The following is a 131,560-nucleotide window of genomic DNA, read 5'->3' as shown; positions in this document are numbered from 1 at the left end:
ATGGAGGGGCCTCACTGCATCCATGAAGGGCTTGAAGGGTCCCACAAGAAAAAGGGGGACAGAGTGTTCAACAGGGTCTGTAGTGGGAGGAGAAGGGGGGATGGCTTTCAGCTGCAGGAGGTTGATTTGGGTTCAAATTGTGGTTTATTTTTATACTGAGGGTGGGAAACCACAGGCCTGGGCTGTGCACAGAAGCTGTGGATGCTCCATCCCTGGGAGTAGCCATGGCAAGGGGGACAAGACTCTTCCCACCAGTACTGTGGTGAGAAGTAGCTCAGGTTGTGTACGGAATGGCACTTCAAGGCCCATTTCAGGGCAAACCATCAGGATGGTTTCTGATTACTCACTCAGCAAAGTGAGTTTTGCCGTGGTAACACAGGAAGAACATGGGAAGAACAGGAAGTCAGGATCTGAACCGGGGCAGTTTCAGTAGTCTTATAATGAAGAATCTCAGAAAATGTACCATCTTTCTGTGGTGTCACCCCACCCTCTCTGCCCTATCATCAGCTCCCCCGCCATCAGCTCCCCTGCATCTCCTGTCACCCTGCTTGGGTGCAGTTCAGTCCCTGACACTGTCGTCGGTCCTGAGCAGTCTCTGCTGCCTGGATCTTGCCACCCATCTCTGCAGGATGCCCACTTTTGTCCCAGTGAAGGTATGGTGCCATTTCATGGAGGTAGAAACCCCTGAACTGCCTGGGTGGGCTGGAGCTCTGTGTGGTTGGTGTGGGACAGGGACCCCACTCTGAGGTTCTGCTCCCTATGCAGGCTGTCACTGACACTGAGGAGGAGATGGAAATCGATATGAAGGTTGATAGAGAAGAGAGTATGGATGTTGAAGAGAATGGAGATGAAGAAATGGAGGTGGATGTGGAGGAGGAGATGGAGGAAGAGATGGAGGTGGAAATGGAGGATTATGTTGAAGACATGGAAGTGGATGAGAAAGGTGAGGAGAAGGCCATGGTCTTGGGATGAAGGTGGAGCCCAGCAGCAGGACAGGCAGGCACTGGCCATGCTCTGTCCATGGGCAGGGTGGGTCCCCTGCTGCCAGTCTGGGCTGGGCTGGGCTGGGTGGTCTCACTCAGGGACACAGCGCCCAGGGGGGCTCCCTGGGTTCTGGAGGCACAAGCACAGCCCCAGGCTGCCCTGTGCTTGCTTTGGGGCATGATTTGGGTCCCTCAGCCTGGGGCCCTAACTCAGCCCTGACCTCAGCTCCAGCCAGGCTCAGTGCAGGCAGCAGTCCTGCTCTGGCAGCAGCAGAGTCTGTGTTCCCAGCCTGGGGCACAGGGAACAGCCCTGTGTGCCTGCCTGGGGTGACCCTGTCCCTTGCTTTTCTTCCAGGACTGCTGGAGATGCCAGGCAGGGATGCCATCCTTCTGGATATGTACAGAGTGCTCTTTATCAGTCTTCTGTATATATGTTTTAGAGAGTGTTGTTCTCTTTTGTAAATATATTTCCAAACATAATTGTTATATAGGTTCTTATGGAAATATATTTTATAATTTGGTATTTTTATAATTTAAAAATATATGTCACATGTGTAACTTGTGGAGCTTCTAGGACTAAAAAAATCTCATTTTTTCACATCCCTGTGCTCTCTTTTGGTTTGCATTGGTCACTGTCCTAGGTTGACTGTATGATGCTTTTATCCCCAATCGTCTTGTTCTGCTTATGCTGAATAATAAGTTTTGCACCTTTAAGACTTGTTGCAGAGAGTGAAGCGGGGAGAGAAGAAGCAGCAGTTTGTTTTCAGACACTGCACTCATTCCTCCACATCCCTGCTCCTGGACTGTGATGTCTGCAGATGAACAAACAGTGGGACAGAGCTCTCCTTTGCTTTTAGTTAGTTTTAGTTAACTGAGGCAAAAAAGTTCCCTGGACTGGTTTTTTTTTTTTTTTTTTTTTTTTTTTTTCCCCCTTTTTTTGGAGCTTTTTAAACCTGACTGACTGCTCTTGGCTGCTCGTGGCTGGCTGCTGCTCCCGCTGCTGCTCCCCCTGCTGCTACTCCCGAATCCTGGCAGCTGGTCCTGTACCATTTCCTGCCCTGGAGATCAACTGCTGAGCTGCAGTCCGGGGAGGGACTTTCTCAATTAGTATGTCTTTTGGAGAAGCAAGGGCTTTTATTGTTTAATACTGTTTAGGTTATATTGTTTAATAAACAGGTTTTTTTTCACTTTTCTCCAAGGAGGTATTTTCTCCCAGACTGGTTGGGGGAGGCGCCCATTGAATCTGCTTTCCGAGAGGAGCCCTTTGGGGGTTCTCTCCCAAATTTGCCCTGAACCGGGACAGTACCACAGGAAACCACAAAGTTTATGGTTTCCACTTGCTCCATGTTCCCTGCACTGGAGGTGTCTGCTTGAGCTGGCTTGGGGGTACCTGGGGTGCACAGAGCAGGTCCCGCTTAGAGGTCTGTACACACTTTGTATGTGTAGAGGCAGCTCCCACAGGGATCCCGTGGGAATCCATCTGAGCTGGGACGAGTCTTTGTGGCACCAGACTGCCATCCTTGCCACGTTTCAGTAGGTGTCACCACACACCAGCGCTGGGAGGGTGACGCTGTGCTGAGGACACCCAGAGCTGGCTCGGGGCTGAGGGGAGCTCCCTGAGCCGGGCAGGGATGGAGGGATGGATGGATGGATGGATGGATGGATGGATGGATGGATGGATGGATGGATGCATGGATGGATGGATGGATGGATACATGGATGGATGGATGCATGGATGGATGGATGGATGGATGGATGGATGGATGGATGGACGGAGCTCATCATCAGGCTGAAAGCTTTGCATTACCTGGTGGGGCACAAGCTGTTCCTGGGGTGCTTATTCCCCAGGGTAGGGCTGGGGGATCAGGGGCTCTTGGTCTCCCTCCTTTCCCTCCCCAGGGAATACAGACTGCAGAGCCTTGCTCTGGCTGGAGAAAGCAGTATCTGCCACAACACCCTCAAGCACTGCACACCTGGGGCCTTGCAGCTTTGCAAGGAGGGAAACAAAGTGGTTTTCATGGAGAAGAGCATGAGTCATGTGGGATGGGGACTGCTCTGAGTGTGCTGGGGCAATGGGTGCTGCACAGGTAACAGAGTGCAACATGAGCACTGCGCAGGCAATCCTGTGCCCAGAAATGCTGGGTCCTGGTTATTTCCTGTGAGTTTGTAACAGAAAGAGTTCACACTTCCCCCCTGCTGTGAATAAAGCACTTCAGAATGTTCTTCAGGTGAATTTGTTTCACAGAATCACAGAATCACAGAAATTCTAGGCTGGAAGAGACCTATAAGATCATCAAGTCCAACCCATGTTCTAACACTTCAACTAGATCATGGCAGCAAGTGCCACATCCAGTCTTTTTTTAAACTCTTTGAGGGATGATGACTCCACCACCTCCCTGGGTAGATGATTCCAGTATCTGACCACTCTTTCTGTAAAATACTTCCTTCTTAATTCTAGCTTGCATCTCCCTTGGCGCAGCTTGAGACTGTGTCCTCTTGTTCTATCTGTTGTTGCCCGGAGAAAGAGACCGACCCCCAGCTCACCACAGCCACCCTTCAGGAAGTTGTAGAGAGTGATAAGGTCACCCCTTAGTCTCCTTTTCTCCAGGCTAAACAACCCCAACTCCCTCAGTCGTTCCTCATACGGCTTGTGCTCCAAGCCCCTCACCAGCCTCGTTGCTCTCCTCTGGACACACTCAAGCATCTCAACGTCCCTCCTAAAGTGAGGGGCCCAGAACTGGATGCAATACTCTAGGTGAGGCCTCACCAGTGCCGAGTACAGGGGAAGAATGACCTCCCTGCTCCTGCTGGCCACACCATTCCTGATGCTAGCCAGGATGCCATTGGCCCTCTTGGCCACCTGGGCACACTGCTGGCTCATGTTCAGCCGACTGTCAGCCAGCACCCCCAGGTCCCTTTCCACCTGAGCACTGTCCAGCCACACCGTCCCCAGCTTATATCGGTGCAGGGGGTTATTGTGGCCAAAGTGCAGGACTCAGCACTTGGACTTATTGAAATTCATCCCATTAGATTCTGCCCATCCATCCAACCGTTCCAAGTCCCTCTGCAAAGCCCTACGTCCCTCTAACAGATCTACACACGTTCCCAGTTTAGTGTCATCTGCAAATTTGCTGATAAAAGACTCTAAACCCTCATCCATGTCGTCAATAAAAATATTAAACAGAACTGGCCCCAGTACAGACCCCTGAGGGACACCACTGGTGACTGGTCGCCAGCTGGATGCAGCACCATTCACCACCACTCTCTGGGCCCGGCCATGCAGCCAGTTCTGAACCCAGCAAAGAGTATTCCTGTCCAGACCACGGCCTGTGAGTTTGTCTAGGAGTATGCTATGGGAGACAGTGTCAAAGGCCTTGCTGAAATCCAAGTAAACAACATCTACAGCCTTCCCTGCATCCACTAGGTGGGTTACCTGGTCATAAAAGGTGACCAGGTTAGTCAGACATGATCTACCCCTCCTAAATCCATGCTGGCTGGGTCTGATACCCTGGCCATCCCGCAAATTTTGCGTGATGGCGCATAATATAAACTGTTCCATTATTTTGCCAGGTACTGAGGTCAGGCTGACTGGTCTATAATTACCAGGATCCTCCTTTGCACCTTTTTTGTGAATGGGTATCACATTGGCCAGCTTCCAGTCATCCGGAACCTCACCAGTGAGCCATGACTGTTGGTAAATGATGGAGAGTGGCTTTGCAAACGCATTTGCCAGCTCTCTCATTACCCTGGGGTGGATCCCGTCTGCTCCCATAGATTTATGAGTATCCAAGCATTTCAGTAGTTCTATGACAGCCTCCTCTTGGATAATGTGGGGACCATTCTGCTCCCTGACACCATCAACCAGCCCAGGCGGGCAGGTGTCTTGAGGGCAAGTCATCTTCCCATTAAAAACTGAGGCAAAATGGGCATTAAACATTTCTGCCTTCTCCTCATCTGCGGATACTAAGTTCCCACCTTTGTCCAATAAAGAACAAAGGCTGGTCTTACCTTTCTTTCTACCATTAATGTATTTGTAAAAACATTTTTTATTATCCTTTACAGAAGTCGCCATTCTGAGTTCAAACTGAGCTTTGGCCTCCCTAATTTTTTTTCTGCATACTCTAGCAGCCCTCTTGAATACTTCCTTAGAGACCTGACCCTTCTTCCAACACTGATACATCCTCTTTTTATTCTTAAGTTCCTCCAAAACCTCCTTGCCCAGCCAGGCTGGACGTTTACCCCGTTGACTGATCTTTCGGCACACAGGGATGGTCTGTTCCTGCGCCCTCAAGATCTCTGTTTTGAAGTATACCCACCCTTCTTGAACTCCTTTGTTTTTAAGGGCTGCTTCCCAAGGGACGCTCTGAATAAGTCTCCTAAACAGGCCAAAGTCTGCCCTCTGGAAGTCCAATGCAAGAGTTTTACTGGTGCTCTTCCCTCCCTTGTTCTTTCCATCTTCTCTGCAGCTTAATCCAAGCCTTGGTCCTTGATATTTTCTCCTCCCTTGGAGGCATAGGTCCAAGCACAACCTCAACCAGATTCTGGCACCAGCTGGGAACACAGCAATGCCCTCTCCAGCCCCAACAGCAGCTGAATGTCAATGGATTGTTTAAAAATTATTCCAGTGCTTGTATTTCCCATTAAAAGTGCTACATTGCTGGTGCAAAGGCCAGAAAATCTTTTTGGGTTGGCTATATCACCTGCACATTATTTAATAAATGACTTCACAAAGAGCTAACTGCAGCCACAGAGTCAACAGGGAAATTGGACAGCAGTTAACAGATAACAGGTTGGGTGAGGCCAAGTTAACGGGGCCAGCTGTGACTTGGGAATGGAAGTCTGAGCAGGAAAGGGCACAGTGAGACACCCACCATGCCCTGGATGGAAAGTGGCAGCTCCAGGGGCTGGATCAGTGCAGTTCTGGGGTGCTCAGGGGCTGCACAGAGCAGCAGAGGTGATATTGGGCTTTAGCTGCTCTTTGTCCCTGCCTGGTTGTGAGATCAGGGCTGCCCTTTGCAGGGCTGGGGGAGCCTTTCCCTACCCAGCCATTCCCAGAGCATGTTTCCAGGACAGCTTGGGCTCCTGCCAGCCACAGAAGTCCTACAAAAATATTTGAGGAACCCCTTACACAAGCTGAGTGGGACATTGACCAATTGCTGGGAAATGGAGTAACTTCCCATTTTAGTGCCCATTGCCCAAGGGCACCTAAAGAAAACAGATTTACCTAGAGGCCAGGGCAGGGTTACAGTTTCCTTGGGAGGGAGGAATGGGTGGTGGGATCTTTGCCATCCAAACAAGGAATACAGCCCCTAATCCCTACAGCCATAAGGAGTCAGGGCTCAGTCAAGCTGTCCTTGTGCTGCATCGTGGCTGATGACAGGTCTGTGAGGAGTGGGTTATCCTACCCCACAGGGATCAGCCACCTTCGTCCAGCACCAACCTGCTTCCCATATGGCAGAAGCCACCAGAGAAGATACTGGGGTACAGGTGACCTTCCACAGAGCTTGAGAAAGACTCACCTTGGGCTGAGTCAAAGCTGTTTTCCCCACATCAACTCATACTCCCAGTGGGGCAGGAGTAATGAGGATTTGGGGCTGGGACAAGGTGCCTCTGGGAAAAATCTTGAAGGATCATTCCTGGGAAGGCACTGGCAGCCTCATGCTGATTTGGATCATGCTGTAAGGTTTGGTTTGCAAGCAAAGTACAGAGGGAAACCCATTTAACAGAACCCCAGAGGAGAACACAGGCACCACAAGGGTTTCTCCTGAAAAAGGATATCTGGAGAAGATACCTGCCCAGGGGAAGGCAGCTCCACTGCCTGTCAGGGTGGACAATGCCCTGGCACATCTCCCTTGGCTTGTCCCTCAGCCCCAGGTGTGAGTTGTGCAATACAAAAGCTGCTTTTTGAGCAATCAAACAATCACATCTGAACCTTGCACAAGAGGCTTTTCTGGAAACCAAAACGCAAGAGGCAGAGGAAAGAGGAAAGAGGCACAAACACCAGGTGTCCCCACCCTGCCCAAGGGTTTAAATGCGGGTGTCCCGCACCCCTCGGGGACACGGCAGCATGAAGGCGGCGGCCGCCCTGCTCCTGGTGGGGATGCTCATCCTGTGGGCAGAGCTGCCAACAGGTAGGGCATGTCCGAGGGCGAGGCAGGGGAGGAAAAGCTGGGGGGCTGGGAAGGAGCCGTGTTTACACGGATCCCATGGGAGGGGAAGGGGTGTTGTTTGCCGGGCAGCATCGCCCCGGTGCCCCTCGCTGTCCCGGAGCCCACCGGTGCCGTGTCCCGCAGGCAGCGCCTGGTCCTGCCCCCCGGTCCGCTTCACCTGCGCCCTGCACAACCCACCCAACCAATGCTTCGTGGACCGGCACTGCCCCCGCGGCAAGAAGTGCTGCCGCACCTTCTGCGGGAGGAAATGCCTCTCCAAGCCGCCTGCCATCCCCGTCACCTACGGTAGGAGCTCCGGAGCCCCGGCGGCTCCCGGGGCAGAGCGGGGTATGATGCTCGGGGCTGTGCCCAGCTGCCAGAGCCCCCGGCGGGCCCCTGGTGGGCAAAGGTGGGCAAAGGACGGCTGGGGTGAACACCAACATCTTCCTTTCTCTCTCTTTGCCAGTGTGAGCTCCGGCTTCCAGGACAGACTGAGGGTCACCTCAGGATTGCCACTCCAGCTCAGCTCCAGGATCACCCTGTGACAGCTGCTGCACTGTGCTCTGTGCCACCCCTTCCCCTCCCTCCCTGCTCCCCACCGCTCTTTCAACAAATAAAAGCGGCTTTTCTCAAGGGTGTTTGTGTTGTGTGACTCCTTTCCTCACCTCCTCTCTCCACCCTGGCACACAGCCCCCCTGCTGCTTTCACCCCAGAATTTCTTCTGCTGGGGAAAGAGGATGAAAACAGCCTGGCTTCGCACCTGCAGTGTGGTTAGGGGCTGGCTTGGGGGAGAAAACCCATCCAGAGGCACACAGCCTCCAGGAGGAGAGAGCAATGGGAAGGGACTGGGGCAAGACATGCCAGGCTGCTTTAGGCAGGCTGCAAGGGGCCCTGGAGAGGCTGTGTGTCATCCAGGTCCTCCCAGCTGCACAGGGCTGTGGGAGGGCACTGACCCTGCCTGCCCAGGGGGCACAGAAGGCAGAGGCTCCCTATGGATACCCCACTTGGGAATCACCTGGAGAGCACAGGGGGGGTTACACACACCCAAACCCCAAATGGTGCTGAGCCTGAGCTGGTGGGGAAAATTCAGCTGAAGAATCTTGCCTGGGAAAGCCTCAAGCCAGGGCAATACAATCATTGCTCCAAGGGGTTCCTGTAATTTTTGTACAGCTGAGTGCTAGGGGCAAAACTTCAGGACCTGCCAAGAAACAAAACATCAGCAGAAAAGAGTGTGCACAGCCTGAGGGAGCTGCTGGCCTCTGTGCATGGCAGAGCCAGGCGCTGCCACCGCCCACTGCAGGGCAGAGCATCACCCAGCCTGATGCCCAAAGGGGGCTGCCAGGCTGATGCCAGGCTGGCTGAGAACGCCCCATTCTGCACCAGCCTGGAAGAGGAGGAGGTTGGTCTGTGTGCACACACCGAGGGAGCAGAGAGGAGCTGCAGCTGTGGGAGAGCGGGGCTAACGATCCCCATGGCCAGGCTCGAGCAAAGCAATCTGGAGAGCAGCACCAGCTGGCCGGATCTTAAACTACCCACAAACACAGCAGGGTGAAGGCTCTGGCTGTGGCATTGCCACCTTGCATGGTCCATGGGAGATGCTGGGAGCTTCCTGGCCAAGACTGAGGAGAGCATCTGCTGGAGAGTCCTTATATGGTCACATCTGAGTAGTGACCTCTGTGAAGCAGCGAGAAGAAGGGAAAAGTCAGAAGTTATTGGACGTAAGGAGGAAGTGTTATGATAAAAAAACCCAACTCTTTGCTTCGCCTGGCCACGGGAGGGCAGAGAGAACCGAGAGCTCATGCGGCGCTGGGGAGGCTGAGAGCGCCCGGTGATCCGGCAGGGGCGGGCAAAACAAGAACTGGGAGCTCATCAGCCAAACTCGGTGTAAAATCAGACATTGCTTCTGCCCAGGGTAGGGTCCTTGCAGGGGAAAACTCTCCCTGACAGCAGCCCAGCCCTCTGTGCAGGGAGAGCCTTGCCACACAAACCATGGGCTGGGAGAGGCTGATGAGCTCCAGCGCTCTCAGAGCCATCCCTGCATCCCGCAGCCATCCTGCATCCCGCATCCCGCAGCCATCCTGCATCCCGCATCCCGCAGCCATCCCTGCATCCCGCAGCCATTCCACAGCCATCCCACAGCCATATCCTGCATCCCGCATCCATCCCCTGCATCCCGCAGCCATCCCCGCGTCCCGCACGGGGCTGGGGCAGCCGGGGCAGAGCAGCCAGACTGCACCTCCCGCGGCCATTAATCACAAATCACAGATCACAGCCCTCCTCCTCCTCCATCAGCACCAGCTATTATCAGCTATTAAGCAGGCATTTCCATACAGCTGGCTAATTTGATAATGCCGCAATTATCTTGGTTTGTTAACAAGATTAAATTGCTAATTGGTTTGATTAAGCACAGAGCTGCAGGCGTGGGGTGCCTCTCGGCTGGCCCTGCATAACCTCATGGATGCCGTGCCCAGGGCAGCAGCTCCTCTGCAGACACGAGGAAATGGCAGGGAGGGTTCATCCTCCCCAAACCTGCTGCCTGAGGCCTCCAGATCTCCCTGTGAGAGGAGTCTCTACCTGCTCTGAGACAGCTCATGTCACCACTGTCACCCAGCTGCTGGCCCAGAAAGGCAGGAGGAGGCGCTTTGGGCCAGAGGATGCTCTGGGGATGTCAAGGCTGTCTCAGTCCTGCTGCTTTCTGTTTTGGAGCCCTGCAAGTCAGAAATCCCAGGGGCAATGCACCAACTGTGCCTCCACCTGCAGCTGTGTCAACAAATCCTCTGCCTTTCTCCTCCCAGGCACAGGTCCCTGCCTCCTGGGCACAGCGTTTCCAGCTTTCACCAGCTCTGCTGGGGAGCTTCCAGCACTGCATCAGGCTCACCTCTCCCCCCTCCATGGAGCAGCACCCACCTGGGAGGGGCTGGGCAGTGCACCAGAACACACACAGGTCAGGATCACTGATTGTGACAGGCTCCTGGCAGTGTGCATTGGCTGAAATCCTTGAATTCAGCTCTCTGGAGAGGAAGGAAATTTCCCTCTTTGCCCTAGGTAGGTGCCAGCAGGACAACGGGAAAAGCAATGAGTGCTGTGCCAGAGAGATTCCTCTCACATCAGCTGTTTGCCCAGGGCCAGAGCAGCCTGGAGAGGATGAAAGGTGTTCATTTTCTCTGCCTAGGGGCTCAGGACTCACTGAGGACAGGATCACCAGGTCTGGTGCTGGGAATGGGGCCAAAGGCTGCACTCAAGGGCCCAGCTTTGGGTCAGAAACATCCATCATGGCACATCACAGCAGCAGCAGCACTGCAGGGCAGGCTGCTGGTCTGGCTTACTCTATCCTCCCTCAAAGCAAAGGTTTTCAGGCCAGTCTCTCTTGGCCAATTCCCAAAGGAAACACCCAACACTCCCCAGCATCCCAGGGGATGGAATCCAGAGGGTCTCCCCAGGGATCCATCAGCACCACTGAGCATCCTTGCTCCACGCAAAGCCCTTTGCTCCACTCTGAAATGTGCACAGGACAGAGAGTGGAGAAGTCAAGTTTCACCCACAGCCCTGCAGAACATCTTTAATATTTCCTTGGAGCCTCCCTCTGCATGTGTTATGGTCTGGCTCAGAAGACTGGGTGGTTGGGGTCTGAATACAGAACAGTTTGGTGCTCAATGGTGATGTGAGACTTTTTCAAGAGATGATTCAAACCAGCCTAATAAGAATTACTACAGCTTTGACAGCCTTTGAAAGGGGAGGGTTATTTAGCTAGCCTGGCCTAGGAGTGGGAATCTGTAGTCCCAGCAGGATCTCAGCAATCACATTAGTTCCAGAGGAGAAAATACCCTGGGCAGAGCAGATCTACTCAGCAGCAGCTCTGCCCATGGTCAGGAGCTGTGCACAGCCCTCATCATTCCTGCTGAGGAGCAGCAATGTTCCAGGAGGGAAAAGGAGTCAATAGCACCCTGCTCCCCACCATAAAATAAACAGACACACACCTCTGCAGAAAAACAAACCATCCTCACAGTTAAAGGTCAACAAATGTACAAATTCACTCTGTGCTTTTCTGTGGGATGGTTTATACAAACTCAGCTCCTCACCTGGACCTAGGCCCTCTGCAGAGGCAGGGAGAGGGGTCTGGGCCAGAGCTGTCTCACACCAGCTGATGGCCTCCAGCATTTTCTTTCTGAAGGCACAGGGCTGCTTTGTCTGACATGGCCAGGACACACCAGTAACCTTTCCCAGTGCCCTCCCACCCTCTCCAGTGAGCAGCAGCACAGCACAGCAGCTCCCACCGTGCCAGGAGGGCAGAGGGAACCCTGGAATTGTGCAGAGGAGGGAGGCAGTGTCTGCCAACAGGGCAGGTTTGGGAGCAGGGGTGGGAGCTGTCTGTCACAGACATCTTTTCATGAAAATCCTTTCCTTAGGATTTTTGCCTCCTGAGAAGCTGAGAGGCCTCAGGAACAAAATGTAAACAATGGTTATCTGCTGCTGTGAAATGCAACAGGTACATCTGTGATTGGCCCATGTTGGATGTTTATGATTAATGGCCAATCACAGCCCAGCTGGCTTGGACTCTCTCCGAGCCACAAACCTTTGTTATTCATTCCTTTCTATTCTTAGACAGCCTTCTGAGAACCTTTTCTTCTATTCTTTTAGTATCGTTTTAATGTAATACATACCATAAAAACAATAAATCAAGCCTTCTGAAACATGGAGTCAAATCCTCGTCCCTTCCTTCATTCTGGGCCCCCTGTGAACACCATCACAAGCTGTCCCCTCTGCCTGGCTCTGGCACATCAGCCCAGCTGTGCACTGCCCCAGCCCTGCAGGGTGGGGAGCCCCCAGGGATGGAGCCAGGGCTGAGGGACGCCAGAGCAGCCCTCTGCTGTGATTTCTCTCCTGCCTAAAGTGCTGCCAAAGCTCTCACAAGCTGTTTGTGACAAAGGCCTCCAGTCTGGCAGGGAACAGCTCTGCCTGCCCCAGCCAAGAGGCAGCAGAGCTGTGCTGAGCTGCTTGGCTCCATCCCCTCCATCCCACCAGGAATCCTCAGCAGGCTGCTCTTTGCTGCAGCTGCACGAGGCTGTGCACACCCAGGAAGCCTTTCAGATGCTGGCAGGACTTCCGTGAGCCAGGCAGCCAAAAGGAAGGCAAGAAAAGGTGAGGCACTGACAGCACCCTGGAGCTGAGGGAGATCCCTACATGCCAGCAATCCTTTTCCCCATGCTGAAAGAGAAAAGGAGACTCTGCAGCAAGCCACACTGCATGAAGACACATGTGAGAGCTCAGCAGGAGGCTGGCAGTGGCACAGGCAGGGCAGCTGGGCCTCCTGGTGTCCCATGGCAGCTGGGCTCCACCATCCCTGCCCTCTCTGCAGCCCTGTCTCCCTGCAGAGAGGCTGATGGCTGTGTTCAGCCAAGCAGCTGGGATGTTCCACAAATAACAGCTCTGGCAGAGGCTGCTGAGGCACTCTGAGGCTCACATGAAGCAGTTTGCAGGGAGGAAAGCAGCTCCCACAGATGCCAGCCCTGCACCAGCCCCTGCTCATCACGCATCAAACTGCAGCACAGATCCCACCTTGTGGCCCACACACGGCCAGAAACTCACCATGACTCCCAAATCCAGCAGCACAGGAGCAAAGGTACCTGCACACCCCTCCCAAACGGGACAGAGAGCCCCTCCCAGCTGGAACCAGTCATAAATCACCCTTCCTCCCTACAGCCAAGTGCTCAGGAAGAGGAGGGTGGGTGTTTATGCTCTAGGGCAGCCCAACGAGCTTCTCTCTCTCCCCAGCTCCAGCCACAGAGGGGAATCCATTTCCCAGCTTCTTCAGGTCCCACCAGCAGTGTTGCAAGGGGGAATTCCTGTCTCTTCAGGCCTGCCTGTGCCAAGGCACACACAGATGCTCCTTTCCCTGACACTATGTAGGTTAATAACATGCAATGTGATGGCAAGACGCAGGGAACTGCAATGCAATGTCAATATTTAGCTTTTACACATTTGGCTAATTAGGAAGCAACCTGTGATTCCCTGAGAAGGAGGCAGGGCTGCTTCAGCCCCTCCCTCCCTCCCTTTCTGAGCCTTTCCCGTTCGGATAGGATCAGCGTCAGCTCCCTATTTCTGGCAAAAAGAAACGGTCGCAAGCGGTCTGTCCCAAAATGCTGTTCCCAGGCAGTGGATGTCAGAAACCATTATACTAAATAAAGCTTCATGAATGATTCATGAGGCTGGATTTCACATTAATCAGGGAGAGATGGGCAGAGCAGCAGAGCCCCGCAGCCCGCCCTGCACAGCCAGGGGAATGGGAGGCTTTGGACCTCCAAGGCACGGATCAGAGATGCGGTGCCAATCAGAGGAGCAGCCTGGTCCCAGCATGATCAGAGCCTGACCCAGCAGAGGCTGGAAGAGGCAGCAGACTGCTGCCCAAGTGCCCAAATACCTTTCTGCTTCAGGGACGGCTGTGACTGGATCGTGTTAATGAGCCCAGGGCTGCTGCTCCGAGCATCCCGAGATGCTCCACTGCTTTCTGCAGGAGCTGGGGAATCCTGCACTGACTCCCTGGCTCTGTGCACGATGGCCTCTAAAAATAGAAAATGCTTCCCTGAAATGTCATCAGGAGGCTCTTTCCAGGGCTCAGGCAAATGGGGCTTCTGCCTGGATGCCACGGTGCATCCCAGCAAACCAACAGGCTTCTTCTTGTTGGGACACAAGTGCTACTTCCACTGCTCCAAGAGTTTGGAAAGAAGGTAGATGTGTTCTCTCTTGGTACCTGAATCTGCCTAGAGAGGCAAGCCCTGAACTCTGTCAGGACCAATGAAAGAATGGGGGGTGCCCTCAACATTGCAGCTGGTGGAAGAAGGTAATGAAAGGTGGTATCCTGTGTGCATATTGCAGGAGCAAGTGCCTGTGTCTCCCCCAGCCAGCAAGCTCTCATCCACCTGCATCCTGCATCCTTGATTTCTCCTCTGCTTCTTGCTTGTATATTCCTGGTAAAAACCCCTCAAAACTACAAAAATCCAGTGCCAAGCAGCCAGGATCCTGTACAGCAGGGAAAAATCCACAGCCAGCATAGCAAACCTGGGCTCACACATGGAGACAGCAGTGATTCTCCATGCAGCAGCAGAGGAATATCTATCAGGAGACTCAGGAGCTGTCAGACACCCTGCTCCCCCTCTGCAGCCTTCCAGGGCTGGCAGTGAGTCACCAGCCCTGAGCCACAGAACCACAGAACCACAGAACCATGGCATGGCTGATCCACTGCCAGGGGCACCTGGGGGGCTTGGGGGTCCCCTGCCAGTCTGGCCCCCCAGAGGCACCCTGCAGCCCTGGGTGTCACAGCACCCCACTCCCCAGTGCTGCGGCATCTCCATCCCCACATCGTCCTCCTTGGACTGAGGGTCCTGCCCATGCTGGGGTGATGTCTGAAGGAGGGAGAGGCAGAGATGGGATGGAGGGAGCCAGCAAGTCCTGGCATCCTTCAGAGCCTCAAGACCTGAAGACACTGTGGCAGCAGAGCTCTCTCACCACCCCCAGCTCTGCCTGAGCCTTCTGCAGAGAGCCCAGAGACAACATCCCTGCAGAGACAGGAGAGCAGACCCTTCCCTGCACCTGAGCATCTCCAGCTGTGCTTGTCCCTGTGTGTTCATCCTTGTCAGCACAGAGGCAGCTGGAGGCAGAGCTGGAATGGGAGCAGGGCACTCAAACCACCAGGGCACTTCCACCTGCAAAACTACCACAGTGATAATTCCCCAGCAATTTATGATTTTGAGTGTCATCTGTGTCACCACAGCTGAGCAGAGACTGAAGAGCCCCAAAGCCAGTGGCCACTCTCTGTCTGCAGCTCTGGTGGACAGGCAGAGCCTCAGCTTTGCTGCCCCTGCTTCCACCAGTGCAAGGCCCTCACCTAGGTTTGCTGTGGGATGAAATTATCCACAGGATCCGATAAATCTCAGGGAAATCACCCTTTAATTGACCCCCTTATTTAATGAAAAGACTGATTTCCAATTTGCCTAAATACAATTTATAAGGCATTTCCACGTGCAGTGCAGCACAGGGGCAGGTGGGGCCCTCCCTGCCCCACCCAGCCTGGCCCTGCTGGCAGCAATCAGAGGCCACCTCTGGCTCCCTCCATGGCCATGGCCTTGGCTGTGCTCTGCTATCAAAAACAAGATACAGGGCAAGTGTCCTCACTGCACAAGCCTGCAGAGAGTCAGAGCTTGGCTGCACTCTTGGTTACTTGCACCATTCGACCTGCACTATTGTAAGATTTAATTGCAGTTAAAGTTGTGCTTCCATCTTCACCTGTCTCTCTCCTGGCACAGAATCCAGGAAGTGAGCCCATGCTGCCTGTGCAAGCATGGCTGTGACCACTGGGTTTTGTGGCTTTCTCTGTACTGGTGAATGAAGTGTGACCAGACTGACCCTGACACCAAAGATGGGTGACAGGGAACAGAGCAAGTCTTGCCCTCAGCCTCTCCTCTGACACCATGCTGCCCTTCTGCCAGCATCCCTACCTCTGGCAGCTCTAGCCCTGCTGGGAATGGGCTTGGCCCATGGGAAGCCTTGGCCTGAGATGCTCCAGGTTAATGATGAGCCTGGGAAGAGCCTTTGTTTTTGATGAATTCAGTTTTTAATGTGTCCTGGGTGTTGGAGGATGGTGAGACAACTGGAGCAGAGGGGATGCAGCACATGGAGATTGCAGGCTGCTGTAAGATGGAGGCAATCCATATGCTCAAGGCATGTGGGAACTCGCCAGGCACTAAATCAGTGCTTGAAAGGCCTGACCTTACACTGCAGCATCTCCCTGCTCCCTCACCAGGGGCTCTCCATCTCTATAAAAAATAGCCACTGCATTGGTACAACTCTCTAGATTCTCTCACGTTTCCTGTTAGACTTTCAGAGTCCAAACACAAGTGAAGGTCTCCAGCAAGTTCAGTGAATGTCCGTTAATCTTTCCTGGCTCAGGCACCCCGTCAGCTCAGTAAAACCCAAGTCCAGAAGAGTTCTAGGCTGTCAGAGGGATGGGCTGTTGCAGGCCATGTCTATCCCAAGCCTGCTGCAGATGGATTCCAACAAATCACCTTTCTGCAGGGGGCTGGATATGCAGGTGTATCCAAGGTCTCCAGAGACTGAATGAAGCTGGTTAGTTAATTTCCAGCATGGAGCAGGCTGATATCCCCCTGTCAGCAGCATCTACAGACACCCAGTGGCTCTGGGAGGAAGATGAGGGTTGTAGGGATGGAATCCCATGGAGTTCTTTTCTCCTCCTGCCCAGAGGATGCTGCCATCACAGCTCGCTTTCCCTCCTGCCCCCCCATGAACTGGCTCCAGGGAGAGGCATGGAAACTGGGACAGTTGACAGCACAAGAATGGGAGCAGCCAATGGCATGGGAAGGAAAAGCCCAAGCCCCTCCAGCTGGAGCAACCCCCTCCCATAGCTCGGGGAACAAACGCAGCAGCGAGCACAGAAACCACCAGGAAATAACAGCATTAAGGAAAACCCTGTGTATTTAGTACTAAATCTTTGCCACTGAGAAACACAAGACCAGGCTTTAGCGTCTGCCCTAATTTAGCTCTTTCCCTCTGGAAAGGACTATTTGTGAAATGCTTTGTGCTCATGTCCCTGGCATTAATCAGCCCCTGTCAGCCTCCAGCTCCACGGATCCCCCTGCACTCGCAGGTGCACTGCTCTATCCCACCCTCCCACATGGCAGGTACCCAGCGGCTCCAGCCTTTCACAACAGATATCCAAGGGGCTCAAAAGTGCCTGAAGATTTTTCTTTTAATTAAGGAGCTCTGGAGACATGCTACATTCATATGTATTTCCTGCTATTTTTTTAAATTTATTGCTACATCAGCTATTAAAAAAAAAAAAAAGGCAAAAAGAAGAAAGGAAGGGAGCTGCCACAAGCTGAGCGCCTTTTGGGATGAGTCACTGCATCACTGAAATGGCTGCTGGCTTCAGACTCACCCTGCCTCTGCGATTTGCTTCCAGACTGCAGAAGAGACCACGGCAAGAGGTTTTGCCCCTGTGCCCACATAGGGGATTTGCTGTTGGTTATTGATATAATTCACCCCGGCCTTCAGCGGGTGGAGATTCGCCTTCCTCAAGAGAGGAAGATGGGGGGAGACGTGAAAGGAAGAGATGGCAAGGCATTTCCAGCTGACCTGATTTTCTGCTTGTTCCCATCTCCACATCACTGCTGGTTAGCTCAGGACTGGCAGCAGGGGCACGGGGCTGGCCTGTGCCATAGAGAGCTGTGCTTTACCAGGGCCATCGCAAACACAGCTGTGCCAAGGAACGGCCCTTACACCTCAATTTGCTGGAAAACAGCCTTAAAGTGGGAGTCTCCCTTTCCTGCCACAGCTTGCCAGTGTCAGTGTGAAGGCAGGCCAACAGGCTCTGGCTGGCTCGTGGCAGAGTCAGACCTTTTGCCTCTGAATTTGTGGGGAAAAGAGAAAAGTCACCTCAGGTGCCATTGATACAGCAGCCAAGTCCCCTCTGAAGCATGCTGTGGTGCCAGCACAAACCTGCACGGGGCCTCTGCAGCCTGGGACATGAACTTCCCTTCTCTGCAGTTGCTTCCAGCCAGAGCCTTGAGCTGCAGCAGGAGATGTGGAGGTGTCTCCTCTCCGTGTCTCTCCAGCTCCTTCCCAGGGTGATCCCTCCAGTCTGGGGGCAATAAGGACAGAGCCCTATCAACTCCTTTCCCACTCATGATTCAGCTCCTCCACATGGCCCAGGGACACTCAGCTGACCTCCTTGAACTGGGAGAGCTGATTTTGGGGGGACAGGGCTGAGGTCTGCTCTGTAGTAGAGCATAAACAGGGCTCTGGTGCAGACACAAAGTACCAGATGGAGTGGGCGCCCTTGCAGCGCCAGGCACAGCTCCTTCCCTGAAAAATGGCTGGATGAGAACTATTTTCAGAAGGGAAAAGAAAATTCACCCTGATCACCATATGTCAGTGACAGGCAGAGAAAACCCCACGTGGGAGCCAGCCCTCCTCCTACCCTGTGGGCTGCACCCCTGTGGGCTCAGCACCCACCATCAGCCAGGCTGGCAGCTGCCTGGAGCAGACAAAGATGGGCATGTTTATCTTGCAGCTTCCAGAGATGCTCAGCCATCTCTAATTGCCATAAAAATAAATGCTTTTTGCTTCATATCACAGAACAGAGGAATTTCCCTCCGTCTTTTTTTTTTTTCTTTTTTCTTTTTTTCCTCTTTTCTGAGGCCTCCCTCAAAGTCATCCCTTCCCCCTCCCTCCGCTGCCTCCTTGCCATGTAAACAAGCACAGGCACACACAGTCTGACACATCACACACATGGAGACACGCTGATGGCCCTGCAGCGGCCAGCTCTGCCTGGCACAGGGACAGGACTGGCAGCACATGCGGGAGGCGGGCGTGCGGGCAGGGGGAAGGATGCTCGCCACCAAAAAGAGCTCTCAGTCCGCTTCGTGCAAGCCTGGAGGAGGCTGAGAGCCCTCAGGCTCCAGCCCCTCGGGCTATAATCATCAAGCCGATGGTGAGGACCCAGAGGGTGCTGCGAAGTCTCGCCCCGCGCGAGCCGCCTGTGTGACACCGCTGCTCTGTGCTGGCTGCCGGAGCAATGAGCCATCGCTGCGGGGACACGCAGCCCCGGCCGTCACCCTGGGATGGTCCCTTTCCCATGCTGTCCTTCCCATCCCTCTGCTCCAGCGGCTGATTTCGGGGGCGCTTGGTGCGCTGTGTGGGGATGGCCCCGGGCGGCTCGCTGACCTGAAAGCAGCGTGTGCCATGCCCGGGGCTCGCTGCCTTCTCCCACCTCCCAGAGAGCCTTTGGAGAGACACCGAGGAGCTCGGCAAGCCAGGGCAGCGCTTCCCCGCGGGGCTGCCCCGCTGCCCCGCACACTCCCAGCTCCAAGGAGCACGATGGAGATGGATCGCACGGAGGGAGACTGCGAGGGCAGGGGGGCATCGTGTGCCCGGCGCGGGGCGGCAGCGCTGCCCGGGCCCTGCTCGGCCTGAACGGGCACGGCACGGCACGGCACGGCCCTGCCGGCTGCGGGGGCTCAGCCCCAAGGGCAGCGCTCGCAAAGACCTGGGGTAGCCCAGGGCCGGGTGAGACGGGCACCCCCAGCGCGGCTGGCACAGCCATCCTGCGAGCTCTCCCGCCTTCCAAGGCACTTCCAGCAGGTAAGACTTCAGGAATGCCAGGGGTACCCTCGCCTGCTCCAGATTCCCGGCTCGGTTCCGTGGCAGGGGACACCGCCAGGCTCGCACGGAGCTGTGCGGACCTGCCAGCCGGTTTCGCCAAATTCAGCTCGCTGGTCTCGTCCGGTGCGTTGTCCCCGGGCATCCTCACCCCATCCCCTATACAGAGCTCGGCAGGGGCTGGCGGGAGGCAGAGGCAGCCACGAACCGGGCACCGGCGGCCTGGAACCGGGGACTGGGAACCGGGAACCGCGCTCTCCCTGCCTGCTCCCGCGCCGCGGCGCCGGCGGGCGGGCGGAGGGCGGCACCGGGAAGGGCGGCGGGCGGGACCCCAGCCCCGCGGAGCTGCTGCCGCCGCCGCCGGCTCCGCAGGGCTCGGGCTCCGCGCCGGGCGCGCTCGCTGCGGCGGGGGCGGCGCCGAGGCAGGTGAGCGGCGGCGCGGGGCCGGGCTCGGCAGCGGGATGCTGCGGGCTCCGCCAGCGCGGGGACCGCGGCACCGGCACCCGGGGCGGGCGGGGACGAGGGCAGCGGCATCCCGGGGCGGGGTGGGGACCCGCGGCATCGGCATCCCGGGGAGCGGCAGGCACCGACAGCCCGGGGACCCGCGGCGCTGGCATCCCGGGGCGCGGCGAGGACCTTAAGATCGGTAACACAGGGACCGGGGCACCGGCAACCCGGGTACCCGGGGTACCAGAACCCCCGGGCATTGCAGGGGTCAGCAGCCTGGGGTGCGTCGGGGACTCGGGGCATTGGCAACCCGGGGTGAGAGGGCAACCGGAGCAGCGGCATGCAGGGATGAGCGGGGAAGCGAGGCACCGACATCCCGGGGTAAGCGGGGAGCCGCCGTGCCAGCATCCACGCTCCGGGATGCTGCTGGATGCCGGGGTGCAGGGACACTCCTCCCCGTGCCTCTGCGGGCGGGGGTAGGGGAGTCCCTGGCCCCGGAGCCTGCCTTCCCCGCGGGCTGCATTCCCCCTCCCGGGGAACGGAGCACGGAGGTCCCTGTGGAGAGCCGTGCACGCTCAGCGTGAGACCTGGGAGTGGAGGCTGGCACAGCGCTGGGCTGTTGGTAGTCACCCTCTCCCGCACCCGAGGCGAGCAGGGAGTCCCCCGTCATCTCCATCTCCAGCCCTGAGCATTCTGGTGGCCTCTCAGCATAGAACAGCAGCTTGTGCTCTGCCTGCAGGGAGCAGCCAGCAGTGGGAATCCCCCTTGCATTCTCCCCTCTTCCTGCCTGGCAAACTCCCGCATCGCCCAAGGCAGGGCTTGGACCTGAGCATCTTCACGCGGATGAGCACAGAGACGCTCAGCAATGGGGATGGGGCTCTGCAGGGGCAATTTTGGATGACCAGAAGGCAGATGTCTCCCAAGTCCTGTCCCAGCATGTGGGGACACCACCTTGCAGGAGCTGGGACGCCACCCAGCCCCATGGGCCCCCTCAGGTACTCAGCAGGAGACTCCCAGTCCTACCCTGGTCTCATGGATATCTTGCACAGGATCTCCTCAGTGGTCTGCAGCCACCAGCCCTGCACACCTGGGACATGCACGGCCACAAGCCCCGGGTGACAGGGCATTTAGGGTAGGCTACAGGCAAAGGATAAGAGGTTCTTCCTCCTCCTTCACGCATTTCTAATGGCTCCTTTGAGACAAGCCACACGACTCCCTGCTGGGAAGCCTCGCTGAGCTGTAAGTACAGGGTTTTTTATTTGGGCTGTTAATCTAAATCCATTGTACCTGGTTGGAAAAGACCCTGTGTGCAATGCTCCCTGCACTTGCTGCATCCTCACTTGAATGTCTATTAGCACCTTCCTTCCCACTCCCCTGAGTTCCCTCTTCCAGGTAGAATAAATATACATAACTTCCATTAGAAAGCCTTCGAGATAAAAAATATGTTGTCAAGGGAAACTCTTCTAGCATTTCTTATAGACATGCTTGATGTGTTTTATATTTAATTTTTACTGTCATAAATGCATATACCAGGGATTTTTTTCTCCACAAGATAGATATTAATTTGAACGCCCAACACCCAGCTCACACTGGGCTTGTGTAATTCTGACGGTTGCCTCAAAATAGCTTACAATATATTTCAACATCTATCAGAAAGAGACTGGCTTGATCTGTTCCCTTTTTCCAATCATTCATGGAAATTTTGGGTCAACTAAAGGAAAATTTTGCAAATTCACTTTCTCCCAGACAGGCACATTTGTATTCTCTGTCCGTCGTGCTTTTAAATAAAAATCACCCGAGCTTCCAAAGTGAGCTTCTGTTTCCCAGCTGGTTCCCCTGCAAAAGTGAATGGGGTGCACACTTTGATGATCCAACAGGGGAGATCACACTGGGTCCCAGTTCAAAGCCCAGTTCTCTTCTAAAGCTGAGCTTAGCTGCTTGTGAAACAAATAGGCAAGAGAGTTATAAAACTATTAATTGCTGCTTTAGATTCCTAGATGAAAGCTGTATGTGGGCAGAAATAATTTGGTCTATTCATAAGCGAACATCATAAAGGAACATCTCTGGCAGCTCGTGACCCTTCTCCTCAGGCTGCTTCCAGTGCAGGAGGGATGGAGGGATTTCCCTGGGATACAAAGCTTGCAGGGTCCTGACACCCACCTTTTAATTTGGAGCTGGGAGAGAGGTAGGAGCCATCCCCTTCTGGCTGTCAGGGTTTGGCACGTCTCCCCCAGAGCCACAGCTGTGCTCTGGGGATGGTCCTGCTGAGCTGGAGCAATGCTTCAGGCTTGTCCTGCCATCCTGGGCTGTCCTGTGCCGCAGCCCGGCCCCCAAACCACCTTGCCTTTGATTCTGGTGGCCTGACCTTTCAGAGAGGCTGCTCTATAGGGAGGGTACAGAGAGAGTGTGAGGCTGGTTTTGGGATCAGCTGGATCCCACAGATGCACATCCAGGGCCCCCCATCTGTGTGTGTGTGCTTATAGCCTGAATGCATGAGCATCCTTCTGGAAGGAACCTGGATTAGTCATCCCTACCCCACAGATGGGCTGTGTGATGTCTTCTCTGGAAAAGCTAATCTGACACTGAAATTCCAATTTATCCCTGAAAGAAGGGTTTACACCCCTTCTTCTCCCTTGCTTTTGGCTTAAGCATTAAAAATTGATCCTTCTCTTTCTTGCCTCCCGTTTGAAAGGCAAGGCATGGAGTCCATTAAGCTCTGAGGTTTGTCACCAGCTGGTTGCCTCCTCCAGACGTGGTGTGATGGAAGTGCTGCTTGTGGTGCAAAGCTGTGTCTTTAAGGAGCCCCGGGCTGGGAGATGCAGTGGAGTTCACAAATGCCTTTGCCAGGCTGTTTCACACAAATCTGGCATTTCCTGCACCCACAGCCACGCTCAGCTTAAAAACACCTCCAGGGCTTAACCGTGGCTCCATTACCTGTTCCTCTGCAGCTCTGCCCTGCCCTACAGGTTTAGAGGTGACCGTGTCCCCCAGGTCCCTCCCAGTCTGACAGACCTTTTACACCGATGTTCTCAGACTGGAAAGCAGCAGAGCCCTGGTGTTTGACCCATAAATCCTGTGAGATGGCTGATGAGGAAGAACTCATGGGGCTCCCCTGGGTGTTGTGGCCCACCTCATGTCACTGACTTGGCCTTGGCCCTTGGTGTGGGACCAGGCTGTTCTCTGTGGGGTCTGCTGGCACCTCAGCACCACTGCAGGGGCCGCAGCCTTTTTTCTCTCAGCTCCTGCTGTCTGTTTGTGCTCTCTGTCCCTGCAGCCCCTAAAAGCTTGGAAAAATTCTGTGGGTGACATAAGACAGGAAAAAATGTAATTCCTTCACCAAGAGAGCAAAGCAGTGTCCCTCAAACTCCCCTACTCTGTGCCAGGAGCAGGGAGGTCCCATGAGTACAGGGCTGCTCCATGTGTCCTCTGGTTGTTTTAATAAATAAGGCAGGTAGAAAAATCTGATTTCAAGGTGGTGCTTTTTATTTGCCTTTTTGCTCTAAAATTCTGGTCAAGACAGGTAAATGCATCTGCATCTGGGAATGCTTCTCTTTCTTTGATGCTTTAACTGTCTCTCATTAGAAAATAAATTTCTGCTGCACAAAAAAGCCCAGGTCCCTGAAACTTATAAATCCCTAAAATGCAATAGAAATCAGAACTCTGGGTTTTTATTTCTCCATCGACATAAAGATTTTATTCAGTCATCAATGATTCTGAATCTTGTTTTTGTTATGTTTCAACATAATCAAAATAATCTTAATATTCTACATGGCAGAACACACAAGAGGAAACAAAACAGGCAGATGAATTGTTTTGACACTTCTTCTTCTCAAATTCCCCGTAAAATCGACACCTTCTGTGACAATACTTTGATTTTGGCAAAACTGCCTGTGCTGCTGGAAAGACTGCACCATCTAAGGACTTTTTGACCAGGTCTAATTAGTAGTGTGGGTAGTGGGGCTACAAAGCACTTTGGCAGAATCACAGCAGTGGTGGTTTGACAAGATCTAATTCTTCCTTCGGGAGGCTCTTTGGGGAATAAATCTTCTCTTCAGTGACTAATTACCTGTTTGAAGAAGGAGAGCCCCACGGGTGAGGTGCTGGAGGTGAATTAAACTGCCTTCCTTAGGCCATTAACAACCTGCAGAGGGAAAAACTTCAGCAGGTAAAAAAGCAAGGAAAAGTTTCACATGGAAAAATCATTGGCTTTTCTTTTTTTTTAGCTTCCATACCACAGGAGAACAACAGTCTAAAGCTGTTTTTCTCCCCTTCTCTCTCGTTGGTCCTCACTTCCCAAAATGCAAACATCCCTCCTCATTCCCCAGGGTGTTTCTGCCAGGAGCACCCCTCCAGCCCTGCTGTCTCATCCACAGGTGGAACCCGCTCCTGCTCTGCTGATCATGGTCAACAAGACCTTAAACTACTGGGGTCCCAGTTTTGAGGAGGACGTTATCAACATCAACGTGGGCGGTCTGCGGCGGCGGCTGAGCTCCAGTGCGCTCTCCAAGTTCCCCGACACGCGCCTGGGCCGGCTGCTCTCCTGCGACTCGGAGGAGTCCATCCTGCAGCTCTGCGATGACTACGACGTGAGCGCCAGGGAGTTCTACTTCGACAGAAACCCCGGCTTCTTCCTCTACGTCCTCCACTTCTACCAGACGGGCAAGCTGCACGTCATGGAGGAGCTGTGCGTCTTCTCCTTCTGCCAGGAGATCGAGTACTGGGGCATCAACGAGTTCTTCCTGGACTCCTGCTGCAGCTACCGCTACCACGAGCGCAAGCTGGAGAGCAGGCACCACAACTGGGATGAGGAGAGCGAGGTGAGCAGCGTGGACACGTCCCCTGATGAGATCTCTGACATCAACCACGACCTGCTGCGCTACAGCACCCTGCGCTGCGGCAACCTGCGCAAGCGCCTCTGGCTCACCATGGAGAACCCCGGCTACTCCATCCCCAGCAAGCTCTTCAGCTTCGTGTCCATCAGCGTGGTGCTGGTGTCCATAGCCACCATGTGCATCCACAGTATGCCCGAGTACCAGGAGGTGGATGAGAATGGCAACGTGCTCGATGAACCCATCCTGCACAAGCTGGAGTATTTCTGCATCTCCTGGTTCACCTTCGAAGTGTCCTCCCGCCTCCTGCTCTCACCCAACCCCAGGAAGTTCTTCAAGCACCCACTGAACCTGATTGACATTGTGTCAGTGTTGCCCTTCTACTTCACCCTCCTGGTGGACGTGACCATGGGCAGTGACTCGGAGCTGGGCAACCTGGGCAAGGTGGTGCAGGTGTTCCGGCTCATGAGGATATTCCGGGTGCTGAAGCTGGCTCGGCACTCCACCGGACTCAGGTCACTGGGGGCCACCTTGAAGGTAAACTGGCTCTCTATCTCCTTGCCTACTCCTTTAGTCTAGTGCCTGGTAGGGCTGAGAGTGACCTGCTGAGCAGGTAGCAGGCCAGCCAGCAGCTGCTGGGTCTGCCAGCACCAGTGTGTGTGGCTCGGAGCTGCTCCTGACCCCATTCTGGGAAAAGGGGAGCCCTCCTAAGGGCATGCTGCCAACTGACCAGAGGCCAGTGTCCAACCCCTGGTGTCTGCTCATTTAGGGAAACAGAAATCCTGGTCCAGCTGAGTTGATACTTGAATGCTTCAGGGTACAGTGAGGTTGGGACTGGCACAAAGCAGCGATAGAAAAGCAATGGGTGAGTCTCATGGTGTGGGACAACCAACCCCTGGCAGGGTCTGTGCCCCCAGCAGAGCCTGGGTTTCCAGCAGCTGCCCCTCAGTGTGATGGAAACCTTGGCATGCAGGGCTGGGGAAAGCTGGTCCCAGGACCATGTGGTCCTCAGGAGGAAGGTCTAGAGGAAATGCTGAGCAAGTGGAGGACCAGGATTCAAGTATACCTACAAGTGGCATCCCTGCAGGTCTGGTGAGAGGGTCCACATCCCCATAACAAGCTCCAAGACTGTGTTTCTACAGACCCCCACCCACAGCACCCCTGGCCTCTTCAGACAGACCAAGGACAACTTGAAATCTGTCCTGAAATCCTCACTATCCTGATGCTGCAGCCAGACCTCCATCACTGCAGCTCCGTGGTGAAGCAGGACCAGCTTCCATACCCAGTGTGGTTCTGCTCATCCCCACAACCTCTCCCCTCCATCCTCCTCCTGCTAAGAGCCATGCTCCTGAATCTGGGGAGAAGGAAACTCACTTCCTGTGCCTACACAGAAAATCCAGCCTGCTGCAGAGGCCAATTAAACTCAGCCTTTAATTGTCCCTGGTTCTTGGTGATTGCATCAACAGGAATCCTAAAGCTGGCCCTTGAGCCTGCTCAGAGTGACACATGCTCCCAATGCCCCACCACACATGGAGCTGGTGCTGGGCATGGGGGGAGGATCACCAGGGCAAACATTGCCTCTTTTTGTGTCAATTGCACAAATATCCCTGTGCTTTACCCCCTTCAAACAGCTGGTGTACCACATGAATGGCCAATCTTTGTAACAGAGCCTGAAATTCAAACAAAGGGCCACTCTTCTCCCACTCAATGCCTGGCATGGGAGGGAGCAGCAACTCCTGGTGCTGCTCCCTCTGAAGGGCCATGTCAGGGATGAGTAGCTGGGGACACCCTGTTTTTGCTGCTGCAGCAGTGACAGGGCTGGCATGGGGTGTGCTGGCCTTGGCTGCTGGGGTTGGACCTGTTCCCGTGGCTGAGTCACGGAGGAAAGCAACCATTGAGTGTGAATGGGGGTGAGGATGGGCAGCAGGAAAGGTCTGCCAGCTTCTGCTCTGACGCAGGATCAGCCCTGCCCAGAACTAATCTTGCAGAGCCCACAGGGCATCAAAATACTCCTGGCACCCTCAAAACCTGCTGAAAACAGAGTCCAGGGTGGGTTGCTTGAAATGAAGATGCCTGAAGTCCTACCTGCATCACGCTTGCTTCTGAACAGTCACCTTGAAAGGGCACTGACAAGTGACAGACTCAGGTAAAACCGCTGGTGAAATTTAAGTAAACTTGCACAGGTGGAAAGGATTCTTTAAGTCCTGCTGGTGCTCCATCCAAGCATGAACACCACCTTTCAGCAGAGCAGGCACTGATGGACTCATGTGCACATTACTAAGCAGCAAAGGAGGTCTGGGGAGCCGGCAGCATCGCGGCTCCGGCTTCTGACGAGCGGCTGATTCACCCAGTGACGTGCTGGAAAGTGCCCCTTCCCGGGGACTCCACAGCCAGCTCTAAATGGGGATGAGCAAAGACACAAATCTGATGCAGCAGCTTGGCATTGTGATTTAGTGGGCACATAAATTACAACGTCTTGTTAATCATAATTTACTTCCTATTGCGAGAGCAGAGAGCGGGAGCAGAGCAGTGGAGGCTGTTCACAGCCAGGAAGGGGGAGCGATGGCTCTGGCAAGCTGAGTGATTGCTCCCCTGCCACCAGAGTGCTAGCAGAGGGAATTCTGCCATTTGTGCATTGTAAACCCTGAACAGCCCTCAGACTGCTTGGGGCTTGATCCACAGCGTGTTTAATTTGAGGAGAGGCTTCCTACATGTCTCTGCTCTTCCTCCCCACCATGCCTGACATCCTTTAATGCTATTGCAGCTCTGTGGTGTGGGTTTGGATCCCCTCTCTTACTGGCTGTTGATAGATGTTGGTCCCTGGGTAATTACAGCACATACAGGGATCTTCAGGAGTTGCTGCCTGTCCCCTCAGGGGTCTAAATACATAAAGAGGAAGGAACTCTGCACATCCCATATCACCATGCTGTCACTACCATGGGCCATCTTTGCTCGGTCTCCACACTGCTATTTCCAGCAAGACTCAAAGTGGGCTCTTCCATTCCAATTCTTCTGCTGAGCTGGAGGAAAGATGTGCATTTGGCAGGAAGCTGCTTGGAGGGCTTTGTGCTGGAGTCTTTTATTACCTAGCATTGCCTCCTCCAAGGCTGGCTGCTTGCTAAGCCTGCAGCCCACCCAAACCTTGGTTAAAACTGCATCCCACCCAAACCCTATCCAAGCCTGCATCCCACCCGACCCTTGGCTAAACCTGCATTCCATCTGAACCCTGGCTAAGCCTGCACCCCACTCAAACCATGGCTAAAACTGCATCCCAGCCAAACTCCACCTGCCTTCCCCCTCAATCAATGAGCAAAACAGAAGTTTTGCAGATAAAGGGCTGCAAATAGATGGCAGCCAGTGCCTGAGGATCAGCTGGGAGGTTTCTGGAGCCTTCCCTGTGCTGCAAACTCTGACCCTGCATGTAAATTGAAGCAGCAGGAGCTATGGAGCTGCCTGACTTCCCCTTTACCTTCCCTCTCCAACACATCCCAGGGCCAGAAGTGATACTCTTTAAAAATGCATGAGGTTATTTGGTGCTGCTGGTCCCCAGCTGAGATGTACAGACCTGCTGTTAACTTCCAGCCAGGTCATTCTTAGCCAAGTGATATACCCTTGGCTCTGAGCTGTTTGTCCTTCTCAAGGAGCTCCCCTGGCACTGCCATAGGTGAGGGAGGAGAAAGGGAGGAGAAGGAGGAGGAAGGAGAGGAAGAGGAGGTTATTTGGTATTACTGGCATTATCTGAGCAGATTTTGCCAGCTGTCTAAGCAAAGTCTCCTCATTCCCTGCCATGAATCCACCTCCTTTTAAGTCTCACCCTGACCACAGAAGCCTTTTCCCACATCTGCTGCTGTTTGCTTTGCTCAAATGTTGTTTCCTTTAGCTGTTATGTGGTCTCCAATAAAGCATTCTCTGCTTGTTAGGAGACTGGGAAAAAAACCCCCACAAACAGAGCTCTGCTTTCCTTTTCCCAAAAGATGAAGAGCAAGCTGGCAGGTCAGTGGGCAGAAATATCCAAAAAATTCACCTATGGCAGTCAAGAAGTGATTGCACAAAGCCATGCTGGGAGGATGGTGGTGTCCCCTGGCAGTCCCTTCCTGGCATCACTTGCTCAACTGCTCACTGCCTGCTCCCCCTGGGCTTCTGGCACAGGTTTATACTTTGTTCAAATATTAGGAATATAAAAAGAAAGATCACAGCACGAAGGTTTTAGGTTGAAACCAGAGAAATGATGTCTTCTTCAAGGAGTGTTGCATACCACTGCCATCAGAGCTGGTGTCCCATGGCTCTATTCCCACCAAGGCTCCCAGACTCCTTGGGCTGTATCTCATCAAGGTGGGGCTTGCAGCACCCTGTAGGATGGATGCTAAGACCAGCCCAAGCTGACACTGGATGGATCCCTGATGACCAGGAAATTTGGTTTGGTGTCAGCTCTGATGTGATGTTTCTATGTGTGAGTAACAAAGGGTTTCATGAATGCTGAGGCTCAGTGCTGTGGGGGTACAGGAGGGACCCTGGGGCTCAGGGGTCCCGAGGGAACCTGGGCTGAGAGCTGGCTAAGAGCTGAGCTGAACCTGCAGCAGAGACCTCGTCCTCTCTGCGAGCAGTGCCAGCAACTCAGGAAGGTACAAATTGCTTCTTTTAGTGGCTGCTATTAGGTGGTTTCTGGGGACCCGCCAAGATAAAAGGAAAATGTGCTAAATATTGTTAGCTGAGATCAGGCCAGAGTGAGTGCTGGAGGCAGGGGAGCAGCTTCTGACGAGGATCCCTGGCTGGAGAGCCCAGATCTGTCTTCTCACGGGCTGGTGGAGTGCAGAGAAGCAGCTATGGGTGCCAGGAATGATTCCTGGCTGCACTACTTGCTCCAGGTGAGAGTCACTCCTGCCCCACCCCAGCCCACCCCCGGAGCAGGACATCCCACAGCAGGGGTGGATGGAGGCACTGGGATCCCTGTGGAGGAGTGCAGGGAGTCTGTGCAGGGCTGTGTTTGCACTGTGGGATCCCTGTGTCCTGATCACTGCGGGATCCCTGTGTCCTGATCACTGCGGGATCTCTGTGTCCTGATCACTGCAGGATCCCTGTGTCCTGATCACTGTGGGATCCCTGTGTCCTGATCACTGCAGGATCCCTGTGTCCTGATCACTGTGGGATCCCTGTGTCCTGATCACTGCAGGATCCCTGTGTCCTGATCACTGCAGGATCCCTGTGTCCTGATCACTGCGGGATCTCTGTGTCCTGATCACTGCAGGATTCCTGTGTCCTGATCACTGCGGAATCTCTGTGTCCTGATCACTGTGGGATCTCTGTGTCCTGATCACTGTGGGATCCCTGTGTCCTGATCACTGTGGGATCCCTGTGTCCTGATCACTGTGAGATCCCTGTGTCCTGATCACTGTGGGATCCCTGTGTCCCTCACTGACCAAGGCTCTGCTTTGCCTTCCAGCACAGCTACAGGGAGGTGGGGATCCTGCTGCTCTACCTGGCTGTGGGGGTCTCTGTGTTCTCTGGCGTGGCCTACACTGCTGAGAAGGAGGAGGACGTCGGCTTTGACACCATCCCGGCGTGCTGGTGGTGGGGCACGGTCAGCATGACCACCGTGGGCTACGGGGACGTGGTGCCCGTCACCGTGGCGGGCAAGCTGGCGGCCTCGGGCTGCATCCTGGGGGGCATCCTGGTCGTGGCGCTGCCCATCACCATCATCTTCAACAAGTTCTCCCACTTCTACCGCAAGCAGAAGGCGCTGGAGGCGGCCGTGAGGAACAGCGGCAAGAAGGATCCAGAGGAGGGCGGCAGCGACTCCGAGGCCCTGAGCGAGACCTCCCTGGACAGGCCCAGCCCCGAGCGCCGGGGCCTCACCCCCGGGGCCCAGCCCAGCCCCTGAGCCCCTGCTCTGCCCCTTGTGTCCCTGGGGCACACGGGACATGTGGGACCCACCTGGGGCCTATGGGACCTGCTGGGACCCACCTGGGGCAGGAGGGACCTGCTGGGACCCACCTGGGGCACACAGAACCCGCTGGGAGCCACCTGGGGTCCGTGGGAACTGCTGGGACCCACCTGGAGCACTTGGGACATGTGGGACCCACCTGGGACATGTGGGACCTGCTGGGACCCACCTGGGGCCCGTGGGACATGTGGTACCCACCTGGAGCACTCGGGACCTGCTGGGACCCACCTGGGGCATGTGGGACCTGCTGGGACCCACCTGGAGCACTTGGGACCTGCTGGGACCCACCTGGGGCCTGTGGGACATGTGGGACCCACCTGGGGCCCATGGGACCTGCTCACAGTGAGCACACCACAGTGGAGGAGCCATGGCTGGCATCACCCTGTGAAGGACAGGGGGGGTTGGAGGAGATGCCCAGTGGGTGCTGGCTGCTTCCAGACCTCCCTGGATGTGTCTCAGCCTTCCCCTTGCTCACCCGTGGCTGCAAAGGGAGGTTGTGATCCTGGATATACCCCTGCCAGAAAAGGAGGTAGAAAATAAGAGATACAAGTGACCCCTGATCAGGTGCTGCCCCAGATGTATGGAGAGGGATTTTCCTCTGCCCTAGTGTTTTGTGTTGTCCAGGGTGAGGTTAAATAGCTCAAGGATGAGGCAGCCCTCAACAGGCTGGCAGCCCTTACAGATCTGTGCTGTGTTGACAACTTGTCCTACCCCCAGCAGGAAATAGGCTCAAAAGGCTCAAAAGGCCATAAAGGAAAGGGGCTGGGAATGAGTCTGTATGGGAGGAGAGGCAGTGTCCAGCTCAGGGTGAGCCCCCCATGGGATGGGATGGACTGAACCCCAGCTTCTTCCCATTGCTGGCATTTATCTGCTCTCCTGCACTGCACTGACGGGACCTACAGGGATGTGGGGCTGTGCTGGGAGTGGGGCACAGCTGGGAGCACTGCCCACACGTGGGGAGGGACACTGCCCACACATGGGGATGGACACTGCCCACACACCTGGGGGTGGCCAGGAGGGCAGAGGGAACACTGAACTCAGAGGCAGCACAATCAAAGGGGTCAGGCTGGGGGAGCTGAGGAGCCAATCCCAGTGGGGTTGTCCCCCAAGCCCTGGTCTCCCTCACCACAGCCCCTAGCCTGGCTGTGTCCTGCCTCTTCCCTCCCTGTCTCAGGGCTGTAAGGAGGGGGTCACACTGCCCAGGTGTCCTCACAGGGAGCTGAGCCCCCCGAGTGCTGCTGCACTCACCTTCCCCCTGCAGGGAGAGAGATGGGGCAGAGGGGACCTTGCACTGCTTTTGTCACCATGGCCTCTGATCCCCTCACAGCCAGGCAGGGAGGCCAGCCTGGAACACAAACCCCTTCCTGCCTGGACCCCAGCCCACCTGAGCACTTTCGGGGCACAGCATTAACTCCCTACAGAGCTTTTCCTCTCCCTCCCACCCTGTTGTCTGTTTGGAAATTGTGCAGCTCTGTTGCACACAGAGGAGTGCACTCAGCAATGCCTGTTTCAACAGGAGAAACGTGCATCCCACAATCCCAAAGCACCTCAAACACACTTTAAAGGCTGCAGGATGACCCCAGGTACCTGGATCATGGCTTTGCTGCTGCTTTCCTGGCTGGTTTTCAGCACAGCTCTATTTGCTGGTGCTGGCTCTGCCTGTAGCCATCTGCTGGTCACGGGCAAGGAAAGCCAACACTGGTGCAGGTCCAGCCTTTCCAAGCCCAGCGGGACGCAGGGAGGGTCCCCAAGGAATGGTGGGGTGGGATGGGAGGGTGCTCACGCTTCTGGCATCATCAAGTCTTCCAGTACCAACTCCATGTCCTCTCTGTGCTTATTCCTGCTGGGAGCTGGGACTGGGGAGCAGCACCCTCTGCTCCAACCAGCTCCTGCTGCACTGTTACTTGAATACAGGAAGGAGTTTCCCCTTCTCAACATAAATATTCCAGTAGCAAAATGTATTCAAATGTGAAGAGTAAATTATATCTATTAATGAAAGGCATTATGCAAATAATTAGGAGCATGTAAATTAATTTTCTATCTATGCATGGGATGCATACTGTATATTTTATTAAAGACTTCAATGACCTGCTGTGGATGCTGGTTTGTGTTTTGTCAGTGACAGTGCTGCAGGTCCCTGTCAGCCACCTTGGAGCCCAGCAGAGCTCCCACCTCAGCCCTGCTCTGGATGGTGGGATGCTGTAGGATGCTGTGGGATGCTGTGGGATGCTGTGGGATGCTGGATGCTCTCTAGCTGACAGCTGTCCTCATGCCTGGACCACTGCTGTCATCCTGGCTGGAGCAGCTGGAGTAACCCACCTTCCTGAGGTGCACGAGGCATTCCTGGGGATGTGTTGGAGCTGGTGGGCTCTGGGAAAAGCCCCTCAGGGAGCCAGGCATCGCAGCTAGGAGGGAGGAAATCCTGGTGCTGTCTGTGGCTTTCTGATGCTCTGAAATGAGGGGGGTTCTCTAGGCTGTTGGTCTGCAGGGGCTGGCTGGGGAGGGCACCACTGCTCTCCCTGTCTGCTGGGCATGATGGGGTAAAACCAGTTCAATCTTTATTCCTTTGAGAGCTTTCCCTTAAAAAAAAAAATTAAAAATCCACATTCTGCTAATCATTCCACGGCAAAAGCTGCCCTGCCTTGGGGGATACAAGCAAGGCAGGATGTGTGAGCCCCTCTGGCACATCAGAGGGGGCTGGGGCACGAGAGCTCCGAGCTCGGGTTTGGGAAAGCCAACCAAGATGTTTTCTTTTTTTAGCCTCCTGCTCCCTGTGAAGACATTAGGATTTGTATGGCTCTGAGTAAGTGCACCAGGAAAATCCTCCCACTGCTGTGCAGGCAGATCTGGCAGAGCTGGAGCTGTGCAGAGCAGGAAGGTGCCCAGCAGCAGAGTGGGTGAGCACAGCCCACGCTCCCAGCCAGGCTGTGCAGCACTGGGCTGCAAGGACAGGCTTCTGTTCCTGGTGCTAAGGCAAGTAGGAAACTCTTGTTCTTTTGCTAATCCCTAATCAGTTTTCCTGAGTGGCTGCATTTTCATTTGATACAGTGGGTAAATCAATTACACACTTTATCAGGTTATTCCTACAAAGCTGCTTTCCACATTCACCAAATGATTGACTAAAGCATGACTCTCTTGCCTCCAGGGAATGGTGATTAAGGAGTGACCTTATTAAGCTGTTTAATGCAGCTGAGAATTAGACAACTCTGCTCAAAGAGACAAAGTAAACTTCATTACCTTTGTTTAAAACTTCTTTTGCTTTGCCAACTTTCAGATCCATGACTACCCTGAGCGTGGTCTGTGCACTTGGCTGGTGCACATTAGAAAACCAGGAGATTTTAAAGGGCTTCATCTATAGGAAGGAAAGACTCCTCACTGGTAGTGTTTCTGGGATCTCTCCTGCTCACAGATTCCTACAGTCCTGTTGACCTCAGCAGAAATCAGTTCTCACCGCTTGAGCACAGTGCTTGACACGTTGAATCAGTGTTACTTCTATTTGCTGAACTATGGAAGGAGATCAGTAAAAACAAACAGTGCAGTAATTCCATGGGGTTTTTTTTACAAAATAATGCTAAACCACTTTTGCCTTGTAGTGAGACAGCCCTGAGGTCTGCATATACTTATGGGTTCACTTTAGCCTTTTCCTGAACCCAAGCTGCTAACTTAGTTGTAGGAGAAACACAAAATCAAGACTTCTATTCTGACCATCTGAGAGAGCCAAATGAGCAGCCTTGAAGGCTTGGAATTAAATTAACCAAATGTGCCTAGACAGGCCACACCATTTCAGGGAATAAAACCCAGAGGTCAGGCCTGCAGGGAGGCACAGCACCAGCAATGTTCACAGCATCTTCACAACCAGACCTCGAGTCTGCTGACAGAAAAACTGCCCCACATTTCTTCCAAGATCCTGCTCTCTGTAGTGAAGGAATATTGGTCCAGAGCTTGTGAGCCCCTTGGGCTGAGGAAAATGCACCTTACAACTCAGTTATCTGCTGAGTCTGCATAGACAGGACTGCAGGAGGCTGCTGTCACCACTCAGGATGGGACACAGGGACTCTGGGCTCCCTCCACATCCAGCACTGTATTGGTTTGGACAGCAACACCCTAGAGGGGAGCAGGACAGTCCTTCATAGATGGAATTGCATTGTTTTAAAGTTTTTTAAACACATTGGCTTTCTTCCTGGGCTCTTAAATTAAAGAGCAATTAACTTTCAGTCTAGAAAGAGCTGATGGGTATTTCCTGGTTTGACTCGTCAAAATTTTGCCAAAATGATTAGTGAAATGAAAAATTGTCAACTCTCGAGGCAGGGCTGTCAGCCAACACTCAGCATTTATCCAGGCTCAGACTCTTTTGGCCTGTGGACAGCAGGAAATGGTACAAAATGAAGGTGTAGGAAATGAGTAGCTGGGCAGAAAGGACACTGGCACAGCAGCTCCTGTACCTTAATGCTTATAATTATTAAAAAGTGCTGGTGCTATGGGCTTTGTGGAGAGCTGACTTTTTCCTTTATGGGGGAGAAACCCAAGGCTAACCATCAGGGTAGCTGGTGTTGCTGGGTTTGTTAGCCACAGGCAGAAGTTTGTGCAGCAGGTGCAGTGCTGCCAGCACGGAGGGAGTGCACACAAACCCTCCCCTGGTGTGGCTGCACAACCCTCCCTCCCTTTGCTCTGGGGCTCCACAATAGCCTGGTAATGCTGCTGAGAGGATGTGAGAGCTCCAGGCTTCCCCAGTTACTAGAAAAGCCCGCAGCCTCCCTCCCTTTGATTCCCAAGCTCCTTCCCAACACTTAAAAGCTCAGATCTATTTTGTTTCTTCCGGAATTGCTAACCAAAGCTGACTCCTGAATGAATTCTGTCTCTGCTCCAGTTAGTCATCCCTCCAGGACAGATTTAGTAACTGCTCAGGGAAACCACATCGAAGCCAACAGTTCACCACGGGAAGGCAGCACCCACTCACTGTCAGCTTCATCCTTCCCTGAGCTAGAAAGCTCAAAGTGCAGCAAGTGAGCCAGAATTAGGAGCGAGCCTCCAGCCTCACCTGTTGTGTAGGAAGGTGGATAGATTGGGATGTACCTAGCCCCAAGTGTGCCTGCAGGCTCTGGGAAGCTGCTGCAGACAGCAAGGACCTACAGCAGGGCTCAGCATCCCCATCTGCCAAAGCACCCCGTGGGGAAATCATCCCTCCTGCATGGCTGGAGCTCCAGGCAGGGCTGCCTGTGCTCCTCCCTGCTGGAACTGCCAGAGCATCGCCTCCTGAACCCCACAGAGCTGCCAGCACATGGAGCTGCCCCTCTGCTCAAGCTGCAGAATTGGTAATGTTTTAAAACATGTGTCTGACATGTTCACTGCCCATGTTCCTGAAAGCTTGTGCCCTTCTCCAGAATGTTGCATAACACTGGCTGAGTAGAAGTGCATCATGTTAAAACTTGTCCTGGCAAACAGCAACACCCCCAAGCACTGCAGGGCATAAATATGAGACACAACACTGATGCTTTCAGGTAGGGACAGTTTATTTGCCCCTTTGAACAAATAAGGCAAGATATTTGAGAAAGATCAAACAAAATCTCCTGTATCAAACTGAGAGGAATGCAATAAAAGTTACTGTTCCATACATATACAAACTAAAGACCCAACACTATTATATACAAACATCCAGATCTTACAAAACAGCATTTCAAGTCAGCAGTTTATGCCAGTGTTGCTAATTTCTTTGTTACAAAAAAAGTTAAAGCTACAAACTTCACATTTGTAAGTCTCACATGACTGACACCATCAGTATCTCTGGGTTTTAGAAGAAAAGAGAATGGTTTGTCCAGAAGCCTTTCCAAATGCAGATGGGCCCAAGGAGCACATGAATGCAGCTTCTCAATTATTCAAGTTTTTTTGCTTAAAACTTTGTCAAAACATCCTTCCCTTATGGTACCAGCCTTGGTCATAGCTTGGAGGACTCTGAGGAATGAACAGGTACTGTGCTCCCAGACATTCTACAAAGGGACCAAAAAGGGAAATATTTTCTCCAACAAATTGAAAATCAGTGAAGGAGAAAATAATTCCTCTGTACTACAGCTCCAAATGCAAGAAACATCATTAAGTCTCACCCACTGCAAACATTTTAGAAAGGTTCAAAGACAGTTAAGCCATTGGACCAGTTTTAGTTATTTTGGTTCGTTTGCTATATTTTAAGACAATCACGTCAGCAAAGCAGAGTATTTCAAGAGTGCTTACATTCAGTTACAGCAGTCACAGGTTGCATATTCTGTAAATAGACACCACCTCGTGGTGTTTCACCTTAAAGTTGGGGTTTCTAATGCCCTCTGATCTCCACAGAGTTATCTATACAGTGCAGAGGAAAAAATCCTTCCAGCAGAACAGGCTTGACCCACACCACACCGGCAGTGCCCAATTTACCATGTCACAGATCTCTGTCACACCAGAGGTGCTGGGCTAGATCCATCCAAGTGACTTATACAGGATCCAACACTGACCAGAGAATTCCCTGCTAAGCTGGAGGAGTTTCTTTGAGGCAAAGGATACTCATGAAAATTGCTCATCATGAAGACATGGTTAGGGCAAAGCCCATTGCACAGATTCCAGATGAGCACGGCAGGAGCCCTGATGTTCCCCAGCACCTGGGGCTGTCAGATTGCTGGCTATCCCAGGATGTGCTCCTCCTGCAGCACCCTACACACACTGCTCACTGCCTCCCTTTTCCTTGGGGACAGCTGTGATCCCACTGCATCAGCAAACTGAGACAAACCCATGCAAGGAGGGTAAGGATGGCTTGGTTCCTTTCACAGCTGTGGAGCAGAACTGTGAGCAGCAGCCAAGAGCCTGCTCCAGTGGGGAAACAAGACCCTACAGAAACATGAAACAAACACATCACCTCTGTAGCAGCATTAGATTCAGGAGACACTGCTGTTTAATCATCTGGGTGATGCACCAAGGCCTAGTTCAGAAGCAGGATGTGGAAACCGTTCCCTCTATCAGAACAAAATAAAAATAACAGTGGTAGAAACACTTGCTTTGCCCAAACATTCCATCATATGCTAGGCACACCTAGAGCTGCACAGCTGTGCTGTCAGAGCCCAGGGGGCAGAGGCATTGCTCAGTCTCTGCCCTCAAACAGGCTTTGTTTTATTCTCCACTCTGATGTGAGCTGATTGCACCGTCCTCACAGCGATTGTACGTGCTTGGGGCATCGTGGCTGATTGAGCTATGCTGGGCAGGGATATTAAAAAAACCCAAAAAACAAAAACACAAGAGCATCCAGAGGAGCTGGAAGAGACTGAACCTCTTCCAGCAGGACATAGGTAATTGTCTTCTCACCCAGATCAACTCCGCCTTTGCTCCACCACCATGAATGCACATCTTTGTTAATTTAACAGTCTTCACTTTCAGTTTGACTCTCCTGATGTGCTAAACCTTGCAGAAATGTGAAGGATTGTGAAATCAACTTTTTGTTCAAGCATCCAAAGATGTAAATTTGAAATGAAGCCTATAAAATATTTCACAAGCTGTGGAGATTTTTAAGTCCTCTTAGACACAGCTGAAGCACCTAATTCCTGAGAGAGGTTCACACAACTTCCACCCATTCAAAGGCTGTTTCTTTTTCCCAGCACTCCATTCTCAGCAGGGTCTCCCTGAAGGACATTTCCAAACAGACAGACAAAGGGGTATCAGATCACTGACTGGCTTTTGGTTTTAAGTGGGTGTGGATTTTAAATTACAGAATGTAATTTCTTATGGAGGCACAACATGCTTTATCTACTCGTGTAAATTCATGAAGTACACAGAACAAGGACAAAACTGAGGTCTTGAAGAAATAACGCTTGCTTAAAGCACACAGTGTAAGGCATGGGGCTTATTACAGGCTTTTTAAAAACTGAGATATAAGTTTCTTCAAAAGGCTGGAACAGTTTGTACATGTTCTCACCTGCTCTCTTCAGTGACCTAAAACTCATCAGTACCTTAACAGTAGAAACAGTTAACAGCTTGAAATTGAGTCTGTGCATTCACAAAGGAAAACAAAAACAAAAAACCCACAAAAGAATCAGCTGTTACAGACAACCATCTGTATTAACTTAAACCAAAATAGACTCCTGAAAGTTCAATTGAAAAGAGAGTGAGCCAACTTTCATTAGCCAATTTCTATCTGGTTCCTCTGGTTTAAAAACAACCCTCCTAAAAACAGTAACAGAACTCTTTTGGAATTACGTTTTAAATACATGTCTAACACTAAAACATACAATCAGGATTTTCCACGTGACGGCATTCCTGAGTTCACAAAAGGTGCTATGGAAAAATAAACGAGCAGAAGTATTGCCCTCTATTTTGCTAGCATATTTCAATAGAAATCAATCTGTTCAGTAGTCATAAAAGTAAGGGGCTGATTGTTGGAGGGTGGGGGAAGGTTCCCCCCGTGGCTCAGAAGTTCTGCTGCCGCCGCTTCTTGGCCTCGATGGCGTCGAGGATGGGCTGGCGCTTGGATTGGTACTTCTGGCGAATCTCCTCGATCTCCTGCTCCATCATGGGGTCCAGGGCAGAGAGCCTCTTCTGCAGCTCATCCACACTCCAAGTCTTCAGCTAGCAGAGAGACACAAGAGGAACAGACGCATAAATCAGTGCAACCATCACCTGCACGCCTGCAGGGATCCTGCTGCTCCTTGGATGGCCACAGAGCATCTTCCAGCAGCAAAAGGCACCCAGAGCTCTGCTCCAGACTGCTGCCCTCAGTGAGAGGGGTGTGAGACCCAGGATACTGCTGCTGCTCATTTCACAGGTACATTACATGCTCTGGTTGCTGGCAGTGTAAGCACACAACCAACCAGTGAAATGTTTCCCCCATGGAGTTGCTTTTCTAATGCTTTGTTTTGCAGGCTTAGGACAGAAATGCTGCACTGAGAAGGAAGGTAAGCAAAGTTCTCTTCTCCTCTCCTTTCTTTGCAACTAAACCTCCTTATGCTAAATGACTAATGGAGACATAGGGAACAGGAAGAAAATAATATCATTGACAAAAGCTGCATGTGAAAAAAAAAAAAAAGGCAATTATGTACAGACTGAATCTCAGTTATGGTGAAGAATTCAGACTCTGCTACACCAGAAATCCCAGAGCACAAACACACACCAGGTCACTTTGGGTCAGCCTTGTACTGATAAAATATGCAAGTACAATTTGTATTTTCCTGTACATGTGAAGAAGTCAGGCTCATCTGGACAAACTCCCTCTCCCTGAATTTTCCCTCTCTGCCTGACCCTTGTTTAATTGGTTGTCTTTTGCTTTGTGGCAATTTACCAAGTAGAAGTTTTGCTCTGTGATTAAGATGCCAAGCGTGGCCTGGGACAGTCTAAACTGTCCACAGCTACAGCCTTTATGTAATGTTATAATATTATAACTGGTGCAACAGACAGGTTTTAAGTATAATGTTAAAATATGGACACTGGAAATGTTTCAGATGTTTACTTGAGCACCAGTCCTTTCCCCATCCAAGACCAAATGATCACAGGAGAAACTGTTTTACAGGCACTCCAGCAGGACAGAAATGACTGTGCAGCACCTGCTATCACTAAGCACCTGCTGTGGATGCTAAGAATACGCAAAATAATGTGGGTTCTTTCTTGTGCACAAAAAAATGTCAATTTTTTTGGTTGTTTTCGACAAATGTCATAATTAAGTGACTTATCTTTGTTTTCCTGCAAGTGGGGCTGTCCTAGTTTAGCTGTTAATTAATCAGCTGTCATGATTTTTCTTCAAGCCATTTCTGAACCAAAACATGAAGTGAAATGTTTGCTGCCTACAATAAGGCAACAAATGAATGTTTAATGGCAGTTTGCATCACTCCTTAAAACTGAGATATGGAACTCCTGATGCCTTTTCCTGAGGTGAAAGAGATACCAGTCCCTAAATCACAAAGTCACCTGCTACTTAATTTGTCACAATGTCTTTTGAAGTTCTTTAGCATATTCTGCTGAAGAACTTCGTATTCTGCTGTTTCAAGATCACAAATCCATTTTAATAATCCAGGCACACATGAAACAACCTTTCTGCCCAGGGTATACAGTATTTCAGCCTTTCCAATCAGGCAACTGTTCATTAGAAAGACAAAGCACTTCCTCCACAAAGATATATATTATTTATACACATTAATGCAACTTTAACAGGCAGCAGTTTAAGTTGATGCATGGCACCAGTTGCCTTTTCACACTAATTTATTAAGGAGCAGGTAATTATTCAACATTCCACTTCCTCACAGTCCATGGAATTGAAAAGTCAAATAAAAATGCAAACCAGAAGAAAATATTAATACAAGTACTGAATACATATACTGAGCAGCTACACCTCTCCCAGTGCTGGACTGCTTAAAGAGAGTATTGGAACAAATCTAAACCACCTTGCTCCAGGTGTAAGCCAACTGTTAGATGTGAGAAATTGCTCTAGGGCTGCAATCTTCCAGAGATGCCCTCTGAGCCTTCTCTGCCATCCTCCTGAAGTGCCTGGGTGCTGCTCAGAGCCAGAAACAAAGTGCCTGAGCTGGCAGAGCAGATGTACAGCAATGGGCTCTCCAGAGCACGAGGCAGTAAGAAAACACTGCCCTACAGCTGTCCTTGAGCAGGAGGAGCATCAGGGACATCCTCCAGTGACACACCAAGCCTTCCTGCAAAGTGTAAGAGCTGCTTGCCAAGGGACACCACAGCTTTGACAATACAGGGACTGTGCTTGCCAGGACAGATGGCTGAACAGTGTGGAAGATGCTGGAGCACAGCTAAGTCTGGAGTGGGCAAAGCCCACAGATTTATGTGAGTATGAGCCAACTGGAAGTGGGTTACCTGCATGATGCAGAGCACAGCAGAGCTTACAGAGCTGATCATGGCTTAAACACGACAGGGAGGCTGGGGAAGGAAGGGAGGTGTAGGAGTGTCGGGGGTAGGACGGTGGGGATGGATGGAGAGCAGAGATCTCTGCAGCCAGGGCTGGAACTTGGGGTTTATTGCAAAGGGCCTGGGGGCAGGGCCCTGCTGGGAGCTGCCAGACACAGCCCAGAGCAGGATGAGAGAGGAGAGGGGGAGAGAGGATGAGAGGGTAAGAGAGCAGAAGGAGCGAGGTTCCTGTTACAATACAATAAATCATCTTCTGTGTTGAATATTCTAATTCTCACTAACCAATCTAGTACAAGATACAAATCCTATAGCATTTACATACAGCCTATAAGAATCATTACATTACCACACTGTGTTACATTTTAAACCCTACAAACTCCTCTTTGGGCCCTTGTACCAAGCTGTAGGGTCTGCTCTGACCCTTGGGCCTGTTTGCAAGCAGAGGGAATTGTTCATCAAAAGGGGATCACCTTCAGCTGGCCACACTATTGTTTTCCAGTTGTTCAGTAACTCAGGTATCTCAAAGCTTGCTTTCATTTCAATCTCATAGTTTCCATATTCTCAAAACCTTTTGCCAGACAATCATATTTATAAGGCTTTCCTGTTTCATCTTCCCCAACAGGGAGGCAAGTCCATGTGTCCAGGAACCTGGGAGCACAGGAACACCCTGTCAGTGAACACGAACAACTCACAGTTTTCATCTGGAACAATGGCACACTGTCTGTGAATGCCACACTGCTCCTGGAAGGGGTGGAGAAGCCAAAGGGCAGCACTGGTGCAGGAGGTGACTGCTCAGCCCAGATGAGCTGATGGGAGACTGGCAGGTCCCCAGTGAGAGCCACAAGAGCCACCCAGAGCAGGGGACACCCAGCCCTCTGCTCCTGCTCTGACAGCAACAGCCCGGGGACCTGGCCTGGGCAATCACTCAGCCTGTCCTTCCACTCGCACACGCATCTTCAGAAGGGAAAAAACCCAACAAACTGTTCAAAATGTGATGGCCTCCATTTCACTTTGCTGCCTGGCATTGCACTGTAAGGCAATGGCACAGAAATGAAGTTTTAGACTCCAGTGTATCTGTTTCTGCACTCCTGGGACAATGACATTATTCTCTTAGAGAAACGCCAGGAGCAAAATAAGACAAGAAGGACAAGGACAGCATCTCATGACAGACAGTTACTCAGGGTAAAGTCTCAGCACTGAGCAGCTGCAATTAGAGCTGGTTTTAGCCACGGGCTCAGTCCCATTCCTCTCCTCACTTCTCAGCATTTCCTCTGCTCTAAGAAGTCTAACTGTCTCTGCAAAGCTATCTATTTTTGTCCATGCTGATCAAATACCTAAGACAAACTTCTAAAGGAAGGAATCTCATTTCAAATGTAAAGCTGGATAAAAAATACTTGTTCTAAGGTTGGCCAAAATAAATCTATCAAAATGGTGAGGAGGCAGCACATGAAACTCTTCCAGCAAGCCTGTATGTTGAGAAAGCTAATTTTTAACTGTTTGATTAACAGTTGAATTTTTACTTGACGTCTTGAGAATGATCTTAACTCTAAAAATGCTCAACTGAAGACAAATGTCAGAGGTGGAAGTGCTCATCTGAAAGCCTCTCACCCACAGCTGTTGGATGCTGTTTGTTTTCTTCAGACACCACTGACAGCAACATCTTGTTTTAACATGCTGATGATTTCTACTGTATAATTCAGAAGGACATACATAATTATATCCTTTGGAAGGACATAACCTCCAGCCTTTCCATGCCTACGCAGTGGTAATGGACAAATCAGGAACAGATCATTTGAAATACAATTTCTTCCTCAAGGAGAAGGTTTGTAAGCTATTCATGACATTCCTTCGTCAGCATTTCTGACAGATTTGCAGACAACTACCCCACTGAATAATGTTCAACTCAGCAAACTGCTTCTGAGTTGCAGTTCCTTCAAATCAGCATTTTAAAAACAGGGGGGAAAAAAACCCCACTTGCATTTCCTACAGTCAGGTAAAGTGTCACAGCAACATGATATTGCACTGAATGTAAATGAGCCTAAGCAGCAAAAGGAGAATAATCTAAGCTCTCTGCAGATACAGCCACAGGTCTGGCATTCAAGGGCACCATGGTCTGAACTTTATACCTCTGCTGTTCTGTCCTAAACAGGACACAGCCCAAAACCCTGCCACCATGCCAGATTTCTGTTTCACATAAAACAAACAAAAAAATCTGTTGTAAAACACAAAGCTTAGAGAATTAACTCAGTCTCTGCCCTGTCCCCATGAAAACTAAACAAAAACCCTAAAAATGGTGAAAACTTTCTGAATTAGAAGCTGATGCAAATAATTTATCCCAGTCCTTTTAGTACCCGCAGCCCTCAGAGCAAGGAGCAGCCGTGCTGGTTTGCTACAGCTGGTTTGTCTGCAGCTTGCCCAATTTGGGGCTTGGCACATCCTCAAGGAGCCCTTGAGCAGCACAAGGTCAGCACTGCCTGGACCAGCCTGCACTGCTGACATAAATACAGCTGTCCAGTGACCCCTGAGCCACTCCAGCCATCATTCTTGTCTGCTCCTCTGGCAAAACCACTGCCAGCCAAATCTCCTTGCTGCATGAATTACGAGCACCAAGCAGAAATGAGCTGCTTCCCAGCAGCTTTCACACATTTCTCTCCCAACAAAGAGTTCTGGCCAAGCTCTAGCTCACTGACCGCACAGGAATCAAACAATATTATCTTGGGGCAAGTGGAAAACATGTTCCTCCTGAAACTGTCTTTTTACTCACTGACACTGAATTTGACCCCTGCATTTAGCACAAAGCCTTTTCTTTGCATGTCTGCAAGGTTTCAGGCTATCTGGGCTTTGCTTTTAAATACTGTCTTCAAAATCCTGAGGCTTGTGCCAAACAAGAACCCTCCATCCCCTGGGTGGATGCAGCTTTTCTACCATTTTCAAATGTGCAGATGGACCCTGACTTCTGGAGCTAAAATTGGAGTAAGTATGACACTGGTGAGATGAAGTTACTTTCCTCCTGCTGAAAGCATTTGAACATTTCTTCAGAAAGAGAATATTTTCGAGCCTTGGTACTACAACCAATCCTACAAATAAAATTGGGAAGTTGTTCTTCCTTAGCCCTCTAGACATATTCCTCTACCATCATTCCTGTGAGTTTGAACACTTGTCTTCCACATGCCCAGGGTGTTTTCCAAGTTTCCTCCCACTGTTACCAAGAGCCTGTGGCTTTTTAGAAAGAAAACACCCAGCTGTAGCAATTGCTCTGCCTGCCTTTCACCCAGAGACTCCAGGTGGCATTTACTGCTCAACATTAACTTGATGTCAAACTTTTAAGTTTTATATAGCCTTTAGAAAAACTGGCTTTGGCAATTATCACTTCATAAGGGGCAGTGGGAGTTTGAAGACTAAAATACAGAAGTAATAAAATTGCAGCTTCCCACGCTACACAGGGAAATAAATTCTTAGTAGAAAAGATACAAGCTAGAGGGGAGCCAAGGAAAAACAAATTAATTGTCTATTTAGCACAGCTTTTATTGTTATAGTTTCCTTTTAAGCCTTGTTTTATGCAGCAATCTAACAGTTCTTGACTGCATACCCAGTGATCAAAGCCCCCCACAAAACTCATCAATCCCATCAGCAGGGAGCACAACCCATCAATTTTTGTGTGTATTTAGACAGGCAAATTCTAAGTGTGGCTTGAGAAGGGGTTTTACCCAAACCAAGTTACCCAAGCTATGGTAAACATTACATGCCAAACAGGAATTTGCTGTTAGGGATAATGCAAAGCATTTCCACAATAATACAGCAGCAACAGTCTACTTTGGGAAAGCAAAACCAGAATAACCAACTGGGGCTGCAATGGTGTGGAAACCCCTCAGGGGAGACAGCTGATCATCACACTCGACAGCAGAAGTGGCTACATGTGAGACAAGCATAAAACAATTCCTACAAATTCAATTAAATGTTCAGGTGTCCTTTAGGAAGGGAGGCTCTTCACAGAAGAGAACAATTAAACTCTTGCTTCACTTGACCTTGGCCATCACCAAGGCTATCAAGATGCTTCCCTGCTGATAACACCAAGGGCACACTGACATTCCTTCTCCAGGACCTTGCAGATCAGTTTGATGTGAATCCACCTCAACTCCTGAACTCTTCTGCTGTCACCTGCTTGAGCAGAGTTTTGTTTTTGGGAGGAGCTCTCCCATCCCAGCCACTGTTTGCAGCAGCCACCTTGGGGCAGAGCTCAGGCTGCAGCTGCAGGACTGCAGTGGTGCTACAGAGAGAACCCAGGGATTCATCAGTGGGAGCTCTGACAAGTGCAAGAGCTGAGATTATCCTGGAATTAGCTTCCTGTAACTTGAAAGACTGGTTAAACAAGGTATCCATTAAATGCTTGCATCAAATATACTCTGAGGACACAGATTACTCAAAAGTACTATGCACTTTTTTTAAACCAGAAAAAAAAAAAAAAAGTCCTCAATTTCTCCAGCCAAAATTAAATTGTAGTAAGGTAATTTCTCAGGCTCAGCAGTGCTCCAGACTTTAGATCTTGAAGATGGTGATATAAATTGGTGTTGGAATAGCATGCCATTTTTCTCCCATAGCATTTTTCCTGAAATGCTGCCTCAATATCACTTGGCATACTTTCAATCACTGCTCTAAAAATTAAGTGCCTCGTTCTCGTTTACGTTTCCAGCACGAGAAAGCTTTGATGTAATGTATGAGCAGGCATTAACTATTTATTCACTTTAAGCTGTCAAATGCAAAGGACACAAGGACCCACTGGCACTTTCTGACCATTTCTCCTCATCCATCAGGTCCTTACAACTTCACAGATCTGTCAAGCAGCCATGCTACAGAGGGGCTGCAGTAAATCAGAATGAGCCCTTGTGCCTACACAAGCACTAATTATCTTGCTTTTCCTCCCTTTTAGCATCAGCATGTCAGTGAAGTTTCTCACTGTTATGAAAGCAGTGGATGAAATGCACTCATTGCGGGATTTCATGCAAGATTAAAAATACAGATATTAATCTTTCAAAAGATTTGAAAAATAAGTCTCAGCAGCACAAGCTTCTGCTTTTAAAGCACCTTAATTATTTAGGCAATATACTGGCAAAACACATCATGGGCTGCAGCATCCAGCACCAGCCAAAAGAGCACAGCAGCTACAATGCCCAAAGATGGAGAGATCACAGCAGGAGCTGTGAGCAGTGCACACCTGGAGACTCTCCTCAGGCCCCCTCACCTGAGCAGCAGGTGGCTTTCCACAAACAAACACCACTTCCAGCGAGATCAGAGGTGACCCAGAGGTCAAGTCAGCTTCAGCCAGTTAAATACTAAACTGCAATCACTTTTGTGGAAGAAAAGATGGACACTACCACACACTCAGCTTTTGATCCCCAGCTGAACTGGGAAAGTGCATCTCAACAGACAGTTGTATCAGAGGGGACCCAGGGGCTCTCAAGAGAAGTGTTTGGGATGGCTCTACCTCACTGGCACAGATGTGGGGCTACTGAAAGTGAAGCACCTTCTTGTTATGATACCAGTAAAGATCCCAGGTAATTTTCCATGCAGCTCTGCTTACTTAATTAACATAAAAGCAGACCATGGTATCTGTACTACCCCTGCAGAATTCCTGGAGGGCCATGTGTGCCATCCTTCTTGCTGTTCTCTAGCAAGAACTGCCACAGTTTTGCTACTCCACTATACCTTATTTCAGGCTACATTTACACCCATAATGTTTGATCCTGCTGGTTCAGCAATTTCTCAATCCCACCTTGAGCAGCCCATTCCTGTGGCTGCTCTGGAAGGGACTCACACATCCTGGACACACAACTGCTCCTCACCAGCCCAGAGGCACCTCTGCCTTCCCACCTTCCCCACACTTTGGACATTTTCCCCTATTCCTTGAAAGCCTTTAGGAACCAGAGAGCAGCTTTGCTGTTGGCAAGTGTCCCCTATTTCAGGGCAATGTGTATTTTATTTGCTATCTGTCAGAGGTGTGGTAGCTATCTTCTGTTCATTGGGCAGTTTTCCTTATCTCTTCCACATACCAATCCTCCCTCCAGGAGATCTCTTCTGTTCATGGGTCATTAATTATTAATTATCTTCTGTTCACGGGCCACTGAGTGTCCCTGCATGGCTGATAAAATTCCATCATCCCACTGAGAGATGCTCCACCCAGGGGAGGAGCCAAGCATTCCTACCTGGATACAATCTGAAATTCTGGGATGCCAGCACAGCTTCTCCACTGGATTCCCCAGAGGAACAGCAGCTGCCTCTTCCACTGGATCTTCAGAGGAAGAGACTGCACCTTTCTACAGGATCCCTGCTCCAGCAGAACCACCCCTGACACTGCAGGAGGGCTGAGCCACAATTCCAATGGGACTGCTGCCAGCACCCTGACCCACAGGGTGTCAGGTTGGGTTCTGACTCTGGCAGGGTTGTTTTGGTTTACTGCATTGTTTATTTTATTTTTTTATTTTCTTCCCTAATAAAGAACTGTTATTCCTGCTCCCATGTTTTTGCCTGAGAGCCCCTTAATTTCAAATTTATAACAATTCTGAGGGAGGGGTTTTACATTCTCCATTTCAGGGGAGGCTCCTGCCTTTCTTAGCACACACCTGTCTTTCCAAACTGAGACAGCAAGGTATGAGGGAATTCCCAATTTCAGAGGATCACAGCAAACATCCCAGTCCCCCTGGCTACCCTGACAGAATTGTGGGAACACCACAGCCTGGATCAGCAGCACGGGCATCCCTGGGCTGCTCCCAGCCAAGAACTGCACTTCACTCATCCCTGCTGTCATCCTTACAAGGCTCAGGGAACTTTTGGAAGCCCAACCATAGAATTCTGCAAGCTGTTACACCCTCAGCATTGTCCTGAAGTATTAAGGAAGAAAACCCATCCAAAGGTCTACTTGCAGATATGAGTGCTGAGTGATCATTAAAAAAATAAAGCTTTTAAAAAAAAGAGCAATTAATTTTAATCTTCTAAACTGCAACATTAAATTTCCTTTTTTAGCCTCAGTGTCAATTATGAGTGTGAATAGCCCCATTCACTTCCAAAATCATCCCAAGCCCTGTGCACACGTAGTGTAAATAAAGGGAATGACAAATTGCCATGGCAGTGTTATTCTGCAGCACTGAACTTCAAGGAGTCCAAACCTTGAAACTCTTTAGCAGTTTAGAAAGTGGCTGACTAATCCTATAACCACAAAGACAAGTTATCTCACTGCTATTCTTTTTTCAGTAACTGAATTACAAACTAAGCTAAAAGGTCAGCCTGTCTGGACAAGCAAGCAAGGGAAAAAAAAAGAAAGAAAAAAAAAAGTAAAAAACAAGCACCTTTTGCTTTTAAAAAGCACTTGCTTGCCAGAGGTTTGATTAAATAGAAACAGCAGGGTTTTTTTCCTTCTCTAAGTGATTATGATTTAATTTTCTTAAGTAAGAGTACAAAAATACCTCTGAACATGCTAAAATAAATCATGTCATTAGGCCATGAGGATCTGGCTAGCTGCACAACTCAGCTATAAATTACAGAGCTGACCAACATGGGCTTTTTCTCCTTTTTTTTAAGAAGAGCAATCGGTCAGAAAATGCTGATTCCTTTAAATCGAACAAAAAATTTCTACAAATCAAAGAATTATTTATAAATTCAGAAAAAACTGGAATCCTTATTGGCATTTATAACAATAAGGTGCTTCACTTTAACAAAGTTATTTTAGGAAGGGTACATATGTCCATAAAGGAGCTCCCTTCCAATTCCAGGTACCCTTCATCCCACTCTCCCTTGTCCTGAAGGATTAACAATGAATTTCTTCATTCAGGATCACCAATCCTGAATAAAGCAGAAGAACTGAAGAATTAAGAATACCTGAACTCAGAGTGATTAATTCATACAATATTTCTCAGTATGAAATACAAATGTAACTGAAGTGGTAACCAATTAATTAACACTAAATCAGTACCTGAATACAGCCTTTATTAATGATGTGGAGTAAGAAGCATCATTAACATATCTGAAGACTTCACACACTCAAATCTGCAAGGCAGATTTTTAAGCCTTTTCACTTTTAAGTGAAGGCTTAAAACACACTGTTCCAATTTCAAAGGCTTCAGAATACATCATCCATGGCAAGCAGCCATTGCAGCTTTAAATAACTTGGGCCTACTTATCTTAAGAGTATTAAACTTTATTCAACAAACATTTTTAAGTCTTAGTCTCCCATTTTAGTTCCAGCTCCAGGAGAGCTGCTGAAAGGGATTTGCTTTCAGGAAGACTCCACATTGTCTACCCAAAAGTGAGGCTTATTTACAAAACCCTGGTCCAATGCTGCTCTGCCTCCCCTGTTTCACTCAGGGAAAGGAGGAAACAGCTGCAACTCGAAGGCAAAGAAGACAGGAAGGAGAATTAAAAGCTTTCTGAGAAAAAACTGAATTACAGAGATTCCCAGGGCATTCTGGAAAAATAAATAGCTACATGTCCATGCAGTTGTCTTTAAAACCAGGGGCATGTGTTTAAGAGGCAAATATTTTTTGGGACAGTCCCCAAGTGAACCATCTCCACAAAATCTGTCTTGAATCAACCTGCACAATTCACTGTGAAAGGTTTCCCCAGTTGTTCACTTTTACTCGTGTGTCCATTTATAACAATCCTGCATGATGGCAGGACACAAAAAAGAAGGAATTAAACATTCCTGAATAATGTTCCTTTCAGACCATATCAGTCTGTGTGTATTAAGCTGCTCTTTCTCCCTCTTCCTGAAGGTGAAAGCTTTGATTATGAATCATAAAATGGTTTGGGTGGGAAGGGACCTTAAAGCTCATCCAGTGCCACCCCTGCCATGGCAGGGACACCTTCCACTGTCCCAGGTGGCTCTGAGCCCTGCCCAGCCTGGCCTTGGGCACTGCCAGGGATCCAGGGGCAGCCACAGCTGCTCTGGCACCCTGTGCCAGGGCCTTACACCCTCACAGGGAAGGATTTCACCCCAATGTCTGATCCAAAACACCCCAAGGTTACACACACACACCAGTGTGTGGCAATAAGCAATGCCTCGATGCTCCTGCAGGTTTTACAGTGACACAACAGAGGCTGCACAACGTCAAATGCACCAGGTCCAGCAGTCAGAGCTGAGGGAACTTTGCTCTCACCATTTCAGGCACTTTTCCAGATGAGACCCTGCCCACTGGAAGTGTTCACAGAGGCCTGATGGAAGCTTCATCCCCTGACTTTTGCAGATGGTCCAGACTCCATCCCCCAAAGGCAACCCAGAGCAGCTATAATAAACTCTCCATGCAAAGAGTCTCCAAAAGGAGCCCTTTTTGGTACAGATGAGAAAAACCTGGACAAGCCTGTCTTTTTAAGCTACATTACCCTTTGCAAACATTTGCACTGACAGATGAGCTGGAAGAAGATCTCAGAAGCATTTCAAATAGATCTTGTTTCAGCAGCAGTGTTCTTTCTCTAAGGGAGATGCTGTGCCAAGAAAACATCCAGCCCTGAAAACAGATCTCAAGGCACAACAAGGCTCAAACAGGTTTTCTAAAGAATTCAGTGTGGTCAGAGAGCATTTTTCCAGCATCACACCTCCAGCTACCAATTCCTCTCCCCTTTCTCCCAAAGCAGAAATGCATTTTGCAGCCTGACCTTAACCATGCAGCAGCAGTGGAACAAACCCAATAATCACAGGCCCAGGATGAAATTCTTTTAGTTACTTAGCTCATCTGCAAAACTTTCACTCAATGTCTTAGCAGATTAAATCTACAGTAGGCAAGGGGCCTCCAAGATAGTCCAGGACATTGAATTTACAAGTCTGAGTACTCTGATACGAAGTCGATTTCAGGTTACATTATTTCAGTCTCCATTAAGGGCTATGACCTAAGCAACAAACTACAGCAACTCATTTTACTTCCCACTCACTGCAGGTTTCATCTAAAAGCCTCATGTCACAGAAGGCCTGCTATATACAAAAATATAGCAAAAAATGAAAATTTGACAGCAAGTTGTGGCAGTAAGTGCTTTGCAATCAATGTCAGCTTGCACCAAAGTGAAAGCAGGTGGTGAGCAATGACCCTGTTACCAAATGGGAGAGAGCAGGAATCTATTCTCTTCCCCAGCAGAGACAAGAGTCATGTCTCTGAAGCGCCTTTTTCAATTTTAAATATTGCTAACAAATTTTTAAAACAAATGTGGTATATTCTTCTTTTGTTGTTGGTGTTGCTATAAAGGGAATTTGGAAAGGTTTATCAAACCCACGTACACAGAACTCGCTGTGAATCACACTGGCCACAAATCCAATGAGGTTTGCAGTGAGGTTCAGAGTGTCTTCCTCATGCAAATGTTACAGAACATTCAAGACTACTTAAACAATAAAAAGGAGAAGCAAACTGCTCCTGGGCTTATTTTTAAAAAGATTGTTTGACTACAAGGTGACAGAATGAACCATTTGTCCTTAATAAAGATGTCACAAGTTAAAAGTATTTGCTGGGAAGAACATACTAAATATGCTGGAAAGGTAATGCTTAAAAGAGAAATAAACAATTAACAGAGCTTTAAAAATTCTTGGCAGATGGCTGAAGAGAAAAAAAAAAGGAAATCCATTCAAGGAATGTCAGTGTTATGAATCAAGACAGGTGACATTTAAAACCAATGAATAAAACATCAGGAAAACCTGTCTCTTTTTATAAATCATACTTCACAGTGGAACTACATCTAAGCAATACACTTCAAGATCCTCCTCCATAAGCAGGAGATACCATGGGGGTACAATTCAGGTTTAAAAGTTAATAATTGTCTATCCTGGACTGCCTCCTCTTGTCAGAAAAACAGTCCTTTTATTCCAGTTTGTTTCCCTCCCTCCCACAAAAAGGAAAAAAATAGTAGCCTTAATGCTCTCCCACAGAAAGAAATCTTTATTTTAGATCCAGCAGAGCAGAAACAAGCAGCTCAAGTTTTCTTGCTTCCCAAGCAGGAACCTGCCCTAGTTCCACAGAGCCTGGACAGAGATATCCATCAGCCATCCCAGATCTGGCTTTATCTCTCAAACTGATGAATGCCCCAGCAAATAAGCTCACTTTATGTTCAAAGTAAGACTATTGGAAGAAGTCAGTGTCTGAGAAGTAATTTTTATTCCAGTCACCACTGGGAAAAAGGAGAGTTCATGATAGATGAAGGGAAGAAACACTTGGACAGAGAAATCCCTGAAGATTCACTCAAAAGTGTTTGGTTTAGTCTTCAAAAAATGTTATTGAAAAATGCTCTACTTTAACCAAACTTTTTTATTCTTCTACACAAAACTATATGTATTCAGACGAATTTTTTGAAGAATCAATCTTCATTCATCACACAAGGGTCAGAGAAACTTGCTCTTAGACAATAAAGAATATAATCTAAGTTTCATAATAATTCAATAGAAGTCAGAAGATTATTTGATTTTCAATGGTGCTGTTTAAATGACCTACAAATGTGCACACTCCAACACAGCTTTTTTTGCTGCTGTCCAAGCAGACTTTCTGGTGTCTCAGTAACCAACTCAAATTACTCACTTGAGTAATTTGTCTGGGAGAAAGGAGAAACAGAAAGATTAGTGCAGAGGCCTGCATCTGACACCTTTACCAAGCTGCTTAAAAGGCAGAAGTAAAAAGAAGATAAACCTAAGAGGATCACAGCAAAGTCAGGAAACACTGTAAAATGACAAATTAGAAAAAGTCACACACCAGCAGCTTTCCTATATAATGCAAGTATTCCTAGCATTTGCCTTGACCCTGCATCCTCAGCTACTGCTAGCAAAGACCCAAAGACCAATTCCAACAAAATAAGAGCCAATTATTCAGTCTGCCATCATTTTCAAAGCTGGCAACTGCACAGAAAAGACTCTCAAGTTTTTAATCGATTGAACTTTTAAAAGGACAAAAGGTAGTAAAGCTATAAAGCATCAATATTAGATTGCTAACAAATGCTATCCAAATGGATGTTCAGAGAAACCAAAGCCGTTGGATGTTCCAGGTACTGGCAGACAACGAGCTGTTCACAAGACAAATGACACCTTCACAGACAGAATGCAATAAATTAGAGACTCTGGTCATTGTAAAGCAGCGTGTGTTTACTGTTATTGATAAGCAATAAATCACCTGCCCTCCAACAGTTCCTCCCCATAAATCACTTGCAGTGAAAGAAACAGATGGTTCCAGTGTGCAGCCATTCCTGAGCAGGGCTGGGAGAGGGGCTGGGCTGTGCTGAGCCACGGCCACGCTCACTGCAGGTATTGCACAGGGGCAGGGGCTGCAAATCCTGCACCTGGGGTTGCACTGGGACTGTGCCTGGGTGGTGCCAGGCTGAGCAGCACCTGCTGCTCCACAGGGCATCCTCACTGCACCTCCCTTGCTGGAATTCAGCACATCCCTCTGGCTGTGCTGGATTGCCAGGACCCCTGTCAGGGGGGCTCAGAGACCCTGGCACAGAGCCCAAGACACCTGTGACTTTGATTATGACCCTTGGAGCAAATTACCAACCTTAGATGAAGATGTGCAACCCACGACAAATTAAGTAGAATGATAGTGAATTTATCACGGGGTGAAAAAGTACATTTTTGGAGTTTTTAGAATGGGGGTTCAGGGGGCAAGATGGAGGGATCTGGGCGTGTCCAGCCTTTCTCCTTCTTGGCCTCCATCTTCTGCTGTGATGGTGGCATTTTTGGATCGGTTTAGAGTGGAAGCTCACTGTCTAACATAGGTGATAGGTATTGGGAAGTTATGGTAAAAAATGTACATGTAGTTTTTAGTATAAAAAGATAACCTTGCCCTGGGGGCAGGCAGAGTGCCACTGACTGTCTTGCTGAAGGGACCTCGGCAGGCCAGAGAAAGAATTCTATAGATAAAAAACAATAAATGACTTTGAGACTGAGAACTGAAGAGCTCTGACTCCTTCTTTGACCACCAGGCTGGGAAAAGAGACTTTCTGACACATCTTGGGGTCCCTGTGAGCAGCAGAAGCCCCAGGACTCCCTGGCCTGGATTCCAGCCCACTGCCATCCCCCGTGGCTGGGTCCTGCCTGCCTGGACCACACCTGACACACAGAGACTCTGATCTGCAGGCTGCTGTCTACCCTAAAATATAAAATAAAATACATATAAAAATATACCATGGTCCTAGTGCTCTGGCAGCCTTGCTCTGAAAGAACTCAGCTTTCTGTACACCTCAATTTCTTGCTGTCACACCAATACCTAACCTGTCTAACCAGATTCACATTCCCATTTTCACTGCAAACAAACAGCCTCTTGTTCAAGCTGAAGACACCATTACCAACACACTTCCCTTTTTTGCTGGTAAAGATACCAGAAATGGGTCTACTTATTTTTTTCTTTAAAAAATCTGTTTCCAATGTAACGTTTTTGAACTACTAAGTAAAATCACAGAAATGAGGATGTGAATAACAACAGAATATCCCAGGTGAGATCACCACAATCAATCACTGTCTCCAGTAAACAGAAAATTTTATTTTTCTTTACTACTTCAAGAAAAAGAATTATATTTTCACTCAGGGAAGAGGAAGGTTTGCTTTTATCTACATTATACTTGTACAAAAAGAAAAATCTAAGCAGTAGCTGTTAAAAGCCCTGGCCAGAAGCTGCTTATAGACAGAGAAAATATCAGTTTCCTATCAAATAATTATAAAGGGACATACAGTTATTCAGCTATTTGAAGGAGACTGCAGTTGTAATACCAACTCCTGCAATTTAAGATCTCCAAAGGAGGCAAATATACTTTTAGAAATTGGACTTAATTAAATTTTAAGAGTTGCCTTGATGCTTTGCTTCAAGCACTTGTCAGACCACTGGCTTGGTGAGGCAGCATCCAGCTCCTACATCTTCCAGCTCCAAGGAGCCTGGGCAGCCCTCAGGGTGAGCAAACAGAACCAGAGGCCAGTGTGACAGTGTTCACAGGGGTCTGAGAATGAGGGAACAGATGAGGATCTGACTCCATGTTTCAGAAGGCCTGATTTATTATTTTATGATATATATTATATTAAAACTATACAAAAAAAATAGAAGAAAGGATTTCATCAGAAGGCTAGGAAGGAAAGAAAGGAATAGGAAAGAATGATAATAAAATCTTGTGACTGACCAGACAGTCCAAGCCAGCTGACTGTGATTGGCCATTAATTAGAAACAACCACATAAGACCAATCACAGATGCACCTTTTGCATTCCACAGCAGCAGATAACCATTGTTTACATTTTGTTCTTGGGGCCTCTCAGCTTCTCAGGAGAAAAAATCCTAAGGAAAGGGTTTTTCATAAAATGTGTCTGTGACAGGCCAGAGTAAGTGGTGCACAGACACTTCTGAAATGAAGATCTCTCATTTCAACACTGGTCTGTTTTAAGGAGCACGTTCTGCAGGGAAGTCACACATGGACAGCAAATTGTGGCCTGAGCCTTTGGAAGCAGCAGTTCAAACAACTGGGAAGGGATCAACAGGTGGGGAAGAGCTGGGTGTGACCCCACAGCTCCTGCCATCACTGAAGCTCCTTCTCTGACAGGCAGGAACAGGACAGACAGACCAGAACTGTTGATTGTACTTGGGGGCTCTGCCTGTGCAGCCCTGGCAGAAGTGGCAGCTGATGAGCTCCTGAATTATTCCTCCCAATTAGAGCCAATTAACACCTCCTGCTCATCCTTCCTTATTTCCCCCTGGAAAGATTTCCTAAGCCACAGCTCTGCTGCTTGCAGGACATCCCTCCCCAGCAGCAGCAACAGAGAAACAGCTGACAGTGTGCGCTGGGAAGTGATGCAGGCTGCTTTGGAGTGCAGGGAAATCACAGCAATCCCTCCTGTCCAAAGGAATTCCCATCAGCAGCCAGGGAGACACAGCTCAGAGGGAGCTAGAGCGCTGAGCCAGCCCAGAGAATGGCACTCCCAGCATGGACACAGGGCTGGAACAAACACAGGGTCACTCCCAGCAGGGTGCTGGCGCTGTGACCAAAGGCCACAGAAACTGTCACCTTCCACAGAAATGTGACAAACTGGCCACGTCTACTGCTTCCACTTCTGCAAAGCCTGACATCCTCCAGGGTATACTGTGGTATTTTCTGGGTCCCCTGGATGAAGGAGGAATTGAGAATCTGACTCCATGTTCTTAGAAGGCATTATATTATATTATATTATATTATATTATATTATATTATATTATATTATGTTATATTATGTTATATTATATTATATTATATACTATATTATATTATATCATACTATATCTATCCTATATTATATCTATCCTATATTATAACCATACTATATTATAACTATACTATATTATAACTATACTATAACTACACTATACTATACTACATTATAACTACACTATACTATTCTATACTATATTATAACTATACTAAAGAATAAAGAAAGGATACAGACAGAGGCTTAACAAGAATGATAATGAAAGCTCCTGACTCCTTCCAGAGTCCTGACAAAGCTGGACCATGATTGGTCATTAAGTAAAAACAATTCACATGTTGGATAAACAATCTCCAAACCACATTCCAAAGCAGCAAAACACAGGAGAAGCAGATCAGATAATTATTGTTCTCATTTTTCTCTGAGGCTTCTCAGCTTCCCAGGAGAAGAAATCCTGGCGAAGGGAATTTTCAGAAAATATGACAGTGACAGTATATGTTAGTTTTATTTTCCTAAGGACAGAATCTCTGCTCCAGAGTGTTTCTGCTTCAATGAGAGGACCTGTGAATGCAGATCCTCTCCATTAAGCCAAGGAGAGAAGGATGGGCCCATATGAGTGTAGTCGATAATTGCAGGAATGGGAACAGGTCTGACTCACCAAGACCTTGCAGATGCAAGCAAATCAAGGTTTTCCCAAAAGAAGCAGCACACTTCTTAGGAAAAATACATAAGCCTTGATTCTGGTTGTTATCTTCCTTCCCAGCAGGATGGAGATTGCCAGGGCAGAAAAGCAGGGGTTCCTGCAGGGGAATGGCATTGCCTCCCTTCAACAGCCCAGCTCCCTCCTGCAGCTCTGCAGGGCAGCACAGGGAGAGCTGCAGAGCAGGACAGGCCTGCACCAATCCAGCTCTCAACAGGCACCTCACAAGGCAAGCAATGGCTGGCAGATCCACGGGTGCTGGAATCAAAGAAAGCCTTGGAGCAAACAGCTCCAACTCCATCAGGACTTGATGTCCTGCAGCACTCTCGCCCTAATCTCTGTCAGAAGTTCATGTCCTACTTGACTTCACATCCAAAACAAGCCCCCAGGACAGCAAAAATTCACTGATAAATGAAAAAAAATGACTTAGAATTACAGCAAAGCCTAAGCTCAACACTACAGGTATTTTAAAAAACCCACGGCCACATCATGATGGCAAAATTGGAGACATACTGGGGCCCAAGTGCCACTGATTTTTGCCTGTGGAACCACACTCATGGAATAAAATTGAAAAGGTTTCAGTGTTGTCAAAGCTGCCACAAGCCAGGAGAGGCTGGCACCTGCTAATTTGCTAACAAAACAGGCTTTCAATAAAAGGATTACTGATGTAATACCAAACACTCATGACTGGCTGATCCACAAATATGTGCTACAATGGGTTTGGCAACACTGAGGGCCTTTCAAGCAGGGCCAGAATAAAAACAAGTGATTGTACTTTAACCACAAGTGATATTAGAATACTGACGTGCTCAGAGAAGTTAAAAGGCTTTTAAAATAGGAATAAGTAAAGGATTTGTTGTGTCTAAGGGCAGGAAACACTACACAGCTAATTTCCCTATATGTTACAGTACTACTGAAGGATTAAAGGGAAAAAATGTAGGACATTGTCTAAACAAATCTTCTAGCATTATTAAGTCTGTGCAACAGCATGTGACTAATGTTCACTGGCAAAACCAAATGCAACAACAAAAATTCTGAGATCTGATTATGGCAATTAGGAATTATCCATACAATGCAGCCTGCCTATTATCAGCCTACCCCTGCAGCAATCTCTGCTAGAGTTTGTTATGTTCTTCCTAAAAGCAAGAATTTTTGCCCATAATTAGTATTTTTCTCCCCACGTTAAATAAATCATAACGTTGTTGAAAATATTGTTCACAGTCAAACAGGGCTTAAATATCCTTGCTCAAACATGAGAGGGGATAAACATGAACAGCATCAGGCACTGACTAATCATTTAATAACTACTTCCACCTCAGAAATCCAAGGCTGCAAATACTTTTCTGGAAATACTCTGGATTAATGCCATCTCTGACCACAACCAGAACACTGCCAAGCATCACAGTTAGGAGGAATTTAAGAGTTCATCACCTTTCAGAAGAGGATCTCTGGGTTTTCAGCTCTGCAGAGGATGGGGTTGACTCAATCTAACCCTCATCTAATGTGACATTGCCATTGTGATATAAATAGTGTCTTATTTGCCTGCTTCAGAACAACAATGTTAGTCAAGAAAAGGTCAAATGGTTTTGCCACAGGCAAAAAAAAGAGTAAAAATCTTTTTTAATTTAATATTGCTTTTTTTTGGTTTGTTTTGGAAGACAGGAGACTCCAGGTGCTAGTCACACAGGAGGGAGGGGAATACAGAAAAGGAGAGAAGGCAAATTTATCTAGTCTGCAGTAGCAGAAAGCAATAATATTTCAATCATTTCTTAATGCCCAGAGGAACAAAGATTTACCTGGCATCTCACTGATCTCATCTCTACTTGTAATGCTGCAAACTGTAGAAAAAGGCTGCTCAAACCTGCCTACTTTGGCAATGCAGAAATTATAGCTGCAGGCAGGTACAGAGGTACTGGATACAACTGATTGAAGCCTTTTTTTCTTATTCCACAGTGCTTATTACATTGATGCTTTCAATTAATAAATCATTAATAAGCATGACTTTTACCCAAAGATAGTCATCAAATCAATCAATTTTCAGCCAAATGGGAAAAATCCATGATTTTAAGTCTTTGACTATATTATACAACGTGAGCTTGTACTAACCCTCAGATAAGGGCAATAAAAACACCCACGTTATTTATTAAAGCTGCTTTCAAGCAATTTTCTCATCCTACAGGAAGAAAAGCAGCTTTGTTCCAAAATTTATATGCAAGGCAGGCTGGTACATTCATACCCAACTGAACTAGAGAAACACACAGAGCTGGGAAGTGAAATTCCTACAAATTCCTTCACAAAGGTGACCCAAAGGCCAATTTATCGCTCACTTTTATTGCTTCCAGCACAGTGGGAATCTGTGCACGTGGCAATACTGCAGTCCTAATGGAAATCAGTACACAGGGTCACACACGTCACAGGAGCTGCTTTTCATGTGCTAAGAATATTTGTGGGTCCTGCTTGCTGGAAAGGCAGAGAGCTCTGCTTGTGCTGCCTGTGCTGGCTGGGTGTTCCCTGCACCCACAGCTCCCACTCAGAGGAAATACACCGCTAAACTTGTTATCAACCCAATGAGAAAGGAAAATAATTACAGCAAATTTCCCCCTGGGCCATCCCCTGCAGACTACAGAAGGCTCTGAAGATCCTCTGAAGCAGCCCTGGTCTCCTGGGAAATGCCACTCATTAAAGAACAATTGTTTATCATTCAATTAAGGTACAGCACGAGGTGAATGAGATAAATGAAGTATCTGACTCGACTGGAATGGTGTGTTGGGCCCAAGCCCTGTGAAAAACAGGCAGCTTGAGGGTTATTTTTGCACAAAACACATTTATGCAGTGACCAAAGATAACAAAGATAAGAGTGCAGAGGGCTACGAGGGAGGGAATGCAGGAGGTCCCCTCAGCTATTTTTTGCAGCCTGAGCAAGAAAATAAGAAAAGCAGGAGCAAAGACAACAAAATAACAGCAGTAAATCTATACAATCTACAGGAAGAGAAAGAAAAGCTCCAGCTGTTACTCCAGCCTTGAAGGGAGGCATCTCCTCGAGTTGTGAACAGCAGAGGGAATTTGCTTTGCACAATTTGGGGGGTGAATATCACCAGCTACTGCCAGAGTGACAGCCTGAACCACAGGCAGGCACTGAAAGGGCAGAAAGTGCCCACAGTGAAAGATCACTGCAGAAAAATGAGGAGGGAACAAGGCCCAGTATCTTCTGGCTTTCCGAAATCAAACATGGAATTTTACATCCTCACACACACAAAAAAATTTAAATCAAATTTATTAACAACAGGTCTTTCTTTGAACTTCTGAGAAGTTCCTGAAACTTCTGAGCATGTCAGCTTTAGGAAGGAAGAATGAAAATAAGGATTTGAAACGAGAAATGAAGACAAGCTTGATGTTTGTATAATAAAACAAAATCCAGTGCCAAAGCTTGAGAAAAACAAGGAAATTTAATAGTTCTAACACTGTTCTTTGTCAAACACTACACACTGAGGATTTGCATTTTCCAACTGCCATCTGGAATTATTTTTTTTTAATTGTAAATGCATAATGGGGAAGTAAAGCAAGACAGCTTATACCTTCATGTCCTCAGGCTTTTTTGTTCCTTTGTTTGCTTTTAAACAAGGAACGTTTACAGATAATGACTGGCTGTGATTACTGAGAAATACATAAAGAAAACCAGTTTTTCAAAATGTCCCATCCAAATGCATTAGCAATTAGAACCTCCTCAAGTTTCCATTAGTCTGTCAAAACAAGAAATAATCTCATGGCAGCTGACTAAAATTCTTAAAGATTGCCACACTGATTGAATTTCAAAGTATAGACTTACAAATTCGTAGTCTCCATCCTGTGGTACTTTCCAATCAGATGAATTCTTTGTCTGGCCAGAAACATTCTTCCCAAAGCTATTGATTTGATTCTCCTTCTCCTTCTGTTCAAAGTATTCAAGGAATGATGGTCTGGCTGGCTGCATTGTTTCATCCCTCCCTGGAAGTATTAAAAATAAGAAAAAAAATAGTTGTTTTGAAAAATACAATTTTGGTTATACAGCCCTACATCATACCCAGAAGGGATTTTATTTTTTTTAGCACACACTAAATCACACAGCACTGCTAAAGCACTTGCTAAAATACTATTTTTCAGCAGCTTTTCCATCATAAATGTGACGGCAGAGAGAGAAAAGTGCAGAAGGAGAGCTGAAATCCCAGCACAGACATGATTACAGTGCTGGAGGCCTTGGCCTCTAGACCTGCAATCCATCCCTGCCAGAGCACTCCAGGTAACCAAGCCCATGCCCTGAATGCCAGAACGGAGCAGCTGCTGGCCAGACAGGCTGGGCTCCTCCATCCCAGCCAGGATGCACTGCTAAAGGAGCAAACTTCAAAATTAACACTGCTGCTTTACAAGCAACTCACCTTTACATTTGTGAACAGGACAAAAATGAGGCTTTCAAAGACCACAAACACCTTATAAATACCACAAAATTTGCCTTGGGTAGAAGCAGTCAACTTTACTATATTGTTTGGGTGGAAAGGCTTATTTAGCTTTCAAAATTTGGGTTTTTTTTCTTTTTATAAATAGTCAGTAGGTGATCAAGTTTACTGCCCTAGTTTTTATTTTTGTAAATTAGCTCTTCTGAACCAACTTTCTTAGTGGAAGAAATGCTTAGACTTGGACTCAAACAAGCCAGATATACAGATGAACCATTCAATTCTAGGCTGTAATTAAGAAACGGGGTAATATAAGAAATGGGAGGGTGGCTTCATTTGTAGGGTGATGACAGCACAGTAAGGAAGGAAGTGATGAAATGTGAGGGGATGGAAATGCTAATTCCCAACACAGACAGCAACAAAAAAAAGGCAAAACAGGAAGAAAACATGAAATTTAACTTCACAGCAAGTCAAGGTTACAAGGCTTCTAGCATCATCAAGGGAAGATTTCTTCATTCGTGCAACCAGTCCAGCACCAGATGCTGCCCAGCTGTGCACACCTAAACTGGACTGTCCTGAGCTTCAGCACAGCTAATTCCTGAAGAGCCTCAGTCCAAAGTAAGAGGCAGCAAATGTGCTTTAACAGGGCTGCAGCACAGGACCATGAGAGCTGCAGGCTGCTCACAGCTCAGTGCCACTGCCCTGCTCCTGAAATCCCCAAAAGCTGTGAGCAGCACGGAAGCAAGCACTGTAACCCACTGAATGCTTCTGTTCTGTAACACAAGGTTCTCCAGAATAAGTTACTCATACTTGAAACATATGTTTTAGGTGATGCAGAAACCACAGTTTTCAGAAAGCAGGATCAGGGCTGGAGTTAGCAGAAAATGGCATCAGAACAGCCTAAAGTCTGGAGTGCAGAAATAAGTTCGGTGCTGAATGCCATACGTTTGAAATAAATATAATCTGTCAGGCAGGCAACCAACCAAGAGTTTAGAGCTTCAAACAGGCACACAGGGGATGTCCTGTGATGGGTTGGCAAGGTCTGTGTAATGCAGAGACTCTCCCACAAGAGTCTGTACAGAAGGCAGGCTGTCACAAACCAGTCCTCTCTGAGAACATTCAGCAGCGCTTTCCTCTTGAAAAAATATTAGCTGCTCTGGAAACTCATTAAGATTTAATCACAGAATATTATTCTTGCATATAAAATTGCCACCCAGTGATCCAGAACTTCCCTGGCAGACTCTGTCTGAACCTCAGAGAAGTGGATGAAGTCCTTGGTCAGCTACAAGATACACTAGGAAATTATTTGTCTATAGAAAAAATTTCTATAAAGTATGAGAAATCTTGGCAGGATATTTGGGTTGTGATACTGAGAGAAGTGTGGTTCTGCACAGCCCTAAATGTCAGGATGCTTTTTGAAAAAGCCCTGCATCGTTCTGCCTCTCCAGAGCCAGCTAAAAGCTCAAGCATGAACTGAAGTGCTGATACTTTTGCACCATGACAACTGGAGCAAAGACAAATTATTATACCCCTGGCAGTAGTTCCCCTTTTTTTAAAAAACAAAACTAAAGAACTCATCATACATAATTAGATCAAGAAAGACACCTTCAGACCAGCAGCGTGAAGGTCAGGCAGAGAACACGTCTGCAAAGTGGAGAACAGCTTTGCTGTTGGGAATAATTACTGAAATACAATCACAATCCAATTACTGCTGAGTGATAAAACATTTATTTAGAATGAAGTAAACACACCCCTTGTACCCTGCTGCAGCTCAGCCTGCTTGAAGCAGGAGGTAAGTTATTATGGACAATCATGGCAATGTTTAACACCAACTAATTTTGTAGAAAGAGAGGAATTCATAACTAGTCAGGCTAATCTATACACAGCTCACTGACAGCCAGCCTGGGTCTCAACAATTAAGACTTCCTAGGGGGAGAAAAAGAGAAAATCTAAATCATGTTTGTATTCTGTTTTGAAGATCACTGTTTGCAGCAGAAGAGACTGTGAAAGCAAATGTTTCACTCCAGTGACATTGGCTTATTCAGTTCTTGTCTATTTACTTCCTAAAAAACTGTTCACTCAAAACAGAGCTTAATTCAGGGTGTCAGTTAAAATAACCATGCTGATTTCCTCACATCTTGTGTTTTACCAGAACTGCAGCACTTGCACTGGGCAGAAGAGATTTGCAGAGTCCCACCTCTCCCGTGTGCCCAGGTCCCACTGAGGGCAGCCCTTAATCCAGCATGCCACCTGCACCACACAGCTCAGGGCTGTCAGTCACAGAAGGAAGAACAGGGAAAATTATGGACCTATTGAAGATTTTCTTGCTGCCCTTGATGTCCCTGGCCATACATTCCAACAGGGTTTCAGCTTTCCTAACCTGATCCCTGGATGCTTGGACAATCTTTGTGAATTTCCCCCATGCTACCTGTCCTTGTTTTTCCCCTCTGTAGGCTTCCTTTTTGTGGCTGAGTTTGTCCAGGAGATCCTTGCTCATCCATGCAGTCCTCATGGCATTTTTGCCTGACTTTCCCACTGTCAGGATGCATTGCTACTGAGCTTGGAGGAAGTTAGCCTTGGATATTTGAACCAGCTTTTTGGGCCCTTTTCCCTCCATGACTTTATTCCACGATACTCCACCAAGCTTATTCCCGAAGAGGCCAAAATCTGCTCTCCTGAAGTGCAGGGCAATGAACTTTCTGTGAGATTTCCTTGTGAGAGGATAAGGGGAAATGAAGTGCTGCAAAGGGTAAGTGGGCTGAGCTGAACAAAAGGAAGGAAGTTTCACAGCAAGGATGGTTGTGCAACAGAATGGGACTGGAGTGACTTTGCAAGGCCTGGAACAACCAGATCTGACTTTGCACTTGTCCCATTCCAGGGACAATGGCACACAGGGAATCAGCCTGAGGAGCACCAGAGCTCCCTGCCCACCCAAGTGCTTCTGTGGCACATGCTCTTCACACCCACCATCAGACACCTCTCACCCTGCAGCACCTTAGGCCTTGCAAACACAAGCAACATCTAGTCACCAATTTAAATACATTTAGTCACCAATTTAAGTACATTTAGTCATCAGTTTTAGTACATTTCCACACATCAACACATTACACTGCGTCTTAGTGCTGCTTTGTTTTTTAACTGATATGAAGCAGAGATTGCAAACTGACAAAAAATGGGGGGAAAAAGAGATGGCAATATAAAAGGAGAAATAGCTGTGATGCAGATCTAAGATATCTGAAATTTTAGTTGCTGCTATGATCTCTGTAGGGGTGTGGATGCAGCAAGATGGACAGAAACGTTCCTGGAGACAGAAAGACATTACACCAAATCAATTCTCATCCCAGCACAACTGAACTTCTTTTCGTCAATCTTAGCACTTAGCAGCAGTGTCATCTTTCCAAAGATGACCTGCTATTAATTCAACACAAGAGTCACACCACTATATCTTTAAAATTTTGATAACAGGCAGCCAAAGACCAAAATCGATCCCTGCTATTTGCAGAAGCAGATGCTGCTGAAAGATGACACCGCACCAAATGTGTCCATGCCAAAAAGCATTTAACTTCCTAATTTTATAGGGTTAGGCTAAAATATGAACATTTGACAGAGAGTGAGATCACAACTGTGGTGGAAAAGAGCCTTTTATGAGAAGGTCACCCCGTGGTGACAAGAAAGGCTTCAGTGTTGCATCTATTTTGGAATCTAAAGAGTTGCTTCTAAGGATGAGCCATGAGAGCTCCCTGGAGCCATTAAAGGTCTATCATTTAGATATGCAGTCATCTTTTAGGAGCTATATTAATTACACAAATGGAACACCACAGCTCTGCTGGGGCTGGTCCAACTGACTGCAGAATTGCAGGTTCAGAGTGGCTGTGCAGAGCAGAGCTCAGCCTGCATTCTGTGAAGAGCAGAAGCCCTCCATGGAAAACTCACATAGTTTTAAAGTCATGCTTAAAAAGTATAAAAGCATCAGTACTGTTGTGTTTGAGAACAGAAAAAGGTGTTAAACTAGTGGGTCCAGAGGTAGAGAATGCTCTAAGTTGTGCACAACAAATATCCCTGTAACTTTCCATTTCTGTGCTGTCCTTCAGCACTGGAAAGCAATGTCCAACTGCACGTGGCAGTGTGCAGGCTGGGACAGTCCCTCTCCAAGCACAAACAGCCCAAACACAACTGACAGGTACAGGCAGGGCTCTGCAAGAAGCCAGCACTTGGATCCTCTCCTCTGCCAGGCTACAGCAAGGGCAACTTGTAAGGAAAAAACTGAACAACAGTCCACTCCCTTCCAAAAATGTCTGAATAGTTGAGGGGATGGAATAGGTCAGCCTTAGGGGCTGGCTGCAGCATACAAACCACCTCACATGAAGCAAAAGATGACAAAGAAGGTGTGGAGAGCCTCCAAGCCATTTGCATTTCCATATGATGCTGCAGAGAAAGCAGAATGATAAAGAAGAAACAGCCCAGTCAATCAAACCAGCAAGAGATTTATTTTTCATACTCAGCAGTAAAGAATATCCATGGAACCAGATCACTTGCTATCATCTAGCCCCAGAAATCAAAAGACTCATTTCGTTGATTTTGCCAAATTAGCTCTCACAATTGAAAATTTTCAGAAGCTTACAAGCTTCAAAGGATGCTTTCAAAAAGAAAGGGAGATTTACAAAGGCCTTCTATCTATCTGAACAAGCTTGCTGAGCAATGAAACTAAAATTTCTACTTTCCTCTAAAATTATTCTTCTCTACTCAAACTTGACATCAGAAAAATCCTTGTTTTATTATTCTTTCCTCTTGAAAGGGATTGCTAAGGTCTACCTCGGGTGAATATTCTGGAGTTACAAAGCTTGTCATGAGAGGGAGAGTAAGACAACCTCAGGAACACATTTTGTGTGCACTTTACTCAAGGCAGTTTATACAGTTAATACTCAAATACTTGTTGTTGAAGTCACAATGATTGGATTTCCTCCCTATACCACAAAAATTGGAGCTGGAGTTATGGCTGGGCACAGTCAGGAGATAGTGCTACAAATTCATTTACAATGAAGCTGACATAAATCAGCAACAATTAAGTGATCAACTACTACATTAGTGATTTCCAACTAAGACATGATCCTTGGTATATGTATGTGCATTTGTCAAAAATTCAGGGGCTGCAACCTCTACTAAGCCTCAGTCCTCACTAGTCTCAGTAAGCTGCTGCTTTATATTCAATTATGTAACTTTGAGACTGAAAATACATACTTAGGATGCACAAAAAAGTGCCTGATGGTCATGTGTAAGCAACTCTTCATTAATATTAAATTTCAAATGGAACTGCAGTTTTCTTTGCTTTGGGCTATTTTTTAGAGATCACAGATGAACTTTAGCAGCTGGACAGCATAATTTGTACAGTCTGAAGAGGACTGAGTCACTTTAAGCAGCAGAGCAGAGAGATGTCAAATTATTCAACCAGAGAAAAAATTGCTCCATCGTTAATAAGTTCATCCCATGGCAAGAGCACCTGAAATTTCCTCACATTAAAAGCAGAACACGTAGCATTTTTTATCTCTTTATGAGGACAAGTCTCCTCATAATTATGGCCTATCTCAAATTAAATCAAACCAAAACACTCTCAACAGCTTCTGCTATTAATAAGAAACTCCTAAATGAACATAAAAATCAACCTATGAATGAATAAGGTGTGAAAGACATCTAAGGAGAAGAGCACCAACATTTACCCAAAGCTGTAACATCTATAGTGAGAACCCTTCCAAAAATAGGGGAGGAAATCCTCACAGTAATTGAAGGTGCTTAAGGTCAGGTTACCTCCTTTTATATCTCCTCTGCTTTAAATCTCGGACATGATTATAAATACAGAGCAGCTTCCTTCCTCCATCACAGATTTTCAGTGGCCACCTCATGTCTTTCACCTCATTATCCTCAATTGCTAATTGAGTCCAGCAGCCACTGCACGTGACAGGCAGTGAGATGTGAAGGTGCATCCACAAAATGTGAACATTTCCCACTCTGCATCCTCTGGCTCAGCTCCTCATCAATATAAATGAGAACCACCCTCATCAGCAGGGATGTAGGCTTCACATCCAGCACCTGTGGGTAAGAGCTCAGGCTCCCCAGATGGCACAGAACCAAGTAAGCACTTCCTAACTCCCTTCTATTCATAAGCCAGAAACTCATTTGCTTATCTAGAGAGAACAGAAAACAACATTGCAGTGAACATTTTTTTTCTGCCAAAGCTTGAAAAATCGGCTGGTAGAAACAAATTTGGTTTTGAACTTCTGCAATGAAGGAATTGAAGAGTTTACACTTTTTCTTATTCCTGCTTAGGAGTAAGGCTTTCTCCAGGATTTATTTTGATCCAGTAGGGAGGGAGTTTATTCTTAGAAGGGAGAGGTAGGCTGCAGTTTGCCTGTATGTGCAAATGCATGAATGTGCATGGGACAGAGATGTGCTTACTGAGTGATTTACTACCATTCTGTCTCTTGGTTGAGTCTCCTGAAGCACTCTGCCTCCTGCACAGTGCTCAGGACCCTGTTAATCACATCTCCCATCTTCTCCAAGAAAAATGCTTCTGTCCAGAAAAAAATTTAAAATCTCCTACTTTCTAACTAAATACAGGAGTGCTCAATAATAAACTGTTAAAACCAGCAAAAATAGCTCTGTTAAACACATACATCCTTTCTCCAATTTCAGTATCTCTGACAAGATAAACAGGTAATTAACTTTGTCTTAGCAATGAAGCTTTGTCAAATGTGCACAACAACCAAAGGGAGATAAGCATCCCCCTCAGATCCTGGATTAACTTCCCCTCATTCTCCAGCCTGCACAGAGCCAATATTTCAATTACTAGGGCCAGTGTTCAAAAAAGAAAAACAAAACACACAACAAAAACCCCACAACAAAATGACAGCGCACACAACACCTCCCATCTCTCAGAAATGCTGTCTGCATGTTCACACAGCTTAATACTCCTAAAACAAATTTTGCTGTCCACCGCTTATGACCAGCTTGCCAGCAAGGCTGCTATTAAAAGTCAAAAAGCAACAGGAACATTTCTCTGTGCAGATTTGTATTCTCCACACCCCAAGAGTGGCAGTAGGATGATTCTTAAAGCTCGAGAACAATTTAATCAATGTAGGAGTTGGTATAAGCAGCACGTTATTTAAATGCATTATAATGCTGGGAGTGTTTTATGGTTCAATTATGACTAAAGGGACCGATTTGCTTTAAACACAGAACTGCACCACTGGACATCAATAACACTAAGTAGTGGGAAGCTGCTGCAAAGAGCTGTTGTTGTCCATGGAGAAAAGCAGAGGCAAAACAAGAACCTTTGTCAGTATCTTTGACACACACACGATGGAAATCCTGACAAGATGTGGAGTTATTCTCCACAGTAGCTGCATGAGCAATTTGGATAAAGTGCCACTGCACCTTTCTGGACAACTAATGATATTATAGCTACCTCAGCTGTACATCAGTAATACTTTAGTCAATTACAGTATTAATGCAATCACATAATCCTTCTGCCACCCATTCTCATCCTGCTGCTCACACTGCAGGTTTTACAGCCATTGCTTTATGTGAAAAATCTCAGGTTAATTCACGGGGAAAAAATGTTTCCTGAGTCTTGGCAGAAACATTTCTCTGGCTCAGGTTTAAGTGTCACCCACTGGATGTCTCACACAGCCACCAAGATGACAAGCTTACTCTGAATCATTTTTCAAATAGGAAATTGCCAAGTTTGCATCTTAGCTCATTTAATTTGCTAATGAAGCCCAATTCCCCCTCAAAAGGGGAAATACTTTTTTAAAATGACACAACCATGCTTAGCAGTGTGGGCATGGTAAAAGCACAACAAAACCCAAGCCACCTCAAACTGTGTAAGAATGAAGCCTGGAGTTTTTTATTTTGAACATTTACAAATTCTAAAGAATTTTTACCAGCACATTTCATTATCAAGGTAGAGACAACAGTGTTATTAAAGCTTCTGGTGTATTTCTGCACCAGACCCTGTACTGAATGTGTGCCACATGAACAAAAACCCCAAATCCACAATCCTTCCCCTGTCTCCAGATTCCTCAATCATCTCAACCCAAACACCAGACAGCCCAACTCACACTGCTGCTGGCAGTTCTGCATTCTCAAGTGTAATTCACCAATTATTTGATGCTTAAACAAGCAAGATGTACTTTAACAGAGAAAATAGGGCAGACTACAGTACTAGACAAACTAGATCCAATTTCACTTGGATCTGATTGTATTGCAGCGTTCAAGGAAGGCAACATTATTATAAAATTATGTTCCACTCTTTAAATCAAAGAGACAAATCCATGCCAAGATTCCACTATCTAAACAAGTACAGCAAGTAAAGCAGGAAAAGGAAGAGTAAAAGCATAAAGAATAAAAAATGCTTCACTGTTTACTAGCACTATATATTCTCCCATAGAAAAAATTATAAAAGGACATTTGCAGACATATTAACAGCCCAAAAATCATTCCAGCTCTCAAGCACAATGGAAATGCCTGTTATTACAAATCATTGCTCATCTATAGTTCTCCAGCTACATTTAAAGTTTTCCTGGAATAGTTTAACTGCAATCCATAAGTAATCCTTCAGCAATCGATTTCGAAGTAAAATGTGTCGCAGCACAATTCAGTACCTGCAGTCTCAGGCAATCACTTGAGTGCTTTCACAATGTGTAACAGAATGTCACAGTGACATTTTTAATGATGCCTATTTATATTGAGTGCCCAGAATAAAGCCAAGCAAATGAAAGAATTTAAGCAAACACAATTACAGCTCAATTGACTGCAAAACAAAACTTCCCCTCTATTGTAAAATACTGGAATTTAAGATTCCTCTGAGCCTAAGAAGTCACAAACTGATTTATGCAAGAATCACTTTCAAGCCTACTGGAAGTTGTTTGCACTTTCAAGGCAATTGGAAGTTGTTTGCTAGAGATTTCTAAGACAATCCTATCTGTAAAACACTGAAATACAACACTTTACACACTTTTTACATTAAAAAGAAATATAACCAAACAAAAATCTCGTTAAGACACAGATTTATATTTTTTAATTAGAAAGAAGGGCTAGAACACAACTTCAGAAATCTGCAGTTAAAAAGCCCAGGACACCTAGGGAAGCTATAATGCCATGTAAAAAAACAAACCAGAAGTTTTTTTATTGACTTAAAAATAGGTTCTATCGTGAGTCATAAGACAAACTGCCAAAAAAAATTATAGGTGCCTTTAAAAATATGATTCAATGAAGCTCCTTAAAACTCAGTTGTTCTCAAACAGCATTATTATATTTATATTTAAGATTACAAAAAAGCACATTCTCCAGAGGGTTCTGCAGCAGGCTGATGAGCTTTAGGGCTAAATGCATTTAACTGAATGTTATGAATATGTAAGTGGCAAGCTGAAAAATGGAGCTGCAGGGAATCCTCACAAAGGGCAAGCTGCTCAGAGACACTGCCTTGCATCCCCAAAACAAGCTGAGAAGTGCACTCAGTATTTCAGAGTTACACCACCAAAGGAGGAGAAAAGGGTGTTAAGATAAGGTTATCATTTTCATTAACATCAGATTTGCTGGAATGAAGGCACAAGCAGGCAAAATGCAGAATAAATGGGCTGAGTGGGCATTGCTGTGTGAAGCCCATGGCATGGAAGTGTCCCAGTGCCAGCCACCACCCTGGGGCTGCTGCAGCACCTCTGCCACACCTGGCTGTGAGCACCCTGCACAGCAGCAGCTGAGGAGCAGGGAGCTCTTAAGGAGCCTGAAGTCTAAGGAGGGTTTAAAATAAATGTGCACTTTGCAGTCCCGGGGCTCTGGAGCTGCCAGAGCTTGTTGTGGAGCTCCCTCTTGAGGGGAGAGGCTGCCCTGTGCTAAAGGCATCGCTGCAGCCCTGAAACTCACTCTGCTCAAAACCTGGGTGACCTTGATAAAGAGAGACTATCAAAGGCTGGCTGGCTATCTATCTATCTGTCTATCTATCTATCCATCTATCTATCCATCCATCCATCCATAATATAAAACTATCTCCTCGAGCTTCTGAACACCACTGCACACACAGCTCCAGGTGCTTTTGAGACACAAGCACTGCAGCCTTTCACAGATAGAGAGAAGATAAGCACATGTCAAACATGGAGGATAAATTCAAGAGGTGCTTCACTTCCACAGTGCTGGCGGTGCAGGAGCACCAGACAGCAAAACCTCTGATATTGTGAGCCATGAAATGGAACAATACACACTGAGGATGAGAAACTATCAGTGCTGGTTGTTAGTAAAGAAACTGCAGCTTCGCCAGGTTTATTTAATACCACTGAAATGTCCCTTTCTTTGGATGACATTTTTGCTGCATCCATCTCCTTGCTAGACCAACCTTGTCCCACCACACCAATGTCTTTGCTGCCCCAAGCTGCCACATGGACTGACATCTCTGGGTTTTAATGAGCTGAATGATGTTTATCAAAGTTTGGAAAAATCTTCAAAGGGATTCTGCTGAAATGTCCCTCTCAAACCCAGCATTGTTTCACAAGCTTCAAAGGGCCCTGACAAGGAAGAAGCTTTCAGCACAGATATTCCTGAGGAAAGGCTTCTTCCAAACTCCTGTGAAGAACAGCTAAAGGCTCAATACCAGATGGCAAAGGAAGCCTTTGGAAGCAGTGCCAGAGCCAAAAGAACAAGCCTTGCATGTGGTGATCATACTTGAGCACTGCTGAGCCCTCAGTCAGCACTTTCTCCAGTCCTTGAGCAAACAAACATCCAGGCTGGCCATTGAGTCATCCCTGACTGCCTCTGCCTCAGGACTGGGAGCTTAACAAACCAGTGGGAATGGTTTGAGAACCCATAATACAGAAAAATTCCTTTTCTTGTAGTCATACTTTTCTAGGAAGGCTCTCCCTGCTGTTTCTTTAATCAAAGAAACATTTTCAACCCTTTTTCAGCTCAAGGTGTAAGACTGTCAGTCACATAATTTTAAATCTCACATCCTCTGACAAGGGTTGTGGCTTTAGTAAGCTTTCCTGTTTTAGGGCAGCATGGATTTCAACTGGATTGTCTGAAACAGCAACACAGCTCACTGGGCTGTCCTCAGTGACTGCAGTGACACAAAAGAAGAGCACCACTCCAGAGAGATGCCAACCCCTCCCACTGCATGTCCTGATGTGATGAACCCTTCAATGTATCTGTCATTTCATAAATCTGTCTCTTCATTGAATGCACCTCTCCTAAAACAGACTAACTGCTTTCAGAGCCAGGTTACAGCCAGATCATCACCTAAAGCAACACACATGTTGTGATTAACCTCTTGTTAGAGTCCCCCTCTACATTCTGTGAAAAATACAAAACCAGCAAAATAGAAGTGACAAAAAACCACCCCAAATTACTAGCAAGAATCAGATCTTATTTGATTAACACAAAAGCCTGTGGAAATTGCACTTCAGCTATACCACGGCTTGAAACTTGGAGCTAGGAAGGTTTCTCAGAGAGCACTGACCTAAAAGTTTGGCTCCCTACAACCAAAAGACACGTTAATCAACCAAAAATATCAAGCAGGTTGGGAATACATATCACAGCCCACATGAACCTTTAAGCAATATTCTCTAGAAGTCAGAGATGTTTCCTCACTTTTCATGGTGCCCTCCTCCTCCTCCTCCTCGGTGTTGATGACCATTGTGCCCAGCTGGGACTCCAGGGTGCCATCGTGCTCTATCATGGTGTTGGCTCCATCACTCATGGTGTTCACAGCTCTGATTGTGCCAGTTTCATCTCCACTCGCCCTCACCATGGTGCCTGAATCTGTCTCATCCTCCTCCTGTTCAAACATGCCACAAACACAGATTTTAATGATGAAGTGCCATGAAGGGATGGCTGTGTTTAAGTCACACTAATTCAGAGGGGTTATTTTACAGACACACATAGAAGCAACGTTTGGTTTATGCACTTTGTTCTCTCCCTGTCATCTCCAAACAGGTAATGAAAACTAATGAATACTTTTCTGCCAGCATGATAAGTAAGAGAACAGATAAATAATCAGCAGAAACTTCTCAGTGCAAGTTGTATCTCATTTCTGAGCTGGTGAAGTGTCTGTAAGAGTAGATTAGAGCACTCAATCAGTCACCAGTGTTTCTATTCATGCAGGCAATTCTGAGAGCTGACCCTAACCCTCTGTCTCCAGTTTACAGCTCACTGAGAGTCACCAGATCTAAGTCTGGAGAGTCTGTGAAACATGGAAAGAAAAGCCCCTCATCCTGTTTTTCTTTCTATTTCTAACATTTAGGCAGTTTTACTCATTATAAACTTCAAGGGCACTGAAAAAAAATTAACTACATTTACAAATCTTTAAAAAGGATTCAAACAAATGATCAAACTTTGGTAACATTCTTCAATGAAAATTACTTTTTATCTTTCCATTTACTTAAAGGGACTAATAAAAAAAGTTGGAATTACTGCTGCCAAGGCTTAGGAGACTGATTCTGTAGGAAAACACAACCTCTTCAAAGTAATTCTGGCAGAACAACTTCCTGGCAGAGTTATGTTAACTAAAGAGTTATGTTATGGCAGCTCCATCAGGTGGTGTGTGCTTCACTAAGTGTGGATTGTGACTTGGACTTCATGAAGAACTGGGCCAAGATTTCCACAATCCAGCTGGTTTCTTCAAAATGTGGACCAGCTATCCAACTGCAGGAACAGACGTCCCTTTCCAGATTTACAGTAGAGTTTCTAGGCATCTCAGCTTAGCTGAGATGCTCCTGTTTTTCAGGATGAAGTTCACATTCTTTGTGTGACCATGGCTCTACTGATCTGTGTTAGTGTTAGAAGGAAAACACACAGATGTGGCACATCAAGCTCTAATATTCCATCTCAGTGTCATGGAGAGAGAGAAGTCACCTCTGCATGTTCTGGTGTTCCCAGCATTTTACTTGTTGTGTCAAGAGTGTCTATAAAATTTACTTTCCAACCTCAAAGCCAACAGCAAGAGAGGAGAAAACGACACAAGATGCTAATAGAGGAGAATTAATTTTGTGTGGAGTTGAGTGGGTGAGAGGAAGTAATAAATTTGTTAGCTACACATCATTTAGCAAAGGACTGCATCAGAAGTTTTCACATCACTTGGGAAGTGTTTGAGAAGCTTTTCTGCTGGCAGACACGGAGTAGAGAAGCTTCAGGAGAACACACACACCAACAGAGGACTCGACTCCACCACACAGACACCACCTCTGTGACCCCAGATCAGTCAGAAAGGAAGAAGGGATGGCAGAGACAAAACTCAGGGTGGGGACAGTACTCATAGAATTGACATCATGGCAATGTGACCAATAAAGTTACTTCCACACTGAATAAATATCCAGTCCTGGAGTGCAAAACCAGATGCACAATGTGTTCAGCACAGACACCAGGGACCATGCTGCTCAAGTGTCACCCCTGAGCAGGGCTGGCACACAATGCCTTGTGCTGCCCATTTCGTTTACTCAGGCTGAAGCAGGCAGAGGCTCAAAAACCAGTTTTCAACATGCTTCCCAAATCCACATGCTGTAACCACTGAAACAGAGAGCCAAACTGAGATCCACAGCAAGCCCTGAACACTTCCCATGCCCTCACCTCAGGCTTCTGTCGGTTGCTCTTGTGCAGAAGAAAGTTTCTATAAGGGATGTTCTAAAGCACAACAGTAAAACAACACAACAGACTTGTATCACAGTGCATCATAGATGATATTATTATTCTGTACAAGGAGAGCAGTCTAAGACCTCAATCTACAATGAAAACATTATCACTACTGCATATATAATATAATCCAACTGGGAAAATTAATCAAGTCTTCTGCATACAGCACTTTGTAGCCCAGCCTCAAGCTACACTGTAAGGTGGACAGGACCCCACTCATGCTGCCTGTCCCACTCAAATACAGCTTGAGCAGGCACCAACCACCACGTTACACTCATAAAGAAGACAACTCCAGAACTAAGTCAAATCCACTGGCAATGGGACAAAATATTGCAAAAACAAAACCTGAAGCAGTTAAGCCCTTTGAAAGGAGTGAGAGTTTGGACTTTGCACACTGCTGCTATTAAATACTCACTGAATTTTCTTCATCCTCCTGATCCAGCTCACGCTGCTGGGCCTCTTGGCGTTTCAGCTTGATGTCCATTGCTTCATTAATCAGGTCCCTCAGAATTGATACTCCTTTGGCACTTTTAACAAATGGATGCTGAGAAATATTTTAAAAACAAATAAGCACTGCATCCAAAGCAGGACAGAACAGTAAAACACTGTTACTATGGCCTACTTCAAATCAAATTAAGGTTTAACTCGAAACATTACTAAAATAATTACCCAGTCCTTCTGTTTGGCACAGGAGGGAGAACTTCCACCCCCCAAACAAGATCAAGCTCCAAGGGCACAACTGATGTGAGACCTTGGGCTCATTCACCACCCACAGCTCTACTTCTTTCCTTGCTTAGCTGTCAAGAATCAATTACACAGACCATTACCATGCCTGGAACATTCTGAGTAACCACTTACACTCAGCCTGCCCTGTTTTGTGTTTTAAGAGACACTTTCTTGGCAGAGCTGGTGGGAACTTAAAAGTAAAACAACAAATCCAAACCAAACCAAACCAGCAAACCAACAACAAACTCTGAAAGCCAAAACAACAAAAACACCCCAGAGAAGACAGAGGAAGTTGAAGTCAGACTGGTTCTTAGAGAAGAACTGAGAAGTTGAAGTTGAGTGTGAAATTTTTATAACAAGTTACTAAAAAGTACAATCTGCAGTGAGCAGGAGCAGCAAGAAACGAAACCAACATCTCAAGAGCCACACAGCACAGCCTCCCCCAGAGTTTATGCTCTCCTAGGAAAAGCAGACCTGCAGCAGCTGTGTTGCAGTGGCTCTCTGCTCCGGGCTCTTCACAAGACACTGCTTCACAAAGTCTGTGAAATTGTCCGACCACAGCTCCGGCTTCCGGAACGTTGGAGGAGGATTGGTGGGAATCATGAAAATGGCCTGAAAGCAGGAGAGTATTTCAGATTTCCACAACAAAGCTTAGAACCAACGATTCAACATAAATACACCCAAACACATGCTGGTACTAAAGAACAGTGGATTTTTCCAGGTGCTGCCTGTGAGGAGTTTGTGCCAATATTTCACGCAAATCTGCTCACAGGGATCAAGCAGCAGGAAAACAGACTTTTCTCACTAGGTGCTCATATCTGGCAGAGCCATTATGTGCCCCAAAAGTGTGAATCTGACATTTTTCAGTCTCTAAAATTTGTGCTTGTATTAAAAAAAAAAAAAAAAATTCACTTTGGATAATCCAGCTGGAAATATCCTTCACATCCAACACAGAGCACCAGCTATGTCTTAACAGAAGAGAACTGTGATTTTTTTTTATTTCCATGCAGATTGTTCTTGACAAAGACCCGTTTTTAATTTAATCAACAGTACAAAGAACTGACAGAAAACAACTTGTTCTACATATTAAAAACAAGATGGCATGCTGATACATGATTCAACCAGCTATGATATCAAGCCTTTTCCACACAGCAATACATTTAAGGCCATGGTCCTTACCCTCATGGGATGAATATCTGCATATGGTGGCTTTCCTTCAGCCATTTCTATGGCAGTGATTCCCAGGGACCAGATGTCTGCCACACAATTATACCCAATTTCCTGAATCACTTCTGGAGCCATCCAAAATGGGGTCCCTATGACTGTGTTCCGCTTTGCCATGGTGTCCTGAGGAGAAAAGGATAAAGATCCAGACAACAGCAACTGTATTAGCCATAAACAGTCATTAATGATTAATCATCATTAATTATCACCCTAATTATCTTGCACACATGCAGATTATTAGACTCAGCAAGACCAGAATACAGAAGTCTGCAAAGATCAATTAAAATGTGCTCACAGAACCTAAAAGTATACTAAAAAAGCAGCAAATGCTATTGCAAACCATTACTTAGTTGTAACAGCTTCCACAGAGGAAGATCTCCTCTAATCTGCTGCTGGTTTAGCATCCCATGGTGCAAAGTGCTAAAAACCATCTATGAACAATTTATCCAGCTCCACATTCCCATCACACACACAGATTAAAAAGATAAACTGAAATGTACACAGCCACCCTGGTTTTACTTACTGTAAGTTGTCCTGCCACTCCAAAATCAGCAAGTTTAGCATGTCCCTCTGTATTTAGCAATATATTTCCAGCTTTGATGTCCCTGTGTATTTTCCTCATAAAATGCAGGTACTCGAGTCCTTTCAGTGTTGATTGCACTATTGTGGCAATTTCCTCCTCTGTGAGCTGAAGAAGGGAAGAGTTACTGCCAAATACCAGTGGATGAGACACAGCACTATTGTGCTTTGGTCTGTATTTTACTGAGATTCACTAATTGCCACTTAATTGCCTTCACTAAATGTTGCCATACCAATGGGGAATTAGTTAGTGACTTATGTAGCAGAATTAGATCACAACCAGCATACATAAACACACTACTACATTTCCTATGCCACAACCTTTTCTCAGCTAGTAATTCTTATCCTGAAATAACCAAAGTAAGGCAAAGTAGGGTCTTACCTGGAATCAGTCTGGGTTTTCAAAAAAACCAACACACCAATTAAATTGTCCAGAGAACCAAAACTCAGTGTAATCAATTTTGCCATTTTCAGAGTAACAAAGGACCTGCATCTCTCAAGTTATGGCCAATGGTTGTGTCAGGCACTGAACACTGAGAATTCCGCCCTAACTACTCATACTGCACACACAGTCCCACCCCTGCCCTCAAAGGAGAAAGGACACACGTACAGTTTTATTTCGTAACCGAATAATGTCAGACACAGATCCAGCACCACAGTACTCCATGACTATCCACAGGTCTGTGTTCTTGAAATAGCTGCCGTAGTATTTCACCACATGAGGACTAGGAAAGAAGAGGGGATAAAACAAAGAGTCAGACACCAGGAACCAGCATCACTGAATAAGCACAATACACTGCAGAGACCCTGAGTATGTTTTAGAAACTCAGTGCTGAAGTGCCAACCCAGAGCAGAAGCATTCCAGAACACCCTGAATTCTGCACAGGGCTCCCCAGTCCTGCCAAGCCTGCTCCCACAGCAGGGCTCACATGACCTGCCACTAAGTCACTCCGGGGAGCTAAACTGTCCCACAAATCCCACGGAAACAAGGGCTGATTAGCCTCCAGTCTGAACCAGGCTACAGCAGGACAGGGAATGGGAAACAGGCCACAGCAGCCCCTGGAAAAGGTGCTGCAGAACATTTGCAAACAAACAGAAACAATAAATAAAGCCCACACTTTGCTGGAAAATACTATCATGCTCATTAAGACAAATGTTCCCCCACCACCACGTGAACCTACTTGTCTCTTTGATTTAGTCCAGGATATATTTTAGGATCTCAGCACAACCTAAGACTGTCTCAGTCAGCTTTCTGGCTGCCCAAGAAGGAAAAAACCAAGTAAAGTACAATGCTCAGAAAAACCATGTGTCTTCTGTAAAAGGTAAAGCAAAAACTAACAGAAAGACTGTCCCTGATTTGATGTGAATGAAGCTAAGGAACAAAAGCGTGTTTAATTTATTTTCTTCTGAACATTTTCTAATGAAAAAGCTTTAAAACTAGCAGGTCAGTCACACTGCAGTGCCCCTTAATGCTTGCACAGAAAATGTGATGCTCCAGTGATTCACTCCCTCTGCTGTTCACAACTCTGAGGTCTCACTTTAGGCCTTACAATACTAATATTTAATTTAAGAGAAAGTAGTAATGCATTTCAAGTTACACAGTAAGATTTTTCAGGAACAATTTCTTTTCAGGATACACTCTGCTGCCTGCCCCTAAGTCATCTTCCTTTAACTACAGTGAGAGTGGAATGCAATAGCGTGACTGGGACCACAGTTTTATACTGCTCATGTAATTTATTTTAAATGGCTTTCCACACAGGAAGTCCTTCAAAGTAGTGTTTCCTAAGGCCAGATTCACAACACCAGAAGAAATGTGTGTATTTAAAACCTTCAGCCTTGCACTTTGAGAGGGTCTTCCCTACCCACAAGCTCTTCACTGGCTAAATCACTGCAGCACCTCTTCCTATAAAAACATGCACAAAGGGGAACAACAACCATCACAGAGCTGCCAGCAGGTTATTCAGGGGATGCTCAGATCAGCTTGCACTGCAGCAGAGCCTGCAGAGGCAGGACAGGAGCAGGAAGGACAGTCCTGCCACAAGAGCAGGTGACAGCACGGAGCTGTGCACACGCAAGAGCAGCCATGCATTAGCGCCTCTCATCCACGTGCCCTTTAAAACAGAAACAAAAAACCTCCTTCTGACACTTTTCTGTGCCTTGCTGGGAAGGCAGCACCAAGGCAAGATTGTCGGGGAAGATGAAACGGGAAAGCCTTATAAATATGATTGTCTGGCAAAAGATTTTGAGAATATAGAAACTATAAGCAAGATTGAAATGAAAGCAAGCTTTGAGATACCCGAGTTACTGAACAATGGGAAAACAATGGTGTGGCCAGCTGAAGGTAATCCCCTTTTGATGGAACAACACCCTCTGCTTGCAGACAGGCCCAAGGGTCAGAGCAGACCCTGCCAGCTTGGCAGAAGGGGCCCAAAGAGGAGTTTTTAGGGTTTAAAATGTAACACAGTATAGTAATGTAGTGATTCTTATAGGCTGTATGTAGATGCTATAGGATTTGTATATTGTACTAGATTGGTTAGTGAGAATCAGAATATTCAACACAGAAGAAGATTCATGGTATTGTAACAGGAAGCTCGCTCTCTTACCCTTTTACTCTCTCATCCTCTCTCCCCCTCTCCTCTCTCAGCCTGCTCTGAGCTGTGTCTGGCAGCTCCCAGCAGGGCCCTGCCCCCAGGCCCTTTGCAATAAACCCCAAGTTCCAGCCCTGGCTGCAGAGATCTCTGCTCTCCATCCATCCCCACTGTCCTACCGCCGACGGTCCTACACAAGCTCATGGCTCTAATTTGATTAAATGCCAGGTCAGAGGTGATGCTTTTCCTTGCATGCCAATAAATGTTTTGAAGCACACACTTACCTGTCACATTGCTGCATTATGGAGATTTCCTTGATGATTTCTTGCAGGTCAGATTCCACAGGAACTTGTTTAATTGCAACAACTTGACCCGTTTCTTTATGGATGGCTTTGAATACACTGCCATAAGAACTGGAAAACAAAACATGAAACAAACACTGAATATAGTAAGGTTTTAAAAATATTAATGTTATTGTTTTGCTTTTTGTGAGTGTAACCATCAGGTAAAACATTAACTATCCTTTTGTTAAAAATATTTTGTATTTTAAAGTAAATAATCAGCCCACTAACTTTTAAACACTGTAATACAAATAAGCCAACAAACTTAGTCAGAGGAAAGAGCACACCATCATTACACTGACCGTAGCTTTGGAATGGCCTTTCATACAAATTCAATACCTAAAAATTCTCTTTTTCCAGCACAGAGTATCAGCATCAGCAAGAACTACAGCTCTGGTCAGAGAGGTTTGCTTGTTCCTGTCAGATATTATCACTCCTATTTCCAGCTTCTTTACTTGCAGCAGCCAGGCAGATTTACACTCAGTCTTTTCACACTGCTCCAGGCAGTGAACACGTCACTCCTGGAGTGTTGCCATGCTGCTCTGCCTCACCAAAGGGCACAGCATCACAAGTTCACTTCCACCAGGCAGATTTTCCTCAAGATGTACCAGGCATGAACTACAAAATCTTTGAGTTCCCACAGGGCTCTACCAACTCCAGGCTGGGATTTTTCACAAACTTTTAAACTCCCTACTGCTGACCCATAACCTGCTATTTGGATTAAGCTCCTGGGAATCAAATTCTTTATTCTGTTATTAACCAAATAATGTCACTATGTCAGTAGCTACCTTTCAGAAACGGGACCATGACAAAAGTGAAACATCAGAACACTCCTCTGTTACACAGATGTGTTTGCCTAGAGAAATGTACACTGGGCCCACTGGATCACAACACATACCCTTCTCCAAGCTTCTCCAGGACATCAAATACCTCTTCAGGCTGTTTGGTTAAACTGTCTTCATCTAACTTCTTCAGCTGCCTGTATGGGTAAGGAGACAGAAATTATTACATTTAATTTTATGGCAGTTTGGGCTCTGCTGAAACAGAGGAATAAATACCACCACTTAAACATACAAAAGATTTGGCATGAAGTAAATTGACTACGAAGTAAGTTTATTTCACCTGATGAGGAAACCGAGTCTTATTAGCATCCAATATCAAAAAAGGACTGGGAATTAAAAAGAATAGAATGGGAGCACACAAATCCACAGCTTCTCTTGGCAGAAATCAGTTTCAGGATCTATATGCTGGTGGTCACATCTCAGCATGGCACAGTCTTGAAGCCATTGAACATATCTGCTGAATTTCAATATCTGGAATAGAAAGATACCTACCAAAAAAAGGGAACATCATCTTCCCTGATGCTTAGAGTATGTGTGGAGTACATTTGTTGGGAGGCAGGAGGCAATACTGCTCTCACCTGGACATTTTTAACATCAGAACTTCGGATCTTAACTTCATGGGCCTGGACATTTACTAGGAAGATTCTATCAGGTAAAAGGGAACTGCATCTGACTCTCAGGATCTTGATGCCATCCCTCTTAAAGTAATGCTAATAAGAGTCAGCTGAAATAATTTCTAGGAATAAAAACCTGCCATGTGCTGTGGTTCTTCACGTGGCCCCCCTTTCCCCCAGAACAGCTTTTAGGGAGATGCCGTACACAAAGCAACAAGAAGCTCAATCATATTTGTTTGAGTCTGCACTGGAGAGCTGTTCACCAGACCTCCTGAAACAGCTAAGGACTACATAACAAAAAGGTCTGAAAACAGTATTTTATCGTCAGTGGTAAGAGTATCCAACAGCCCACAAACAAGTGCTCTTTCATTTTCACATGAACTAAAAAAATCTGAAACAACAATAAACAAAAACCAGCCAACAAAACCCCCTACAAACTCCCTAAATCAGCTCATTTGAGTTTTTCAAACACAGAAACTTGAAAGAGTCAGAGTTTTTAGCACTGGCTGCTGTTTAAAGTAAAACACGTGTAGTTGCCTGCAACCGCGAGTTGCTCCTGAAAGCTCTTAGAGCTGCTGCTAAAGATCAGGACTCCAGTCGCAGGAATACTAATTTTTATACTAAATATGTAACTTTTTTACCCAATTTCTTCAGAAATAGAATGAAAAACCATTCATTGACCCCTGGCTATTATGTTTATGTACAAAAGCCACAAGGGAGGAGCAGCTCACGCATGGAGCACATACAATGGCTTCCTGAAGCAGACTCAGGAAGTGGTGAAATACTGAAAGTAGCTGCTAGCTTCCCTGCTCAGATAAGCATTAAACAGAATTTACTTGTCCCTGTGAAAACGGAGAGGGAAGAAGCTGTGGGAAAAGGGGAAAAGCAGGTAACACATGCACCAGAAAACACATAAGACCATTTTTAAGGAGCCCAGAATGGGCTCTTGTGGTGACGCAAGAGGCAGACCCTTCTTGTTTAAGTTGAGGCCTAAATTCTACTAGCATAAAAAGGAAAAAAAAAGACTTTTCATATACCCAAACACAATAATCAGACAACTACTGTGCTTGCAGCAAACAGCATAATTTCTACTACAGACCAGGAGCCCAATTACTTTGCATTGTCCTGCTCCACCGAGTGCACTCACTGCTGTCTGACACACTCTGCCTTTCTCCTGGATGTTTATACCACACAGATGCAACAGCAACACAAACCCAATCTCACCTCTGTTGTTATTCAGATCTAATCTTAATCACCTGCCCCATAAGCAATTATAGAATAAAACCAAGCTTGTTTTGTTTTTTAACAGAACATACATCACTGTTTAACCAAAGGGGCCAATGCCACTGGGGAGCAGCGCCAGCCGCTTCCTTTGTTCGCTGCCGGAGCGTCCCCGGGTCCCAGCTGCGAGGTACTGATAGGATTCGGACACTGACACTTCATCCCAGCCCTGCCCCGCAGCCCGGCCCGGCACGGCAGCCCGAGATACGGACTCACGGCTTCGAGTGGGGGTCGCCCCGAAACCCCCGAGGGCCCGGGCTCGGTGTGCCCGGTGTGCTCAGTGTGCCCGGTGTGCTCATATGCCCGGTGTGCCCGCTGTACCCAGTGTGCCCGGTGTACCCGGTGTGCTCGGTGTACCCGGTGAGCTCGGTGTGCCCGGTGAGCTCGCTGTGCCCGCTGTCCCTGGTGTGCCTAGTGTGTCCGGTGTGCCCGGTATGCTCGGTGTGTCGGTGTACCCGGTGTGCCAGTATGCCCGGCGCGCTCAGTGTCCCCGGTGTGCTCGCTGTGCCCAGGCACGGAGGAAGGCGGTAGCGCCAGGGCTGGGCACCGCTCCCGGACACGGCACCGGGGGCACAGACCCGCACAAAACTCACCCAAGGAGAGACGCGACGGGAGAACAAGTGACCGGGGCAGTGTCACCCCACGGGCATGGGCCAGCACGGCTCGTACAGCCGCGGTAGCCGGCGGGAGCTCCCGCAGCAGCGCGGGCAGTGCCGTCTCCCCAGCGTTCCGGTTTCAGCCGTTTTCCCGCACCTGAGTGCGGGGCTGTCCCAGCAGGGACCTGCCCGGTGCCAGGGGCTGCTGCCCACGGCCCCGCGGCTCCGGAGAACCGAAGGGGCCGGAGCCCGGCGCGCCCGCAGCCCCGCTCCCGGCCCCGCGCCGCCAGCAAGGGGGTGACACTGGCCGCAGCATCCCCGCTCCCGGCAGGGACACACCCCGCGCTTACCGGCGCGGGTTCCGCAGCTGCACCGTCTCCATGGCGGTCTGTCGGCGAGCCGCTCCGTCCCTCACTGCTCCGTCCCTCACTGCTCCATGGCACCGCTCGGCCGCCGCTTCCGCCCGCCGCCGGATGCCAGCGGGGAGCGCCCGCCCCGGCTCCGGCGGCAGGGGCGCGGCTTCCCGGGCGCGGCGGCGGCGGCGCGATGGCCGCGTCTCCCGGCTCCCCCGGTGCGCTGCGCCGGGCCGGCAACGAGGAGTTCCGCCGCGGGCAGTACGGCCCGGCCGCCGAGCTCTACTCGCGGGCGCTGGCGCAGCTGGAAGCCGCAGGTAGGGTAGGGCACGGCTCGGGGCGGGCTCGGGGCGGACGAGCGGGGACACCCCTCTGAATCGCGTGTGCCCCGCGCAGGGGATGCCAGCGCCGAGGAGCGCAGCGTGCTGCTGGCCAACCGCGCCGCCTGCCACCTCAAGGACGGTGCCTGCAGCCTCTGCGTGGCCGACTGTACCAGGTGAGTGAGCCGGCGGGGCCGGGGACACCCGGCGGGGCCGCGGGGAGCGCTGAGCCGGTGGTCCCGGGGCGGGCGGAGCGCGGCGCGGCCCGGGCGCGCTGGCTCACGGCGCTCTCCGCTCCGCCGCAGCGCCCTGGAGCTGGTCCCGTTCGGGATCAAGCCCCTCCTGCGGCGGGCAGCGGCGTACGAGGCGCTGGAGAGGTACTCGCTGGCCTACGTGGACTACAAGACGGCCCTGCAGGTGGACTGCTCCGTGCAGGCGGCGCACGATGGAGTCAACAGGTGAGGAACGGTGCCCGGTGCCCGCAGCTGGGTGCTGCTGCTCCAGCCGTGCTCATTCCTGGCAGGACCAAGCTGGGTCCCAGGCACACGGGTGCCTGACTGTGCTCCCTCTGCCTGCTAGTGCCTTTCGAGGTGCTGGTCGAGGTCTGGGAGTGATTGCTGTGGGACTGTTTTTGCTCTGCTCAGTGCCTGGTTTAGAGGAAATAATGAACTGAAGTTCAGTGCCCTATCCTTTAAGCCTCTCTAAGTTTACAGGCTGCTCTAGTCGTGTTCTCTTTCTAGTGCCCTCTGCTTGCCAGACCAAGGAGTGAAATGCATGGCTCTTGCTCACCTGAGCAGTCACAGCCCCAGCCCGTGTCCTGTTGTGTTTTTAGCCCTGCTGGTGTGAAGATAATATTTTTGCAAATGTCCTGTCTGTAGAACAAACCTAGCTGAGATGCATGTAAAGGAATCAGAGAGATGCTCTTCTTAATACACAAGACAGGTTAAAAGTGACCTGGCTGGTACTGCATGCCCCAGCCAGGGTGACTGGGAGCTGTCTCTTCCAGGATGACTAAAGCCCTACTGGAGAAGGATGGTGTGAACTGGCGTCAGAAGCTGCCACCAATCCCCACAGTGCCTGTTTCTGCCCAGACGAGGTGGAGCGTTCCTTCTGCCCAGGCCCCAGGGGCAAACACTCCTCCTGCAGCTGCACCACGGGGAGAAGGAGGTGGGAACGTGCCCTTGGGCTGGGCAGAGAGCCCTGTAGCTCCCAAGGGTGATGACCAAGACAGCTGCCACACCTGCTTGGTGTGTCTGCAGCCAGGGCTGAGGCCTGGAGAAACCCAGGCCTGGTTCTGCCACAGCCTTTTTGGTTGATTCTGGTTTCTTTGATGTCTGTGTGTCTTGCCTCTGGTATGGGGATATTTGTTTTCTGTGAGGCTGTGGTATTCTTGTTGGTTTTATAGAGTTCTGTATCCTTTCACACCATTTCCAGACAACACTGCAGCTGGCATGGAGAGAGCTAGAGTGCTTAAGGAAGAAGGAAATGAATTAGTGAAGAAAGGAAACCATAAAAAAGCAGTAGAGAAGTACACTGAGAGTTTAAAGCTCAACAAGGAATGTGCAACTTACACCAACAGGTACTGTTCAGCTCTTTGCCCAACTATTTCTTGGACCTGTATAAAAACCACCATGGCACTTCCTGGCAGAACTGTTTAATATTTGCTCCCAAACTAATGAATAAAACAAAACCACCCTCTCAGGTTCACCCCAAGTGCAGCCTCCCCTGTGGTGTAACATTCTTTGATCAGGTAGTACAGAACCCCTTGGAGACACTCCCCTCTGGGCTGCCAGGGCATTTCTCCCTTGACTGCTTTGTCTGACAGGACTAGGGTATGTTGAGTGGTCTCTCCTCTCCTACAAACCTCAAACTGCTGTCCTTAAACACTCAAAGTACTTGTAAGGCAGTTGCAGCAGGCAGAGCAGGTGCTGCACTGGCAGAGGCCGGAACCTGCATCCTCCAAGTGCACTTTGTCTTTAGGGCAGGTTGCTCTAAACATCTTCCTTTTTGTTTCTTTGAAAAACCATTTCCTTTTTTCCCTCCCTGTAAATAACACAAACTTGAGCTCCAGAATAAATGACACAACACACGAAGATGGTTTTGGAGGCCAGCTCTGTGCTGCCCTGGCTCTGTTGTGGCTCTGGATGCTGTCAAAGGTCTCTGAGAAGGTGTGTGTGTGTTGCAGAGCTCTCTGTTACCTGACCCTGAAGCAATACAAGGAAGCAGCACAGGACTGCACTGAAGCTCTCAAGGTGGATCCTAAGAATGTCAAGGCACTCTACAGGCGTGCTCAAGCACTTAAAGAGCTGAAGGTAAGTCAGGAGTTTCTGCAGGGCTTTAGGCTAGGACTAGATGGCTGTTGCTGCATGATCAGAGCCAGAGATACCCTTTAGGACTTGTTCCTGTGCTAGACACCCTCTGCCATCAGACCTTTAAGGACTAAGAGTCAGACATCACACTTTGCTGTTTGAATCTCATGAGTTTATCAGCATTAAGTCTTATTTCTAGAAATGCTGAAGGCAACTGCTTTTCACAGAATCACAGACTGTGATCCTCAAGTCCAGCTCCTCACCCTGCACAGCACCATCCCCACCAATGATACCCTGGGACCAAGAGCATTGTGCAAACACTTCTTGGGCTCTGTCAGGCTTGGCGCTGTGACCACATCCCTGGGGAGCCTGTTCCACTGCCCACCCCCCCTCTGCATGAAGAGCCTTTTCCTAATACACGACCCAAAGCTCCTCTGACACAACTCCAGGCCCTTCCCACAGATCCTGTCCCTGGTCCCCACAGAGACCAGGGTTGTGTTGAGCTTTATCTTTTTGTCTCACGAGGAATGCAGGAATCAGTACTGGAGTACACATTGCATTGGTGTTGGACTCAGAATGCACTTGTGTGATGAAATTATCATTTCAGCCCTCGTTTGAACAGGTTTTAGAATAGCTACATCAATGCCAGTGCTTGAGCAGTCACAGAGAGGGAGCCACAGGCTTCACTGTGCTGTCTCTGCCTCTGTTGCTGGGCAGTAGTTCTGCCTTAGACTTTTTTAATGCACTACCCCTTCTGTCACGGATGTATTCTCCTGAGAGAAGCTGAGAGCCTCAGAAATGAAATATCAACAAGAATTATCTGCTGTGGAATGCAACAGGTGCATCTTTGATTGGTCTCATTCCTTTCTATTGCTTGCTGGCCTTCTGATGAAATCCTTCTATTCTTTTAGTATAGTTTTAATATATAATTTTCTTTTAATATAATATATATGATAAAATAATAAATCAGCCTTCTGAAACATGGAGTCAAGATTCTCATCTCTTCCCATGTCAGAGTTGCTTGCAAATTCAACAGCCCTTCACCTTCTAGCATTTCATATTAATGAAATAAAATATACATGAAATAAATTATTAATGAAATAAAAATATAAAATATTCTCTTTCTAGGATTACAAATCAAGTATTGCTGACATCAAGAGCTTGTTGAAAACTGAACCAAAGAACACAGCTGCACTGAGATTACTGCAAGAACTGAACAGAGCCTAGGGTAACCAAGCAACCAGGAAAGCTTGCTTTTCCACTGCAGAGAAAAGCTTTCTCCCTTCTGCTGTTGATACAGGGACCAGTCAATGCAGGATTGCTGTTAAATCTATCTATCTTCCAGTACTGCTGAGATCGCTGAGGTTCTGTACAGCACAGTGATTGCTAAGACATAATCTGTATGAAACTCTATTCAGCTGGCTCTGTGATCATGCATAGCTTTAGTGCCCCTCCCCAAGAGGCATTTAGGTTCATTTTCCTGGTTGAAGTCAACTTGCCTCTAACTATGTTGGCCTCAGGGACTCTTTACATGTTGGCTGAGATGCACAGGAGTGGCTGTTCTGTCTGAAGAGCTACAAGCAGAGGGGTTTTAGTCCTTATTCAGGTGACAGTTTTGCTGCATTTGTGCTGCTATTACTGAAAAAAAGTGGCTGCAAGAACTGCTGTAGTTGCCAGAGCACCACATGCCCTTCTTGTGGCAGGGGCACAGTTACTGCACAGGGCCAAGCTTGTTCCCTCTCCCCCTTGATGCCTGCTGGCCCTCAGCTGGGTTCTGCTGCTTTGTGTGGCTGGGCAGATGTTTACAGTAGCAGCTTTCTTTAATTATTCTGCACATTTAAGAGAACAGCAGCAAGTTCAGCCTGCCTTGTTACACTGTGCACTATTCTTTCAGATTCTGGGTGCTTGGGAATTTTGCAATGGTTTTTTTGTCTTGTGTTTTTTGTAAAGAAAAAACAAAAAAAAAAAACCCACTTTAGCTCCTCTGTGCCTTTTGGAGCAGTTGCTGTGGGGTGTTAGAGGGAGGAAAATACACAGTAACACCCCAGCTGAGGTCTGGCTTACTACTTCAATGCATGTTTGAGTTTCTCCTCATCTGATATTGATGGCACTGATTTTAAATGGTAGATAAAGAGATACTTGGAGTTACTTTGTGAACTGTTAAAACCTGTTCTCATTAAAGCCATGTTTATTTTCACTCTAGGACTGTGTTTTTTGTGATGGATGGAATAGGGGAAGGGAAACACTTGTTTAACCATTTCATCCTGTCCCCTCTGTTTGGCAGAGGACTTCAGGCACTGTACAGGGCTTTGCTCTTTCAGACAGTGACCTCAGCTCATAGTTGCTATTAAAGTTAGAGTTCAGAGAGCCAGAAAACTCCAGGGACACTGGGGCTGGGAAGGGCATGGCAAGAAGAGCACAGCGCTGCATCAGGATTTCCAACATTGCTCAGCCTTGCCCTCTGCCTCAGCTAGTAAGGTGCTGGCCAATGCTGACCTGATCCAATTCATAATACAGAATAGTAAGATAATAAGAAGCTAGCCCTTGGTCAGGGTTCAAAAATATTTGTTTCCCACCTTGCCTCTCCCAGCAGCGTTTCAGGCAGGTACCCTGCTGCATTGAATTTTGAGAGCAATCCCTCTAATGCCATTGAAGACAAAGACCTCTTACCTTAGCCTGACATCAAACAGCTTTTTGCAGTTCCCAGCTGCTGTCATGTGCCAGGGCTTGGAACAAGTCCTCCCTGAGGGGCACAAATTGCTCCATTCACTACATTCCTGCATCTAAGCATGGCAGCTCCATTGATCCCACAGCCAGCCCTTGCCCAGGCTCTTGGGGCAGCTGTGATGGATTCCAGGGTGGGGAAGCACACAGCAGAGAAGCACTAGGATTAGGAGTCCAGGAGTAGGACTGGCTTCACTTGACAGCTCTCCTTTTGGCAGCCCTGCTGTTACCTGAGTGGCAGACACCTGCGCTGCTCAACAGCAGCACATTGCAGCACCCCTAAGCAGCAGCAGTCACCATCTTCCCCTCAAAACAGCAGGTTTGTTTGTGCCAGATTCCAAAGATTTCCCCAGCAACAGCAGCAGTGAGACACCACTGCAAGCTCAGGGTCACTTCTGCTCCTGCTGAGGGGCCGCTGTCTGTGCTGACACTGCCCAGGTGGGCAAAGGGACACAGAGGGGGTTTGTGACAGGGACTCACCTTCACCTGCCCCTCTCAGACACAGCAGCTGCTCCAGACTCATTTGCATTGCTGCCTCAACTCCCTAAAGCCTCAGAATTCACCCAGGACTGCAGCCAGGGAACTACTCAATCATTTCTGTATCATCAGGGATCCAAGGGCCAGCTTCACCTTTTCTGATCATCATTTTAAAACCTCTTGTCCTTGTTCACATCCTTTCAGAGGCTATTCTGATATCCTCATGTTCCTGGGCCCCACCCCTGGTTTTAAGGAAGGCTCACCCAGCACAGCCATCTGGCACTGTGGGTGGTGTCACAGGCACACCTGAAGTGCCCTGGTACACCTGAGAAAACACTGCAGCCAAGCTAAACAACAGCAGAATGAAGTTTACCTGTACAGCTCCATTCCAGCTCTCCTTTTGTGCATTTATGCAAATGCATGTTTTTCCTCTAGAGACCAAGCAGAAAAGCTTCCAGCCGGTGACACTTTGAGAGAAATAACAAATCAGGGTCCTGTATATTAAATGAATTAAATCCTTTATAAGCATCTCACTGAAGAGATGATATCTAAACATCTGAACAGTTCAGGCTGAGGCATCCACTAAGAGGAAAATAAATATTTAAGGACATCAGAGGAAGAACTGGTGAAATGAAGGTGAGAAAAAGGAATGATGAAATGCCCCAGTGAAGAATCCCAGTGGAGCAGAGCAGACACCATGCAGGAGCAAATGTGTAAGTGGTTCTATTAAAATGCTGGAAGGAAAACAAGAGGTAGGAGGGGTGACTCAGCAGGGAGCTGGAGGGAGAGTATGATACAGCACAGAAGGAAGATTGAGACAGCAAAAGCAGCAGAAGCTGCACAGAAAGCAGGTGGGTGGTGCTGGTGGAGGTGTGCTCCTGCAGTCAAGTGAGGTCAATGCATCACCAGCCTCAAGCACTGAGCAGTCTCCAGGGACTGAGATTCCTTTCCTGACTAGGGAGAGCAGAGCATTAAGGGCAGGGTAGAGGCAGCAGTAACAGGTCCCAGCTCCCCCTGCAAGCAGGGGTCCTTGTGGGACACAATGCAGTCATGAATGCTTGCAGGCTCTTCAGCGACTCCTGGGAACCTCTGCTCAGAGACACACATTGGAAATGCAGCTTTTGATTTATAGCTGCCCCACAACACCTCAGAAAGTTGATCTTGTGCAGCACAGACACAGACAGACCCTGTGGTGAGCAGCAGGAGACACTGGAGGCCATTGCTGCAGGTCTACAAGGTTCATTACTGGAGGAGAACGGCAGCAATCGATCCTGTTTTGCTTAAATCCATCCTCCTAGGGAATCAGAAAGGATTAGAGGAGCCTGTTGGTTGGCAACTTGTTAATGCAATGCTCCATGTCCCACTGTCAGCTCTCCAGACTGACACCCCACCAGCACCACCAACTTCAATCCCTCAGTACTGCAGCCTGAGCCCATCCTTCCACCTGGGAGAAGCAAAGCCTTGGCTGTCCCCCTGCCAAGGGAGCTAACCCATTTATGGATGGGGGTGGAAGTATCAGCTTTTTATTGGTGTCAGCTACATGGACAAATAAAACTACAGAACCCAATAAATTCACTAAAATGATGATTCATCAGCACTCATCATTTTCTGGGCAGCTGCCCCAGGCTGGGTTCCACACCACATTTCACAAGGTGCTTCCAGTGGTGAGAAGACATTTAATGTGAGGATTTTTACAGGTGCAGGAGGAGGCAATTCTACAGGGGTTACAATACACACAAACAATAGGATGGGGCATGTGAGGACAAGCCAGGGTCACTGTATGGGCATGATTCCAACAGCATGGTGGGGTTCCTGCTCCTGTTCTTCAACAGCAACACTCTCAGGGCTTGCTCTCAGTCCCATAGCCTGCAAGAAACAGAGAACCCACACATGTAATTTTCAACTGCTAAAGGAAGAGTTTCATTCAGAAAACACGAAATTCACCTGAACTTGGATTAACACTGTTGCTTTGATATCATAAGTCAAGAAGATATCTGGAATATCTTCAAAGGGGTACATACAGTCTGAATTGCTTTGTTAGTGTGTCTATCCCAGCCTCAGCAGCAGGGCCAGTTCCCTGATCAAGCTCACAAAGGATGTTTCATAGGGTATCTACAGAAAAAAAAAAACCCCACTGGGAACCCCCAGGAAAGATTGTGCTGGTCTCCACTAGACCTACAGAAAAGCAAGGACCTTCCCTATATTCCTTTCTGGTAGCAGAGTCATTGTCCCCATCAACATAGAAACAACCCGCACAGGTCTCTGTGATACAGCTAAATCCAGAAAATAGAGGATGCAATTTAAGAAATGGAATATTCCAGTCAAAGACACTGATACTGCTCATTAAACCTTGCTTGGCCTGGATGAGAAGCCCAATCCCCAATCCCAGAGTAAGAGCCCAGACGCTCTGAGCACAGCAGGGCCCAGCACCCACCTGGAGTCAGGGCAGGAAGGCCCCAGCAGGGCCTTTGTGGGCTGTCTCGGTGCTCTGGTGTGCCTGGAGAACGGTCACGGCTTCCTCGATCTGCCAACAGAGCACAAGGGGAGCAGTGGAGCTGCTCCAGGGAAAACTGCACCAGGAACTCAACACTGCAGGTCCCCACAGACCCACTCTCAAAAGGTAAAGGACTCAAATAATTACAAAAGCCAAGCCTGCTCCTTCTGCAGGAGACTGATCAGCACAAATAACTTTTCTGTCTCTTCCCAAGGGAAATTCTGAGACATCTCTCCTTTATTATCAAGTCAGAACTTGCTGGACAGAAGGCAGAATTCACAGGTAAAGCTACACCTGACACCACCCAGCAGAGCCCAGGCTCCTCAAAAATACAGCAGTGGAAGGGTGAAAGCAGCTCCTGTCTCCAAGGAGCAACAAAAAGATGCACTCAACTCGCTTCAACTACTTTGATGGGAACCAAACCTAAATATTTACCAGAATTAAGAGGGAGACTCAAGAAATACTGCAGAGAGGCAGCAGTTTGCCTGGTTTCTATTCTGAGGAAAGAGCTGCTTCCATGTAGAGATACCACCCTGCTTTTCCCCTCTTGCTTCCCAGCCACCTCCAAACCATTCTCAACCTTGGTCTGTGTTTCAGGGAGCTGCTTCCAGCTTGTCCTTTTGCTGAGGGCAGGCAGACATCCAGGCACTGGGTGTGGTGACATCAACCCAGGGCTCCTTTTTCACTTGAAAACAAAACCAGCAGCTGCTTGCTCTTCCCACAGGGATCAGTGTGCTGGGCTGTGCTCCCCTCCCTTGCAGCAGCAGGAAATCAGCCCTTTGGAGAGGGATTTGTCTGGGCACAGGGTCTGGCCTACCTTGGAGCGCAGGGAGTCTGGGGACTCCAGGAGCAGCAGCAGCTCGGAGTTGTCAATCTCCAGCAGCATCCCAGTGATCTTGCCAGCCAGTGAGGGGTGCATCACATGGATCAGAGGGTAGAGGCGCTCACCTGCTCCAAACAGCAGCCAGGGCATGAGAAACATGCAGGCCCCCAGCATTTTAACCCACTGCAAGCCCTCCTCAGCCTAACTGGGACACAAGGGTGGTGATGGTGGTGGGAAAACCACTGCTCACAGGCAGAGCTGCTCCAGCACGGCTCAGCCACAGGAAGCTGCTGGTGAAGTCAGCAGCAGGCACCTACAGTGAGCACAGGGCAGTGGAGCTGGGCACTCCTGCCCACCCCTGCACAATTTCTGCAGGAGCAGTTTCTTCCTGGGAACAAAGAGCTGGTCTGTTGTAGCCATGATATTTTCTGAAAAAATCTTTTCTTTAGGATTTTTCCTCCTGAGAAGCTGAGAGACCTCAGGAACAAAATGTAAACATTGATTATCTGCTGCTGTGGAATGCAACAGGTGCATCTGTGATTGGTCTCATGTGGTTGTTTCTAATTAATGGCCAATCACAGTCAGCTGGCTCAGACTCTCTGGTCAGTTACAAGCCTTTATCATTCCTTTTCTATTCTTAGCTAGCCTTCTCATGAAATCCTTTCTTCTATTCTTTTAGTATAGTTTCAATATAATAGATATCATAAAATAGCAAATCAGCCTTCTGAAACATGGAGTCAGATCCTCATCTCTTCTCTCATCCTAAGACCCCTGAGAACACCACAGTCTGTGACCTGCTGTGCTTTGGCCAGGCCAAGCAATGCTGTCCCACACCAGGGCACTGCCTGTGGGGACCACAGAACACCTGAAACCCAAGGGCTGTGTGGCACAGCTGACCTCAACCCCCATGGCCACCAAGCTGTTCATCACTGCAGGATGGCTCAGAGCTCAGGGGAATGGCAAATGCCCTGGCACAGCCTGGCAGCACAGGCAGGCTGGATGGAGCTCTGCCCCTCTGCAAAGCTTCACCAGACACTTCTCACTGTCAGGCAGCTCACGCAGACAGGGAGTGGCTTTATTGCTCCCATCCGCTTCCAACACAGACTGAATTTATTATTATTTTTCTTTAAGCAGCATAATATCAGAGCAATCCCACAAAGCCTTACAGCTTCTCCCAGCAGTTAATTCTGCCCTGGTGCAAGCAAGCCCATGTGCCCCCAGGGCCCTGCAGCTGGACCTGCTCCAGCAGGGCAGCCTGGCACCCACCTATCATTTGCTTCTGCTCCTGAGGGGGGGCTGCTGCAAGCAAGGATGCTGTCAGTGGCTCCTGCCCCTGGACATGCACAGCAGGTTCTCCCACCTGGGGGGGAAAAACAGGGAAGAGCAGCAATCAAAGGCTGGAAGGGATGTGAGTTACTTGAATTGCAGGAATGGTGCTCAATACCAACCACAGTGGGGCATTTCAGCCTTCCAAGATGCATTGTCAGTTTGCATTCAAACAGCAGCTTGCAGGAAAGCTGGAATCAAGCATTGGAGCTGTGTGGCTGCTGGATCCACAGCCCCACTCACAGAGCATGGAGATCCCTGGGCTCAGCAGTCACATTATCCCAGAGCAGGAATGTCACATTTTGATGGCTGCAGAGCACTGACCTGTGGGGCCACCATGGGTGGCATGTGCCCCATGGGCTGCATGTTCCTGGCAGAGGAGGAGTACTTGTACTGCTGGGCTCCCCGTGGCAGGGCAGACGAGGAGGGCACCCGGGTGCTCACTGTCTGTGTCCCGATGTTGGCTGCAGTGGGGACAAGAGCATTTGTGAGGAGGGGTCCTTAAGTGCATGCCTGTGCCAAGGAGGCTGAAGGCACAAGGACAGTGTGCTTGTTTGCAGGGCCTGAAAAGCCCTACAGGGGCTCAGAGCAGCCCCCAGGTGAAAGGGAGCTCCCCCAGGACAGGCAGGCACTGCTGCCCTTGGGGTGGGGTGCTCTGGTGTTGTGCAGGGGGCAGGAGAGCTGGCAAAGGCACCCACAGCTCGTCAGCCCTCCTGCAGAAACCCATCAGCATCAGCAGCCAGGGAAGGGGAACAGCACTGGGCAGGGTGGGCTGTGAGAGCCTTGTCTGCCAGCTCATCCTGAAGGGAGGAGAAGGCAGAGAAATGAGAGGACAATGACAAAAGGAGAGGGGACAAGCCACAGACAGCCCTCCTGGTCCCACTGCTCACTTCAGCAATTAGACACTCAGTGTCTACAATCCCATGAAGATGGGAAGGCTGTAGGCAGACACTGCCCCAGATGGTCATGTGTGGAGGGGACACCCCAAGACCCAGGGCCAGCCTCAGCACAGCCAGGCACTGGGGGTGCCAGCACGGTCTGGTTTTCAGCTCCAAACCCCTCTAACATCAGGCTTGGCATTGGCAGCAGTTCAGCTTGTAAGATCCCCTTCCTGCTCCCCAAAGATCCTTTCCCACCCCCTGCCTTTGGCCAAGCACCAAGCCCAGGTGCTGTGGCTGCATCACCACCTGCTTTAAGGATCATATTCAAGGTGTAGCCACCAAAAAGACCAATCTGCACATCAGAAACCTGTCCCATTACCACATCAGAAAGATCCCAACCTTCCCCAAAAAGTTACATACTTGGCTCCTACAGACATTGCTCCAACTCCATCCCACCATGAGCAACCCCACAAACCAATCCATCCTATTGAGGACCCGAGCTAACAGTAAGCACCCCTGCCACCCTGGTGATACCACGGGGGTCCTTCCCCCACTCACCCACTCTCTGGGCCTGGGGGGGCACTCGGGGCACCTGGGTGGAGGCCTGTCTGGTGGTGCTGATGTTGGACAGCAGGCGCCGGGGCGGCACCGCAGCCCTCAGGATGGGGGTGGCTTCAGGGTACACTGCTGCAGAGAGAGAGAATACACACAGTGGAGCTGCTGGGGAGCAGAAGCATGGAAGGAGACGTGGGGAGAGTGGCTGTGGCTGGGGACAGCTCAGGAGCACCTCACCTCTGGTGTCCCTGCCAACATCTCACCTCCCAGTGCCCATCACCGTGACCCTGCACCAAATCCTGCACACTTTCCCAAGATAAACCCTCATGGTTACACACTCCCTGCTGATTTAAGGCCCCTCAGTGCCTGTCTGAGCCCAGCTGGTGCCAAGAGCCCCCAGGGAGAGGCAGGCAGACTCACAGGGAGGCCGGGAGGGCTGTGCACTCCAGCGAGTGGCAGGGCGGACTGGGACTACAGGGCTGGGGCCATAGAAGGCAGCTCTGGTTTGTGGCTGGGGAAGAAGAACACATCCAACGTGGCTGGGGAGCTGAGCTGAGCCAGAACTAACCCAGAGCCTCTTGGTGGCTGCTGCACACAGACAAGCCAAAACCATGCTCTGCAGGCTGCCAGAGCACTTTAAAGACCGATCTCCAGCCCTGCTGTCAGCATGCCCTCTAGCAGCTCTGCTTTATGCCTCCTCAGAAGCTTCTGCCCCTCTGTAGCCCTTCTCCCTTGCTCTCCATGCTTCCCTCCCACCAAACTCCTCCTGCCTTCCTTCCCTAGCAGTAACTGTGAAATCCCCAACCCATTTCCTGCAGCACCTGCACCCCACCCATCACATCCCACCGGCTCCACAGGGTGTGCCTGTCACAGACATCTTTTATGGAAAATCCTTTCCTTAGGATTTTTCCTCCTGAGAAGCTGAGAGACCTCAGGAACAAAATGTAAACATTGATTATCTGCTGCTGTGGAATGCAACAGGTGCATCTGTGATTGGTCTTATGTGGTTGTTTCTAATTAATGGCCAATCACAGTTAGCTGGCTCAGACTCTCCGAGCCACAAGCTTTTGTTATCATTCTTTCTTCTTCTATTCTTAGCTAGCCTTCTGATGAAATCTTTTCTTCTATTCTTTTAGTACAGTTTTAATATAATATATATCACAAAATAATAAATCAAGCCTTCTGAAACATAGTCAGATCCTCATCTGTTCCCTCATCCTCAGACCCCCGTGAACACTGTCACAGTGTGCCCAGATCTGCACAACCCAAGCTCTGCTCCTCAGCCCCCTCCAGGACAGATTTGGGTCCCCATGCAAAGCTGCCACTGGGGAGCAGGACTCACCTGAGGCATGGGGGGTAGGAAGTACCCCTGGGGGGTCTGGAAAGAGCCCAGGAGAGGGCCAGGCAGGGCCCTCATGGTGGCCAGCCTCTGCATGTACTGGTTGGTGAGGATGGCTTTGCGCTCCTCCTTCCGCTGCGCCAGCGCCACGTAGAGAGGCTTGGTGCTGACAATGCGCCCGTTCATCTCTGTCACCGCCTTGGTGGCCTCCTCTGGGGAGGAAAAACATACAAACCCAAAGCCTTTGCTGCGGCCACCCTCTGTCATCACCTGAAACAGGATGAGAACGAGACAGCTCAGTCCACAGATCGCTGCAGCATCCACAGAACAGTGTGGGGTGTTTGTATGTGTGTGTGTGTGATCCAGCCACAGGCACCCCATTTCAGCCCCCACACCCAGGGTGGGATGGATGGGACTGCACCTCTCCCACATACAGGTTTCTCTGGGGAAGGGCAGGATTTGCTCAGGCAGTAGGTCTGGGAAATGGAGATGGCAGAGTCTGGACCAGCCTGGGATTGGGAGCCTGTGGTTGTCTGGGGGAAGCTGTGCCTCAGTCTCACAGGGCCCATGGGCCAGAAATGCTCTGGTGCTGAATGCTGCAGCCAGCAAGGGATGGGGATCAGTGGGACTCTGTGCCCTCACAAGGGCCAGGCAGCATCTGTCCCTGGCAGGTTACAGGTAGCTGACTTTAAAGCCAGACCATCCCTTACATGTTGCCTTCCAGAGAATCCGGACACCAGTGCCAGTGAAAAGAGTGACACGTCCATGACGTTCCAAAAGGCCAGACATCAGCCTGTCACCTCCCTGTCCTGAGAGAGGTGGCTCGTGGGTCATTTTCATTATACCAGTGTCACAGAGCAGCTGGGCAATACTCAGAATGTTGCAGCTTTAAGGTCCCATATAGCAGGCACCTCACCAGGGCTGGGGTAACTCAACAAAGCTACCAAATATTTGCTCCTCAGGACAGTGTGAGGAGAAGCAGCATGTCCCTTACACCTGGCTTGAGATACAAGCCATTAACAGGGAGGTGTAATTCAACAGGATGATAATCCCTATTCATCCCCAAGGGTTGAGTGCACTGGTTTACTGGCCCCAGGAGCTCCAGTCCCTCACCTTGGCACTGGTGATGGTGCCATAGGGGGAGAACTCCTTCCTCAGCCTCTCATCGTCTATTCCATCATCCAAGTTCTTCACATACAGGTTGACCCCCTGCACAGAGGTGAAAATAAAAGCAGCTTGGCATACCAAAATTTACAGCAGTTTGTTACACTGGATGCTCATTTCACCAGCAGCTCAGCTGGAGGGTGGGACTTCCCACAGAGACATGGAGAGAGGCCAGGATTGTGAACAAACTCCACTCAAAATGCAAACACCACAAGTGAAGAGGGCACCCACACCGTCTCTGGGAACCTGCTGAACCTCATGAAGCTGTCTCATTTCCAGACTAATTTCTGGAAATTGGCAGACCCATGTGTTCACCTCTCAACACCATCCTGGGTTTAAATCTCTCCTCTTTCCTGATGTTGCTTCCCAGGACATTCCCAGGCAGTGACTGACCCCTCATTGCAGGAGGTGCCCACCATGCTGATGTGCTCTGGCGAGCTCTGTGCTGTTCCAAGCTGAGAGTGCCCCTGTTGCAGACCTGCAGGATGGAGCCCCCTGCTCTCCCTTACCTGGTACCTGTTCACCCTCTCTTGCTTCATCTGCTCGAATTTCCTCTTGAGCTCGCTCTGGCGCTCCAGCCGCTTCTGGGCGCGGCCCACGTACAGCACGCGCCCGTTGAGCTCCTTCCCGTTCATGTCAGCCACGGCCTGCTGGGGAGGGAGGGGTCTCAGACAGTGGGGAGCCCCCGGGCACAGCTTTGCTCTCACCCACCACCCCAGGGCAGCCCCAGCACGAGCACAGAGCTGCTCTCCTTGCCAGATCCTGCCCATCCAGGTACCCAGTGCCAGCTCCCAGACAGGCACAAAGCTGGTGAGGTGAGGTGGGGACATCACCAGATGACAGTCCCAGGAGAGAGATGGGCACTGAGGAGCCTCTTGCCTTCTGGGCTTCCTCGTGCTTCTCAAAGTTGACGAACCCGAAGCCCTTTGAGCGGCCACTGCTGTCCATCATGACCTTGACACTCAAGGTTTTTCCTGCAGCAGGGAAGGAAAGCTCAGTCTGAGGGGTGCCCAGCGAGGGGGGGCTGCCAGTGTGCAGAACTGTGCTGGGAACCACCAGGAGAGACCAGCCCAGCAAGGACACTGGGCAGCCAGGGCAGCTGGAAGAGCCCAGCAGGACAGACAGCTGGATCCCCATGACACAGGGACAGCAGGCTGCGAGGTTTGGTGGGGGTTATACCTCCAACCCAGGCTGCTGCTCTCATTGCCCTGGGCTCTTCAGCCAATGCAGGGAGCTCCTTTGGCTAGAAAATCTCATCTCCTTTATGTATGAGCATGGATTGGGTTCATATGAAGGATAATCACAAGTTACTTGGGATGACACTGACCAAGTATGGCCCATGGATTGGCACAACACTAAAACCCATCACAAAAGGCACCCTCTAGCAGTGGACTAAACTGAAAAACTGATTTTTTTTAAAATTCAGACTCCACAATTCTTATTCCCAGGGTTCCTGTAACCCCACAGTATGCAATAACAAGACAACTTAAAAAAAACCATCCAAGAAAGAAAAAACGTACTTTTTTCAAGACAGTACCAAGTACAAGTTGTCCTCTGTCACAGCAGGGAAGCACATGTAACATCCTGACAAGTGAAGTGACTGCAGTTTTTTTGTGTGGGGGATGTTTAAACAAGTCACATCTCACAAGAAAAGGGGCTGCTATTTCAGCCAAGCACTCCCCCCACTTCCTTTTAGGCTGCCCCAACTCCAGTTTATCAGACATGAGGATATTTCAACAACTGCACTCACCAAACTTGGAGAATATTTCCCTCAGTCTGTCATCATCCATGTCATCCCCAAAGTTTTTGATGTAGACATTGGTGAATTCTATTGCCCTGGCCCCAACCTCTGCCTCGCGCTCTTTGCGGGATTTGAAATGTCCAACAAACCTGTGGGAAGGAAGGAAAGGATCTCAAACCCTGTATGTTCCCTGCAGAGGGAAGATGGACACAGGGACACCTGTCACAGCAGAGGTCAAGAGTGATCCCATCACCTCAGGCCATGCTTTGCTCACCCACAGACTCACCATGAGTTTCACACACAGCACCTTCAGCATGTCCCACTCTGGTGTACGTGTACCCAAACTCCCCATTGCCACTGCCAAAAATAGGGATTTGTCACTCCAGGAGACATCAAAAGGCTTCAAAGGATGCCACCACCACAAAAGACCCCAAAGGGCACCACCAAGTGCCAGCTCTCTTCCTCCAAAACATTCTCCAACACTCTGGGCAGCCCTTGCCTCTGTGGGATGCAGACTGAGGTGACGCAAACAGAGAGAGGAACGACAAAACCTCTTCCTGCCCAGATTATCTGATGGCAACAGCCAAGATCAGGGACCAGCTCCACTTTGTGGGCATTCATCACATCTCCTCAGCAATAAAACCCAGCCTGGGGCTGGACTCCTTCCCCACCATCTGGGAGCAGCTCCAAACCACTATCACACTTCCCCCAGCACCCACCACAAGTGACTCACTGTCCCAGAGAGCAGCAGAGCTGCCATGCCCAGCAGGGATGGAAAAGGGAAGAACACAGAGCAGCAGGAAGGGGATGCTTGATAGTGCCAGAGAGAGGAGTCTGGGCTCTGCACTTGGCTCTGCTCCTCCCTTGCCTTGGTCCACTTACACCTTCCTGTCATTGAGCAACATCCCATTCATGGTCTCAATGGCCCGAGTTGCTGCCTCATGCGTCTCAAAGTGGACAAAGCCATAGCCACGGGATCCATTTTCATCACAAACCACCTGCAAACACAGCAGAGGGGCAAAGGAAAGAGACAGACACTGTTTTCCTCCATGTTTGTACATGAGCGCATCCCAGGAAAACCCAGCCCCATTTTCCAGGGGCATTTTCCCTCCCTGACATCCTGCTCCCTCTGCAGCTGAGCTCTTTAGGGATGCTGGCAGCAGGTCAGGGAGGTGGGCAATCCCAGGACCAGATCCATGCTGCTTTATATGATATCCAGGAATTTGTGGCTCCCCAAGACCCACTGGTGCACTGAGCTGGAGCAGGATGGCACACAACATCCCTGTGCAGGGACTGGGGGAAAAGCCCCCATTCTGAGGGGGAGCATAGCAAAGCCTTTTGGTTTCAAAGCAGCTGGGAATTTAATAGAGAAGCTGTGGGAAGTGAAATGAGAAAGGGAATTCCAGCTGGCTGGAGCATGCTTCCAGGGCTGGGGCAGCTCAGCAGCAAGTCCTCTCCTGCAGGGCACACCTACCTTGCATGACAGGATGTTTCCAAAGGTAGAGAATGTGTCATACAGGGCTTTGTTATCAATGGAGTCATCCAGGTTCTTGATGAAGATGTTTCCAACCCCTGATTTCCTGAGCCCGGGGTCCCGTTGGGACCACATGATGCGGATGGGCCGGCCTTTGATCACCTCGAAGTTCATGGTGTCCAGGGCTCGCTCAGCTGGCAAAGGAGGGGGAGGAGAGGGGAGTAACACACACAGATCTGCCTCACACTCTGCAGCAGCTGAGCCAGGCACAGGAACGGGGACAGGGGCTTGTTGACCTAAATGGGACAGGCAGCTCTGCTCCCCACCCCTCCTTGACTAATTACTTTTCTCTCCAAAGGCACGCCTGACTACCAAGGATCAACCATTTCACAACAAGCTCCAGTCTGGCAGATGCCCAGCTAATTTACCCAGTAAGGATTTTGGTCTCTAGGGCAACTAAATCAACACCTTCCCATCATTACAGCCTCACTTCAGCATGAAACACCTTCCAATTACAGCACTGTGTCATGGCAATGCCTGCCAGGGGAGCGGCCTCACTTTACACTGTGAGCCAGTGGGCAGCTGGGCACCCCAGGGGAAGGGCAGAAGGGGTTTTGGTGCCCTTCGCTGATGGAGAAGGAGGAGGGAGGCCACTCTTGCAAGTCACCTGCAACCCCACACCAGAGCCCAGCAGCTGCATCCTTTCCCAGATGCTAAGAGATGGAAGCAGGATGGGTCAGCATCAGAGAGCAGGTTGGGATTAGTTAGAACCAAGCCCCAACATCAATGCAGCCGTTCAGACAACTGCTCCCCCCTCTCCCAAGGCCCACCTAAGTCCCTGCTGTGAGGCAGCTCCTCAGAGCTGCATGAGGAACCTACCATCCGCAGGCTGCTGGAAGTTGATGTAGGCGTAGCCCAGCGAGCGGCGCGTGGCCACGTCCCGGCACACCCGGATGGACATGATGGGCCCAGCAGGGGAGAACTTCTCATACAGCATGGCTTCGGTCACATCTGGGTGCAGGTCTCCCACATAGAGAGAGGCTAAGGGATAGCCAGGGCCACTGGCATTCATGGTCACCCACAGAGCTCAGCTGCAGGACAAGACAGACCCGAGGCTGCAGGGCACAGGTTTCAGATTGCCTGTGCAATCACAGACCTGCACTGGGGCTGGCCCCACTGTAGCAGCACGAGTCAGAGCAATGCCCTCCCCTTCCCATTCCACTAGGATCAGGAATGCCCCAAGAAAGCTGTAATATCAAAGCTTTCCAGGACACAACAATTGTGGTGCAAAAGCTGAGCTGGAGTGGTCTGCACCTCACAGCCCTTGCACACCCCAGAAGGATGCAGAGGGACACACTACACACATAGAGATTTGCTCCTTAAAACACTCAAACCCCAAGAGGAATAAAATGGAGTTTAATTTCTCAGAAGATAAACAGCCCTTCTCCACTAGAGACTTTCATTTTAACTCCTTAATGGCTCCCTCCAGCTGGGGCAGACCCGAGGACTGGGGGTTTGTACTGATGGCCAGGGAGCAGAACTGCAGCCCAGTGCTCCATACAAGGCAGACACAGGGTTTTAGCCACCTCCATCTCTAACAAGGCAGACACAGGGTTTTAGCCACCCCTTCCCAGTTTCTCAGCCTGTTGACTACTGTTTCCATAGCAGGCATATTGATGCTCAGTCTCTGCCTGGTTTCAGTTGAGTATAAAGTTCTGTGTGAAGACAACAGTCAGTGCTTGAGACCCCCAGGCTAGGAACACAGAAATGGAGGTCCTGCCCCAGAAGCTTATAAATTCATCCTTGGGGCTCTTACCTTAAAGCTCAAAACTCCTGAGACACTTGTCTGGACACCTATAGATACCCAAAATAAATACACATATATAGGAGAGGTGCATCGAGCAACCCCCGGCCAAAGGCAGATCCCCACGGTGGAGCCGCGCACCGACTCCGTGACACAGCCCCGCTCCTCGCACCGCCCAGAAACCCCCCAAAACCAAACCCAGGATAACAGAGCAGCCCCAGCGCCCCTCCAGAGCCAGCAGGGCACGGAGGGAAGGGAGCTCAAACGGGGAGGAGGCGGCCGGAGCGGCGATGCGGGGAGCGGCCGGGCGAGGCGGCACAGCCCCGCCGGGAGCCCCGGGCAGCGCACAGCGCCGGGAGGAGCGGGGCTCACCCTGCCCGAGCCCGCCCGCCCCGGAGAAACGGCCCCGGCAGCGGAGCTGGGCGCTGGGAGCCGGCCCCGCACTCACAGCGAGCGGCCGCCGGTACCAGCCCCGCACTCACACCGAGCGCCCGCCGAGGCAGCACCGCTCCGCTGCGGCCGCCGGCACCGGGCGCCTCTTCCGCGGCGGCCCCGGGGGCGGGACGGGACCCCCGCCCACCGCCCCACCCCGGCCACGTGCGGAGCGGAGCGGACACCCCGCGGGCAGGGCAGGGCAGGGGCGGCCCCCGCGGGGCTGAGGGCTCAGGGGTTCGGCAGGTGCAATGCAGCTCCTCATCTTTGCGAATCGCAGCTCCTGCGCATCGCCTGCCTTCCCAAAGGGGAATTGCGCTGCGTGTCACCCTGGAACGCTGACAGCGCGTCCCACCCACGCGCTTTTAGGAAATTGCATTCACCTTCTGACATGTAATTCTCTGAAGTTAAGGAGTTCAGGCAGGAGCCGTACACAGCTGGGTTACAAATCCCTCATCACAGGGCGCTCATGCATTTCTGAATTCCACAGCTATCTCCCTCCGGACCCAACAGAGAGCCAGGGAATATGGCCTCTGCTATCATCACTCTTGTCTGTACGGCCCAGGAGTTCTGTAATCTCCCTTTCACCCACTGAGATCGCACCCCAGCTGTTCTGTGATTGTGCTGCTGAAACGCCGGATGAAGCACACAGGAACCTCCAGCCGCAGGCAGTGCAATTCCACAGCAGCTCCCCCGGCATCCGGCTCCACCCATCCTGCACCCTCGGAAGGGTCAGCTGCAAGGCAATCAGGAAAACCATCACCTTCACAAAAGCCTTCTGGTGGTTTCCCACACCACGAGGCCTCACCTGAAGGTCAGATCAGCATCAGCACCAACAATGAGAAGCTGCAGCAGCAACAGTTGGATCAGTCAAACATGTTGAGTGCACCTGGACTCCTACTGTGGCTGGGCCAGCTGCAGTGTCCTTTCCCAGAAAGACAGAATTAAGTAAAGAATGGAGACACCCCATCAACTCATCAGTTGCAGACCAGCCTCCTCAGCTCACGATTTCCCCAAAAGAGACAGCCAGGATGAGAGATGTTATGTGAAAGGACTGAGACAGGAGGTGGTCTCTGAAGAGGAGCAACTAGCAGATGCAGGGATTTTTCTTCTCAGAGCTGACAATGCCATCAGCATGAATCAGACTGGGAGCTGGTGCACACTATAAAATAATTTGTGTTTTATATGTGCTATGTGCATACATTTAGGTACGTCCATGAAGGCTGGAGAAAATGACAAAGTAGCAATAATTACAGACATGGAGGGACCACCATGTACAGCCATGGCACAGGGCAGAACAGCAGTCAAGCAACAGCTGGTTAGATTTTGTCCTAATGCCTTCACTGGTCAATCCAGAGCAGCCAAGCGACATTTTCCACTGTGCACACTTTCTGAGCTGTCACACTCTGGGAGCAGACCAAGCTTCCTTGAAGCTTTCAGACTGCCTGGCATCTGCTGCCTGGCTACTGCCATCCATCCCTTCAAGTGCTCATGTCCCGTGCACCTCTGCTATTCTGCACTCTTGGTGCTCCTTTAGCACAGCCCAGTGTGAGACAAGCAGAGCTGGGTGTGCAGAGGTGAGGCCAGCCCTCTGTACAGAGTGGGTATTTAAAAGATTCCCAAGAAAAATCTCTGAATGTAATAAACAGGCTTTTCTCATTTACAGTGTGTTTGACCTCACAATATGCAATGACTCGGGGCAAGTTAAATGGTTATTCAGAGTTGCATTTAAGCCCCGCAATGGCAATGTATTCCAAGTATGCCCTTGATGAAAAAGAAGAGAAACGGTGTTTTCTCCTCCGAATCTGGGAGGGTGTGTGGGAAAGTCTCTCGTTAAAGGAATGAGTAACTCAGTATTTGTAAACCATGAATCAACTCACACAAACTGAAAACTGAGTACAAGTGGTGATTTTACTACCACAGGTTTCAGCACTACTACAGCAAAGACAACAGACAACCAAATGATAAAATTTTTTTTTATTATTCACTTTTGAATTCTTTTACACTTTCCTGATTATTTTGTGTAAGGTGAAACTAGAACTGTTTAAAAGACATACACAAATCTAGTACATCAATAACCAGGTATTTCTTTTTGCTATACTATTCTCACAACCACGTGTGTGCTAGGCAATATAACCGTCACAGAAGCAAACTTTAGGCAGAATACTGGTCAGTAAAAACAAAGCGAAAAGAGCTACCAGATATACAGACAGGCTCGGTTCCACATTCACTACTGCATTTATCAAGCGCCAAGTATTAACTGCACAATTTGTTCAGCTAGTAGAGGGGAGTTTTAAAATCAGTGCATGAAATTCTCTTCAGCAGACAGATGGACAAACAGATGGATCCTATACCTAAGTGGAATGTGAAGGCAGGGGATGATACCACGGGACTGATAGGTGACTATTCCTAATCTTTTCCACTGCATTGCTCACGCAACTCTTACTAGGTTTTGTTTAATGGGACATGTTTGAAACATGACAAGGTGAGGACATTTGGAGCTCAAATATTACAAGCATTACAGATGTGTAGGTCTGCATTCCAGTACGAGATGGGAAATCCTGAATATTTGAGCCAGTACTTGAGCCAGTTTCCTGGTACTACCAAAGAATGGCAGACAAGAGCTGAAGAACACAGCAGCACTGGCAGCTCTTGAACACCCAAGGAAGAAACCTGTCCTTGGTGAGGTGCAGGCCTCATCCACCATTCTGACATACCAGGAACCAAAGATGTATATGGGAGGATGATGCATATGGGAGTCCAAAACTGCTTTAATGGAGTTTAAACAGGTGAAAGGGTCAAGGATGAACAGAGTCCAGTGGGATAATAAAGTGAACTAAAAGATGGCTCAGTGGATTATTTTAAAAGTTTTCAGGATAAATTGAGAATGGGAATACCATGGGGACTTTGATTTACCTAAGAGTAAAGTAATGCAAAAGTGGCAGATCACTTCATGGTATCATTCAAACTAATAAGGCCATTCAAAAAATTGAATCTTCTCCTATTGCAAGTCCATGGCAGCAAACCAAGAATATTTACTACTGAAGAATATCTAAGTTGTAACTAGGTAAAAGTTATTGCTGTGGGAAGGGGCTTAGTCATGCATGTGGTATGAGCATGAAAGCACTTTGAGAAGTCAAACCCCAGTTATCTGCCAGTGTAAAGAGTTTGGAAATCAAGCTGCTAACTCCCCTGTTTCCCTCCTCCCCAAAACAAACCCCATCCCCAGAAAGACAGGATTAACAAAGTGAGCTTTTGACTGAAAGTGGTGCCTCAGACTCGGTTACAAATGTCTACAGAGTGTGCCTGTTCAACTACCTCATAGCAGTGTCCCTAACCGGAATGCCATACATTGGATTGTTTTCCTTCCATGCCCCAGTGTCGCAATAGAATCTCTATAACTTTCTGTACAACTTTACAACAGAATTGTACTTCAACTATTTTGGTGCCAAATTAAGCTTGCCAGAGTTACATAATTGATGTCTACTTTTCTACCAAGAAGAGTTTTGTAAAGTCAATTGCAATCACAAAACCCTTTATTATTATTATCATCACAGTGTTCAGTTAAAAATATAAACACGGTAATCGGAACTGTAAATGTTCAGAATAGGAAAGTTCGGAATGCCATTGGAATACCCGACCTCCGCTCTAGGTACACAAAACACCAACCAACCGGTTTTACCCCACAGACAGTTTTTGCTACGTTGAGGTTGTGAAAGTCAATGTACTATTCTTTTTGCTTGTCGCACAAAGGGATTATGTGTAGGATACAGGGTGACATTGAACATATAGTGAAGCGTGACAGCCATTAGTTCTCTCCCTCCCCAGCATCCCCTTCATCTCCCTGGTTTTCCGACGTCCATAGCTGTAAGGAAATACAAACACGAGTTTATGCTGGAAGCACGGTTAATTACAATTGTCAGGAAGGGGAATACAGCGTAATTAGTAGTAGCTGTGCAATTTTCTCAGCTAAGAGCAATGCAGAACTGAACTTAATAGTAAAGCTGAAGAATAATAAACTAGAACATGAATAAAAGATAAGCAAGAAGCTAGCACAAGCCAGAAGTTTCACATAAAACTGTTGAGAACAAACTCCACTCTGTGTTACAAAAGGAATCTGAGTTTGTTACAGCAGTTAACAAGTGATTCGTAGTTTGAACAAGCAAGTCTAACTGGTCTGGTTACAAAAAGCATCGCAGTTAACACATGCAGTTAACGCCTCAGAAAAAGCTTTTAACGGCACAGAACCGCATCAGCTTTCAGATGCTGAGTCCCACTTCAGAGTGCAGCAGCCTAGAGTGCAGTGGTTTGCCCCATGGTACTCACAGTGAGGTTGTCCCTAAGCAGCTGCATGATCAGGGTGCTGTCTTTGTAGGACTCTTCATTCAGCGTGTCCAGCTCTGCTATCGCTTCATCAAATGCCTAAAAACATAAACACAGCCCTTTCACACTCAGCTTCCTGAAGTCACTTCTGCTTATACAAAGCTTAAAATCTGCCACATTACTATCCACATTCTATAAAAAACCTTCCAGTATTTTTCTTTCCCACCACAAGAAGAAACGTAAAACAGAGTGAGCACCAGATCCTAGACAGCCCGGGGAAAACAGAAGTCTTCAGGGGTGTGCAGATAAAAGCCCAGAAAAATGTTACTAAATGCCAATCCCAAATACTGAAGAGGCAAGAGCACTCTATGTGTCATGCTGAAAAATGGCTCACATAGCTTGAAGTCAGGTTTAAGACAACATTTACAAAAAAGGGACTTTCATTAAAAAGGAAGGTCTCCCTGGTCTAAATAAGCAGTGAAAGACAAAGGTACCATTACTTGAATGAGTACATATACATATTTATACATATTGCACACGAGTCAGTAGACAAGAAAATGGAACACAAGACTTTTCGACAGTGGGGAGGAAGGTTTCCAATTTCTTTTCAAAACAGCAGAGGAAATCAGGTATGTTCCACTAGAGATTAACAAAGCCATTCTTCCCATCCATCTGTTGCACATGAAAATCAATACTGTGAGTCTGAGAGCCGTAACTGCTATTTCTTCATTCAGGTTTCAAACAGATGTAAGCATTTTAACTAAAAAAGGCAAGAACAGGAGCAGCATTTTACAGCACAGCATCACTTCTTGCTACAAAGTCTTACTGAATTGCATATTAAGAACACAAATATTCACCTAATGCCATGTTATTAAAGTTACTACCAGACAATTTTCACAGACGCAAAAAGTTCCATTTAGAAGACTAATCCCATTTCAGGAAGAAGGCTAAGGAAAAAATAACTGGCTATTTGTTTGTCACAATCCATCACAAAAGCTCTTTTTGGTCTCTGGAGAGAGAGGCACACATGCATATGGATAACAAGGACATTTAGGACTACAAAGACTGGCACACAGACAACACTTCATGTACTGGCTAGCTAAGTGCTTCAATTTAAATAAATATTTCACTTTAGAATTGCTAAATTAATTCAAGTGTTTTCAATTTTGACACAAACACATTCTAAGAGAATTAGGTGGACATTAAACAGAGGCAATTTGTCTTCCCTGTCACTGGAACAGCTGCAGTAGCAAATTAACCTTATCCAAAGCTAAGCTAGTCTAGCAAACCAACTTACCTGAAAATATACTACAATGACAACCATTTCATGACAGCATTTTTAAGGAATTTGATATGAGAAAGCATAATCATCTACAAAGTGCTACTGTAACCATGTAATTACCTCCTCAGCCTCCACAAAAATTGGTGATATGAAGAGTCTGCTTACCGTCTTTGCCAGGTTACAGGCTTTTTCAGGAGAATTTAGGATCTCATAGTAGAAGACAGAGAAATTTAGAGCCAAACCGAGTCGAATGGGGTGTGTTGGTTGCATCTCTTTCTTGCTAATTTCAAATGCCTCCTGATAAGCTTGCTGGGAGTTTGCTACCGTTGCTGCAAAGAAGCAAATACAACCACATAAATACACAGTACATCTCTCTACTTCACTGGGGAAGCAATTATATTCTTAGCCTAGACTACCATGCCACCAGAAATTCATGCAATTACCTATGCACAGACACTTCTTTCAATGTTTTTACATGCAAAAGCCTTCCACTTGCTGAACAATTAATGTTGAAATAGTTTTTTTAGCAGAAACTTAAAATTCCAACCAATCTGAATGGACACAAATTCTACTTAAGCATTCTGGTTTAAAACATTCATTTTCAGCCCAGCTGAAAGAGTCACAGTTATCAATAATAAATCCAGACAAAACCATATGGGGAAGAAGAGGTAACTAAACTGCTGCAGTTAGGTCATGAACTTTGTATTTCAGGTTGGGGTTTCAGGACAAAGCCAACATTCCCCTCCTGGCTAATGAGTAACAATAAGCTCCGTACTGACATCAAGCTAAGTTTGCAATTCATGGACTACATCAAGCACTCACAGGAATTCAGGCAGTTCAGCACTGCTTTTCCATTTCAGAATTTATGACTTCAGAACCCAGAAGCCCAATATCCCATATTTGTATGGGGAAAGCTTGCAAACAGTGCAGACTTGAGCTGAGTTCATAGTTTAAACATGAGATCAAACAAACTAAGCATTTTCTGTGAGAAAGAAACCTACATTCTGCAGGAAAATAATTTTACACTGTCACAGATGCTTGAAAACTTGCTACTGTGGTCAGGGGCTACAAGCAGAGTTTGACTGTATTGATGAACATCTGCCAATTAATTGCAGTGAAGTGTTTCTCCAAAAGTGACTCACACTGCACCTATCTTCATAACTACAGAGCAGCAGTAAAAACAAATAAATACAGGATGTTGGGGAAAAGAATACAAGTGGGTTTTATAGTTGATTCTGCTTGGTCCACAGAGAGAGAGAGATTTCATTTCTACTTACTTTGCTTATTGTCCCCAGATGCCACCTCTGAGAGGTATCTGTAGTAATCACCTTTCATTTTCAAATAGAAGACCTTGCTTTCTGGCTGTGTAGCATTGACAATAAGGTATTTATCCAGGAGTTCCTGAGAAAGATTAAAAAAAGTAGTGTTTCCTGAGTCATAAAAATAATGTCTGAAACAGAGCCTTTGTTACAATGGTGAGCATGAACTGTTCAAACAGTAACAATGACTTCTGTCATGATTTACGCAGACTCCTGTGTTAATCTCTTTGCCTACTGCTGTCTAAAGTCTGGGAAAAAAAAGATAAACTCCTTGTAGCCTAATCTATGGAGAGCTGAAAATGTGCTATGTTGATCCTACCCACAATTCTCTCCTGCAGGATCTGAAGGCTATAAGGGTTTAAGCCTGCTGATGCAAACCCACATCCATGACCAAACTAATGAAAAGCAGCAGCTGGAAATTTGGAAATTAGCACATCTGGTCACTTTTGCTGCCACACATTTGAATTCTATGCAGAGCTGTGAAATTATCCACAATAAACTGATTCTATCTCCAGCTTCAGCTGAAAAGTTTGACAGTGGCACAGGCAGCACATGTGCACTCAGAAAGAGATGCAAAGATAGACTGCACTGACAGCATCTGCTCCTGACTGATCTCAAGCAAATGGAACAGCAATAACAGGAATCCCTCCTGTCTGAGTGAAAGAAAGAGCAAAATCAGTCTGGGAGAAAAACCACACACCTTCTCCATGAAAAAAAAGCTATTAAACAAGACTCAGGACATCAGCATTCATTAATTAAGGAATTTAAACAGCAGGCCTTTTAGCAGGACTCATGTCAGCACCCCAGATCTAAATTTGTTTTCATGGTGAACCCCCTCCAGCCAGAGCCAGGGGTCTTCAACATGGCCTGGTTTGCTTTTTGCTGCTAACAAAAATAGACTCTTTTATAACAAATTCCCTAAGAAGCAAGCTAAATGACTTAGCTCCATCCTAGGAGCTAGAATTGGACCCAAGTATGTAGCTATGCAAAATTATTCCCCTGCTAAGGTGCTGCAGTGTCTACAGCACTACTAAAATTCCTTAAGCCTCTCTGAAGAATGCTGCAGTACTAACTACTGTTATTTTTGCTGTTGGATTATTACCAGAACATCATTGCAGATATCCTGCAATTCAGCCTCAATTTTCTCACGATATTCTTTTCCCATCTGCTGTTTCTTCTCGTTTCTCTCTGTTTTCTGTTCGATGCTGGAAATCACACGCCAGGACGAGCGGCGGGCACCGACCACGTTCTTGTAGGCCACGGAGAGGAGATTCCTTTCTTCATTGGACAGCTCATGTCCCTGCTCAGTGACAGCCTTCATAGCAGCAGCCATGTCATCGTAACGCTCGGCCTGCTCTGCCAGCTTGGCTTTCTGTACCAACTCGCTTTTATCCATGGCTGTCCTGCAATGAGCGAGGAATAAAAAGAGAGAAAAATGTCTCCATGGTCTGCACTGGGGAAGTTCATGCTGAAGCAGATCTTACAGTCAGTAATAAAAGGGAAATCTATCAACTGTAATAAAGTAATACAAAGGGTTTCTTTTAAAAAATGTATTTGACCTTTTGCCAAATGTGTATCATTTCCATGCGTAAATGACTAATGACAACCCTGAAGATATGAAAGCATCATTCTTCAAAATGCAGCAAAAGTCATATTGGTAATAAGCACAGCTCTATATGAAGCTCTTCTCTTTCCTTTACCAGCCACAGCTCAGTCAGCTGGGGAGAAATTAACCAAGAAACCACCAGGTTTCTGGGGCTTTTTCAGGTTTGTTTGTTTATTGCTGCTGTTGTTTGTTTCCCTCCACTGCAGTACAAGAGCAACTACTTAGGAGCACTGAAGCACTGGACAGCTCCTTCTGACACTGAAGATTTTTGGCAAGTTAGAGATGTTTCTGTGGGTTTACATAAACCATACCCAGGAAAGCTGTAGTGTTGGCAACTATGGAAAGTGCATTTATAATGTTCTGCCAGAAAATAACGTGGGTTATTTTGCATATGCATCAACATTCACACAATGGACGACTCTACACAGCTAGGGTGGCTGCAGTCTCAGGTTTTCAAGACCTTTTAAATAACATTGATATTCATAAAATCTGAATGGGATGTGGCCCACACAATGGTCACTGCTACAAAACAAAATGCTTATATGGAACCAGTTTGTTTATGATTTTTGATAATGCAGTTTAGCAACCAAAGCTGGGAACGCACTTCACATGGCCACAGGGTCACTGAAGAGCTTATGCCAGGGAGAATGAATAAACCGCCCAGGGCCAGGCTCACAGGAGAGCCTTTATCGAAATGGACCTCAATACTTCACAAACTTACTGACAATCCAAATTAATCTGTAAAAATTCTCCAGGTTCAATTTCGGACACATCCAGAACGATTATTCTCATCAGCACCGAGCATAATTATCCTCTCCCACTCCTAAATCCTAATCAGGGCTCTCACTGTCTAGGTAAATTGTAAGGCTGAGACTTACAGCCTAAAAACCACTTCTAAAACAAGAATAAAAACCAAACAAGAACAGTAAGTTTACATTTGTATTTCACAGACTTCTGTTCATTACAGAAGCACCTACAGCCCTATTAGAAAGAACCAACACGCTGGAAGAGATTGCTGCAGCCTTTTTACTGGCTCTCATCTTGGAAGATTCCAGTCTGACAGGCTTCTGATGGAGAACATCTTGCACACACTGCTCAGCGTGTATTTTACTCCAAGGATCACCTACTACACTATTATAGAGGAAAACCTGTACCAAATCCTCAAACAGGACAATGAGACACAGACCCAAATTCCAATTGTGATACATTCCCAAATTCACACACTGCTCACACTGCTGAGGATGAGTCCCAACTACAGAATTATTTTGAGCACATTCTGTACCTCCAGCTGAAGATATTCCACTTTAGCAAAAAAACCAAATCATCCAGGATATCAAGGCAAAAATTGTTATTTCACATTAGAGTTCCTGAAGTAAACCCAGGACAAGGAATATTACAACCAGCCTCCTGGAAAGGGATCTTTTACTGGTAAGTAAAGATGGGCTCTGGTTCAGCTGCATTTCAAGTGCTGTATTTAAACCAGTGGATTCTGGGATCTATTGAAAGGTGCCACACAGACCTCAGATCAAAGCCCTCAAATTTGTTTTCATGACAGGGTGACTGTGGGCAGCAGTGTGACAACTTGTGGCAAGGCATGATTCATTTGGTTCTCTCTTTCCCAGTAAGCTTTTACCCTGGGGATATTACCATTGGTTTGCACAGGCTTATCAAACAGCCAGCTCCTGATGATGGAAAAGGTTAAGTGGGATTTGTGATGTGCTTTGTTTCTTCCTACTTGAAAGGCTATCACAGCACCAATGCAGAACAAGCCCAAGGAAATCATCAGACCATTTCCCCTTGAGACAACCCATCCCACTTTTCCTTCCCTGTTGAGTCTTCCAAACCTTGTAAACCATTCCCTTAACTCAGCACTATTTGCAGACTATGTGCTCAAGGCAGGAAGTAATTTGTGAGTGGTATTTCTCTAGTCACTCACTAAAATCTGAACATGAGCAAAGTACACCTGAAGAATGCTTTTTACATTGCAAGAGCCAACTTTAAACAACAAGACACTGAAACTAAACCGCTTCAGAGCACTTTTCATTTCTTCATTGTCTGCACAGCTTCTAGAAGTATTTCTACTGCAAACATCTTATCTTTTCCTCTTCTTCTCATGGAGTGTGATTGTTATGTGGTAGCAGACTGCTTGTTGAAATGCAGAGGCAAGTAGCTCCAACTGAATTTACATTTTGTCATTGAAAAGTCACTTAGTTTTATCTTTGATCTGCACTTTGCCAATAGTGGTCTAAGAATTCTGTTTACAAACAATATAGTTTAGTTTTGAAAGGGTGCAGACTTTGTTTTATCAAGCTCACTGACATATTTATATTTAGATGCAAGACAGTTCACAGGAGTCAATCGGTTCATGTAAGGACACACGAAGGAAATCACAAAGGGAATTGCAAACGAAGGGAAACACAAAGACCTAATGGATAAAAGAGATCCAGAAACCAGTTTAACATATCAATTATACAAGTAAAATACCAGCACAAAGATTAGAATGTTGCTTCTCATCAAGCAACTTTTCTCAGCAATGTAACTAATTTATGCACACGAAAGTCATTTATGCATATATGAAACTCAAACTCATCATTAAAGATGGAGCTCCTGAGTACTTCACTGGCTTAGTTTTGACACAAGAATTCAGTGTACAGAGGCTTGAGTTTAGTTAATTTGTGTTAATATCTGTACTGTTAGCAGGCTTGCTATGAAACACAAGTATTATTCAGTAACATGGATTTAACAGAACTCAAATGCAGTAAGAAAACCACTGCCCACACCAAAATATCTGCCAATGACAGTAAGCCTACCATTCCTTCCTTCCCAGGACGCTGCATAAAGAAACACTCAAAATCCTCATTTGATTCTCCATTGCTTACCTTGTTAGAAGCTTGGAGAGAGCTTTGCAGAGCTATGCTGGCTTGAGCTCCAAAAGAGGAAAGTGTTTGCCAGAAGGAAAAAAGATACAAGGAAAGGAGTGATGTTTGAAAAGGCAAAGAAGCAACTATCAGTTATAACTGGTCCCTCCCAGAGAGGAGATGAAAGCCACACTCTAACAATGGACCAGTGTGCCACGGTCTGAAACAAGCAAAGCCTAGAGCTAAAAATACACCTAGGCCACACACAGAAGCCATCTACCAAAGGTTACCTGCAGCTAGGAGCAAAACACACAGAGGTGATGAACAGGAGGCTGACAGGAATGGTCTATTCTAGCACTGATAAAGCCATGCCATGGTGGCAAAGGGAGAAGAGGGAAGATGGAAAAAGGAGCAGAGACGTGCAGATCACAGCCATGGAGGAGTCCTGAAAGTTGCCTGTTCTAAGCAGAAGATTCTGATATTAGATGCATTAACACAGTTCAAATTCTTAAGACACTGTCTGCTTAAGAATCTGCACAAAACAACTGAGCAGCCCTCAAATTGGAAATGGCTGGACATTGTTCACAGTAAGGAATGCCAACCACTGCCCAGCAGTCAGAAATTTCAATCACCTTAAGTCCCACACTCAAAATGTAATTTTTTTACTATTTTTTCCCCTCTATCTCCCATACAGCCTAGAGCTCTTGCAATCTCTCTCATAAATGCAGAAGAGCATGTATGCAGGCACTGTAAGTGCTTACTCACACTCCAGAAAAGCTTTACACCCGTGTGGAAAAGACTGAAACATATCACAAAGCACCAAAGGTGAAGGTCAGGACCTGCAAAACTCACTAGTTGGTAGCTGCATCTTTCAGTGAGTGGAAGATGCAGTGACAAGGGGATGGTGTGGCCAGTCTGGAGTCAGGACATCCATGGATCTTTCAAGAGTGGATGGACACACAGAACTGGAGGTTTACATCCCATTAACAGCTGAGGGGTAAAACATGCAGCTACTGCTCTTCAGAAAGACTGCAGGATTTTGAGAACTACAGCTTACTCCTTAGCACTTATTCCATCTGCTCTGCAGCCTTTATTGGTTCCCATTCCTATGGGCTCTTTAGGACAAAGCCAAAATGAATCAGAACTAACTGTACTTAAAGTCTGTAAAAATCAAATGAAAACTGACACTGAAAATAATCTGGCTTATATAACATATTGAACTGACAGGACAATACTAATAAGCTTACATTGGTCTGAAGTCTGCTGCTCTTGATGACCTGTTCTTCTGATGCTAATTAATTCATTGATTTTTGTGCACTGTTTTTCTCTCTACAGCAAGCATGAGAATCTATCAGACCAACACTTGCACTTTGTAGGAAAGAACTGGTGAGAAAGCAGTGTAGTTATTGGTTTGACATACTGGTCCCTAACGAGTTGAGCAGAGCTGCAGGTTACCAGACCTGCATATTTCACTGTGAGGAAGGAATACAAAGTGAGGTTTGGTGGAATGGGAGGCAATCATACCTCCCAGTCATAAGTCCACTCAAGTTCTAACAGAAGAAGCAGCAGACTGGTACAGAATTTGCAGTTCAGTATTCCAACAACATGTGAACACACCTTATTTGATTTCTGGACAGGCAATTCATTCTGAAAATAAACATTCACGTGAGGTGAGTGGTATCTCAAATTACAGTTCTATAACTACAGAGGGTAAGAGCTCTGGGAACATTAATTCTAAAATAAACAGAAAATCATTCTCCACCATTCAGGTACACACATGCTGACACGAGTAGCTGCATGATGGGGATGGCATTCCCTGTCAACTGGACAATGCTCACAACATTTATTTTTTACAGGAAATGGAGTGCAACTCTTTCAGTTGAGTGCAAGCACCTTCCTTGCTTTCCTACAGTATGAGGCATTTGATTTTATTGGTTGTGTTTCTCTGGATGGTTCCCTCAAAGGCTAGCACGGGTTGTTAAATAACTGATTAGAAAATGAATGGCTCTGGTAAGATCTGAACAGCAAAATCTTCCTGCCAGAAGCCTGGGTATAACAAGTTCAGTAAAATATCCTGCAAACATAATGAGGGAAAAAGGAACATGACTTCACAGCTGTGATATTCTTGCTGACCTTGTGCAGCACATAACTTCAGCCTCCTCTGCATCTACCCTGGCCTTCGGCTCAAATCTCTATGCAAATGTTGAGATAAAATTAACATTCTATAAAGCCATGCCTCACTCTGCTCTGGCCATCTGCCGCCATCATTACTTGTTGCTTCGTAAAATTGAATAAAATGACACTCAATGGTTTTCAGTCTCCACAGAGAATTACAAAATGCCTATGACCACTACCAACAGCATGTGGGGACACTGATATTGTATGGACATGTCAAATTTAGTGACAGCAGCCTTGTTCTTCCTAATGCCAGGCTGAAAAGCAGAGCTCTGCTCCTGCCTATGGCCCTTTGCTCAGAACAGCTGCATGGAGACATGCTGGCACTTCCACAGCACAACATCCCCACATGGCAACACCTTTTTGTTCCAACCAGAAGAATTGTTTTTGGCTAGAATCCGGGTGGAAATTGTGAGTAACCCCAAAAAATCTTCCCCCAGGCATAAAGTTCATGCCAAACGAATGTATTCATATCACAGGTAAATCAATTTTGTTAATAATAAACTGACAGTATTTATATTACAGGGTGGGGCAAGAAATGTGGCCATGTAACAGACACACTAGTGTAATGCCTGGTATTAGGATACCACACGGATCAGGATCAGGAGCTTTTACCTCATTAACCAAATAATTATTTACTGAGCTCCTCCTCATCCGAGTTTATTCACATGCATCACAAAAAGCTGCATACTGGCACAGGCCTGCTCAGGAAAAAATAAAACGACTCAACATCAAAATAGCAGAGATCAGAACATGCGGTACTGACATAATGAGGTTGAGAAAACTGCACCAGGCCCATCTGTGCAACGAGTCTATCACTTTATTGGTACCCATTTAATAAACAAAATATGATACAGGGGATATTTTTGCAGTCCTTTAATATGAAGGAAGAAAATGGCACTTGTGTTCTTGTTTTCTTTTCTAGACCAGATTATATCTCATTATTGCTTTAAAATAAAAGTAAGCTCATTTTTTTAATATAAAGGTATTACAATTTCTGACAGAGGTGTCCTGTGTTAGTGAACATGTGAAAACACAAATATTCCTACAGCCACTGAATACAAAACATTACAAACACTGCCAAAGTCTCTGATATTCTTCTATGGGAATTTAGCTTTTATGGTGCTGCAGTATAAGGTTTTTTGTTTTCATATCACTGGAAAATGTATTTTAACTATTAATAAGGAATCTATCTGAAAGCCATCAATTTATATGGTGATCTTTACGTGAGATGTATTTATGCCACTACAGTGGTGGTGTGCCACTGTTATTTCAACATCCAAATAAACACCTGGTTATACCTACCTCAAACAAAACCCACAGCCATTAGATCTGGGTTACTGCCCAGCCTTTTTGTAGGCTGGGACTGGCTTGAACCAACCTTCTTTCCCTGTGGAGCCCTCCCTAAACGCATCCCTATTCCCAAATGGACACGAATGAACAAAATCGGAACATACTAAACGCATTTTGTTCCCTTCTGAAGCGCTCATACACGGCCATGACCACCGACGTGGGCCGGCTCACGGGCACGGCCACGGCAGCTGCGCTCTCGGGGCTGGGCACGGAGCTCCGGGCGTTGGGCAGCCCGAGGCCGGCCCAGTGCCGGCCCAGTCGTGCGGCGGGGCGAGCTCGCTCCGGGCAGCGCCGCTCGGGCCCCGGGCTCGCAGCCCTTCCTGCCGGGCGGGCCCAGGTGAGCGCGGCCGCGCCCCGGGCACCGAGTGACTCACCGGGGCGGGGCGGGGGAGCCGGCAGCTCCCGAGGGGCGGCGCCGCCCGCCGGGGCCCGCCGGCCGAGGGTCGCACCGTTACCCGGCCCGGGGGACGCAGGGGCGGGGAGGCAGGAGCGGGGAGGCAGCACCGGGGACCCTCCCGCGGGGGCGCCCGCCGCGGCCTGCGGCTCCCCGCGCGGGGTGGAGCGGAGCGGGCAGGGCGGGGGCAGGCCGGCCCCGCGGGTCGCGATGGCGATGCCCCGCGATGGCGATGCCCGCCGCGATGGCGGCCGCGGGCCCTCACCTGGCGGCGCGCGCGGATCCCACGGGCGGAGGCGACGGCAGCGGCGGCCGCTCGCACGGACACGCGCACACACCCTGCGGCGCTCGGCCCCGCTTCCGCCGCGCGACACGCCCCTTCCGGCGCCAGGGGGCGCCACCGCCCCGCGCGCCGCCCCGGCGGGACGGTCACCATGGCAATGGGGCTCATCCCGCCCGGCCCGGCCCGGCCCGGCCCCGGGGCTCAGCGGGGCCTGCCCGCTGCGCTCACACCCCCGCACCCGCCGCTCTTTGTGTCCGCGGAGCTCTCCAGTGCCGCAGGAAGCGCTGGGTGGGAGTCCGGGCAGGGGGTGCTGCGGCCTGGAAGGGCGGCAGTTTCTCCGGCAACAAAAGAAACAGTTTGTTGCCTTTTTTTCTTGCCTTTTCGCACTGCTGGACCTCTTGCCTTTTCTTTGGCTGGAGCTCACGGTAGCCACAGAATCACAGGATTGATTAGGTTGGAAAAGACCTCTAAAATCATCGGGTCCGACCTGTGACTGACCGCCACCGTGCCAGTTAAAGCGCGGCACTGAGTGCTGCACCCGTGAAACACCAGCGGGGACAGCGACCCTGCCACCTCCCCGAGCACACCATTCCAAAGGGACATATCCTCGGGAAACAGTCGCTGCAGTTATTCTGTGCACCCTCAAAATAAATTTTCACAAATGCTTTGAATTGCAAAATCACCTTTAAATGCTGTTGTAGTAGCAGCTCTTCCCTACAACAGTGAGATGTTTTCCCTGAAAAATATCTTCCCTTCAGTTGCACGTTTTCACTGAAAAATCAAGATCCTTACTGGCTAGATAGGTTTTATGCAACTAATAAACTACATTTGCTAGGGAAATGGCAAAAGAGAACATTTTTGGGGCATGAGGAGAAGTCTAGCTTGGTCTCCAAAAAGGAATCCAAGTAAAAGAGTTCAGTTTTGTAATCCTTATAATCCTTTTGGATAAGAAGTGACAGGACACACAACTCAATTGCTCTGCACCCAGATCTCAAATTTATGGCAGCAGCACTCGTCAGTGTTATTATTTGGGCTCAGTTCAATTACAGCATCCCAGAGTCCAATTTTCTCTTCTACTTTCAGATACAGTCCTGGGCCCATCAAAGTCACTGTGAGATTCCTTTTTGGTGATGGAAGGGACTTCATTAATTTCCTGCTTAGTCTCAGTCCAAAGGTTAATTACTTTGGAAAGTCAGAAGGAAAATTACTTGGCACCCACAAGTTATCTTAAGCTGCAAACACTGATTCAGCTCCATTAGTTGCTGTCATCACTCTCTTTTTTCTTTTCTCGGCAAAACTTGTTTTTTCCCCTGATCTTCCCCATAGTCCTTATCTTCTCAGTTTCTATTTGGGCCATTCCCAGTGTTCCTGCTGAGGCCTTGGGGGTGCTGATTCATGGCAGAATCGCTTGGTTTTGACACTCCTTGCCTGCATATCTGTGTGCCATACTCAGTTTGCAGAGGTGTGCTGTCGACACCTGTTCATTTAGACTCTCACTGTGCCTCCCTCACCCTTCCCCCCTTCCTGCCTGTGTTATCACAGCTCATGCCTCTTACTTGCAGTGAGGTGCACTGAGCTCCTCTCACACAGCTCCTGCAAGTTGTCCACACAGAAGTCTCCTCATCACCACTGAGGCGCTCGCAGTCCTTCTCAGCTGGTGCTTTTGGAACATGCAGTCTCCACCACGGTATCCAGGTGGGACAGTTCCATGCTGTGTAGTCACAGAGGTGAAGCATCACACTGCTTTCACTGAGCTCCTGCTGCTGGGTCCCTGCTGGGCCAGAGGCCACTGAGACATAACTGTGTTAATGATAAAGATCATTCCTCCCTGAGCTCTTCCTGCCCTGGGGCCTTCCCAGCCCTGTGCCTGCTCTGGTGCAGGAGATAAGCAGGGCACCCTATTGTAAACAGGGTCTACTGATGAGGGAAGAGAATGATGCATCTGACTCTATGTACTTAAAAAACTAATTTATTACTTTATAACACTATAGTAATAAAAATACTGTATTAATATAATATTATTTAATATAATATTATATTTAAAATACTATACTAAAATACATTAAAAAACTTACTAAATATTAAAAAATAATGACAACTCGTGATATTACACTATATTAAAAATACTATACTATACTAAATATACAAAAAAGCCTTACTAAACACTAGAAAAATAATAATGATATATATTATTTTTAATATAATATACTATATTATATTAAAAATATACTATACTAAAAATACAAAAAAACTTACTAAATATAAAACAATAATAATGAAAACTTGCGATATTGTACTATATTATGTTAAAAATATTATACTAAAAAATACAAAAACACCTTACTAAATACTAAAAAAGTAATGATAAAAGCTCTTGACTCTTTTCAGAGTCCCACACAGCTTAGTGCTAATTAGTCAATGAGTTAGAACAACTCACACCAAAATCCAATTAAGCAATCACCTGTAAGTAAACAATCTCCAAACACATTCTACAACACAAGAAAACAAACACAATAATAAATAAATAAATAAACACAAGAAAAGCAAATGAAATAAAATTTGTTCTTCTTTTCTCTAAAACCTCTAGCTGCTTTTCAGCTTCCCAGAAAAAAAATCCTAAACAAAAAAATCATGTTCAAAAAATATGAATACCACAGCACCCTGCAGTTCCTCCAGGGATGGTGAAGGCTGATACCAGCACCAAACCTCAACTCTGGAACAGCTTGCACCAGCAGCAAGTGGTTCAATGTGTCACCTTTCAGAGGAGGAAGTGGACATTGGCTCAAAGGATCTGAGACAGGAGACCCCAAACTGTGTGCAGGAGCAGCCTTTTCTCAGGGACAGGCTGGATCCATGAGTAAACAACACAACAGAGAGACCAGCCTGCCTGCCTGGCTCTCCAGCAGAAAACATCCTGCTGGTTTTTGTCCCAAAGAGCCACTTTTCAGGTAGATAAGTGTGAGGTATAAATGGAATTTGGCTTTAGCAGCTGGTCGGTGTTAACCCGGTCACTGCCCTGGGGAGCACAGAGCAGCTGCCCTGAGACAGTGCCCACAAAGAGTAATCCAGAAGGCAGGAAATCTCGGGATTTGCTCTGAAAGAGGAGACAGCTCATGGCCAAGGTGGGGTCCCTTTGCTGCAGGAGAGGTTCTTTACAAGGTCTGTGAGACCCGAGCCCTTCCTGGATACACCCCAGGCTTCGCCTTTCAAGGGGAGCTCTGCAGGCAGCTGGGGCTGCAGGGACACTTTGTTCATGTCTTTTGCAACTGATTCACTATAGAGAGAGAGAGAATTTCCATCTCCAAACCACTTCTCTTGCGCTGAGTTAGTGCTTAGCATTAAGAGCAGGTAAAAGAAGAGGAACAAGCTCTTTGACAAAGATGCCAAACAGGGAGGGCTGGCTCCACTCCCCGTGCGAGCAGCAGTGTCAGAAGAACATTCTGACGTCTGTTCCCAGCAGATGGCACAAGAGCTCGGGCTGCTCCAGTCTCTGCTCTCGCAGCCCGTACCTGCCCTCAGGTGTGCGGCTGCTGGTATAGGAAGAAAGGAAAAATGAACCTGAGATTTGTACTAAAATAAGTGCATAAAGCTTTGTTCAGAAATGCCATGCTGACCCGTCGCTCAGTTTTTGTGATTTTTTTGTCTCTGGTCATTTGTATTGATAGTAGTATGTCTCAGCTGCTGTGGGTACCAGAAGCAAACAGTTGATGGCACTGCACGATCGCTGTCCCTGCAGCTGATCTCCCCCTGCGGCCTGAGTGAGTGAAAAACGAGGGTGTTTCATTTCCATGAAAGACATTCACAAAATGCAATCGCCACCAACTGAGTATATTTTATCTCTTGACTATTCTGGTACTCATTTTCCCAATCTTCTGCTCTGTGTATGAGAGTGTACAGCCTGGATGTTTCAATTATTCTAAGCTGGATCTCCCAGATCTCTAAATAGTGGATTAGGTGATGGATCCCACATGGAACTGGTGTAGTGATTTATGGCAGCTGACACGACTGACCTGCTGGAGCTGACAGCTGGGATGTCCACCAGAAATCTCATCAGAATATCGAGAATTCCATAATTTGCCAGTGAGGGTTGTGGTGTACTTTGAATTGCACATGATGGCCCTAAGAAAGGAGACTTGTAAGGAAGCAACAAGGAACGTGAAAGAGCAAAACAGTTTTTTTTAAATTAATATTTCTGCAATAGGAAATTTAAAAAAGCTCCAAGGGAAAAACTTCTGCAAAAAAGTCTTGTATTTTCTCTGTGCAAAAGGTGCTTGTGACATTACAGACTACCGTGATGAAGAAAAAACCAGAATTAGGTTAGTTAGAACTAAAATTACAACTAAACTGGGCACAGGCATAAGCATCTTGCATAGGATAGAACTATTAATAAGTTTAATTAAAGCAACCTTTAAAGCAAAGAGCATCAGGTTTTCCTCATGGTCCCTGCCAACTAAATGCTAGACTAAATAATACTTTGTTTGGGCATCTTTCAGTCCTTCCTTCTGTCCAAGGAATGCAAGTGATTTAGTGCAGCTTCTCTATTAAATGTGATTTGGACAAAAGTCAAATGGCTGTTTTAATTTGAAGGTGTTTAAAGGTCCGAAGGTGACTTTAGAGAGCTCAGTTAAGAGCATAATTGCAAAGCAACTTACAAGAAGTAACTGTGGGAGCATGAAAATATAAATGACCTAAATAGTATAAAATAGTATGATGGGAAATGTGGTTGGAACAAATGTCTTGGATGGGATAGGAATTCAGCTTCAGGAATGCAATTTTGGCAGTAGTGCCCCAAACAGAGAATGCTATTTCTGGGGAAATGCACTGAACTCTGGGTCATGAATTAAACTCAGGTAATTTATGTTCTGCTCATAAAAAGTGGCAGTGTAAAAAACCAAGGCGAAATGGAATGGAATATATTGCTGTAAATTTTGTAGCTGCTGGGACCTGGAGAGTCAGTGCGTACTTCTGATGCCAGGTAATGCCTAAGAAAAATTCAAGCCAAGGAACACATAGTAAACCCTTCAAAGCTGCCAACTCAGTGACCCTAAGGAAATCCAGTTTCAAAGCAGCATATGAAGAGAGGTTTGAAGAGGTGACTTCCCAAACACTGAACTTTATTTATTAGCTGTTTCTGACAAGCTCTAAAGAAAGGCAAATATCTTGATATTTTGAAATTGCATGGCATATGTTCATTTTCATAGGAAACTCTGATCTTTAGGAAATACCAATATTATTCCATTTCCTGATTTCTCATTCTTTTCTCTCTTGGTATTTAATACCAGTCTGCTGTGTAGAACTTCCAAGGCAGTGTCTCTTCCAAGCCTTGGCTGCCTGGGTCCCACAGAGCTCCAACTTCCTCACAGCCAGCTATCTACCAGGTGCCTTTGAAGTGGGATTTCTGCTAGAAAAGCAGCTATGGGAGGAATAACCCTCCCTGTGGTAATGACAGGTAGGTCTGCTAAGGTTTGGATGCTTCACTCCTCAGCACGTGCAGGTCAGCTGGAGTTCTTTATGGGAAGATGCAGCCAGACAAGAAACCTCCACTTGGCAGAGGGATGGGTCCCTTTGGGATTTGGTGAGATCAGCTTGGACAAGTCCAGGCCCCTTATGGAAAATTGGGAGAAAAATCTACTTAATACACAGAGTGGTGGAGCTCCTTCTTTGGTATAATGCATAGGGGAGCCTGGCATGACGTTTTCTCTGGGTGTCTCTGGGGAAAGGCAGCTTCTCTCCCAGCAATATGGATCTGTTTCAGGCCATACTTCAAAGTCCAGCCTGGGTTTTTGGTGTTTGCTTTTCTCCTTTTAAACAGGAACTATCCAAAGGGCTAAAAATCTGAAGTTTAAAGAACTATACAAGCTGCCTGGAGCTCCAAAGTGTTTCTTTATAATTAGTATAAATGCATTAAATATTTAACCTTCATCCTGTGAAAACCCTGACTTTTAAAAAAGAATTTACAGCACAGGGTGGAGTTTTATCTGCTCCTAAATAGGACAGCAATTTCCTTCTTTCCATTTCTGCCCCAAATCTCAAATTCCAGAGTGCAATGAATCAATTGCAGAGGAGGAGATGACTGTTCATCCCCCTCCCTATGCAATTGACTCTCAAAAACTTGATTTTTCTCAGACGAGTCAGGGTGAGAGTTCTGAAGTAGCACAACTCCAGCTGGATATCTGTTCTTTATTCTGGCTTGTGGTTCAAGGTGTCTTTTTCTTAATAAGCACCTGCCACTAGACTGTTAATAGTTTAACAGTCCACAGCTTCCAAGGAAATGCTTGCCAGCAGTCAGAGCTGGAAAATAACTCAGAGAATGGCATAGGCCTGATAAAAGGATTAATAAATCATAGCCCTGAGAGCTGCGAGTTCAGTTTTGTCTGACACTGGCTCCACGGATTATTTTGTGCATTCAGTGCTCTTAATTGCTTTTTCTCCCCGGAAGTTTGTGTGCAGCTCCGGGATAGATTTGGAGTTTTCCCAAACAAACTGAACTAGATTTCTTCCTAAATTATATTTAAACTCTGGTCCTTGCAGCAGACACTTGTATTTGAGCTATACTGAGGGGGCTGAAAAACAGAGAGGGGAAGGAGTGACACGTCTTCTCATGGCAAAAGTAGAATATTTTTGCAGAATAAAACTGCCAACCATTTCAACCTAGCTCTGCTATTCCGCTTTTACTGGAATTGTTCCGTCTGTTTCTCTGAAAATGAAAGTCTGTTTCTACTCCTGCCACCTGCTATTTCCATATGAAAAAGCTGTTTGGTTATAATGAAGGTACCATTTCTCCCAAGGGCGAAGTAAGGACATTTCATCACACCGCTCTTCCTGAAATTTCACTAACCAGATTCAATATGTTACTAGATTTGATCTACTTTTCCACAAAGCTTAAAGCCTTTAAGGGAAACCTCAAGTTCTGCGTGAGTATTTACAAAACAAAATGTCATTTCCCTGCTGAACTGTAAGACAGTCTGATCTGGCAAAACAAAAAAGAGAATCCAAAACCAAGATTCACTTTAGCTTTGAGATTTACCCAGTGACAAGCTTTTGGAAATCACAATGATTTCCAAGCACAGAACATATTTTTATCCCAGGCGGAAGTCAACAACAGCGTAAACAAAAAGTTCCTTCCTGCTGACCTCAATGTGAGCAGTGGGGGGCAGTTGAGATGGCCAGAATGTAGGTTCCTGAGCAAGTCAGCATTTTGCAGATTCGTTTGTGTTTTTAAGGAGCTGTTTAAACAGTTCTTGACTCCAGGAGAAACTCTCCAAATGAGTCACTTTTGACATCCACCTTTTAATGAACCCTTTGACATCATGAGCATTGTTCTCCTGCTTTCCAGGAACAGAGCAAGAAAACAGTCTGAAGGCTGATACTGGGCCACCTGAGTTTCCTGAGCAGGATTCCTGGAAAAGAATCATGGAAAATTGATCCTGCTCTTAACATTTGTACAGCTGACTCAGTATCTAACCCGTGACAGAGTGTACTCTGGGGTACGTGACACCCAGGAATTTATAACAAAATTAATTTGATCTTGCAGACCTGGACTCACTGCAGGAGATTCCCAAATGGCTGATAAAGGATTTGGCAAGGGAAAGAGCAGGGGTCTGCCCTGGGCCATTTGCTGCACTTTCAGCTGTGCCTCAAGTCACCTTTTCAGGGCAGTGCAGACACAAACATGAATCAGAAAAGATTGCACAGTTACAAAGCTCTTTTCAGCACTGTATCCCTTTTCCTGGTAGCCTGGCAATCTCCTGGGCTGAGATACACTCTCTGCTTTGTCCAGGGCTAATAGTTATCATCAGGGATGGAAAGGTACAAGCTGCATTGAAGATTGCAGAGAAGACAGAGCTGAATTTTTTCTCGAAAGCCGTCAACTGTGACTAGAGCTCTGGTCAGGATACTACAGCTCCTTGGAGGCTGTTCAGGCTCATAAAACACACCAGGCTCTTGCTGCTTCTTTGAGTCCTTAAGGTTCCAGCCTAAGTTGAATCCTGAAGGAATAAGGATTGGGGCCCATAGCAGACTGAGGCTTTCTTGAAAATCCCAATTGACACTTCCCTATTAATATTAAAGATCTGTCTGGTTTTTGCAAGCCATCTTTATTTCAGGCCTGATTCATTTATCAAATGCTCACAGATCAGCCAAAGGCCAGGGCAGTACATGGGAGTGTGTTAACACATCCACTCTTGGATTGCCAAAACATTATCCAATTATCGATGCTGATGCCAGCTGCTTGGAACACGGAAAGCCTTTAATAAATAAAAAACTCTGGTAAAGAAACAATGAAATGAGAATAGCTGAAGATGTCTCCCCACGCTGGGTGAGACAGAGATGCAAAGGAATCTTCACAAATGCACACCTAAACATTTTGGAAACATGAATAAATCAAGCGATGAAGTCTTTGTAGCCCCAGGAATAAAGGCAGAGTGTGTCTTTTTGTTTTAAATCGGTTTTCTGACAGATTTCTTGGAGGAAGCACCACAAAACTGCTGTAAGCCCTTAACTACAAGTGCTACCAGCCACTAGATGTCCCAGAGCTGCACTCAAACTGCGCCCATCAGCTGCAGACAGAGAGAGGGCAAACTTGGCAGTGCTGGAGACAAGGTATAATTTAACAGACTCGCTGATTTGTCTGGAATCAGCACATATATGTCCTTCTTTAGGGCTTGTATTGTACCTCTGAGGGTGCAAAGAAATAAGGGATCTGAACACATGGATGTGAGGAAGAGTTTCCACATCCCATAGCTGGTCTTGTTTCATTTATTGTTTCTTTTAAACAAGGGTGCAGCAACACTGCTGCCACAACAGGAAAGCTGACACTTCAGTGTTAATGAACTCCTCAGAACAGCAATATGGAAGAGCAGAAGGCAAATATTTCTGATCTTGTCAAGCTGGTGTAACTGTGGATCTGCACGTGCACATGAAGGTGCAATGTCAAGTTGCTTTTCTTTTGCTGCTCCTCATTTATGGTTTAGCATCTCTGCTCAGCAAGCTGCAATGATGCAAGTTTCTATACACACGTGCACTGTTCTGTGCCCACAGTTTCTCCTTCATTTCATTGCTTTGCTATAATATTCAGAAGTGTTGTGATTCTGCATTTGAGCCAGGAGAATGTCCTCAGCTCACTCAGAAGAAAAATCCAGAAAATGGCTCAAGCATGGCTTGTGCTCCTTCCATACAGAAGTGGTTTAGAAACATTCACTTTTCTGACATCCTGATGCCCACAGGGCCTCCTTCAGCCTGTGTTTAACCTCCCTCCACCTCCAGTTCTTGGCTAATTCTTCTCTCTGAACAATCTTTGTGATGATCAGCCATATCTCTGCTTGTATGAAGCCTTCTGCAGCACTGGAGTGTTGTGTTAGAGCTCCCCTATTTCTCTTCTCCGTGTTGCTCTGCTGCTTGATCCATCTGATCCATTCCAAGCAAAATAACTTTACCTGACAAGCACAGCATATCCTGGCACTGCTCTGAACACACCCTCACACATAGCTGGGATTTTGGGGTGCTCAGAAACCCTGGGGAAAAGTCCTCAAAGCCAACTGCTCTGCCTCCTGCTTCAAGTCATCTCCTACACATGATTTTTTCCTGTTTATCAGGGAAAACAGAGACTGTGGTCCTGCAATGCTCCCAAATCTGCCTCTTTCCTATGGCACTCACTTGCCACACAATTGTTATTTCTTCTCTGTCAGAGCAGTAATTTAATAACACATGCCAGGATCCAGCCAGCATGTCCAATAAAGGAACAGAAGCAATTTAATGTGATTCATGGTCAGGACTAATCATGACAGGACTAATTCTTTGGCATTCATTCCTCAGAGTAAAGAGTCAAGGAAAAAATATATTCTTGATTAGATTCTAAGAAGTAGAAGAGTCCACAACCTCTTCACAGGCAGAAAGGAAGGGAAATGAATCCAGGACATATTTTTTTTTTATAAGTGACCCCCTGCACTGCTGGATGAGGAGGGAGAAAGGATTGTGTCAGAGAACTGTGGTGCTGCCACTTGCCTCCTCTAAACCATTGCTTCCAGAGTGTAAAAAATTTCAGGATACAAGGCTGGATGTGACAGTAAAAGGTTCTTGAGGTACTGTGGTATCTTGCTTGCTTCCCCTTGATACATCAATTACTAAGCAGGGTGAGATAGAAATGGGGTTTTGGATGCAGAAAGGTTGCATGGGAGCATCTGCTCTCCATTCTGGTGCAGAATGGTGGTGCCATTTGTGCTTGGCAGGTCCTGAGGATGAATGAGAGAGAACTAATGAGAACATCAGAAAGAAACCATTTATTAATGCTTCCCTTGCTAGGAAAATCCATTGTGTCAGTCTCCTGTTCCTTCTACCTTACTTACACCTCCGTGACACTGGGTGACATTTTTACCTTAGTCATTTTATCAAGGCTGTGAGATAAATCACTGCCCAGTGCGGGAAATGAGCTCAGCAACATTTACAGCAGTGTGGGGTCTCATGAAATCTTAATTCAATGACCTTTGAGTAAGAATAGAGGCAAATATACACCCCGGTCAGGCAACCACATCCTGGACTCCATCAAATCCTGCCATCTACTGCTCTGGCTGTTCTGATCCTGTGCTGCAAACCAAACCAGCCCAGGTCTCAGGTGATCCTCTGCTTCAGTCCAACGGGAGTGCTCAGAGAGTTCATTTCTGCAGCCAAAGCTGCAGGCAAGAGGGATGAAACCCTTTCCCAGGATTCAGCAATGCTGGTGACAGAGCTGATGGTTAATGCCATCTAAAGGCAGGAGAGGCTGCAGCCTTGCTCTTCTGAAGCCTGCCTGTGACCATAGGAGCCACAATCAAGACCTGTTGCAGCATTATCACATCACATTCATCTGACAAAGCTGTCATTTTGCACTTTGGGCCTGGGGAAGCCCCATGATGGGCAGGATGGCAGCCAAGCCTCGATCTATGCATGATGTGACAACTCTGTCACAGTGCCTAGGGACCTCCTGTGGCACGTCTGGCCCTGTGGTTAATGGCATTAACCCAGGCAACAACTGTGAGGGATCAGGACAATGTCCTGGGAGCTGCACTCCAAAATCTCAGCAATGACAAGTCCACAGTGCAGCTGCACAGAGCTTGTAACCAGCAGGCAGCAAGACAAAGCACAGAGTGGGCTCCTGAGCAGCTGAGCTCACACTGCCCAGGCTGTTACACTCCTCTGGTTGTCAGAGGACTGGTGTTATGGTCCTTCATAACACATCCCTTCCCTTCAGTACCTCTTTATCTGCCCACTTCTCTTTCTATGGCCAAGCCTCTGTGCTCTTCTCTTCACATTTATCTAAATAAAGAAAGAAAACAGAAGAAACAGTGGAGCAGCAGTGATGCCACTATTCCCGTGATCATCATTATTTGTCATATCTACCATCAGTTATGGTTTGTTTGTGCTGGATTTTATCCAAAAGCATGGGAATAAGATATTCCTCACCAGAGGGAACACAGAGTGCAGTTTAGGATGTGATGCAACAGGTGGGGGTGTTTCAGGCTGGCAGGGACCATCTCTCCCTGCTTGGCTGAGTGGCAAAATCTCTCTGGCCCTGGGCAGGAGGCAACCAGGGAGCCTCTCACCTTCAAGGAAGCAAAGGGAAAGCG

The 131,560-nt window shown here is 47.7% G+C and overlaps 6 protein-coding genes across 15 annotated transcripts; 3 read left to right on the top strand and 3 right to left on the bottom strand.

Annotated features, from left to right (window-relative positions):
• The first annotated feature begins 7,044 nt into the window (after positions 1-7,044).
• LOC128936088 (caltrin-like protein 2) lies at positions 7,045-7,695 on the top strand. Its single transcript, XM_054274794.1, has 3 exons — positions 7,045-7,114; positions 7,277-7,438; positions 7,599-7,695. Exons 1-3 carry the CDS (start codon positions 7,051-7,053, stop codon positions 7,601-7,603), a joined length of 231 nt encoding a protein of 76 aa, XP_054130769.1. The 5' UTR covers positions 7,045-7,050; the 3' UTR covers positions 7,604-7,695.
• An 11,467-nt stretch (positions 7,696-19,162) lies between these two features.
• Positions 19,163-30,458, top strand: KCNS1 (potassium voltage-gated channel modifier subfamily S member 1). 8 transcript variants are annotated; one of them, XM_054274788.1, is made up of 4 exons: positions 19,713-19,729; positions 20,800-20,989; positions 24,124-25,116; positions 30,020-30,458. In XM_054274788.1, the coding sequence occupies exons 3-4, from the start codon at positions 24,151-24,153 to the stop codon at positions 30,455-30,457; spliced, it is 1,404 nt and encodes a 467-aa protein (XP_054130763.1). In that variant the 5' UTR covers positions 19,713-19,729; positions 20,800-20,989; positions 24,124-24,150; the 3' UTR covers position 30,458. The 8 variants fall into 8 exon arrangements, with proteins under 8 accessions (XP_054130765.1, XP_054130766.1, XP_054130763.1 ...); XM_054274786.1 differs by lacking the exon at positions 19,713-19,729 and adding an exon at positions 19,896-19,949; XM_054274790.1 differs by lacking the exons at positions 19,713-19,729; positions 20,800-20,989 and adding an exon at positions 19,163-19,285.
• A 6,873-nt stretch (positions 30,459-37,331) lies between these two features.
• On the bottom strand, positions 37,332-84,566 carry STK4 (serine/threonine kinase 4). 2 transcript variants are annotated; one of them, XM_054274782.1, is made up of 12 exons: positions 84,502-84,566; positions 81,717-81,797; positions 80,762-80,890; positions 78,500-78,614; positions 77,834-77,998; positions 77,266-77,433; positions 76,561-76,698; positions 75,776-75,904; positions 75,298-75,351; positions 73,324-73,510; positions 61,092-61,249; positions 37,332-39,103 (listed from the first exon to the last, which is right to left on the bottom strand). In XM_054274782.1, exons 1-12 carry the CDS (start codon positions 84,531-84,533, stop codon positions 38,945-38,947), a joined length of 1,515 nt encoding a protein of 504 aa, XP_054130757.1. In that variant the 5' UTR covers positions 84,534-84,566; the 3' UTR covers positions 37,332-38,944. The 2 variants fall into 2 exon arrangements, with proteins under 2 accessions (XP_054130757.1, XP_054130758.1); XM_054274783.1 differs by lacking the exon at positions 75,298-75,351.
• A 131-nt stretch (positions 84,567-84,697) lies between these two features.
• Positions 84,698-89,321, top strand: TOMM34 (translocase of outer mitochondrial membrane 34). Its single transcript, XM_054274627.1, has 7 exons — positions 84,698-84,821; positions 84,901-85,000; positions 85,130-85,282; positions 85,831-85,991; positions 86,259-86,403; positions 87,010-87,136; positions 88,262-89,321. Exons 1-7 carry the CDS (start codon positions 84,698-84,700, stop codon positions 88,358-88,360), a joined length of 909 nt encoding a protein of 302 aa, XP_054130602.1. The 3' UTR covers positions 88,361-89,321.
• A 3,453-nt stretch (positions 89,322-92,774) lies between these two features.
• On the bottom strand, positions 92,775-103,203 carry PABPC1L (poly(A) binding protein cytoplasmic 1 like). The gene is made up of 14 exons (XM_054274905.1): positions 103,011-103,203; positions 102,132-102,325; positions 101,540-101,655; positions 100,667-100,806; positions 99,796-99,890; positions 99,426-99,563; positions 98,866-98,961; positions 97,756-98,022; positions 96,834-96,924; positions 96,417-96,545; positions 95,302-95,441; positions 94,918-95,011; positions 93,646-93,776; positions 92,775-92,858 (listed from the first exon to the last, which is right to left on the bottom strand). Exons 1-14 carry the CDS (start codon positions 103,201-103,203, stop codon positions 92,775-92,777), a joined length of 1,908 nt encoding a protein of 635 aa, XP_054130880.1.
• A 3,126-nt stretch (positions 103,204-106,329) lies between these two features.
• Positions 106,330-120,039, bottom strand: YWHAB (tyrosine 3-monooxygenase/tryptophan 5-monooxygenase activation protein beta). Of its 2 annotated transcripts, none has more exons than XM_054274553.1 (6): positions 119,943-120,039; positions 112,394-112,694; positions 111,250-111,373; positions 110,138-110,301; positions 108,694-108,789; positions 106,330-108,232 (listed from the first exon to the last, which is right to left on the bottom strand). In XM_054274553.1, the coding sequence occupies exons 2-6, from the start codon at positions 112,685-112,687 to the stop codon at positions 108,176-108,178; spliced, it is 735 nt and encodes a 244-aa protein (XP_054130528.1). In that variant the 5' UTR covers positions 112,688-112,694; positions 119,943-120,039; the 3' UTR covers positions 106,330-108,175. The 2 variants fall into 2 exon arrangements, with proteins under 2 accessions (XP_054130528.1, XP_054130529.1); XM_054274554.1 differs by lacking the exon at positions 119,943-120,039 and adding an exon at positions 115,777-115,871.
• Positions 120,040-131,560: the final 11,521 nt, after the last annotated feature.

Source organism: Melozone crissalis, unplaced genomic scaffold (assembly GCF_028551555.1).
Source record: "Melozone crissalis strain CALT ecotype California unplaced genomic scaffold, PUWL_Pcris_2 ptg000017l_1, whole genome shotgun sequence".
NCBI lineage: Eukaryota > Metazoa > Chordata > Aves > Passeriformes > Passerellidae > Melozone > Melozone crissalis.
The sequence above is the reverse complement of the archived record's forward strand: the minus strand, read 5'-3'. Positions and strand labels throughout refer to the sequence as shown.

What these genes read in the sequence shown, in the direction of transcription:
- TOMM34 (XM_054274627.1), top strand. Translation starts at nt 84,698, where the DNA reads ATGGCCGCGTCTCCCGGCTCCCCCGGTGCGCTGCGCCGGGCCGGCAAC. An exon ending in TGTGCAACTTACACCAACAG is followed by an intron (nt 86,404 to 87,009) that starts GTACTGTTCAGC and finishes TGTGTGTTGCAG; the next exon opens with AGCTCTCTGTTACCTGACCC. An exon ending in AAGCACTTAAAGAGCTGAAG is followed by an intron (nt 87,137 to 88,261) that starts GTAAGTCAGGAG and finishes TTCTCTTTCTAG; the next exon opens with GATTACAAATCAAGTATTGC.
- LOC128936088 (XM_054274794.1), top strand. Translation starts at nt 7,051, where the DNA reads ATGAAGGCGGCGGCCGCCCTGCTCCTGGTGGGGATGCTCATCCTGTGG. An exon ending in GTGGGCAGAGCTGCCAACAG is followed by an intron (nt 7,115 to 7,276) that starts GTAGGGCATGTC and finishes CGTGTCCCGCAG; the next exon opens with GCAGCGCCTGGTCCTGCCCC.
- PABPC1L (XM_054274905.1), bottom strand. Translation starts at nt 103,203, where the DNA reads ATGAATGCCAGTGGCCCTGGCTATCCCTTAGCCTCTCTCTATGTGGGA. An exon ending in AGAGGGTGAACAGGTACCAG is followed by an intron (nt 98,962 to 99,425) that starts GTAAGGGAGAGC and finishes ACCTCTGTGCAG; the next exon opens with GGGGTCAACCTGTATGTGAA. An exon ending in CCCCCAGGCCCAGAGAGTGG is followed by an intron (nt 95,442 to 96,416) that starts GTGAGTGGGGGA and finishes TCCCCACTGCAG; the next exon opens with CCAACATCGGGACACAGACA.
- KCNS1 (XM_054274784.1), top strand. Translation starts at nt 24,049, where the DNA reads ATGCAAACATCCCTCCTCATTCCCCAGGGTGTTTCTGCCAGGAGCACC. An exon ending in CACTGGGGGCCACCTTGAAG is followed by an intron (nt 25,117 to 30,019) that starts GTAAACTGGCTC and finishes TTTGCCTTCCAG; the next exon opens with CACAGCTACAGGGAGGTGGG.
- YWHAB (XM_054274553.1), bottom strand. Translation starts at nt 112,687, where the DNA reads ATGGATAAAAGCGAGTTGGTACAGAAAGCCAAGCTGGCAGAGCAGGCC. An exon ending in ATATCTGCAATGATGTTCTG is followed by an intron (nt 111,374 to 112,393) that starts GTAATAATCCAA and finishes AATCTTTCTCAG; the next exon opens with GAACTCCTGGATAAATACCT. An exon ending in ATCTGGGGACAATAAGCAAA is followed by an intron (nt 110,302 to 111,249) that starts GTAAGTAGAAAT and finishes GCTTCTTTGCAG; the next exon opens with CAACGGTAGCAAACTCCCAG.
- STK4 (XM_054274782.1), bottom strand. Translation starts at nt 84,533, where the DNA reads ATGGAGACGGTGCAGCTGCGGAACCCGCGCCG. An exon ending in ATAATGCAGCAATGTGACAG is followed by an intron (nt 78,615 to 80,761) that starts GTAAGTGTGTGC and finishes CTTCTTTCCTAG; the next exon opens with TCCTCATGTGGTGAAATACT. An exon ending in AGGAGGATGAAGAAAATTCA is followed by an intron (nt 75,352 to 75,775) that starts GTGAGTATTTAA and finishes GTTGTGCTTTAG; the next exon opens with AACATCCCTTATAGAAACTT.